The sequence below is a fragment of the Podarcis liolepis genome, assembly GCF_965112155.1.
Source record: "Podarcis liolepis genome assembly, chromosome: 3".
In the NCBI taxonomy this organism is placed as follows: Eukaryota; Metazoa; Chordata; class Lepidosauria; order Squamata; family Lacertidae; genus Podarcis; species Podarcis liolepis.
This window is the reverse complement of record NC_139557.1, coordinates 34,281,685-34,403,580: the sequence shown is the minus strand read 5'-3', so window position 1 is coordinate 34,403,580 and position 121,896 is coordinate 34,281,685. Positions and strand designations below refer to the sequence as shown.

The window sequence follows — 121,896 nt, the reverse complement described above, 5'->3', positions numbered from 1 at the left end:
AATTTAATGCAATTTAAAGAATTGACCCAAACACTGCAGAATCTAATCCCACAACAACCATGTTCGCAAGTTGCAAAACTATTTTCCTTTTACTGATAGGGATGGTTAATTGGCAGTTCAAAGATAAAGGGGTAAGCTTTGTTAATGAGTCTCCAGCTATCAAGCTTCCATAATAGGTCCACCACAATTGCTTGGATTATGAAGTGTGTTAACGAGGAAGTTCCTAGAAGGAAAGTTTACTATTCCTTCCTCCAGACCATCTGTGACCCCAGAAAAGCATTTCGGTAGGGTGGGTGGGTGGGTGTACCTTCCTGAGCAATGTGAGACAGGGTGCAGGGGCTGCTGCTGCGAGGTGGGGACAGAGTATTTTCCTTCCATGAACTTCCTTAAGCTAAATTATGTTAGGATCCAAGCCAAAACATTTCAGTGCAGTCAGCACAAACATTTCATAACCCAGTGATCTATATCTATATGGCACCAACGATGAATCAGGCCTTAACAGTTTTAACAGGCCAACTGAAAACTATATACCTGTTTACTGGGGAAGCCGATGAATTTTACCGTAAGAGTAATGAAAACAATGAAAGAATATCTGTCTCCCTTGAACCGAGTAGTTTCCTTTATTATTTTACTAGCAGTGAGGAAACAAGGATCTTTGTAGAAGGCTCTCCTCTTAGGGCTGCCCCAACGTTGTTCTTCTGCAGAACATGCAAACCTTTGTGCAGATGCTTCTGTAACAATATTCTGCCTACATATTCTTGAGAATGAACCCACAATGTTAGGCTTTTCCCCCACCCCTAAATTGCAACTGTTCTCCATCGCAGCACAGTGTCACTCGGCTTAAAACATCTACACATCTTTTCTAAACACATGTTTTCATGAAGGATTTACAGAAGATTTTTAGAAATACATTTTCCAGGAGGGCTCTCTTTTGCAAAACACAAGACCCCTGTTAGAAAACTCCTACTTCAAGTCATAAAAGTCATTTGGTTGGTGTTTTCCAGGTTTGCAGCACACTACACAGTATGTCTGAAGGCTTTCCATTTGCCTAGGATGGGAAATCTGTGACCCTCCAGATGTGGTTGGATTCCCATCAGCCTCAGGTGGTATGGTTAACTGCAAGGAATGTTGGGAGCTGTAGTTCACCAACACCTAAAGAGCTACAGGTTTCCCATCACTTGCATGTGTTCTGATCAATAGGGACAGTTCAGCAGGAATGTTTCACCACCAGGACCACAGAACTTGTGTGACTCAGATATAAGAATTTACATTCCTCTAGAAGCTGAAAACCTTTTATACATTCTTTGGCCAGGCTGTTGGAACTAACAAAGCCACCTTGTGAAGCAACATCTGTTATATTTATCTGCAGGTCTGAAAGAATCGGCATCCAACAAATCAAAAATTTGGTATCACCTTCAGACATTTGTTGTTTGCATTTCAAAGCAAATGTGAAGTAACATTTATGAGCAGTAATATTGGGGGCCAACACTGAGCAGTACTTAGCAAGAAATACAGTGCAAAGGAATTAAAGTTATACATCCATTTATAAAGTACTAGAATAAAAAGTTACCGAGGCACTAAGGTGTTTGGGTTTTTTAGTGTTTTATTAAGGTTTTATAGAGATATAAAACCTTCCAAGTACGTCTGAGAATATCATGCCTGTACAGTACATAACATTCGTTTTCACAACTTATGCTGCTGTTGTTGTGTATTTTGTTCCATTTCTAAAATATATGTTATTCTTACAAATGGCACATTTAAAAGTGGACACCTGAAATTCTAATGGCTGCAATGCTGCTTCAGCCCAGGTAATTTCTTCATGAACAAGTTTTAAAAGTGTGTGAGTGCATCATATTATAAGGCAGTGGCAATTCAGTGTCGTCACCATAGTAAAACACTTTGCAGAAAAACTTCAGCTTTTTCTTCTTCTTAAAACAAAGGGAGGAAGTTAAACATTAATTGTTTGCAAAGTCGCACATCTGAGGAGGCACCCTTCTTCAAACTAATCTCGCTGTCTCCTAGGCTTTTTTCTTCTTTAACTAATCTCATTAGGCTGCATTAAGGCACATGCAGATATGACAAGCATGAATGTGTCAATGGAATTCACCCTCTACAAATAGTAAAATGTACCGCTTAAAAATCCTTTTTTAAAAAATGAAATACATCCATTTTGTTGGTTTGTTATGAAACTCGACTCCTATACAAAAAATTATAAAATTTACACCATCTGAGCTGCCAGAGAGGTTTAAAATGTATCAATTCTGCAATAAAACTACTTTCCCCCACCACCACAGTCCAGAACAGGGCAGAATAAATACCCCATCACTTGAACTGGGGTTGGGGGGGAGGGCAGAGGAGAACAGCAGCAGACCAACACCCCTGGGTAAAAGAGATGCATGATTGTATAATAGCATATTCCCCTTGTTAAAAACAAAACAAAAACAAAACAGACCTCTTAATCCTTTTTTAAAACAACAACAACAACACTGGAATTGATGGGAACAATTTGCCGGCAAAGAAGCAGGAGTTGTCCAAGCAAAGAACCACAGTGGGGGAGCAGTTTTCAGTGCGCTGCGCCCCCTGTGCTCAGATGCCTGGACTGAAATAAGGCACTTTTCTTCCAGTGAGAAGCACCTTCCAAAGGAATGACACAAGGACAAGATGAGTCGGATTTCTGGTTAAAACACATGAGGGTTGATTGGATGGTATTCCCAGGATGCAACAGTAACGGTTCGACAGCAGGTGGGAAGACACAGGAGGCAAATATCTGGGAGGTGAGCCTCTACACAGAAGTGGTCACTCTGTCATTGGCATTATTGACCTCATTTTTGTTTGAATCCAGTCCTTTAGCAGCGTTCATATCATTCCGTAAATTTTCCACTTTCACTTTCATATTCTTTAACTCCCCAGGGTGTGGAGTGGCTCGCCTTAGAAGTGTCCTCTAAAAACAAACAGTGGAATAAATGATTTTTCTCCTTCTTGTGACCCCCCCCCTTTTAAGAAATTATTTATAATCTTTAAAATGGCTTTTCAGGCTTGGCAATCAAATACCAGTGATTGAGTACCAGGAAATGTGCTGTCAACTTTAAAATAGCTGCTTAAAAATAATAGCAATAATAATAAAAAATAAAATGTGGCAGAGGATAGACCTAATAGCTGAAGGTATGCTTGCCGTGATGCAGAGAGGCAACATGCAATGAGGGGACAACCCACTCAAAGTGCTTCCATCTTCCCAGGATTCAAATACAGTTGATTGGCCCTCATCCTGTCCACCACTACACTGATCCAGAGCTTCCACTGCCTCTCCTGATTTAGTTGTTATGGCAAAATAGGACTGCCTGTCATCAGCGGCCTGATTATACCTGGCTCCAAAACTCCTAATGGCCACTCCCAATGGCTTCATATCAATCTTAAAAACAGCACTGGGGACAGGATAGTACCCTGCAGAACCCCATAGCACAGGTGCCAGAGGACCACAAAGCACTTACCCAATGCTACTCTCCAAACATAGGCCTGAAAGTAAGAATGGAACCATTGTAATACAGTGCCCCTGATACCCATCCCACCGTGACTGGTCCCAGTGTTAGAAACTGAGATATGAAAGCTAGGACCTAAATGCCACCTTAAACCTAGGCTATGAGTGCAAGAACAGAATGTCTAGGCACGCTTTCTTATAACAAGAATATAAAGCTGAAAATGAATGAACTGCAGGTAAATATTATGTTCATTTTTCACATGGTCTAGTCCTTTGCCTGCCCACCCCCTAATATTCTTAAGAAGGTCTTTTTTTCCAGTCTTAAGAGAGTAGCTGGAAGTGGGGAGGCAGAAAAAGGTCCCCCTTTCCTTCCACTCTGCAGTTTTAGTCTGAAATTTTAGGCGCGGTGCTGCACCCAGAGCTGAGAAACTGATTGCACTAACAAAATTCCCTGTCGCAAAATGCGTCCAGAACAACTGGGAGTTTCAAAAACTGGTTGGGTCCAGGAAGTATCCAAAACTACTGAGAAATAGAGCAGAAGTAACAGAGCTGTATTCCCCGTCTCACAATGAAAGGCAACCAAAGTCAACTGGGTTCCAAAACCGAGTCTTACAGCAAATCTAGATAATGAGTCTCATCCAAGAATACCTGCAGTTACTCCACAATCACCCTTGCCAAGAAATGGGTGTTGGTGACTGGTCTACAGATATTACACTCCATTGGGTCCAGAGTCGGCTTTTTAATAAATGGACCCACCACTGTCTTTTAAAGGGACTCAGTCCACCACTGCAGTCCCATGCATTTAAAAGTAGTCATACTCTGTATCTATTTTACCTCTGTGAATTACATGCTATTACTTTTGGGACACTTCATGCTTTATGTGAAAAATACACCCACATTGTCAACACTAATGTTTGAAGAGGAGATGTTCATCAAAACACAGAGGATACATATTTCAATAAGCATCTGTTCTTCAAACTTGTGTACTGTGGGAAATGTGATCAACATACATTCACATGTGAGCAGCCATAGCTGGAAAAAGACAGCTGATAATTCTAGTTTACATATGCAGCTGTGAAATGCAATTCTGCTCAGAAAAGTGACTGTAGCACCTTCGTAAAAAGCATCCGCCACCATATGCATTCTGAGTCACGGCAGCTGCTGTTAGTTATGCAATGAATCTTTTTCCTGCTTTTAATTTTAGTTGATTCTGAAGAATAAAAATAAGTGAAAGTGAGGGGGGTGGCAGGCTGTGTGCACCTTCTATGCACCAAGAAAAATTAAATTATTGTCCCATGATGCAGAAGGTGTGTGCACGCACACACAAACCATGATATTAAATGAATCACAGCGATTTTAACTGCTTTATAGCAGCATTATTTTAATATGAACTGTGCAATTTCATCAGTTACGGAAAGTCAGAAGGACCGGGAGTCAATTTGTTGCCCCAATATATCACCAGTTATGAGGAGGACAGAAGGTGCCTTTTGCAGTTCAGTTAAGTATTAATTGCAAGGAAACACTTATGTTCTTACTCTCAAAAATGCTGTATTCACTATTCAAAGCAAGAACATTCCTTTAATGCATATTTTAGGTTTGTACTGTGGACAATTTCACACATGGCTTCTTTAAGTGTATACCTAAGGTATTTGTTTTTAAGTGTGAATGCAAACACGTGTCTCATACTGCTACACTCCTATATGAAGGTTGCCTACCTGCCATTTGACATCTTCTGTGAGTAAAAAGCAATCATTTAAGTGGACCTACTTCACGGGCATATTTGGAGGGAGAGGGGATGTGCTTTTCTGGAGGTCTCATAAGTACAGTGACAGGTGCTCCCACTCGGCCCTCCTTCATTTTGAGCAGAACACTGAACATTTCCTGCCAGTTCAGATGTCAATACAAATGATCATGTAATGAAGGCAGGGCGATGGAAGGGATTGTGGCGATGACAACAAACAGTATGGTAGGATAGGAGACAGTCCAATGGGGGAGGGATAACTCCAAGGGCTTTGCTGCCTACAGGATGTTGGTTCCATATCTTAGATCTTCCACAGAAGATGGATACTTCCATCCTGTTTTTGGAAAACTGAAGGGAACACCCCCCAAAAAAGACAATAAAGGTCAATTAAAGCTAGGATTAAAGTAGGATTAAGTAGCAATATTTTGCTACCCAGGAGTTTCTGCAAGAGTATCTGATTACAAGCATTTAACAAAATTGGCAATTTAGTAATGGTCTGCTGGTGCTGTGTAAATTAATGCCCAAATCATCAATAGTCCAACAAACCGTGCTTACGGCCCCACTTTTTCATTCGCTTTCCAAGAAAACATACCATTTCATTATCCTCTTCATCTTTTTCGTCTTCTAAAAAGCGGATTGCACTGACTCTATTTACTGCTCGTTCATTCCATGTCTCATCTGACATTTCATTTACCAAGCTCTCCAGTGCCCCACATCGGGGAAGGTTATCTGTTATGAGAGATAACAAACAGAGATAGAAGGTTGTTAGAGAAGTCAACAGAGAAGCCGATATATCCAACAGTTCAGATGTCAAGGTTTTTTTCCCCCCTGATAAAAACACATGTTTGACAATTCCATACTACATTCACTTGAGAGGTCAGCTGCAAAGATCTTGTGCTTATGTTTAGGAAAGACATTACATCGCATTTGCAATGATACAGTCTTATCAGGAAATTTGGTTCATGTCTCCATATATGAGCAGACAGAGGCTGAAACATCAACTTTCTGGAACTCTTTTCTTTAAGACTGTTTCCCTGAAATGTAAATTTCCCCTATGCCCAGGATTGTCATCAGTTCAAGTGCAAAGAAATCACTTCATGTACGTAACTCTTGTGCTTGCTTGAGCTAAGAGTTAAGAACATGCAACGTATTTAAACATCATCAAGACAAGCTGTTCCAAGATCAAGCTAATGATTTGCATTTATTCAATAAGTTAAAAGTAAAACTACAGGGAATGGGGAGCCAATAAGCCATTATTATCATCACCTGGCAGAAGATATGCAACACTTCATAACCTCAAAACTACAATTTCTTGAAAACCTCTTAAGAGGCATAGCACACTTACATGATACTATGCAGCCAAGGGAGTTTTGTTTGCTTTTCTCATTACCCTGAAGCCATCTTGCTTCATGTGAAATTGATCTGTAAAATGTATTTACCTTGGCAACCGGGCTCAGAAGGCATTTGAGGAAGTAAAACACATGTTAAAATCTTCTCCCCTACTTCAGGGTCTGTGTCTGTCTGGAACGTAAGTAAAGGCTGGGACTGGTTATCAGACAACCACAACGCCTTCAGCTTCAAGCTGGTGAGCGACATGGGAAGATGTAGCAACCTGGCGGAGAAAACAATCCTAATAGTTCTTAAACTGCTATGGAGAATAAAGCATTTCGGTGTTATGAAAAAGTCTTGTTTTTATGTCTGCAAAGAGGTGGAAGAAGGTGCCCCAAACAACTGTTTCCCCATGCAACATCATACAAATTTAATTTTTTACATGGTTGGTTTCTGTGCACTTAATGTAACTTACTGTTTTCCAACAAAAGATCAGCCTTACCACATTGGTTTTGTTATGTGCAGGCAAATATGCAAGAAGCATCTGATGTGATCAGGAAAGAGCTTGACATTTTCACAAGTATACATAGGTAGTGTCTGGTCTTGAAAATTGCACTATTCCACCCACCCAACTAACTCTTCATATTCCATGCATTTCTCTAAAAGTGTTGTGAGAAGGGTATAGGTATTGCTGTAAGTGAATGGAAAGGGGGGAAATTAAATTCTCTAAACTGGGGGGGGGGGAGGGGGGATTAATTGCTGTGAACTAAATTGCAGCCAGACAGCATAAAGACTCACATCCCATTACAGTAGCTGCTGGATCTTAACACAGCACAACAGTCTAAGGAAGGGAGATTTAACCTCTAGTACCTATTTTTTCTTCTGCATGGAAAAGATAATAAAATGATACTAAGATATCTGGTGTTTAAAAACAACATGCCCCAATCTCATTACAGATACAGCTGTACAGCTGTATCCCAGTGGAATAATAGCAAAAAAAATATTAAAATAAATCTAAATCCAACACATTTCTTCATTTGACTTAAATTGGGAACTAACCTAAACATTTAACTATTAATGTGATTTTTTTTAAACTGTCTTTATAACAGCTACCAAATTGCACATACCCCATTTGATGTAGCAAACACTATGCATCTTGAATACATTACAAAAATAATTTGGATCTGTTGTGCATACGAGTACTTGCCTATTTCCAGCTACATCTAGGACATGAAGTTCTGTGGCTTGTGATATCTCAGGAGGAATCCTAGATAACCGGTTGTCACGTACTGAAAAAACATTTAGACTGCAACACCCACCAATCTGTTTTATGAAAAGAAAAGAGAATGCATTATTGTTGCAGAGGCACAGTACGCATGTAAAACATGGGTTGTGAGTACTAATGTTACCAGCACACTAGAATACTCATGTTTGCCTTAGTAGTTGCTTTGTACTACAACAACAACAACAACAACTTGCTCCACTAAGGGGCAGTCTTGGGACACTCATTCAGATTCCTTCTCAGCTAACTCATTGGACGATGGATGCTTCAGAGACAGCATTTAAAGTTCTTCTGTTTAGCGACTAAAAGAGAGCAGCTGGGAACAAAGTTGATAAGCTTCAGCAAAACATCTGAATTCCTGGTCTGATGGTTCTGCCACTGCTTTTTAAAATTAGGCTTCCTGATCTCATTTCTTTTCCCTACATGCTACTCTGCATCAGGTGCTCAGGGATGTGCTTGTATATGTTGGCGCACCTGCAAAGCAACAACGGAATACACAGTCCTGCTTGCCCAAAGCAAGATTCATTGTCAAATGCACCGGCATCTTCAATTCACTGTATTTGCAGCTGAGGTGTTTTTAAAGCAGCAGTTGCTTATACTAAGTAAAACACCCACAAGGTTGCTCCATAGCAATTATTGAGACTGCGCTTATGCAAACTTGAAAACTCAGTACTTATGTAAGAGTGCACTGTAAGGCATCTTGCGCTCAAAAAAAAAAGGCATAATTTACACGAACCCCAATGATTAACTCAACAGCACAATGGAAAGCAATAGATTGAAGCAATAGATTCAAGTGAAAAGCACTTAAGGCATACTTTTTAAGTTACACAAAATCACAATCGCCATTTTTAAGTTAGCAATTCTAAGTAGGTTTTAAAATGTAATAAGATTGAGTAAGTTCCACTAAAATCAGCACGCCTTTATTCTAAATGAACATGGCTAGGATTTAAGAGTGGGTCTTTTCAATTTACTGTGTCAAGTATCCAATTTCCTCTGAAACTCTATATATGCTTCTGTTTACATTCACCTAAACTTCAGCGTAGCAAACACTATGCATCTTGAACTCAGGATATCATCTCACACCCAGGTTCTGTGAAGTTCAAAGCTTCATTTCCAGAGAATAAGCATTCTATTATAAAGAACTTCAACAGCACATGCATCTTTAAGATGGTCACTTTGCAACATGAATGGAGTTTCCATCATCACATTTCTCTTTTTAAAAGGATAAAAAGTTTTCTGCTGTCATTACCACTGATGCTAACCACCAACTTAAAGAGAGTCTGTACCATTTGAAGGAGACCACAATCTTTGTATCAACAAGCCACTTTAAAATCCCCTCTAAGCCTTGGTTATAAATCTAAAAATACTATTTCAAACAACTCATTAAATGCTAGCTAGCTATTGGAGTCAATTCAATTTTGGTTGAATTGAATGTTCACTCTCCCCCCCCCCCCATTACAACTGAAATCTTTTTTTTCCTCAGTAACCACCAAAAAAAGTATTCCTTTCATCACATTTTAATCTTTATGCAAAGTTTTTGCCAACATAAATATTTCCATCGTATTCCCTTCCATTAGAAACAGGCATACTTTCCTCCTATTTTCATGCAAGGAGTTCATAGTGGAAAAAAGCATGAGCAAGATGATTATATATTGTGTTTTTTTAAGTTGCAGAGCCTCCCCAGGAGTGAAAAACCATGCACTAAAATTTCTCTAAGTACTCTTGACAGGATATGAGGAACCGTAGCAAAAGTATCCATTGTCTGCCTAACTGGTGCATCTCTAAAATGAAAAAAACTGAGCACAATTATTCATTCTGGTTAGTGAATGCTAGATGAGCTGGCAAATGATGCCCTGTAGCACACAAGGAGTGTTTTCTTTGAATGATTCTGTGTCGAGAACAAGCAGAATGAGTTTTGGCCATGCAGCCTTCTAGAGAGGAACCCACCCCTTGAGCTGGAAAACCCCAGACTTTTGGGGGCAATGAAAGTGCAGCCAGTTGGAATCATCATGCATTGAAAGCAGTTTGGATGAAAGGAATCAGTGCAACCGTGGACAGAACAATACTTACAAGGTTACAAGAGTTTACCTGACTCAATTTTTCCAAGCAGCTAACAATTAAGAAAAACACAAGAGACAGTTGTTTGATATAAACACACACTATTATTTCAAAGGACAAGACAATACCAGTCTTGCACAAGCACACACACTCTATGATGAGACATTTTTTTTCTCTACCAGAGAACTCAACATTTCTGCCACTTCACTGAAACTGGCTTCCAGCTAGTTCTGCATTGAACAGCCTTGAGCAATTTGCCTGGTGAACTGACCACTGCATGGTAAACTGTAATAAATCTGTAAACTGACTAAATGAAACCATGTGAGAAGCTAGTTGTCCATAATGCTGAGCTTTGTGGACCTAATCCAAAACATGGTAAAGTATTTGCTTACCACAGGGTCAGATAATAATGACCAGTTCCCTATGTGTTTGTATACATCCTAGAGCGAGTTTTGCAAATGAATACTATGTGATAAGTGATTGCTTGCTATCTACACTTCATGCTCATATGGAGGATACAATCAGGAGATGCAAATAATGCCTTAAGGGTTCTCTTTTTTTAAAATAGGAAAGTTGACTATTCAGAGCACAAAAATGCTACACATTTAATGGCTGGCTACACACAGCACATTCTTAATATCTACCACATATAGTTACTTTAAAAATGCCATAGTTTGCAGCTGAGCAACATTGACAAGGTTGAACCATTTGTTACCATGCAGCTCTGTCAAAAATAATAGGTGAAGATGTAGCATCCAATCAAAACTGGTAAGATATCAACTGTGAACTAATAGCCCTTCTTGAAATAATCACCTCAGTCTTTTTTTGTGAAACTTACACCTCCACTTCAAAAATTACAGGGTTCCCTAGGCATGAATGAATCCCTAGGTGAAACAAAATTCTGATCTTGAAACTTTCCGGTGAAGTTCTCAGGTGTTGTGTGCACACTTAGGAATTTGAATGGAGACAAGGGCTTAGGGTTTCTTTGTATCCCATTCTGTAACATGGGGACACACTGGGTTCAAAAGGATGGCCGTTCAGTACCTTGAGGTTTACTGACCTTGCTGCCAAAATATTTCACACTTTGTAGAGGGGGAAAATATCTACAAATAGTGGTAAGGAGAGTTTGCAGAAACATTTACTTACATGCAACAATTAACAGAAACAATGATTACTAGGGAGAATCCATTCTACTTTTGCGGCAAGCCAAATAAACAGGGTTCAAAGAGCATAAGAATATAAGGGTCTGCTGGATTGAGTGCATCTAGTTCAACTTCCTGTTCCTACAGTGGCTAATCAGATGTCTATGGGACGTCCACAAGCAGTACTGGCATACAGGGGCATATTGCTTCCAACACTGGGGAGAGAACATAGCCACAATGGCTTGTGGCCTTGATAGCCTTCTCCTCCATGAATGTGCCTAATCTTCTGTTAAAGCCATGCCAACTTGGTGGCCATCACTGCATCTTGTAGAAGTGAGTTCCATAGCTGAACTAACATTATTTTCTAAATGGCATGCACGTTCCGAAGCATCCATGCCACAACACTAATCCAGAATATTCTCTCGCCATCTGACTAAGTCAAGTGATGAATAGCCAGTGACTCGCTTGATATTATATTTGCCAACAGTTTTATTAGTCCCAGCTGCCAATTTATATCTGTAGCCACCATTTCATTTTTATGTATTTATAGATACCTAATGTATATCTCAAAACATGGCTCAAGTGCAGGACAAAAAACACAAGACAAATGCAAAAAAAGTCAAAAATAGCAGACATTTGAATCTGGTTAGTTGAATTGCATATATGTTCCTCTGACCCCTTTTGGATAACCTGGTATGACTGAAGAGTATTGTATTCATTTGCGCATGTTACATTGCATACCAAGGATCTTCAGGGGCTCTGATTCTAGACTTCGTTAAAGATCCCCATTTGCAAAAAAGGGAACAAGAAAATAGGTGACAATACGACAGACAAAATTCGTATATATGTATATATATATTTATGATCTCAGAACTCCAAAACTTCAACATTAAGTGATGATTTGCAGGTGTAAAACAGCCACCACTAACAAGCACCAGAGTTTTTATATCAGTGCACATCATTTCAGACAATACCTTATCAAAGCAGGCTGCCCCACATCAAATGCCGAATAACAGAGCAATGAAATAAATCAGTGTATGAATCAGCTGTTAGTTCATATAATGATTTCAAACAGGTAGGAATAAAGGAACCTGACCGTCACTTCATCAAACCTACCTGCCTGCCAGAAGCTGCCTGCTGAAATCCACCCACTAATCTCCCCATGTCAAACCCCTTTGCTATTAAGGCAACGCAAGCCCACCTCCTTTGATCTCACCTGTCAGAATTTTGTCAAGGTTCCATCCCAACACTGCGCAGCAGAGGTTCTCATTATCACACTTGGCAGTTCACTTTGTCATATTTCTGTAGGTGGCACTGATGGCTATGATTAGCTGCGGAGCAGCCTGAATAGCTGGTTTATGTAACACCAGACACAGTTCACCACTGGCAATATGAGGTTTGAAGCTCTGAAACAGCTACTTATGACATCATGAAAAATACCAAAGCGGGTATAGGGAAATAAATTTGTGAATATTCAAGATCCAGAGAGTGAGCAAAACTAACTGGACTTTTGAACAGTTAATGGAAGCAAAAGGAGCGACCTACTAGCAGCAGAAGTGACACCGGAAGCTGGTGTTTGTGACATCCCTGGACAGGAGAAGAAGGGCTTATGGGTCTGGCTTATACCATTGCCTGCCTCTGTACTAAACCAAAAATAAATTGGCCACCAATTATTTAGTCTGTAGCCAAACACTTAATTGCATGGCACTACGGAGCAGAAAAATTACCCACGCTTTTTGCTATGCTTCTAAAAAACAAATAAAGCACATATTTAAGGTTATGTACAGAGTATGTTGATACATTTGAAGCTGAACTCCAGTATTTCCTTTCCTGCTCTCAACAAGACAACTATTTGACTCAGCATGCAGTTATCTCTGTACTATAACACAACAGTCAACCTCGTGTAGCAGCTCATTCTGTATAAATCTGAAGCTTTCACAGTAAAATGACAGGCTGGATCTACAGGCCCTCAGGCACAATTCAGGTCCCTCAGATATTTGTGACAAATTAAGTGGTACACAGAAAGAAGGCTAAACTCACCAGGCAAAAAACTGTTTCTTATCAGACCCTAGCGTACATGCGGTATTCAGTGAAAGACAAAATTCTATTTATAATTTAATTTTATCTCCAGTTTTAAATATCACTGACATCAGAAGAAAACAGTCAGCTTCCTGAACTCACATTTTCTAATCAATGAAGTATCATATAACCACCAAACTTCTTTACTATTGTATGAATAAAACTGTAGAATAAACTCTCAGGGTGGTATTCAATGCTAGTCCTATGCAGAGCAGACCCATTGAAATTAATGGAAATTACCAATTTAGGTTCGTTAATTACAATGGGTGTACTCTGAGTAGGACTTGGTCGAACACAATCTTCATTCTGCAGTTACATCCAATTAAGGATGCTGATTTGCTTTGCTTTCAATTAACTGTTCTCATACACTTAATTGTCAACATATTTGTTGGCTGAGAATCTAGAGAGTAACCACATTTGGTTACGTTCCCCAAGGAAGAAAATGAATGTACAGCCCTCAAGCTTTCAATGTAGGACAGGGGTGTGGAACTTGTGACCCACCAAATGTTGAAATCCAACCCCCATCACCCTTGATCATGCTGGCTAAGGCTGATGGGAACTGGAGTCCAACAACATCTGGAGGGCCACAGGTTCCCTACCCAAGTGTAGAAGCTCCCAGGTTCAGTCCCAACATCTGCAAGTAGGGCTGAGAAAGACTCATCTGAAACCCTGCAAAGCTAAATGGAGACCTGGTGTGATTTGGTATAATCCTATATAAAAGGGTATGAGTACACTTATCCAAGGGTATCTCTTTATACTGGGCCCCCTTCACATTTTCTAGCATGTAGAACTGCTCAGGATTGGTGATCCTCAGTGCTCATTGCCCCCATCCATCATGCCTGTTCACAGATACCAGATGTATCTGGAGAGGCCAGAAAAATCAGCACCCAAACTACAAAGAAAAGGAAGGTTCTGAAGACCTCTCTGACTTGGAAGCCTAAAAGTGCAGGAGCATGAGGCCAACTGAACCAACAAACCTATGTTGACCTTCAAGGGCTAATAAGACTGTTTTTGAAATGTTTACTGCCATGTAGCAGTAATCCCCATTGAGTGGCGAGGGCAGAGTTGAAGCCTTTGTGTTACTAGGACAAATCAAACCTACTTCCAGGGCCAAGGCTCCTGCCACCAGGCTGAAGTCTGCAGAATTTGTAAGGCTGTCAGCTGGCAGACACCTCACCACACTGCTCCATCCCTGCAGTCTTTCAGTCTCTGGATGTATTAAATTAAATTTCTTCTTGTCATTTTGACTTTCACACCATGTGTGGCTTTTCTTATTTATAGCACATGTTCATATTTCGCTGAAAGCAAATGTTATCAAACAGCTACACTGGCAACAACAAAAACACCACCAGAAGCCTGTCGGCTGTCATTCCAACCCCCTTCCCACCCTCCTTAAATACCAAAACCAGTTTCACTCAGCAACAAAGCAGAACTGAAAGCAAACCAAGCAGATTACATGTGCCCAGCACAGTTTTTGCATAAAATGAAGAACGGAAGACACATGTGTGTGAAAGTAATTGTGTCTGTAGGACGTTATGCCACAGTGGCATTTGTTAGCCTTAAAGGACACTGATTTAGACTTAAGATGGCAGAACTGAAGCCTACGTTTACTTCCAAAAGTTGCAATTCCGAAGGACTAAAGGGGACATTTGCAAGGTACACTATGCTTTGAAATCCAGAAATATTACATTGCAGGATTCAGTTACAAGGTACATGCTTGCTCAAACAGATCACGGGACTAGCTTCCTATGAGGAATCTAGGTCTCCTGAGGATTCTCAGCAGATTTGCGATAGGAAATCTATTAAATCTTTTTTTTTTCCTGCAATGCTTTTTGTTTTGCTGCAGTAGACTAAGCACATCTACCCCTCAGTAAATTATTCACACAGAAAGACACAAGCATTCTGCAGGTCAGAGCCTGCCACAGACAAAAGTCTGTGACAGTAAGACTGCCAGCAATGCAATCTCATCAGTGTGCTAAATACAAATGTTTTTAAAAAAACCAAAAAACAACAACCTGCAGATGTTTTATAGATATCCAAGAAGGCAGCGTTCTTCAGTTCATTTGTTACAAGCACCCAATGCCATTTCAAATCTTGTGACCTTGAGACGAACTTCTGCATAGTAATTTTTAACCATAAAAAGCTAAATGGCTAACCAGTAATACTCATAATTGCTTGGGACTTTCAAGGGTATTCTGATAGAGCACCACACACCACACATTCATCAGCAATTAGTGTTCCAAAACATTGCCCTGGGAAAGGAACTGGCCTTCTTTCCTCCTTTTTCTAACTTTGAAAATGCTTCATCTGCTGTGTTGAGTGGATTTTGATGGAAATTAAGAGCTCCTTTCAGATCTGGGATGTCCAAGACCATGAGAAGTGAAATCATTTGGGCTAAACCCAGTGGCATAGCGTGGGGTGTCAGCACCCGGGGCAAGGCAAGTAATTTGTGCCCCCTAACCCATGAGAGTGAGTGAGTGAGCCAGGTAGGGGCAGAGAGCTGCGAGTGTGAGCGCCCCCCCCCAGATGTTGTGCCCGGTACAGCTGGCCCCCCCTGCACCCCCCACGCTACGCCACTGGCTAAACCACTAGACACAAGCCACAGCATATTGGACAGTAAATTACCATTTCAGTTACAGACTGCTCTAACACACTTCCTTACTTCCTTATGTGCATTTATTTCCATCCACCTAGGTCCACTTATTTCAGGTTTTACTAGTCAGTGCAGTCCAAGCTCTCACCCTACTACATTTCATTCTAGTTGAGAAATGGGGAACCTATGGCTCTCCATTTGTTGTTAGGCTACAAGCCCCACCATCCCTGACCCAAGGCTGCTGGCTGAATGGAAATGACATACCTTTTTACATGCTGTCCAGTTTCCCCTGCAAAGACAAACAACAGGGATATTGCTTACCTCTTTGGGTAAAGACACTAGTTTGTTTCTGTCAGCGTTCAGTATATTCAACTTCTTTAGCCGTCCAATGCTCTTCGGCAAAGTCTGTTTCAGATCAAAGCAGAGCAATGTCAGTGATTACCAATACCACCAGCTTTTCAATATGTGTTTACCTTTCAGAGCAGTTTGGAAATTCCAGGTGATACAGGTTGTTGAGATTTAAAGACTTAAGATTCCAAGGTGTGTGAGCTCAATGAAGTTCTCGGGGTGAATGTGGTGGGGCAGATCAGAGCAAAGCAAGGTCATGTTTGCACTAACATGACCTTTGCCACCAATCCTCTGCTACAACCATGTGACTATGACCTCAATGCTGACTCAAACCTAACCCCATCCCAGCGAATGAGCAGTGATGACAGTGCCAAGAGAAATGCTCACCACCACATACGAATTTACATATGAATAACCTGAGGATGAAGCCGCATGTAACAGAGTTAAGTAACTATGGTGTGCACTCTGTTTTTATGTTTGCGTCTTGTCTAGTGAATCAAAATGCTGCTGTGTCATTCAGGACCCTCCTTGCTTCCTCACCTCTGCAGCCATTACTGCTTTTGCCTTCTCCTCCTCCCCTTGCTTGAAAACACAATGTCCCAAGATCCAACACCATCCTAACTTGGGGCACCCACCTGGAAGTGTCAGAAACAGCTGCAACATAAGCAGCCCTGTTTAGGGAAGCTTTTAATGTTTAACTGACCACTGTATTTTAATATTTTGTTGGAAGCCGCCCAGAGTGGCTGGGGAAACCCAGCCAGAAGGGCGGGGGATAAATAAATTGTTGTTGTTGTTTCCATTTTCTTTTTCTACACTGACTTTATTTCCAGCACCAGGGACCTGGAAATACCTTTTGTGCACTATGGATTTCTACCTCCTCGTTCCAATACCTTTAAAACATCTAGTTGATTTAAGAAACTTGCCAAATTATTAGGCGAGCTTTTGTGCCATAAGCAGGAGCAGTTCCCCTGATGCAGGGGTGGGTGGGTGGGTGGAGCTGCAGCAATAGCATTTGCACAACCCCAACCTCATCGCTCCCAGTAAGTAGTAGTGACTATGCTGCTGGGAGGCTATTGCTGCTGCTCTGCCACACTGGGCAAATGGAGAATGTTGGAGGTTTTAAATTAAAGCCTCTCTCCCTCTGAAGATATAACCATCAGCTTACTAAAGAGCATTTGCAATCAGATATTCATTTGGGGAGATATGTGGACCCAAACCCTTTTAATCAAGGCTTTTCATTATGAGGTGAATGCATGTTAGGAAAAACTGGGTAGGGAAGAAAGATGGAATGACACAGTAGTGAAGTCCTACCAGCCAATCTTGGCAAGTTTCTTAAATTTGGTACAGGTGTTCCTACCACTGGAGCAGTGTTTCCCAAACTTGGGCCTCTAGCTGTTTTTGGACTACAACTCCCATCATCCCTAGCTAGCAAGATCAGTGGCAGGAATGATGGGAATTGTATTCCAAAAACAGCTGGAGACCCGAGTTTGGGAAACACTGTGCTAGAATGTAATGATGGGACATTTCACCCAAGGAAGTAATAAGTAGCTTTTCCATCCCCGTGGTTTCTTAAATATGCAAGCAAAATAAACAAATATATAAATAAGCAGGGTAGGCAAAACATATTTATTAATCAAATGTGCTTTGGACCCTACTGGCCCTTCTTTGGGGAAATCAATATTCAGTTCCATTTTTCGTGGGGGGGGGGTTGCTCTCATTTCTGTTGCACTTTTCATACATGCCACAGATGGTTTCTGAATAATTTATTGTAACAAGCTAGATACAAGTAACAGCTGCTTAAAACTAAGTTTGTTCTCATTCTCTCTGTTAATCCCATATTTTTCCTAGACTACAGCCTCCATGGTATGCACAGTATGTGTTTAAGAAAGCACATTGAAGGGTACTAATTCGACTGTCTTATATTTTACTAGAGTAGTCATAAGTTGGAAAAACAAAGATGCTGCAGTGAAAATGAGTCAGGATATGGCAAAAGGCTTAATTACTGCCACCCATTTGAAGAGCTGCAGCCATACTTACCAGCAGCTGGTTTTCTGTGAGAACTAACTCAGTAAGGCTTTCACAGTCTCCTACTGCTTCTGTTAACTGAACAAGCCGGTTCTGGTCAACCTTCAAGATGGATAGGTTTTTTAATTTACCTACAAGCAGAAGAGAGAAGTTTATGCTAGTTACTTTAACTGCACCAGTAGCAAATATGTGGAATAAAACACTTGCCAGACATCATTAGCAGGTATTCTAAAATACTTGAGGTTTGCCAGCAAAATTTTGTGGTGATGTTGTTTCTAATAAGGTCTTTTCAAAGATAATTATTTCAGGTATGTTTATAATCTAGAAAATGAAAAAACCAAACTCCATGTGACTTTTATCTAAGTTTTTTTATCCAAGTTCTTTCATGATAGCTGTTGCAGAACAGGAAAGGAGAATATAATCAAGAACCATTGAGGTACACCTTCCATCAGATAAGCTGAGAATAAAAGTTATGAAGCAAAAATGTGCAAACAGCCTTCTAAGTGATTTATGTAAGATGATCAAGCCTGGCTACACCTGGCTTGCAATCTTTTTAGCCAATGAGTGAATTCAAAGCAGTGATGGGTGAGTGAGCTGTTTAGATACCAGGATATAGGAATCACTGGGGTTTAATGGGGCTTAGTCTTAGATTTCTTGTGAAAAAGCAACGGGACAGTTCAAGATGGGAGGAGGGTTGTCATTATCAATGCAGATATAGGTAGAACACTATGTTTAAACTAAGTTGATTAAAACTTCTTAAAAATCAAATAATTGTAACACAATTACCATTATTCAATGAAAACAAATTCCATTTTAAATTTATGCTAGTTATTTCAGTGGTTCTGCTGTGCAGCAAAACACCGAAAAGTAGGGAAAGGCTTTGTTTTTATTTTTAACTAAGCAATTAGGAAAAATGCTGACCGTATGCTTTTCCTTACTATTTCACCTGTAAAAGCAAAATAGTAAAAAGCTTTTTAAAATGAAGGAAGATTACTCTGTTGTCCACAGTCCCTTATTCATGTCCGTTGTAGATCACGGGACCCTCTCCCCACGCCCACCCCAAAAAGCTCAACAATTTATAGTGGGAGTAGATCTCAGTCTCTTGAAAGTTGGACATGCCTGCCTTATGGCACCACCTCTTTGGAATAAATCTTCTGTGCACACTTATCTGTGCGTAAGCTCAACTCAGAACAAGGGGGAGTTATGCATCTAACACAGTAATCAGGCCAAATTACGTTTGGTTAAAGCCACAGAGTTGTACCAATGCATATGTTGGGGGGGGGGAGTCGTTTATAGTACAAAGCTGCATCTCAGGTTAAAGGAAGCAACATTTGATGCATATTATACCAGCACTAAGTCTCTGTTTTTTGCCATTTTATGGTAAGTTAAGTGAGTTTAAAATGTGAAACTGCCCATTTTCAGAGTAATTTCTTTTCGTTTAGCAAGGCTAGCAAACTGTCTTTTGCTTGTGTTTAGCTGACTACTGTAAAATTGTAGTTGCTATTTTTTTGTAGTTTATGAAAGCTTATGCCATAATAAATTTGTTAGGTACTTTAAAATACTTCACAACTTGCTTTGTGCATTCGGTGCGGGGAGGGGAGACAACTACTTTGCAAACTGCGCCATGGCCCCCAATCACCTTATTCCAGCCTTGATTTCAATATACCCTCAACAACCCTGTAAAGTATGTTAAGCCAACAGAGGCAAGGCTACCCACCAAGCTTCATAATGCAGCAGGGATTTGAATTCTGGTCTAATTCCATATTTCCATCCACTGGATATAAGACACAGGTGTAGAAATTCATGCATTTTTAGGATAGTTGCTTTTGGGGAGGGCAGTTTCATTTTTAATGCCGTGGCCACAGTGAGAGAGTCTGATGAAAGGTAATTAATGGCCTCATTCATAAGCCTCCAGTTGCCCTCTCCGTAATAGGTAATTGGTTATGTACCAATAAAAAATTGGCAAGGCACAGCGAGTAAAAAAGAAACTGCTGACTGACTGCTGTGGGCTATATCACCAAGAGTTAGAGTACTAAGGGCAGCAGCCAGGATGTTTAGCAAGTGGGAGGAAGGCAAGGACAAAGAGGGAGAGGCCTGGGCAGCACCAGACAAGATAAGGCAATCAAAATAAAGCTTGCGAAAATAGAGATATTACAGTGGGAAGAATCTCATGTGAGATGTTTTCTTAAGAGTATTCCCTTACTGTACCTGAAAACCATTGTACTTGAGTTACTATTATTTTCATAGCAACATCAATATGTATAGTGCTTTAACTAAAGCAAAAAAAATAAAACTAGGTCCCTGCCCCAGGAAGCCTGCCAGCAATAGTGGGAAAGGAAGAAATGTCACAAAAGAAATGGATGCAACCAAATGAATTTGCAGCTATCATACTTCATTTAAAAATGACCACAGGACATAAATGGATTTGAGAGAGAGAACCATGTTGGTATTCCAGAACAAAGCTACAGGCTCAAGTGGGAGAAAGATTTAACAGCCTGTATCATGGAAGACGCAGGAGTCTTTTGAGCAGATGAGGTAGCAGAGCAGAGAGTGACTAACTACAGTTTACAAGTCCATCTGAGTCCAGACTAGCTAACATTAGTCTTAAGCACCAATTTACTAAAAGGGAAGCAAGCTGTGGTTTATTATACTAGTTTGTTTTTATCTCTCACTTTTCCTCCCAGGATCTCAGAGTGGCATATATGATTCTTTTTCCTCCCTTGCTTAATTTTCACTGTCACTGCAGGAAGTAGGTTTGACTGAGAAGAACCAAATGGCCTAAGGACAACCAATGAGCTTCATGACTAAGTAGGGATTTGAACCTTGATTTCTCCCAGATCCTGGGCCAGACATTCTCTAACCCAGGCTTCCTCGACCTCGGCCCTCTAGATGTTTTTGGCCTACAACTCCCATGATCCCTAGCTAGTAGGACCAGTGGCCAGGGATGGTGGGAAATGTAGTCTCAAAACATCTGGAGGGCTGGCTCTCTTCACAGCTTAAAGTTTGGATACAATACTAAATTGAGGATAGACAAAAGCAGAAGCTATTACTATTCTGCTTATGGCCCCGCCTGAGGAGGAAAGAGGCTGGAGAATACATGAGTCCAAGAGTCACACAAACTCAATCTTGCAACCCTAAACCAAGGGCTAGTGTTATGTGTAAATGCAGCCAATGTACTGTGCTGTCCTTTACCAGCATTAGTCCAAAGCAGAAATTTCTTTGAGAAAGAAATTGTTCCATTTGAAATGTTTGGACTTGATTAAATTCTTGTTGCTCTATTTTATTATTTTATTTTATTTTATTTTTTAAAAAACACTTTTCACTTACCTACGCCATCCGGTAGCACCTCAAGAAGGTTCTGAGAGATGAGTAGGTCAGTTAAAGACAGCAGACCGCTTATCTCTTCAGGCAGTTTTTCCAGTTTGTTTTCGGAGATATCCAGGCATAGCAGGTTTTTCAGGCTTCCTATTTCCTACAAGACAAACATCTAAGTCATGTCTCAACATGCAGCACCCAGAGATCTGACAACTGCCCCATAACAAGATGCTTAACAGCAAAAGGGCAATTCCTCTCTGCCAGACGACAACTCGTTCCTGATGATATCACAAGTGATTCACCAGTAAAATCTCTGTGTGCAATACCTAGCATGTGCTAACAGTCCAAGTTAATTTGCTGACTTATGAGTGCAGCCCAGTGCTGCCAGCCAGTCATTCATTCAACAGTAGCCAACACCCAATTCTGAATACTATTCAAGGTGAAAGGGCTAAACATGTAAAAGCTTAGGCACACAATTAGTCAAATCAGTCCTTGCTGACTAAAGCTTCAGTATCAGTATATGGGGGACCTGCCTCTGCATTCCTTATAAGAAGAAATATGTCTAACAGGGGGATATTTTAACTATTTAGTCTCACTGAATTGTATACCAAGTTTTGCCATTATACCATCAATGTTTGGATTACAGTTAGCCGAAGATATGGGTGCTTTATGTTGAATTCTGCTCACATGCCAGCGAACCCGCACTATAAAATCCACACCTACACACATTTTCTCATAGTTCATCTCCCAAGTTATCAAAACACTCGTGTTTCTGAATCGACACAGGTGGAAAGATAGCAGAAAGCAGACATTCCAAAACAGCAGCTCGCTCTTTCTATGTAGAGCATCTCTCACGTTCCTCATCTTCCAAACAGAAAACTGTGAAAAGCAGAGGTGGGCAACCTGGAGTTCAAGGGTCAAATGCAGCCCTCCAGGCCCCAAAGCATTCCCCAGGCCTTACCCCCTCTGCTTGGGCAACACCTCTCGTCATCTTTAAATACATTTGATAAGTCTACTGCTTCTTGGATAGAGGGGTGTGAGGAGCTACAGAAACATCTGGCATTTGAGTAGCTGAAATGTAGCCTATTCTACAAAGGTAAGTGCCCCATTCATTACTGTGCCCATTTTAGTCCCTGCCCTAATGTTTGCCTCTGGTCACACCCACTTTTACCTTTGGCCCCCTTCCCTGGCATGTGACCACACCCACCCACAAGAAAGGTCAACCATGAGGAAATGAATCCATCAGACTGAAAAGGGTTCACCAGTCTTTGGGGGGGCTTAATATCCTTGAGAGTCACCTACTTCCCCCTTGAGATTATCATGGCCCCTTCTACTTCCTTGCAGTTACATTACACCATAGCTGTCAGCTTTTCCCTTTTCTTGCGAGGAATCCTATTCGGAATAAGGGAATTTCCCTTCAAAAAGGGGAAACGTTGACAGCTATGCATGACACATAAGTGACCTCTCCATTGTGAAGCAGAGAGGGAAACCGATCCATGCCTAGCAGTGGGTTTCTGGAGGAGTCACTGACATCACATCCCTTCCCCTGTGCTTCTTCAGCTTCAAAACACACATACAAAGATGAAAAGACATTTACAGGCGGAAATCAAATATTACATAATCTTTAAATGGACACTTTGTCTTTTTTTAAATAACAGGATATGAAGGGCTTAGATTTCCCCTTCAGTCATCCAATAATAATAATAATGTCCGATGTAGTTCAGTGTAATTTAAAAAATTATGAGAATTGTCTCTTACCTGAGGTAATTCAGCCAGCTGGTTCCCATCTAGCCAGAGATCTTTAAGATTATAAAGTGCACCTATAGTTTCTGGCTGCAACACGTGAAAGAAAATGTATCATGAATACCATTGCAAAATACTTTTAAACACACAGGGGAATCCAAAATAACATCATTTCTTCAGCTAAGTATCCTTTATAGCCAAATCAAGAATGCAGAACTCCTGCAAGCATTACGCTTGTGTTTGCTATATCCAAAGTCCCATAGCAAAGAAATCTCACAACAAATAGGTGCAGCCATTGATAAGGAATAAGCACAAAACCTGTGTCTCCTCCTGGTTCTTGGCTGGCTCAAGCATGCCATTACTTAACACTGCTAGCAGTTCAGAACTTCAAGGAGGAGGAGAAATGGTATCTCAACATGTTGCAACAACTCCACTTCCAGGGTCAACTCCTGATAACCCTAACCACATCCCAAAACACTCCAGCCGACATTCCACAGCCCTTTCTTCAGTTCATGGAAGTGAAATCTTTTCCAGGCAACATTCGGAGATACAGAGTTTCTTGATTACAACCACAACCTACAATGTGCATGAAACATTGTAACGAGAAGCGCTTCATTTTCACCAACGACAGAAGGACCATCTCCCTATGTTCTAAAGTGCTGGGATCTAAGAGTTTCACATTATTCTGACGGGCCACTATTTTGAGAAGTTACGTTTTATTATTTCTTGCTAGAAAAACCTGGCAATTTTTTCTTTCTCTTTAAATGAAGTTATATGACCCGCTTGAAAGAGGAACATGCCAAGAAGAGCAAAATGCCAAGACACACAGTGCAACTAAAGCCCGTAAGCAAACTTACTACCAACTTGCAATGACTCTGTACTGCAATAGAGACACACACACACACACACCCCTCCCCCCTGCTTTTTAACAGTGAGCTTCCAAAACCACACTATAACATTAACTACCATTATTAAGAATTTAACCTCAGAATATTTTTAGTTGCTATAGTCTGTCTTCCATGCACATTCTCTGTGGTTATTAAATGAGAGCCTGCACTGTATCTAATTTTTTTTCATGCTCTGCTTTCAGTGCCACATCAGTGGATGGGGGAAAGGAACTAAAAAAGAGAAGCAGCTGGAATGTTAATCTTGCCTAGTTTGGGGAAGATATATATATTAAATTTGTGATTTCATACTGTACAGTTTGAGCTTATTTTAGTGTGTGTGTGTATCTGTATTTTTAAACATGAATTAAACATTAAAGCAGTTAAGGAGGGCATGTGGGGATTTTCTCTTGATGTGCTTGCCATTTCTGTCACTAGTGAGGACTGTTAAAAAGAAAAACACTACAAACTGAGTGGCATAAAAGCAAGTCTTAAAAAGAATTTGCAAATTTTCAAAAAGGGGGAAGGGAAATATCGTTTTGGAAAGCTGAGGCGAAGAAGAATTTAGAGGCGATGACTAGAAGGACAAGCCTACAAAAATAATCTATACAGGGAACACGATGGGCGAGTCTACATAAACAGTAATCTATACAAGGAAGCATCACCAAGTTGTGACAACCTTTCACTCTTCTACAGTGGCGTAGCGTGGGTTGTCAGCACCCGGGGCAAGGCAAGTAATTTGTGCCCCCTAACCCGTGGATTTGCGCCCCCTAACCCGTGGATTTGCGCCCCCTAACCCTAACCCCCAGATGTTGCGCCCGGTGCGGCCGGGCCCCCCCCTGCACCCCCCACGCTACGCCACTGCTCTTCTATGGCTGTATACATGTCATGTGTGCATTTATACATTACCTGCACGAAAAAGAAGTCAAACAGAAGAAAGGTAATGCTAATTTTAAGTGCTCTCCATTTCACCCAAGAAAAGCGTATGTATGAGAACATGTGGGCATATAGTAATTTCAGTGAGTTCGCATTTCATTAGTATTAATTTTTGTAAAAAGAAAAAGATGATCATCCTAGACTAGACAATGGTGTGAACAGCCCATGGAACTCAAAGTGGGAAAGCAGAGTAGTGGGTTTTTCAAGCTCTCTCCAAAGTACATCTTAAGACCAACTGTCCATGTTTTAACACTGTCCTATTTTGACAGACTATAAGAGATGTGGTGGCTTTCCTTCTTAGATGTTGAGAAGGTGCCAACTGGAGGGCAGTCGGTCTCAACAGCAGATTGCTGGTTATTCTGCTTCAGGAAGTGGAAGCAAACCACAGCCTTCCTCCAAGAGGCTGTTTTCACTCCATTTCGTTTGAATGGGATGGCTGCTTGGAAGCTCCATCTGCAAACCCTTGTTATTCCTAAAAGCTTCTCATCCATGGACCACATGATTAGATCCTCTTCTCTTGATAAAGCATGAGCAACAGGTGCTGCACTTGTGTACCCAAGATGGAGTTACATTCCCCAATAACCTTCTATAGTCTCCCTGCAAGAGGTTCCTTATTCACATCCACAGCTCATACGGCAGCCCTTCAAACACAGATGCTTTCGGGTCCCAATAAGCAAAGACAGTTCCAAATGCTACTGGAACGAACAGCGCTAATTGCAATCAGTACAAAATAACGCTCTGGAAGCCTTGCTCTTTTCAGATGTCACTGTTACCAGTTTGGGAATTTGCATACTAACACACCAACACTATAAACCAGAGGAAAGTGTGGGAAGCTTACCAAATTATAAAGTTCATTGTTCCCTAGGTCTAGCTCTTCTAGTCTCTGCAGCTGGGCAACTGACCTAGGAAAACAAGAATAGTGTATTTTGTACACATGGTTTTAAAAGCAGCCTATTAGCATTAGGGCTAGGGCATTCCCCTCTTAATTGTTGAATAACATTCACACAAATTAAATTAAAAGATGCTAATGAAAATGTTGCGTTCCAGCGCCATCTCTTTGTACCGAATGACTCATTTAAAGAATGGGGTTGGAGAAAGAAAGGGAGGCAGAAATGCTGCAATTCATGCTATGAATGCAAAACAAACTTAAAACGAACAACTTACTCAGGTAAATATGTCAGCAGATTCTCTCTTAATTCCAGTGATGCCAGGTTATAAAGGCTAAAAAAGATAAAACAAACCTCATTAATCCTTTGTCTTTGTTTAAAAAGAACATTAAAAATAATTTCCAAAGGGGTAGCGGTATTAGTCTCTTGCAGCAAAAATAAAGCGTCTTATGGCACATCTTAAAGATTATGGCATAATCTTTTTCATGGACTCATGCCCACTTCAAAAGCCATGAAGAGTAAATGGCAAATACAAGATCATTTACTTATATCGATGTGTAGGGAGAGCTTCCACATATCACAATAACAAGAAAAGGCACTGGTGGATACACATCACTCAAACTGTTGGGACGGAGATCAATAAAAAACATTAAGGAAAAACCTGGATTTTCACCTCCTTACAGTGCTATTACAAATTGCAAAAGACTGATCCATTTCATGTTTCACATTGCTTAGACACCAATAACTCAATACTAAAAGAAAACTAATGCTATTAGTGAATCTGTGTAGATTAATAAAATCTGGAACACATAGATAAGGACAAACTCTTGCAATGAGAATGTGTTAAGGCAAATGAGAACCTATTTTAAACAAAACTGGTGGTTTTAAAATGAGTACCCAGACAATGAATGAAAACACGCACACTTAAATTCAAAGTTGAAAATGTTTGTTTTTGAATGAGTGGTGGAGTAGAGACAAGAAGAAAATGATGAATTGCCTGGATGTGTCACGCAATGGTTAGGCATCAGTGTGTAAAGCTTCCCCCCTTTTTTTCAATTAAAGAAAACGTGCCTTTGGTATACGAACTGCATTTATTGGTTCAGCGCATCTCCAGCTATCCATAACTTCCCATTTATGGAGTGTTCATCATTGTAAGTGGCATTACACGACTAAGCTAAGCTTTCCACTCACTTCCCATCATAGTAAAAGCCTATCATCACCATAGTAACAAACAATTCCCCCACCCTGGCCAGGGTTTTATTTAGGACCAAATGGAACACAAGGTATCGGACATTATCCCAATGCTGTAATCTGCCTTAATCCTCCAACCTCCCTGAACAAAAACAAAAAACAGAAATGCATGCCCATATTTTCTGCATCATAGCTGCCTCTGCCTTAAATTCCAGAGGGGCAGCCATGCTAGTCATTTTTGCACAAAGACACAACAAAGGGCTCTGTGGCACTGTAAAGAACAACAATGTTATTGTAAGCGTAGGTTTTCATGGGCTACAGCCAAAGCTGGTCAGATGCATGAAATATTACTTCACTTAGCAGATAAATACATGGGTAAAAGTGGGGAGGGGAAGGGTCACCAACACTGCAGCCATAAGCCTGTGAGATGCAAAGTTAGAAGTTTGGTCTGCAACACTGTTATGCTAATAACACGTAAAGAGAATTAATTGCATAGTGTAGTGGGAAAGAGACCTCCCTGTCGCTACTGAATAAAGTCAAATTCACACATAAATTTTGGTTGCAATTTCACACTATACCCACCCTTTGAAATGTATTGTCACTGTACTCAAAAGTGACAGTGGTTAGGAATATGTCTAGGCCAGCCATGCCCTGTTACGTTCCTTGTAGACTGAATTCCACGGAAACCATTCGGACACACATAGGGTTACATTATCATAGCTGTCTCAGTGGTGGCCAAGGAAACCTCAGAATGGCATCTGAGACTTCTCTAGTCACATTCCAGCTCTGCCCTCCCTCTGGTCATTTTTGTGTCATGTGACAGCTGAGTAGACACTATCCTGACATCACCTCTGGTTTGTTTTTGTTTTTTTTTAATGAAATTTTATCGCATTTTTTCACTATACAATAAAAGACCAGCTAATCTACACAAAGAATAATAAAAGGAGAGAAGAGAAGAGGGGGGGGGAAATGGAAGAGATTGAAGAATACAAAATCCTCTCTCACAATGTACCTTAACTTTTGTCTCATACAGAAAAGATGTGTCTTCCCAGCTCCCACCTGGAAGCATCCCTCTCTTCTCCCAGTCTCTCACCCTGGGATATCTCCCCTCCCCTGTCTCTCTCACAGGGTCCTTCAAACTGTGCATTACCTCTGTTGAAAGCACAGTGGTGTTAATCTCGGGTTGCTATGCTGGCACAACTCCCTGGGCCCAGATTCCAGTTCAAGCCATGGGGTTGTGAACTTAGAACAGCGGGGTGTTCTGCAGTAACATATAGGTGTATCATTCACTATTGCCTCTTTTGGGGAAGGAAATGCAAAGTATACTGCCACAGTATGTACACATTTTGGGAGGAAAAACCCCAATGTTTTCCCATCCAACGTCCAGTGTTTCAGAGCTCTGTTCAAGTATAAATTCCATGCAAGAAATATTGCCAAGCCAACACAGGGAGTATGCAATTTCTGAAGTAATTACAATTGTTGTTTTTCTCCCTCGGCATTCCAGATGTCTTTTCTACTTTTGAGTATGGGATCAATTAGAAGCCTGTGGGGGCTACATTCCAAAACATGCCCTTTTCAGAAGAACCAAGTTGCTGGCACAGTTTCAAATCAGAGCAGCGCTTAAAATATGCTGGCTTCATTCAAATATTTCAAAAGTAATGTAGCTATCTATTAATGCAGCTAAACCATAACTAGAAGCTGAGGTCCACCTACCCTGGGTATGTATAGAAGTGCACAGACCTATCTATTTCCTACTAGACATCTATAATTCGTTTTTCCTATACCATTTTGGTAGGTGAGAATTCAGTTTGTCCGATACAAGAAACCGAAGAAGCAAGCAGTATCTTTAGTTACTGTGGCTCAGCAAAGCTGTCCTGTAGCTATGCATGAAACACATACTTATAAGTCAAGCAAAATGTACTGTGTGGTGTATGAAGCAAGTATATTATAATATACTATGCCTCTACAATTGTATGTTTTTCTATCCCCATATACTTGCTGCCTTTGCTATTTCTACTGCTGTCTTTATTTTCCCTATTTATGTATTGCAGCCCTGTAAATGACTGGTCTGAATGAATGACGACTCTCTTCCAGAATTACTACAGGGAAGAAAGCAGGGTGGGAACAGAGATGAACTGCTAATTATTATAATAAACAAATAGGACATTAAAACTCTTGCTTCTATAGCACTATCAAAAAAAGCTACCAGTGATAAGAACCATAGACCTCTAAAGTTCCAGGCTTCACAGGAACCCCAGAAGTGAAATTCCACGTGGCATTCCAGGGGATAGATAGTATGCAGCCTTCCCCAGGAAGAATCAACATCCTGAGAATTCCCAAATTCCTAGGAAATGCGATAACAATCAGCCTGCCATGCACCTGAGAAATTTGTGAAGTGGAAAATGAATAGAGGAAGAGCCTAAGAGAACAGATTCAATAGCTAGAAGTGAAAAAGGCAGAAGACTCCCAGAGACCTAGAGCTGTTTTGGAGCAAGATCTCTGCATCCCCCAAACAGTGGAAGCTTCCACCATGCCCAACTGCACCTGAAAACCTAGCTGTCAGAGCACTGATTCCTGATAAATACTTGCTGTGGGTCGCAGCAGATTTAAAAAGAATAATTTGTATCCTCAGTTGTACTGCTCTTCTGTAGTACAGGCAGATTTCCAGATATCTGGAACAAGCTGTCACACAACTTAACCAGTACTCTACTAATAATCTATCACGTATAATGCATTGAAACCTGATCATACAAGCAGTTCCAGCATACATAACAGAGGGAGGCCAAGGGTCCTACTCACTTAATTTTAAACCATATCCGGTTTCCTCTGCAAATAGACAGGGAACTGCAGCTAGAGCATGAGATGTAATAACTGAATATAATGTATGGAATATATTTTGCGTACATAACCCACAGAATTACTCTTTTTAATCACATTTCTTGCCATGTTTCCCCTTTTTCTGTATTCAATTCTGTATGCTTATTTGCAGGTGTCATTTGTATTTAACACACATTATACATAATTGCAGTTACAGATAGGTAGCCGTGTTGGTCTGCCATAGACAAAATAAAAAAAATTCCTTCCAGTAGCACCTTAAAGACCAACTAAGTTAGTTCTTGGTATGAGCTTTCGTGTGCATGCACACTTCTTCAGATACTAACTTAGTTGGTCTTGAAGGTGCTACTGGAAGGAATTTTTTTTATACATAATTGGTTCCTGTTTTTGAATGCCAGCCCATAAGCGTGTGTGCACGCACACACGCAGACAAGCGCACACAGAACAAACTACTGACTCATATTCATTGTACAACAAAAAGTGATACCAAAGTTACCAAGTAGATCTTAAGTACTTCCTGAAGGTCAGGGGACTGCGCTATTTTTACAGCGAGTTGAATCAGGCCCCCTCAGTTTGTATGTGGGCATAACTACATGCCCATTATGTAAAAGAAAACAATTATCAAAAGATGAAAGCAAAAAGAACAAAAGTTTTTTTTAAGCTTCATGTTCCCTCTGTTCTACCTATGGAGAACCTCTAATTTTATAGAAGTGAATTCTGTTTTTGGTTCAATAAGTACTAAAATCAACAATTGCAATGGGAAGTTAAAAAGTGCTTTGACTCCCTGAGTTCACAAAGGCAGTAATCTTTTTCTTGAAGGTGTTATTGATTTGAAATATTACCCAAGTGTATTTATAGATACTTTTTGTGCATATGTGTAGGTTAAGGGGGCTCTTTGCTCTGCTTTTATTATATAAACCCAGTGAAATAAAACTTCAGCAGCAGGCAACATCTAGCAATAAACAATAGAACTTTTATCGTAAATTATCATAAAATGGCTGGGAGCAGAAAGAGGCTTTTCACCAGGTAACCAAATGAATGTTAATGATGGTCCCAGGCAGATCTAACTGAGGAGGAACATTCAACAGGTGAGAAGCCACAACTGATAAGGTCCTCTCCCCTTGTCCCCACCCTCCAAACTTCCCTAAGAGGGGCAAGTGGAGGAGGATGTCAGGTGAAGATCAAAAGGCCCAGGAAATGGGATCCAAAAGATAGTGGAATCCTGAATTGTGCTAGATCAGGATTTCCCAAACTTGCATCTCCACCTGGTTTTGGACTACAACTCCCACCATCTCTAGCTAGTCAGGGATGATGGGAATTGTAGTCCAAAAACAGCTAGAGACCCAAGTTTGAGAAACCCTCTGCTAAATGCTTTTATTTTATGAAAGGTTTTTAATTGTCTTGTGGCATTTTATATGGTTGGCCACCCAGAAAAACAAGTTATTGGGCAGTTTTATATAAATCTAGGGGAATTTTTTTTAAAACATATGCTTCTTTTAAGATATGGAACTTCATATTTTTGAGACTGTTCAAAGGCTTTAGGATAATAGTGTCCACATAAAAGTGATCAACTAAGCATCGCTTAGTTATGAACTATTATATAGAGTTCTTATATATTTATTTACACCCTGTCTTTCTGCCTGATGGGACTCAAGTTGGCTTACAGATTTAAAAAAAGAAAGAAATATAGAAGAAACAAGCATCAAAAGACAATTAAAATTTGATAGGATAAAAACTATATACATACATAAAAGCTGTTTAAAACATAATTGCGATAAAAACAGCACAGCAGTTGCCCTTTCATTTAAAGCAGTCAGTTCCCAAAAGCCTATTGGAACTGTTGAATGGTTTCTTTAAATGTAAAGGTTCATCATTGTTCCACTCCATGTGTATGTCTTTAAGGGGCCGGAGCAAGGGCCAGAGCAAGATAATGAGACCCAGCTTTACAGCTGTGTAACATAGCAGGTGCTGCTGAGTTGTATTTGATTAAGGTGTGTCAGCATTTGGGTAGAGTATATAAGGAGCAGCATCTAGCTCTCCCATTACCCTGGGGGATGGGTTGGTGGTTGGGTCTGGTTTGTTGATGTATTTAGTGTTAATGGAGTTTTTGTTTTTCTTATTAAAACCTTCTTTAAGTTATTTTTGAGTCCTTTCTTTTTAATGCATGATCTCCCCAGCAAGCTCTCTGCAGTGTCACTATACTGCAAAAAGCCAACATCTTTGGTTATGGGCCCAGCTGCTGAGTGGATGACTGCATATTTTTGGACTCTGAGAAAGGTTTGAAAACTCCTTCTCCTGTTAGCGTAGTTTTTGTGGGACTGGAAGAGTTCCAGAATGGTTGACCGAGTTCCTGAAGCTGAGAAGGCTCTGGTCTTCCCACAGCTAACAGATGAGAACTATAGTTTATGGTCTTTTCGGGTGGAGGCACTTTTGACCTCTAGAGAAGTATGGACCTATGTAACTGATGACCCTCCTGACCCTGTAACTAATGCTTGGTCGAAAGGAGATGCAAAAGCCAGGGCGATAATTAATTTGGCAGTCAGCGACCAGCAAGTAGTCTATATAAGAAATAAGAAAACTGCCAAAGAAATGTGGGACAGTCTTGCAGCAGTGCATGTTAGAAAAGAGTCAGCGTCTGCATTGACGTTTTTCAAGCAGTTGTACCAGACGAAGTTGCAGCCTGGTGGTGATTTGGCAGCACACTTGAGACGTCTGGAGGCAATACGTGGCGAATTAATTCGAAGGGACATGGAGGTACCTGATATTCAGTATGTTTTTATCATCCTTTGTTCCCTTAATGAGGACTTTGATGGTATAGCTAGCCAGATATCTGCCGTTCCACCAGCACAATTATCTGTGGAAGGGGTAACGGCAAGATTAATGGGCGAGTTGGATAGAAGGGAGGCTTGTGCCATAAGCACTCCTGTTTCCAGAAAGAATGAGGAACGCCATATGCAAACCTGTGGTGATACAACTGCATTTAAAGCTGCAAAGCGTTGTTGGTTCTGCAATAAGCAAGGACATTTTGCAAGGGACTGCAGATCCAAAAGAAAGCAAAGTACTCCCAAGCCTGTTTCTGTTCGTCAATCACGGTCGTCAGCCCAGCAGCCGGCATCGTATAGTAGAGACAGAAACGAGCCGCGAGCTTTTCACGCTCGGACTACAGATCGTAAAAGAATTAAAGGTGCCAAGTGGAAGTCTTTTGTTGTCGACTCAGGTGCATCTCAGCACGTCTGCAATGATCGAAGCTTGTTTCTTTCTTTCGAAGAGGAAATTGGTAATGTACATTTAGCCAATTCACAAGTTTTGCAGTCGCTTGGCAGGGGTACCGTTAAACTTGACTCTTTAAACATTACAATAGCAAACTGCATTTACTGCCCGTCAGTGGACAATTTATTGTCAGTAAGGTGCTTTGCACGTCAAGGCATAACTGTGCGTTTCTTAAAGTCTATGTGTGAGTTTTTCGAGGGGAACAAACGTCTATTGTATGCCCGGGAATCTGATGGTTTATATAGACTGTATTTTCGCACCTACTCCCAATTGCCTATAAATTGCAGAGCAGCACAGTCAAGCCAGGGGTTGAGGAATGTAAGGCCACATTCTGGGTGTATCCACGTGGCGCACAGAATTCTGGGACACCTGAATTTTGCTGATGTAATTAAGACAAAGAATATTGTCAATGGCCTCAACTTAAAACCATGTAAATTCTTTATGCAGTGTCTATCCTGTTGCAAGAATAAGATTAAGGTTGCACGCAAGGGTAGGTGCTCAGATAGGAAAGTAACTGAGGCATTTGAGCGTGTACATTGTGATTTAGTTGGGCCACTCCCACCATCATTAGGAGGTTCAAAGTACTGGCTTACTCTGATAGACCAGTATAGTAGATATTGTTGGACTTATGCAATAGCTGAGAAGTCCCAAGCATTTGAGAAGTACAAGGTTTTTTGCAACTGGGTAAAAACGCACTTTAACAAACCTATTAAGAACCTGTTTTCTGACCGGGGCGGGGAATTTGTTTCTGAGGATTTTGAGAAATTCCTGGAAGCGCAGGGGACTACTCATGAGTTATCTTGCCCCCGAAGTCCCTGGCAAAATGGGCTTGTTGAGGTTGTGCAGCGTGACTTGCAGGCAGGGGTTAAAACTTATCTGCACGATGCTAATCTGCCCAAAGACTTTTGGGCTGAAGCACTCCATGCTTTTTGTTATGTTAGAAATCGCAGTTATCATTCTGGTTTAGATGTCACCCCCTATGAGAAGCTGTTTAAAAAACGCCCTAATCTGAAATACCTACGTATTTGGGGTTCAGATGTAATTATGCATTATCCCGCTAAGCAAAAATTGGGTGAGCGTAGTGTCCAGGGAAAATTAATGGGCTACCAGCAGGGGGCGTACAGAATTTACATACCAGCAACTGGCAAATTTCATATTACCAGAAGCATGATACAAACTGTAAATTGGAATGGGGTTGCTGTTTTCCAAGATACTGATGGTATAAATGATACTGAGGAAGAAGAGGAAGCAGCAGCAGCAGGAGGAAATGGTGATTCTGAATTAATAGAAAAAGACAAAAAGCCTGTTGAATCTGATAATTTGTTTGATGATTTAAAGTCACAGACATCTGAGGGGAGGTTAGATTCTCTTGAGTTTTCTGACCGTGAGCTTAGCCTACAGGCACCTCTTCAGTCTGACAATGATGATTTACAACCTGAAACTAGTAGTTCACTGAGTCCCATTAAGTCTGAGGAGTCTGACTCTCCTTCCGGACTGAGACGTTCAGATAGAAAGAGGCAGAAGCCACAACGTTTCGCAGATGAACACTTTAATACTGTGTATGCCAATAAGGTGGTTTTTGAGCCAAAAAGCTACAATGATGTTCAGAATTTACCTAAGCACCAAGCTGTAAATTGGTATAAAGCTATGAACTCTGAGATAGCTTCTTTAAAAGAGCATAACACTTGGTCTCTTGTACCACAAACCCCAGATATGAGACTTATTGATTCAAAATGGGTTTATAGAGTTAAAATGAATGACAAAAATGAAGTTGTAAGGTACAAGGCAAGACTAGTTGCTAGGGGCTTTCAACAAATTCGAGGTGAAGATTATGATTTGTGTTATTCACTAAGTGTAAAATATGAAACAGTTAAGCTTTTGTTAAAAGATGCATCATAATGTGGAAAAGCCCACTACACAATGTTTCTCTGCTCTTAAGAGAGTGGTAATGTACCTTAAACATACCAAACATTATAGGTTGCAGTTTACACCCAATATTGATAAAGGTTTTGAAATTTTCTGCGATGCATCTCATGCAGTGGAACAAAATAATTGCAGGGGTGTGTCTGGTATGGTGTTTTGTTATAACGGTTGTCCATTTGAATGGAAGTCCCAGACACAAACCATTATTTGTCTCTCCACAACTGAGAGTGAATTATGTGCATGCGTTCAGGCCACTCGTGATGTAGAATGGTATTTGCAAGTATTCGCAGACCTACAGATGCAAGTAACACTACCAGTAAAAGTTTACCTTGATTCCCAGAGTGGACTTGCTATCCTGTGTTCAGAGACCAATACGCAGCGCACTAGAGTCTTAAGATTACGTTTAGAATTTGTAAAGAAACTAATTGCTGATGAAATGGTTGTATTTAAATATGTTCCAGGTGACAATCAAATTGCGGACATTTTTACTAAAGCACTTCCAAAGGTTACGCATGAAAAACATGTACAAAGTATGCTTTATGTTTTTGTTCCACAATGATGAACCGCAGGGGAAATGTTGAATGGTTTCTTTAAATGTAAAGGTTCATCATTGTTCCACTCCATGTGTATGTCTTTAAGGGGCCGGAGCAAGGGCCAGAGCAAGATAATGAGACCCAGCTTTACAGCTGTGTAACATAGCAGGTGCTGCTGAGTTGTATTTGATTAAGGTGTGTCAGCATTTGGGTAGAGTATATAAGGAGCAGCATCTAGCTCTCCCATTACCCTGGGGGATGGGTTGGTGGTTGGGTCTGGTTTGTTGATGTATTTAGTGTTAATGGAGTTTTTGTTTTTCTTATTAAAACCTTCTTTAAGTTATTTTTGAGTCCTTTCTTTTTAATGCATGATCTCCCCAGCAAGCTCTCTGCAGTGTCACTATACTGCAAAAAGCCAACAGGAACAAGGTGGTCTTCAACTCTGCTCTCCCAGTGGGTTGTGTCGGTAAAGCTTCCGATAACAGATTTAGAAAGTTTTCCATTACATTCAATTATTGGAAACTGGTTTGTTCTAGGCAGTTAATCAACCAGAATCTGAAACCACAGTTTGATTAGCCTGAACCAAATGCAGTTATAACAGTTTCCCATGTTTGGATGTAACAGAAAACTATGGTTCATTAAAAATTGTGACAGGAAGCCTTAAAACTTGCTCCTCACACACATGCAGGAAGAAGAGGGGAAAGCTCATTATTCTAAATCATCATGAGCATTCAATTTGTCTGAACTGGGACACTATCTCCATGAGCTATTGAATGTTATGAATTTTAGGTGAGTTTTTATACAAGGCATTCTTCCAGCCTGAAGTGTTGTATCTGTACACATATGTTGAGAGAGAAAGAGAGAGAAAGAGAGAGAGGACTTACTTCATACAAGAGAAGGAGAATTCTGCATTAAAATAAGGGTTAAAAGTCATTAATGAATGGATAGTGGGATGCAAATTTGAACTGGAGACTTGCCAGCTTACCTGATAGCCATGCTACCTCAGCTCTAGATGACCTAAAAGATACTTGCAAAATATCCTGAGAAAAAAACAACCAGTTTTCTATACCATGTTCACAGGTATTTAGGCTTACGCATAAAATCCACCATTGACAAATTTCAGGCATCAAATTTTTATTTTATTTTAAAATGAACTTACTTTCCAATGTTATCAGGTAATGCTTGTAGAGAGATATCATTTACAGAAAGACATGTTAGATTCTGCAGCTCAGGAAAGCTTTCAGGCAACCTAGAAAAAAGGAAAGTACAGATCAGCCAAGGACAGCAGAAAAGGACATTTCCATCTCTCTCTCTCTCCTCAGCATCTTGCCATGGAGAAGCACTGCATGGTTTACATTGTAGCAGCTAGGAGTTGAACTTTGCTCTGCTATTCTTCCAGTGCAATCCTTAAAACCAAAATGCCAGTTTGTTCAAACACAAATGGAAAAAGTAAATCATCTAAATTGTGCTAAGTGGTTCAGTTTTGTTAATTGTGTATGATTGTGTGTGTGTGTGTGTGTGTGTGCTAACATATATTTTCTTTTCCAATGTGTTGTTGCTGGAAGGGCCTTTCTTCCCACCACCTCCTTTGGATTGATTTCATCATATGACTGTTTTCTCAAGGACAAAGAGGGGGGAAATAAAGCCTTCTCTCTCTTACAACCAGGCAGCTTGGCCTGCAACAAGGCACACTGCACATGCTGTTGTTGTTTTTTTAAAAAAAACAAATCAATAGTTCATTAAAGTGGAACAGAGCCACAACACTGAATCCAACTAGACTGACAAAAGGCAAACATCAATCAGCTGCTGTGTCTTCTTTTCTTAGCCCTGCATGAGAGGAAGATGGCTGTCATTCACAGGAGCTCATTTCAATACAAGAATCTGCAGCAGATTAGATATCATCTCTCATGATCCTCTAGTTCAGTCAAGGCTTAATTGCAGTGAAAGAAAGATTAACATCACTTTCTCCATGTAAATAATTAGCCCCTTAGGAGGCGATAAACAGCCTCTGTTCTTGTCTAAATGTATGTTGTGTGTTAAACAGGAAGCAGTTAGTTGTTGATGGGATCGATAAACAGAATAGGAAGTATTGCAGCTTAACTAAGGCTGCACTGCTTGCCTCAATTGTAATGTGCAAATGTTCAGGGGCTGAAAAAAGCAAGGAGGCAGCATGAGGGACCACCCAAGGCAGAATATGATCAGCTTGCCCCATTCTCACTTGAGATTTTGTATTCTGGAACAGGTAAGAAATATTAATCCCTTGCATCGTTGCATCGTTCTGAGCAGCACATGCTGCACATTTAAACTGCCATTTTTCCTTGGTAAAATGCACAAAGCAGACATCCCTCCCCCCAGACATATATAATTGCTTGCATTCTGCTGAGAAAAACAGAAGCCATTCATAATTGTCATGAGGTGCCCGTATTTTGCATCCTGTGATGAAGCACACAACGCCATGCAAAAAGTAGCACAGAGGTTCCTGAAGAAATCTGTCCACTTTCCTTCAGCATTTATGCATCACGCTCAGCCATTAATTTCCACCAGCTGCTGCAGTCTTAAAAAAATAATGGCCTGGTTTAGAGGTGGTGTGTGCCCACATGCCTGAGCAGTCTCACAAATCATTAATAGTTCTTGAGCGGCTTCTCACATTCCCTCCCCCCAATTCTTTTCTGTGTAAGCTCATCTGAATCAGTGTTCCCTATTATTCTGGGGGATGCAGGTCTTTGGCACAGACAAAAGAAACACAGTTGCCAATACACACACCAACAGTTCACTGCCACAAAAAGAGATTGCATTAAGCAGCACAGAAATGTCGAATTTTTCACTGGCTTTTGCCAGAAGGTTAATGGCCTTCCCACCATTCATCAATTCTGTTTTTAAAGTAACAGTCATTGGGTTTATGTGTTTCAAAAAGTAGTCCATCCACTTTTCATTTCATATTTTTCAATTACTTTTTTAACTACTGGGGATTCAACAAAGCAGTTTTGTATGCAGAATGAGATCCACTTGCACAATGGGAATTCAACCACCTTTACCCCTCTAATTTCAATCAGGAAGTTAATGGAACCCCACAACAGGTTGAGGAAGGTGTGAGAGGAAGAGAGGGGTGCAAGTCCCGTATTGCAAGTGAATCTTGTTCCCCACGTGAATGCTTCCATTTAGCAATGTGTTGGATTCTGCCCTCAAGTTTTATTATTGTATTTTGTAATCTTTTGATGCCACCATGGGCTCCTGCAGAGGAAGGGCACAACAGAAAACTGCCAAGTTCAAGCCAAATATAAGATTACCTTTACACACAACACTTCTAAGACCTGAACACTTTTTGCAATTTTACCATTCATTCCATTTTATGAAGATTACCTAGTGAGTGGGTTCCCACTGAAGTCTGCTACCTGTAATGATTTGCAGAAGGAAATGCTTTCAGGGATTTCAGGAATATCTGCAAGGGAGAAAACAAAGAGTAAGAAACAGCAACCAAGAATCTACCATACCATCTCTATTTCAAAATCAAAGAATGGTATTCAACTCAGCTTTACTTAGAGCAGACCCAGTGAAATGAATGAACATGACTAAATTAGGACCATTATTTTCAATGGGCCTGCTCTGAGTAATGAGCAAATACCACCTTCACTGCATTTTAGATCCTACAAAGCAATACAACTTTGTAAGATCCTGTCTGGTAAATAAAAGCAATGATAGGTCTATATATAAATGCAAACCAATATCTATCATTTAGGGATTTCAGTGGAATCCAAAATGAACCGCTATGGCTCCACTAGCATTGTGTTTTACATCACCCTTTTCTCTCCCCTCATGTTAACACACCCTTGGCAGTGTTAAACACAGCTAAAGTTGCATGCAATTCCTGTTCTTTTTAAAACACACACACATACTGTAGGTGAAAAGGAAAACAAGCCTCTGACTGTTTTAGTAGCTTGGAAAGAGGAATGCAGTATAATCACAGCCATGAAGAACCAAGTCAGTTTCTGACACAGACCTCAAAAGAAAAGTCAATATGCACTCAGGGACACCACAGAAGATTCCTTGGAGGTGGAATGGGAGGCAAAGGGCAAGGAGATTCTCAACAAGGTTTAAAAAGGTGGAGCTGTATATATTCTAGATTGCCATTATAATTTAATTGCAAAATAAAATACACTGGACAATAAAAGCAGGGCAGGATAATATCAATCTACACACGCGCACACGCTCCCCCAACCAACCAGAAGTAGCAGATGATAAGAACATAATGAAATATTGCTGAAGCAGAAAAAAAGCATAGAATTACAGAGCTGGAATGGACCCCCAGGGTCATCAAGTCCAACCCCCTACAATGCAGGAATCCCAGCTAAAGCATCCATGACAGATGGCCATCCAACCTCTGCTAAAAAACTTCCAAGAAAGGAGAGTCCATCACTTCTTGTGGGAGTCTGTTCCACTGCCAAACAGCTCTTATGGTCAGATAGGTTTCCCCCCCTGAATGTTTAGTCTGACTTATATTAAGTTTTGCGCTTGCATGATAGCTAAATATGAAGATTACGGTAATTTATAACACTCATTGTTAACCAGTTCAAATCCCCTGGAATATCCAGCCCTGAACACCAATGAATGCTGCTCTATAAACATGTGACATACAGATGCTCTGGCTAACAGTCAGTACACAGACACTGCTGAACAAGAAGGCTATATAAACTGTGTGACACAGGACAGCGCAAACAGGCACATTGTCAGTGAATGTTAGGCCAGCTGAAGCGAGAAAACCAAGCAAGCAGCCTTCTGCATATAAAGTCACATGCACACCATATGTTCGAAGCGCTCTTGTACTGTTTTAATAGTCACGGTTTCCCCTTAAAGAATCCCGACAACTGTAGCTTGTTAAGGGGTGTTAAGAGACACCTCAAAGAGTTACAGTTTCCATCGCCCTTGAACAACAGTTGCTAAGAGTCAATGTGCCATTTTAACCATCACTGTTAAAATGGTACAGTGGTACCTCGGGTTACATACGCTTCTGGTTACAGACTCCGCTAACCCAGAAATAGTGCTTCAGGTTAAGAACTTTGCTTCAGGATGAGAATAGAAATTGTGCTCTGGCAGCGCCGCAGCAGCAGGAGGCCCCATTAGCTAAAGTGGTGCTTCAGGTTAAGAACAGTTTCAGGTTAAGAACGGACCTCCAGAACGAATTAAGTACGTAACCAGAGATACCACTGTATATGGGTGGATGTACAGCAGGCAAGGCCTAAGATTATGCCTTTTTCCATTTTCTAGGCACAGTTGTCTTCTCATTATTTGCTGCCACAGCTTCAAATATGAATTGCACCCACCCATAGCTGATCTTAAAGTCTAATCTTAAAGAAGTGTACAAGTTTAATTAGGAACATAATGTAATGCTAGTTATTTACACTACTTCACTAAAATGCTACCGAGTTCGATATAACTTTGCATTAATCACTGCAAGTGAAATGCTAGACATTATGAGTTGAGGCACTGAGGCAAGGAAGGAGGCACGGGGGGGGGGTGTAAATATGGCTGTGTGCACAGAGATGCATTGTGCTTCATATTCTTCACCCCCCTCCCTCCCTCCCTCCCTCCCATGAGGTTCCTGTAAGCAGAGGCTGAAGTTTTCTTTTCTCTGCACAGCCACTCTGCTCCGGCAGAAGTTTGTAACTGCGCTTAAAATGTTGGCTTATTGGTACAGCGAAATTACATAATGATGGATCATGAAGACTTACCGCGTTTACATTAAGGACAAATGAGAGCAATTTAAAACAAACAAACAAAAAAATACAAAAAGCCTGCAGACTCTGTCAAGCTATCATTATTAGGCTATGTATTTCAGAGGAGAAAGGTGTACGGGCTTTATGGGCTTAGGAAAAAACTAACCCAGCATAGGTACCCTGTACCTCCCCAAATGCCCTTCCTAAGCTGCATTGCACCACTTCCATACAATTTCCAAGTTCCACAATTTTAGATGGATGAATCAGCAAAAGCCACAAGTCTGTGGACTCCAAGTTGCCCCACTCATTGTCTCCTTCTCATACGATTTCATACACACACCACATTCATCTACTGTACTCATTTCCCCAATCTCTCTCTCTCTCTCTCTCTCTCTCTCTCTCTCTCACACACACACACACACACACACACACACACACACACGTTGCTACATTCACACATACCACTCATCCACTGCCAAGTCATGTCTCTCTCTCTCTTTTTCTTTTCCCCCTGCCCGCACCATCCCTCCTCCTCTCACCCACACTTTCCCCCTGAGCCTACTTGGTTGGGAAAGGGGATTCAGCATGAAAACTTCCATTGGCAAAAATGCAACCTTTTCCTCCATATCTAACAGGGGAAAATGTTCAGAGGGGACCACAGTGTGCAGGGAGGCTTAACCCTCCTCTCTCCCCAGTGGCTGCCACCCTGAAAATCATCACTGCCATCCTAGGGCAATTAGGTTTAGATAAAATAGTCCCTGTTTGCATAAATGGGTTCCTTTTTTCTAAGCTTAATTGGTGTGTGGGAGTTGGGCTGAGGAAGGAAAAGTGTAGCTGAATCCAAGGCAGAGATGGCCACGTCTGGCTCACTGGTCAGAAATTCTCCAACCCTGTTCTTCAGGATATATAGATGTTGTAGCAGTCCCAATAAATTTATTTTAAGCAACAAATTTATAGGCCACTTCATGGGGGGGGCATCAAAAGCAGTGTGCATAATAAAAACAGAAAACACAAGCTCTTAGAACAATGAAAGCAAGTCAACAAACTCTAAATCAATAAAGCTAGATGGAAAAGATAATGTTAGCCATTCTACCAGGTGTTGAACTTAGAACTTGAACATTTCAGTTACTCCTCTAGTTGTTTGCAAATGTGTGTAAATATTTGCATATTTTTAAAGTGGTTCAGTATTAACAAATATAGCTAACTTTCATACCACACCCTTGCATGCAATATGTCATAATGCTACCTGAGAAACCTGTAAAGGAAGTTTTTTTTTCAGGGTTTTTTAAAAAGTGGGAGGTGCAGGAAATAATTAATCCACATTACCTACTTCTTCATCCTTTATATTTACATTGAACAGTAAACCTATAAATCAACATTTACTCCATCACACTTTAGCTGTGGAGTTGACCTGTTAAGAAACATACTACTACAACTCTTAAACACACAACAGCAGTCCCACTTAATTAGGAGGGGAAAGTGACTGAGTTTGTGATGGCTCTTTGAAGGTCACTTCTAGACAGTTGTTATTTTGCAGTAGGAGTCAACTACATACCAGCAAATCCACAATACACAACAAAGCCACTTCCAAAAATAAAAATTGGAAAGTCCCGGGGGAAAACACTAGAAATCATAGGATAACAAGTGTTTCATGTGACTTTGTATAACCTCCCCACAAACAAATCAGAATGAATGCTCAACAAACTGTGGATATTGCATAACCACCCCAGAAACTTTGTGTCAACCAGGATGAATGCTTTAAAAAGACAGGTAATTTAGAAACAGCCAATAATTCCAGTATGACAGTGAGTCACTTAGCAATGGGAAAGTCTTACAGTGAGTGTGTGGAATATAGCAAATGCTCAACAAAAAGTAGTCTATCTTAGCTGCTCACTCAGCTTTTCTTGAACTCACTCCTTATCACTCTGCAGCAAAACACCAAGAATACTGAAAGACAAATAGTGCTTGGGAAAGCAATAGGTTCAACTTTTTAGGAGATACGTATCATTCTGTTCACAATGGACAGGACACTCATTTTCAGGCCTTTAAAGCCCCAACATAGTGTTTGTGACTGGGTTCCCACCTTGATGTAAACACTTTGGAAGAGAAGGGGCAATGAAAGTAGACATTTGGATGATCAAACGGGCAACCCAACATCTATGGAGTGCGAAGGACATATTCTAGTGTTGTTTTCATGAGATGGAAGTCTGTTTGGGTGAGCTGTGCTCAAAAGGGTGGCCTTTAAATAATTCTATAAATTTAAAAAAAAAACCTAAAACTGCTGCAATATGGGCTCTGGGAGAGATAGGCTAGACAAACACTTTAAAACTCCAAGCATAAAGGAGAACGCTGAAAAAGAATAACACACATCCTTAAACCTTACAGACACTTAATAGTAAGGAGGAAGTTGTTTTGGAGATACTGAGGCACAGCCAAGAATCGAAAGAGCAGCTTCTGTTTCCCCATAATTAGGGTTTTCCAAGGTCTGAGGCCTTGCTGCTCTTGCATGTACAACCCCTGCTTTTGCCACTGCTTCCCTAAGCAGCAGCAGTAAGCTGCCAAGAACAAGAAAGAAACCAGACCTATTTTGTTTTGCCAGGAGGGGTGTGGCAGCTGTCTCCACAGCTAGCTTGACTTAGCTCAAGACTGAAGTTTGGAGAGACCCTTACAGCATGGTCCTCTGAACATGCAGCCTTAGAATCTTTTGACTTATTCTGCCAGACTCAAGGAAGGGACCCCTGCAATGTGATAGCCTAATGCCTATGTGGAACTAACAAAAGAATAGTAGCAATTGCAATGTTATCATTTGACTTGAGCTTTTTTAAACACCCAAAGTGCTTCGCTACCATTATCTTGCTGTAAATCTTACAATAACTCAATAGGGGTACAATAACCCAATAGGCCCAGTGAGACACACACACATGACCTCCCTACTTGGCTCGCAAGTCCATTTCAAGTCAAGCCATGGCTATCCACCACTATCTGCTGGGCAGGTAAAACCATGGCTAAGCTGAAATGCTTTTTCCTAATTGTCAGGTCTTTAGAAGCCCCTTACAAAGCTCCATCTTGTGGAATGCTCTGCAAGTCCTATACTGGCAAATGATCACCCAGCAGCTCACCTGTCTAACTTGGCCCAAGAAGGACAGGGAAAATAATGATCTAGTTCCCCACCCTAAGCCAGTACTATTATCCTCCATATTGCCTAAAGTCATTTAGCAAGTTAATAATAGATTCAGATTTTAGAACAGGGACTTCCTGATCCACAGCTATGTTCCTTAGCAGTGTTTATACAAGTTACAGAGAATACTATTACCATGCCTCTTTCCTTTCTCTCATGGCAGCCTCTCTTCAATCATTCTGCTAATTTCAATCATTCTGTCTATCCATACCCTTTGAGCATGTGAGTGATGCCTCTCCATACAATTTATTTATTTATTTTTTATAAAACAGACCTCTGCAAATGTCAAACCTCTCTTGACAAAGTCTTTACAAATACAGATACTGGAAACATGTTATGTAGTTTCAACACCAGATTTTTTTATTTTTTTTTAAGGTACGGTGCTCTGCTGGAGTATCTCAATGAACGTAATCTTCGCCACTGTCAGATACTTGGCACCTTCAACCCAATAATGTTCCACCCAAGTTATTTTTCCAGCTAGAGCACTATTCCCCAGTGCCAAAATGTTGATACTATAGGATTGTCTGCACTATATGCTTCATGAAGACAGCTTAAAACTACCATTCCCATAATGGTTTGTCTTTTTCTTATCTACCATAGCACACAGAACAATCAAGGCATTGTATTTGGGCATCACATGAACGTTCCCCATTCTTCTGGCACTTCAACCTCCTAGCAGCTGGTCTCCCACAGGAAATGGCAAAACCTCTACATGCCACAGTGACAAGTGAGGCAGCTCAAAGAGGCAGTTTCAAGGGGCCTCAGTGCAATCAATAGAATGTCTTGACAAGGAGCGGGCAACCTTTCTGGCCCAGAGGCATGTGGGGGGGATTTCAGCAATCCCATCACGCACCTCTCTCTCCCTGCCTAGCTTCTCAGACTGGGAAGCAGAGATGTGTGAAATGGGCAGAGAGATGGGGAGCAAGGTGAAAAGGGGGAGTTATCCCATGTACCAGTAACAACAACAACACCCGCCCATCTGGCTGGGTTTCCCCAGACACTCTGGGCGGCTTCCAGCAAAATATTAAAATACAATAATTCATCAAATATTAAAAAGCTTCACGGTCATTGGACTAAGGGGACTAGAGTAGTGCCCTAAATGTTCCCCTGGTGCCTCCTTCCTAAAGCCTGGGAAGCTTCTGCCTAGCTAACGGAGGGAGGTGTGAGGCTCTGATGGGTCCAAGATCCGTCCTGCCATCTTCCCAAAGCCCATCCAACTTTTAGAAGGAAGCAGGAGGGCTCCAGCATCCTTCCAGAGCCCTGTAGGCGCAATGCTCATGTGCGTGACGCCACATCATATGCATGACATTGACACATGAACCCCCAACGGCCCTTGCAAGCTAGTGCCTCTGGCCCTAACTGTTTCCCTATGAAAAATTTCACTGCACTCCACTGCCATGCACCTTCCTGCACATGCAAATTGAGCTCCCAGCAGTCTGAAAACTTGGGCAGGCTGAAGGAAGCACAGCGCATTCAGGAGTGGCAGTGGGGATGGGTATTCCATGGTGGGCTACAGAAAAGGCCTGTGTGGACCACAGATGGCCCACCTGTAGCCTAGCCTATTTCATCACCCAGGAAGGAAACCGTATTACACGATATTGGAAATGTGAAGATGCATATAAGCCAACATGTTAGGAAGGAAACAAGACTAATGCTTAGAGCCTATGTGCTGGTTTAGCCTTTCACCTGCGTGGGTTTGAATTGGGGTGGGCATGCAAACATGCAACCCGTGACTTTTCCAAGTAGGGAGAGAGTAAATGCAGTTCAATTTGGCTAAACAGTTCTGCATGGAGGTACTTAAACTTGACTCGCCATGAACAATCCTTAAAACAATTCCATATAGAAGATGTATGTATTCATATAGTCAGGCTTACCATTTCGAGACAGATCAAGTTCTACCAGCTGCATAAAGTTTGCTATCTCTGGAGGAAGCCGCTGAATTTCATTGTCACTAAGCCCAAGTTTTCGTAACTTTACAAGCTGAAAGAAAGGCTGAAAGAGAAAACAATTATCCATTATTAAGTACATATACAAAAACTGCAGGTAGTCATGTTAGTAGTCCATTAAAAAATAAACCCAGGTGGTATAGCAAAGACCATTTAATGTTCCCTAGTTTGTGACACTTTAAGTCTCACTCTTTGACAGAGACTGCCCAGTGTGGAATATCCCCTGTGAGTATGCACGCATGGGGTCAAGTCTGAATGACAGCATTAACATGTGAGCCAATTTGGCCAAAGCTAACATTGATGGTGATTCTTTGCTGCTAAAATTCCCCTTGCCTGAAATAGTGTTAAATATTTAACTGGGATCACAGAGAATTCATCTGAAGCATCTTTTCAATTACTCACAATGAAGATTTCATTACTTCATTCACCAGACTTAAGGAAGTCAGCCCTGAGTGCTCACTGGAAGGACAGATCCTGAAGCTGAGGCTCCAATACTTTGGCCACCTCATGAGAAGAGAAGACTCCCTGGAAAAGACCCTGATGTTGGGCAGGATGGAGGGCACAAGGAGAAGGGGACGACAGAGGACGAGATGGTTGGACAGTGTTCTCGAAGCTACCAACATGAGGGAGGCAGTGGAAGACAGGGATACCTGGCGTGCTCTTGTCCATGGGGTCATGAAGAGTCGGACACGACTGAACGGCTAAACAACAACAACAAAGACTTTGTCTCGTCGCCCAAAGACTATTGTCACCTTCTAAATCACATCAATTGAATGAATGGAGGAGAGAGCAAAATTGTTTGCATCAGCCCTTCCTCCCAACACGTTTCATGATTACCACTGCACAACCAATGACAAGGCTCTCACTCTCCTGATCCCCATGCATTGAAAAGACAATAGAGTTTCATCGTCGCACTCCCTTGGTCAGGTTGCCTATTTCTGCAAGCTAAGTTGCTTATATCACTATATAACAGTGCTCTGTCCTCATAACCAGTATATCAGAACAAATGCACTGCTTTTTTATTCCAACTGGGTATTACAAACTGTGCAGTGGTAGCATACAATTGTCACGTAAAGGGTGTGCTGCCTTGTTTTATTCAAATGGGGTCAGAAATTCATGACTATATCGTCCTTTTTTCGGCACAGCTTGCTGAAACAGTAAGGCACACAGGACGGCTTCCCAGCATTCCACATAGCTGAACATTCATCTAATTAATTAATATTAGCTGATTAATATTCTGCAGCCTTTTTTTAATGTGTCGGGGGGGTATTGTTTTGCTGTTTCGTTTTACTTATTTACTTGTTTTATTCTGTGGACTGCCCTGAGAGCTTATGATGGATGGTACATAAATCTAATAAATAAAAAATAAAAAATTGGTTCTGGAGCGGTGTAAGTGCACACATCTCTCTTTAGCTGGAGAGAGATGGCTCCGCATACATTTCCCTTTACAGTGGTACCTCAAGTTAAGAATTTAATTCGTTCTGGAGGTCCATTCTTAACCTGAAACTGTTCTTAACCTGAGGTACCACTTTGGCTGATGGGGCTTCCCACTGCCACTGCGCCGCCGAACAATTTCTGTTCTCATCCTGAAGCAAAGTTCTTAACCCGAGGTACTATTTCTGGGTTAGCGGAGTCTGTAACCTGAAGCGTCTGTAACCTGAGGTACCACTGTACAAGCACGAAACCATTCCATTCATCCCATTGGATGGGAATTCCATTGTAAATGCATAGGAACTCATCACAATTCTCCAGAGGAATTCTGGCACCAGGCAGGAAAAGAAAGCATTTTTTTTAAACAAGGTGGTGGAAGAAAAAGGTACAAGCATATTTCATTCCTGTCATGTAAATCTAGAGCACATCTGCACAGTTTGTGACACACCAGAGTAGATCACAAGCTGTGGGGTGGCTTAATAAATCTTTTCTTTGTTGCAAAAACAGCTGTGCTGGCAGGCAAGAGGCAAGGTAATGTGCTGCGTTCAGCTTGATGGGCCCACAGGCTGGACAGATCTGCTCTAGAGGAAAGAAAATTGTTTAAACACATATATTATGTTAATTTTTAAAGTAGAGTCGACAACACTGTGTTGCAAATCAGAAGTGTGCATTTTGGGGATTCCTGGAGATAAGGATCAAAAGATTCTGTATCCCTTAGGGGCAAACTTACAACTTGATGTGTTTGCTGTTCCCGAAGAGATAAGAAAACACTCTTCCTTGCCTTACCTTACCTGCTTTAACCCGTGTGTGTTTTGATATTATTAAAAGTAGCAGAATAGAAAGTGTGCTTCCCACCACCACCCAAAAATATGCAAATATTGTGGACAGCTTTTAATTAAGCTGAATGGAGCATTCAGGTTTTGAATTAAGTGATACAAATTCTAAATATTTAGAAGGATACTGTAAATCAGGGGAACTTTCATCCAAACTGATGTTTTGAAAATGAAGCAAGTAAGATGTACTACTTCTGCATCATTTGTTTTGTTCTATGATTGAACAGTGAATATATGTAGTGATTCTGACACCCACATACAATAGAAGTATTAGAAATTTGCTGGTACCATACACTGCCCATTTTAAGGTTTCTATGTGGCATGCAATGAAATGTTTTGCTTATAATCCTCCTGTGATTAGTACTTTGTGCTGACCCCAAGCTGTCTGCAGCAGCTTAGCAAAAAAAGGTCAACATTTGTAAAGTCAAAGCTAGTTTGGAAGCAGCCTGACCAAAAGAGACAAGGGGGATGAGCAACTTAGGAGCAACTTAGGACGGTCCAGGAAATATGTTCTGTGCACAAGAACGGCAACCAATTTGCATAATTTTTTAAAAGCACAACTTAAAAATCCATAATGTGAAATGGCACGTTGACATCAGACATTTATTTTGCTCACCTTCCCTCTTCCTACCACTACCACCTTGCAGAAATGATATCAAGAGCTCTCAAGTTGTCAGATGAGATGAACAGGCAAAGCCATAAACCACACCTCCAGTAAATGGAAGCTACCACCATCTGACTTTGTCTTTCCTCCCAGCATGCTGCTTACAGAAGCCACAAGCCATATACAGTAACTTCAATATGGTGTGCATGCATAAAAATCTGGCATGTATAGGTTTAGATCACACTGTTGACACCTGAATTTTACCTGGGATACCAATTGTGCTAGTCAAACCTGCAATCTGTACACAACAACCTATTCAAATATTGCATCCCACACATGTTACATGAGGAAGTCTTACATGAACAAACTTCCGAGAAGTCTCCCTCACGCTAGCAGTCCTCCTCAGCTTGTGGACAGGATAGGTATGCAATATCTTACTCATTGGGTGTAAACAGCTTTTAATCAAGAAGACTGTTTTTATAGAGATTCATGTGGTGATTCAAATCAAAACCCTGAACAAAAAAAGGAAGGGAACCTCACTGCACTTTCTTCCTCCTTTTTCCTTCTCCCACTCCACCCTGAATATGATCCCAAAGGACTCCCAGAGACAGGACCCACTTTTTCAGAACACTTGGCATGGCATTCTCATAGCATCCTCTGCCATTTCACTGAACCTCTGGCCTGCTCCAACCTAGAATATAATTCAGCTTCAAAACTTTGTACCACTACCCATTATTGAAATGAGTGCTCACCTGTACGTAGGTGATTTGTGGTTTTAGCCCTTTTTTTGTAATTATTGCTTAGGACTTTTAAAAATGTACTTACACCCATGTGCCTGTGGGCAATGGATGCATCTTATAAAATGTTACAGCAATGATTGTAAGCTTCCCTTATTCAGTCTAAAGATGTAGTGGTTACACTACACGCAAGTATAGTGTTAGTAATTTGTGACTGTTTTCCTCCATTTACTAAGGCCCAGTAGGTAGATCAGGGCAGAGGTTTCCTAACACATGCACACACCCCTTTTCGAGCCAAGGGAAACATTTGGAAGTTTTAAAAACTGTTGTGGGCACCACAAAATACCCATTTCACAGAAGAAAAACTGGCAGTGCTCAGAACCAACCCCACAAACAGGCAAAACACCCACCTCCAACCAAAAAGACAGACAAAAGCAGGTGACACAGATCCCTTGCAAGCCAAAAAGCAATGATTTTAAGAAACTGGGACAGAAGATCTTTGCAGGTGCCAAGGGAGGTTTTGAGTGTGATGATGGGGATTCCAGGGTTATTGGATATGGTGCATATGGTGCAGCTATGTGATATAGCTAAGAATATATTCCGTCACACCTCTGTGATTAATGCAGCAGTTTTATTGAAGAAGGAGAACCAGATCTGTCATCCGCTTTCAAGTCACCTCAGTTTTAATGAGTGGATGAGATTTTAACCAATAGCTGAGAACTGAAAAAGATGAGCATTTGCCCCTCCATCCCACAATTTGTATTGGACATCCATCCATTTAAAAGATGTAGTCACAGAAACAGGAACAGCCCTTTGTTTTTGTTGCTTAACATAAATGGGACCAAACCCCGCACAAAACATCCAAACACCAACCTGGTGGGGAGTGGAGTTGCTGTTTTAGGAGACAGCCCAGCACAGAATTAAGGGGAAATATTTCAAATTCCTCAAGCACCAGGAGCAATTTTCAAAGTGCCTAGGATTTTTCCAGCCACACAACACAAATCTGCTGCTGTGGTGCATTAAGAAGGGATGCACAGGGTCACCCTGCAAGGATCACTTACTCACCCTCTGCACACACACTCTAACAAAATCACTGAGATTATCTGCCGGTGCATCATTGGTCATTAGCCAAGTAGGTGAGGCTCATTTGACAACAACAAGCAACCTAGCCTTTAGTTTCATAAACACAGTCCTGCAGAACACTCTGCCGATAGGGAGGCAACAGGCTCCTTCTGTTCCAACTTTGAAATGCCTGCTGAAAGCTTTTCTATTTCATCAGGCTTTTTTAGGCACTTAAGAATACAACTTTTGAATGGTTTGATGTTAAATTTGATGTTGATTTGTTTAAAAGTTTGTAAAATTCAATAAAAATTAATTGGCAACAAAACAAAACAAAAACAACTTTCCATAATAGTTCTCTGATTTCAAAAACATTACATGGAATTTATTGTATTGGTTTTATGTAAAGTTGCTGGGAACTGTTTTGATATTTTCTTTAAGATTTAGCAGTATATAAATATTTTTATAGCAACATTGATGTTCTTAACATTTTTCGGTCATTCCCAATCATGTAAAATTGAACTAAAGCATACTAATCAAGGGCTACCCACTAGCTAGTCTAAACATTACTGATACCAAATAGAGATCACTTTCAAATCACCCTCACTGCAGCTGTTATTTCATGGTAGACAGATAGTGTACAGCAGCTACCTCATGCAGCCTGGTGATTTTCTCTATACCAGTGGAAGCATCTGAAAATGCTATGTGCCAGTGTGTTGGAAGGGGAAAATCACACCAGCTTTACCATGACCTTTTATCGTTCAGTAGCTTATCACTGCCGGTAATAGATGCCACATGGAGCAATTAACAGTAGTCCTTTCTTACTTATTTGTACACATGTAGTCAGTTTTGCCAACAAACAAGGGTGTAAACACCATCTCACAGAAATTGGAGATTTAACACCTTAGCTGTTTTTTGTTTTTTTAACACATGGCAAGTGTTATAAGCATGGTTCTCACTGTGTGTTTCCCCCCCTTAAATTTCTGTCTCATCCTTTCGCCAAAAGAAGTGCAGAGTGGCAAACAACCAAGCCATATAATACAAAAAAGCTGGCCGCCTTATCTTTTAATGCCTCTAAGTCTTTAATAGATGCCTAGTTCAATTTGTACTCTTTCACAGAATGGTATTTCATAATTAGTAACACAGGTTAGACAACAGAGGTAGGGGAGGCATTAAAGAGTGCAAACCTTTGCAGGATCATGCTGAAACCAAAACATCCACAAAATCTGGGCGTGGCTCACCCACTTGAGATCTGGCAGGTGATCTCAAGTCTAACAGGGTTAGCAAAATAAGAAATTTGAAAAGGTAGACAGGAGGTAGAGCGAGCAGAATGCCTGAACCCTCAGCAAATGCTGGCACTTCCCTCTGACATCGCCAGTCTAGTTGTGGCTGCTGTGCTCAGAAAAGCTTCTCATCTGTGTGACCTACACTCCTACAAAGAGGCCAATTTTGAGCCCGTCTACATTACTGCAGACCCACTCAGGGGTGAGGAGGGAATGGGGAAGCAACTCAACAGAAGCGAGGGCCTTCTGTCACAGATAATTCAGAGTTCCTGCAAAACCTAACTTCTACATGCTCACTTCAGTAATGCACTGAAATCATTGCTTTGCTTTGTTTTCTTGTGGGCACAGATTTACTCCCACACACGCACACAACATGTAGAATGAGCAGCAAAAGCAGTGAAGATTAAAGAGCATCTGCTGCGAGACTCATCAGATCACAGCAGAGGGAGAGAGCTTTCACCTCCAGCTGCTGCAGAGGAAACCTATAATCATACTTTGTTACTGGATGCTACCGAATCTGTGGCCAGTTTAACTGGAAACAGAGAAACAAGGACTGGGGCATACAGTAACAAGCCGGATAGTCGTGCTCAGCAGCGGGAAAGGGGAAGAGAGAATGTAGACAGATTACTTCCATTACCAGCAGTGCCATGGAGAATAAGTAAACAACCCAGCCTGCCACTTTGTATAAGTAATTCTTGCACAACCAACCACAAAACTGAACAACATAACAATGTAGCACAAAAGAAAGAAAACATTAAATACCTTGACTTTGCCTTATAGTCCCCTGAAAGTGAATTGAATGGTACAAACTTTCCATTAAGAAACAATATTTTTTGGAGTTTTACAGGTATGTGCCGTTGCTGTTGTTTTTTAAAAAGCCTTCAGAAGTTATCAGTGAGGGAACTACCTAGTTTGAGACTGATGGAACCTGATGTGTTCCCGAATGCTCAGGGAGATTTTGCAGTGGTGGAAGCTGGCCATATGCAAAGATGAAATGGGCAGCCGACACAATTGCCAACTCCTTGGCATTCTGGGGAACTTCAGACTAAGGAAGAATGCTGGATGAAGACAAGCGCACAAATCTCGCTCCAAAGCCAACTAAACACTGGCTAGTACAGGTACGCAGCCCAACCCTGTGGTGCTTCTGGGCCCAGCTCTGTCAGTGGAGGCCCCGGTAGCCTAGTGGCTAGAAGCGCCTTTTACCAGCTGCACCAGCTATGACCACCCTGGAGAGTTTGGCCACAGAAGTTCAGGCAGTGGTGGCTTTGAACTAGATTACTACAATGCACTTTATGAGGAGCTTCCCAAGACCCCATCAGCATATAGAACCTGATTTGTTACTGGGCCACATTCTAGGCATCACTATCTGTATTTAAAACCCTTGTGACCAGTTCACTTGCAGGATTGCCCTAACCTATGCATGCCCCCTTGAGCAATTCAATCTACAGCATTGTTACTGTTCCAGGTGCCACGTAATACTCATTCTAAGCTTGCAAGAAATTGGGCTTTTAGGGTGTTGCATCAACACTTAGGAACTACCTTCCTATTGACTGTACACTGTATTCTTTTTGGTGCCTGCTTAAAACATTTTTGATTAGGGCAAGCCTATCCAGACATGTAGAAGCAGTATTAGAAACTTAAATATATAATCTAATTGCCAAATGGCACCTTAGACCTAGGTTATGATCGCCACAATGGAATGTCTAGGTGGTGTTTGGGGTTTTTTTGCAATGGGATTTGTTGTTGTTTTCATTTCTACACTGCTTTATATTTTAAAGAAAATACATCAAAGTGGTTTGCAACACATTAAAACTTCAAATAAAACAATCCAGAATAAAACAAATTCAAAGGCAACTATTTCAGGTCCTTCTCTAAGTGACATTTTGCTTTCTCCAGTCATCAGCCTGGCATCCAGAGATCTCCATGTGGTTGCAATTGGACCCACACCAGTCACAAAATCCACCTGGTGCCTGGCTAATTTCTAACATTGCAAAGAAGTTACATGTGTCTACTCTAATCTACTTAGAAGTTTTATTAAAATAAAGCAATATATGAATTTTGTTAAATATATTTTCCCCCCTTAATTGCAAAGCTTTCATGAAGATGGGCAATTACTGAGTTAGTGCTCTGCATCAAGTAATTACAGCAGTTGTTGAAATCTGAAGTACGCCACACTCATTGCAGCTACTTTTAAAGCACTTGGGATTAATGAGAGAGAGAGAGATACTAATGATGTGCAGAATGAAATCTCAAGTCGCATCCCAAGAAGGAAAGGTCCGCACTCCCTTCCTACCACTAATCTACACATTGTTGTCCACTCAAATCTGGAGGCAGCAAACATGTGAAGAGAAGAAGTGTGTATGTGGACTATGTGGGGAAGGGGATAGTTCAGTGGTAAAGCATCCGAAAGCTCCTAGGTTTAATCCCTGGCATTTCCAGGTATGGTTGGGAGAGACTCCCTAGCTGAAACCCTGGAGAGCATCTTCCAGTCTGTATCAACAATACAAAGTAAGATCAACCAACAGTATAAGGGAGCTGCCTATGGTTCCTAAGAGATTACCTGAGATAATGGCAGAGGATACATTTCATTTTTTGTAAGAATGCAAATACATGATGCTAAGCGGTTCTGTGTAAACATGCAAACCTATTTGGGAGAGGGAAGAATTCAACACAGGGGTCACACAGGAAAAATGCAATGAACCTCCCACTAATTCTCACATAAGCTTGTCCTACTGGGCTATGGACATTTCTAGTTGTGTCCCTTATATGCCCTCCCATCCTCGCAACCCATCCTTTCCCTCATTAAATCCACCATTTAAGCCCACATTTTCCAGCTGGGTCTTGTACCGTACACATTGGTTTCACTACAAGGACAGATGAAAATCCCTATTGTACTGTTGAGAATAAGGGTTTTGCCAAAGTATGTCTACACATTGCAAGAAAACAAGTGTTACTGGAAGCACTTGGGTGTAACTGAGTGCAGGCCTGCACCCTGTTGATTTAAGGCATTTTCAAACCAGGTTTTCCACTCCAAATTTATAGAGGAAAGGCTGTCATAAAACATTGTGACAGAGAAGAAAGACATGACGTGACAGCTAAATCCAGAGTTTCGTCAGGTTTTTGAAGACCTGCACTTCTGTCTATCTGGCTTAGCATCAGAGGTGTGCCTCAAGTGTCTTCAAATTGCTTTGGAGGATCCTAGGATGGAGTTTACTTACCTAACTTAGAGGCCACCCGATACCATATGTCACATACAAAAAGAAAGAAAACAGTGAACACTATAAAATGTTCACAATAAAAGAAACAGAAATGTCAGCAAGATATAAAAAACCTAAACTACTATAAATGAAGAAGGGGAGAACCACCTTGAGACAAAGGTGGGTTGTAAATGCTAAAAACAAAAGCAGGAGAAATCTCTGAGTAGTTCCCAACATCAAGCCTTCCCAAAGGCTGGGATAAAAGTTCCTTGATGAAGACTGCCGGGTCATTGGCCAGCCTGCAGTCTAAACTGTAAGCACTTACACTCCTTTTGACAATGCGTCCAAAATTTAAGAAGGCTGCAGAAAAGTATAAAATTAAAGAAGTTGTTAGACCCATTTAGCCACTACAGAGCAATTTATTATTATTATTTTTTAAATGCATGTTACTAATCCAAGTGCTCTTTCACTTAAGCAGTCTGAAGAGCCTCAAGGAACAATGAAAATACTCTGATCATATTAACTTACAATAAGAGGAACAAAAAGTAACATGCAAACAGGGGCAGGTGGGTGCTTGAGGCAGGCCTTTGAATTCAGTCAGAAGGCTATGCAGAGCAAGTAAACAGGCAAGCATCTTTATATCTCTGTGCTTCTTCCTCCATGCTGCTCTTCCAGCCCCTCCATCCCATTTTTTCCTCCCACCCAGTTTTCAGGGTGTTTTCCCTCAGTCAGCATTCTACAGGCACTGGGCTTGCTCAGTACCCATGAGGATGTTTGGAGGGAATATCCTCCCTGCTGCTGCAGCCATCCATGCCTTTGTAGGGTTTGTATCTCTGAATATATCATATATACCTGCTCCTACCTCCCATTTGTGCAAGTGTGCTGCAATTCAGGCTACCTAAGCAATGGCATTCAGGTAACTGAATCAGAATTAGTGTATCATATTTGTTTTAGAACATTGCAAGTATTAAAAAACAACAACCCCAAGTTTAGCTTGAAATATAAAAAAACTCGTCACAAGTATTAAAAATGAGAAATTTAAGGAGGTGATGTACCAATTCATATTTTAAACTGAAAATTCAAATACCCACATATATATGTTGCTGCTATCATAAGAACACAAAAAGAGTTGACTGGATCAGACCACCTAATCCAGCATTTTGTTTTCTCACAGAAGCCAACCAAGATGCCTATTGTCAAAAACATCCTAACTGCTCGCAATGGCGTGCGAAACCTTGAAGCAACTTGCGCTATCTTTTGTCCTCACTTCATTGCAACCCCAACTAGAAAACTTGCTTTCAAATCGACACTATCACATGGCTGAATCAGGACCAATTGTAAATCGCCTCACATTTAGTGTGGGAACAGGACACAGTAACATCCTGTAAGAACAGAAGCCAAAAGGTGACTAATCACCTGTGAAAACAACGTTAGGGACTGTTAAGGCATCAACAAGGCATGAGACACGAGATATTCTCTTGTGGGTCCTGGTATAGTTGAGAAACTACGCAAGCAGTATTGTCAGAAACATTTACATCCCAAAAAGCGCTGCCGTTCACAGTCCACACAGCTATGGCCCAGAGAGCAGTCTGAAGGCATATAACACAGTTCCACTACTTACTACTGGAACTAAGCCGGAACAATGTTGCTTTGTTTTTTGTCCCACACAGTTACTTGTTTAAGTATGAATTGAATTAGTGGGGAGAATGCCTTGCCCACCACAGGTGTCCCCTTTCGAAAGCCTGACTTCATGACAGTGGAGAGGTGGGCAGTGACAACCCACACAGGATCCCCTTCCTCCACCACAGGAGAATTACTAGAATAATAGTGTTCCAAGCTCCTTGGAGGAAGAGCAATATATACGGAAGCATTGCAGGAACCTCAATTATCCAGTTTCACATATGTCTGGCCTTGCTCATGGTACAGTATCACCTGCATACCTTAGCTGACTTGAAGCCATGCCATGCCTTAAAACCTGCTCTTCCAGAGAATCTAGATATTTCAAAAGAGAATGTTCAGGCAACAAACCATCCACTTCAGTGATAAAACTTGCTGGGTGGAAAGAAATATTATTATTGTTGTTGTTGTTGTTATTATTATTATTATTATTATTATTATTATTAGCATAAGGAAATGTCAGTTCCATTATGTATTCGCCATCCTCCAAATGCCATTTAGTTTCTTTCTGTCTCTCTCTCTCTCACACACATCCTATATTGTCATCTCTCAGGGAAAGGCATGAATTGCTTTAAAGTCTCAAGGCTCGCAAACGAAAACACATTGTTTCTTGCCTAACTGTGATTAGCCTTCCCCTTTATACTAAACTGCTAAGGCAGCCTTCTAGAACCTTCTGTTTTGGATTCCAGTTTCCATCAGCCCCCAGCCAGCATCGTCAATGGTCAGGACTGGGGGGGGGGGCGGTTGTAGACCAGAACATCCAAAGGACAGCAGGTTGAAAAAGACTGCTTCTGTTATATATTTCCTGAAACGAAATAGCTATAAAAACATGCGCACTGCATTGACCCCACACGTTGCTTGATCTGTTCTTCCTACACATAATCAGGGTGGCAAAGAGATTTCCATTATGCTTTGGAAGTTTTCCCCTATCGGGACAGGTGTGTGGGGTTATTGTTTTCTGTCTCTACTATACATTGAATTCCCCCCCCCCTTATTTGCACAAGTTATCAAATGTTCAGAGAGCTAATTTAGGCAGCCTTTCAATGTTTTCACACCTTGGGCAATTTCTTTATTTATTAAGACCATATCTATACTATGGAATTGCCAAGTTCTGGACATTGGATCTGAGAGCCAAACTACACCTGATGTTGATAAATCTGTTAGCTATGAATCCACGATTGTAAGCCATCCTGCTAGCAATGACAACAACTGAGAAAGGCAAAGATGTGTTCCTGGTAGTCACTTGCTAGACTGTGTAGCCCATGCATTTAAGAAGGCATAAAATATAGTGAAGGAAGTACCTTCCCAGATATCAACCATGTCAGATAACCCTATGATCAGCAGCAGATGCCTTGGTGCTGCTGTCAGCAATGGATGCTCAGTTGGTGCTCACTCATTGCAGGGCCTTTTCAGTGGTGGCCCCATGTTTGTGGAATGCTCTCCTTAGGGAGATGCACCCATCTTTATCATCAGCAACTTTCAGGAGAAACTTGAAAACATTCCTCTTTACTCAGGCATTTGATAGCTAAAGAATACTGTTCCTGGCAACACTGAGACCACTGAGTGGAATCATATTTTTAACTCTATGCTTTTAGAATGTTTCAGATTTACTGGTTTTAGAGTATTTTTAATTGTAGTGGGGGGTTTAAATATCTTCGTTTTTAAATTGTGGGTCTGCTTGTAACCCTGGGTTCCTTCGGGAGGAAGGGCAGGATATAAAATTCAATAAATAATAATAAATACTGGAAGGTGCAAAACAAAGACCATTGTTAAAAATGAAAATATGTACACTCAGATGTTTGGTAAACTGCACAAAATGTTATTTAGACCAGAGAGAGGTATTGGCAGAGGTGATTATATATATATATATATTTCATCACATTGCCAGTAAATAAAAGGTTTTGGTAAAGCTTTATTTTAATGGAACCACATTTCTTTTGTTTACGTAGAAATTTCTATCCTGCCCTTCTTAATAGCTATGGACTACTCAAAGCAGCTCAAAACAGGGGCCAGCAAAAGGCAGATTGGGATCTATTGACAGATCTCTAGGAGACTGGCAAAAGTTTCTGACTTCCAATTGTTTAACAACGAAGCTCTCCCAACCCCCATGCCCAACTAGGTTTATGAAAATGAAAGTTCAGGGGTCGGGAGGAGAATCAAGAGTAGGACCTTCATGTGAAAAATGTTGTGAGCTCATTTCTGGTACTGATCATAAATTTATGGGCTGGGCATGTGCTCAGAGGGAGCTTGGTTCTAATTCTTTGAATCAGGTCCACCCAGTCGAGCCTCTATTTTGCAGCTGCCACTGACTGAGCTACAGTAAAACGAAACAAAATAGAACCCTCAAGTGTTAAAGCCTGCCAGTTCCTGCCTTACAACCCTTGGAAATCACAATATTCCCTAAAACAATTTCAACGGAAGCAAGGGCCGCAGATAAAATGCAACCTTTATTTACCAGCTGGTGGTTATTTTTCTTTGGCTGTGGGGAGAAGCAAGTGGAATGCTGGAATGTGACCTGGGTTCAAGCCCTAGAAACACTTCCTGGATCTGACATGTTACTAACCATACATCGCTGGGCACTGCTCTTGCAAGGGCAGATGAAAATGAATGAATGAATGAATGAATGAATGAATGAATGAATGAAACACTTTTGTTGAATTCAGAAAACACACCAAGCCATACTTTGTGGTAACTATAGACTAGAAACACAAACATACAACAAGTTCACTCCCCTGACCAGGATGCAGCATCTCTGCAAAAAGAGTGATTACTAACTCCTTTGCTCACACCAAAGTCCCTTCATGTCTTACTCATCTGAAGTGGGCTCCTCACATAAAAGCAGCCTCAGGGTGTGGGTGTTGATGTCTGAGTAGGGGGAGTCAGTGTCCACGCACAAAGGCTTGCACACATTCAGAAACCCTATGGGCCACACACAACTAAGTCCTACTCAGAGTAGACCCACTGAAAGCAACAAACCTAAGTTAGTCATGCCCACCAAGAGAAGAAGAGTTTCGGATTTGATATCCCGCTTTATCACTGCCTGAAGGAGTCTCAAAGCAGCTAACATTCTCCTTTCCCTTCCTCCCCCACAACAAACACTCTGTGAGGTGAGTGAGGCTGAGAGACTTCAAAGAGGTGTGACTAGCCCAAGGTCACCCAGCAGCTGCATGTGGAGGAGCTTCAATGTCTACTGTGAGCAGGACTAGACCCTGCATGATCAGGATGCCAGAATGAGTGAGTGCCTGTGTGTGTAGACAGGCTTCCCCCATGAAGACATCCACACAATGCATGGATAGAGGGGTGTGTGGGCAGATAGCAATGTGACTTGGGGCGCGGTAGTCCTGCCTTGCTGTGCCTACTACTCATACAGCCCCTTTCACCCAAGTAACTTCTGAAGAGGGCTTGAATCAGAGTTGGCAAAAACCATGGTTTGAAAACAACTTCAAACCATAGCTTCTTATTCTGGTTTGGTGGTCAGTCATAAGCCTTCCCCCCACCCTAGTTCAGACATCCACTGCAAACCAGTTATACTTTCTTAACCATGTTTTGCTCTGAGAAGAGTCACTGTAAACTGAGAGTACAATAGAAATAAGGTTAGTTCTTTAGAAGACCAAATATAGGAGCTGAAGGTATTGTATTTCTTAAAGGAAAAATTCAAGAATGGAAAGACAAACATGTTTATCACTTTTAAGAAGCATGTTGTCAGGTTCAATGACTTTACCCAGACAAACAAACTGACAGACCACAGCATGATATTTGAGCATGAAGCAGCTACAAACACACACACAGTATGGCTCAGTGATTTGGCATATGACTCGCACAAAGGTCTGCACCCATGAAGCTGTGCCTTTGAATCCTGGAAGAAGGCAATCTAAGAAGAATGAGTTTTTCTAATGAAGTTCCCTTTCCAGAGGGGAAGCACAAACTATATAGGGCAGAGGCATAGCTCAGTGAAAGAGCAATGTGATCTCCAGTAAAATAATATCAGAGAGCAGGACTAGGAAATACCTATTTTTCTAGAAAAATAGGTGGCGGTACGCACCATGAAGTTGTTACAGTAAGTGCCACATTTTTAAACAACCAAAAAAGAGGTCTGGTACTGTGTACCCTTAAGTACCCCCTGGGGGGAAGCACTGAGAATACCATTTTCTAAGATTTTGAAAAGCCAGTACTAAAGAGAGTTGATTGGTCTTTTTATTACAGAATGTTTGATTCCAAATCAATGCACAGGCAGTGAAGCAGTATACTGTATCTATCATTCCCAAGGAATTCAGCTAACCTGATTTAATTCAAGATAGTTCCTTATATCCTAGATGGAATGAATCATCACACAGAATGCTTCAGGTCCTCTGACAATTTATAGGTGCTAAAGTCCTTTGCCCCTAGGGTACGGGTTCTAAGAGTGAAAATAGCAAAAGGAAACAAACAACACTCATCCTATAAATTGAGAACTGATAATTCTCAGTCTTTCTACTTCAAAAATGGCCTACCTACCAAAAGTGATGATTCTGCTTCATTCTAGTAGCTACTTGAACCAAAGCGTGCACTCCAGGCTTGCACTCCTAAGCAGCTAAGAAGCGCAATATGGGAAAGTACAGACTTCCACATCTCTTACAGCAGGGATGTTGGAATTACCTAGATATTGCTGGACTCCAACTTGCAGCAGCAGCCTGTGCAGCCAACAGTCAGGGATAATGGGACCTGAGAGCCCAGCTGTATCCCATCCCTGTCTTATAGAATCAGGAACCATTGCTATAAACCAAATGTGGCTCAGAATACACACCTGTCTTCATCATATTGTTTCCAGTGGGTTGCAGATTCATAGGCACATCGAAATGCTCATTAGTATTTTGACACGACTAGCCACGCATAAATGGTGGGGAGGGTTTTTAAGCATGACCAGAGCTAGATAAGGGTGATGTTTTCTCCAAGTGTCATGCATGCTGATTCAGCAGACATGCTTGTACATCACATCACGTGGAAACTTTTACCAAAATCCGGTAGCTAAAACAGCAAGCAGCAGCTTTCCTCAAGCTGAATTCTCCACCTATGCTTCTTTCAGGTTACTCTCTCAGGTCCTGGCCTGTTCTGTCCTTCTGTTTCGGCCTCTGTCCTCTGTGCAGCTTGTCACTTAGCTTCCCTGTATCCCAGTTCTCAGACATACCCTGTGTTTCCACTTTAATCTAGGCATACCAAAAACCTTCTCTTCCCTGACAGAAACTGGACTGCAAAAGGCTGAGTTCCCCAAGAAACCACAGCAACTCAGCCAGTTGGTACCACAGGCTGTTCACCACCACAAATGTAGATGAGGTGGTACTTGATTCATAAACTTGTACAGTGAAAGGGGAAGTATCTACATTAAGGGGGGGGGGACAGTGGCAGAAGGAGACTTACTTGAGGCCATAAAAATGCTTTCTGCCCATATCTTAAATCCATCTAAAGACCCTTTTCAGAACCACTGGTAAAAGCAGCAAATATCAATACCATTGCTGCATCTATGGATTATATCACTCACTTATAATGAGGCCTCACTACAGACTTACCCCAAGTATTTCAGAAGAGATGCAAGGTAATTCGAGCTGACGTGGTTAAGTTTTAGTCACAACCCTCCTCCAAAAAACAAACAAACAAACAAAAAACCATAGCAGGAGACTAGGAATTTATAAAACAATGTTTGCAATAGTTCCTGTGTAAAGGGGATAGTTTACATGGTCTTCTCCATCTCAATGTAAATCCAAATGTTCTATTTTCCATGGTGAACCTGTGCATGGGCCAGTTCAACAACTATAAGCGGCCACCCTCATGACCACATTAATTGAACACAATACCACAATTCCCATCTCCACAGTAATACCTGCAAATGGAAGGTTAGTTCCAGCACTACTTTAGTGGGAATTCACCTTTAAGTATTAACCCAGGGGGGGAAATCCAGAAGTTAATTTACATCAGGAAGATAGAGGCTACCCAACAAGAGCCCAGTACCACTTTCACACTTCTCCTATATCTTGGGTCCCAAGTTTGTTCGCTCATTTATTCTTTCCTGACAAGATGGTATTCTAAAATCTCATTCGTATCTGGCTTGTGAAGCACGACAGTTTTTTGTTTTTTTTTTAAACAAGGCAAACAGGCCATCACACAAATGGAAAAGCAGGTCTTGCAAGACTTGAGACTTAGGGCTGTGTTGGCAAGGAAGGCTGGCGCCCAGGCAGAGACAGCTGTTTTTCAGGTCCCTTTCCCTACCTAGCCAGCTCCTTGCCCCACACTTTCTCCTCTCGTCCAACGTAGTTCCATCCCAAACTAGCGAGCGGTGGGGGGCGGGGGCTTTGGCTAGCGCGCTCTGACAGAAGCCCATGCGCCAGAGAGACCACCGTCGGAATGTATTGATGCCGTCGTGAGAACGGGGGTCGCGACACACTCCTTCCGAGTAAACCAGTCACCCGCGCTGGTAGGTGGCTCGAGAAGAGCACTGAGAGCGGACCCCCCCGCCGCGAAGTTCAGAAGTTTGAGAAACGGCCCTGATTTCAATGGGCCACCTCCCCCCCCCCCCACGCTTCGCTGCTAATGGTTGCTCCCAGTCCCAGCCGAGGTGAAGGAACCTCTCGCGGACTCTTTCACCTTTAGGGTCGGGAGGGGGGGGAGAGGCGAGAGCGGCGCTCCATTCCTGACCCACCTGCGAAAATGAATCTCTCCCTTCACACACACACACACCCCAACGGCGGCCCCGCCGTCTCCTCGCCCCCCTATCTCGCTCACCTTCGGCAGCTCTCGGAGCTGGTTGGCGTCGAGCAGGAGCTCTTCGAGGCTGCGGCTGTAGCGGTAGATTTCCTCGGGCACGGCGGCCAGCGAGCAGTGGCGCTTGTCGATAATCTCCACATGACGGTTGCACCGCCACAGCGGGATGCAATGAAACATAGCAGCAAAGGCGGCGGCAACCCTCTGCCTGCCTCCCGCAGCCCAACCCTCGGCAAGCTGCGCGAGGCTCGCGCGGCCACTCGGGGCAGCGCCTCAGCCTCCCCGCGGCCCCCTGCCCGGCTCGCCTTCCAGTTCCAGCGCCAGGCGCGCGCGCGAGAGGCTTCTTTCGCCCTCAGCCAGCGAGCGCGCAGGGAGAGGAGCGCGGAGGGGGGCGGCTCCAAACCCGGCCCTTAGCAACCCTCGCCGCCGACGCCGGCTCCCCAGGCACGTCGCCTTCGCTGGTCTGCCAGCAGCCGCCTTCGAGGCCGCCCTCGCCTTCTCCTCTCCTCAGCAAGTCCCGGAGGAGGAGGAGGAGGAGGCGGCAGCAGCAGCTCCTGCAAACATTCGCCTGGGACAGGAGAAAACTCTTTCCTGCCGCTCCAGACTACTACGCGCAGAAAAGAAAAGAAACAGAAAACCTTCCTGCTGCTTTTGTCTCTTATTGGGCCTCCGCTGTCCAATCAGTGTCCCCCAGTTCTCCCACGGAGCCCGGCTCGCTCGTCGCTCAGGCTGCAGCAGCAGCAGCACCTTTCTTCATTCCTGCGCCTGACCCGGAACACTCGCTGGCTCTGCGCTCTGGCTCCCTCCCTCCCTCCTTCCCTTCCTCCGTCGCGCTCTCCCTCCCCTCCCTCCCTCGTTCTTCCCAAGCTGACATCACCAGCCGCTGGTCCCTCCCCTTCTCCCTCGCTGGGACTCTGGGATCTGACCCCGAGGTGGTGCGTGCGACACCCAAGCAAGGGAGAAGGGAGAAAGAACAAGCCCCTCGCCTCCGTCTGCTGCGGGGAGAAAATCCAGGGGACGGGGAGGAAGTGTGGCAAAAAGAAGAGGGAATGATTCCCACCCCTAGCTTCTCCCAAAGTTTCCTGGCCAGGGGTAGCTCAGTCGATAGAGGATGAGACTCTTAATGTCAGGGTCGTGGGTTTTGAGCTCCATGTTGAGCAGAAGATTCCTGCATTGCAGGAGGTTGGACTAGATGACCCTCGTGGTCCCTTGAACCCAGTGCCGGGTTTACCTATAAGCTAAACAAGCTATAGCTTAGGGCCCCACTCTCTTGGGGGGGGCAAATAATTTAAAGGGGGGGACTTGATGTGCATTTCCAAAATATAAGTTAAAAAACAAATAAAAACCTACATACAGGAACAGTGCTTTGTGTTGTGTAGGCTCCTACAGTGGTACCTCAGGTTACATACGCTTCAGGTTACAGACTCCGCTAACCCAGAAATAGTGCTTCAGGTTAAGAACTTTGCTTCAGGATGAGAACAGAAATCGTGCTCTGGAGCGGCAGCAGCGGAAGGCCCCATTAGCTAAAGTGGTGCTTCAGGTTAAGAACAGTTTCAAGTTAAGAACGGACCTCTGGAACGAATTAAGTACTTAACCCAAGGTACCACTGTATTTGTTATGTGCAAATGGCTTTAGATACCTACAGTATTAGGTCCGTAAATTACCATATAGCATATATTTGACACAAAAAACAGCAACAATTTGTTGTTGACAAAGGACAGTTGGACATATAGCTTAGGGCCTCGTCAAACCTAAATCCGGCCCTGCTTCCACTTCTGTGATTCCTCTTTTGTGGAGAAAGATTCCACATGTGGACTAAGAGGACTAGACTAGTTCCCTAAATATTCCCAGTACATTAGAGTGTTAAAGTCTGGCACTTCCTTCCCCAAGTCTAGGATGCTTCTGCCTGGCTTAGGGAGGGAGGTATGATGCTGACACCTGCAATGTCACATGCTAACAACATTGCCTGCCCCCCCCATTGCCCTTGCAGGTTGACGCCTCTGGCCCTAACTGTTCCCCTACAAAATAAAAATTTCGCCACTGGATTCCACTCACATGGCATCCCAGCCAGCCCCCTCCACACTCCTTCTGCAAATCAAAGTCAGGGAATCAAAGGTATTCTGCAAGGCACAGCACCCTTCTCTGCCCACCGTACTTGGAATTAAGTTGCACAAAGGAGAGCAGCCCTGATCTACTATGAGACTTGTGTTTTCCTTTCTCATAGATGAGGAGCCTAAGGTGCTCCAGTTGTCAGCAGCAGCCAGCACGGCCACATCTGGAGTGCCACTTCATCGGGGTGGGTTAGGCTGAGACCAAAGGGGCCACCAGTTATGTCCAGGCTTGGTAGTAAAAAATAAAACCCACTAGCCAGAAGAAACATAGTAAAAGTACCTCTGTGCTCACACAGAATTAAAGAGACAGGTTTCTAGGAAAGATGGTGTTGCTCCTACACAAGTCTGAGTCCCTACATGTATCTAGAAATGCAACACGATCCCCACCTCCCTAGCAAATATGCAAATTATTAAAGAACACAAGCTGTCTTGCCCCAAACTCCCGACTCCATCCCCCAACTTTCCATGACCAGACCAACATCACCAAATAAGCTTTGCAACTGAACAGGGATTTGAACTCGAGTTTCTCCAGTCCAATGGGATGCGGGTGGCGCTGTGGTCTAAACTACAGAGCCTAGGGCTTGCCGATCAGAAGGTCGTGGTTTGAATCCCCGCGCCAGGATGAGCTCTCGTTGTTCGGTCCCAGCTCCTGCCCACCTAGCAGTTTGAAAGCACGCCAAAAGTGCAAGTAGTTAAATAGGTACCACTCTGGCAGGAAGGTAAACAGCGTTTCCGTGTGTTGCTCTGGTTTTGCCAGAAGTGGCTTAATCACGCTGGCCACACGAGCCGGGAAAACTGCCTGCCTCGGCCAATAAAACAAGATGAGCGCCGCAACGCCAGAGTCGTCCGCGACTGGACCTAATGGTCAGGGGTACCTTTACCTTTTACCTTCTCTAGTCCAAGTCCAAGGCATAAGCAGCTACAGTACACACCCTCTTTGAAGGAATTTAAGCAGTATCACTGTGTGTTACGTGCTTGTACCATACATATCTAAAGAACACATACCGTCCCTCTCAAAATCTGATTTGTTGCATATCTAATTCGCATGCACCTCTTTTTCAAGGTATTTCTTAGTCAGCATCCTGTGTTGGTGATATGATAGCCAGAGCTTCCCATATCTGGAAGTACTCACAGACCTGTCTTAATGAGGTCCTTCAAAGGAAAGTAATTGCATTGGCAGAAGCTCATCAACACCTCATAGTCTGTTTGAGCTACAGACCTTGAAACTCAGGTCTGTTGTCAAAGTGTTGCACAGGGGGCTTCTAGGTCCTAATAATGTGGCTGGGATTAGGATTAGTGCCGGCATGCCTTCATCCTCCACTATCACATTGCCATATGACTCATGCAAGGCCTTGTGCAGTGCGATTGCACCAGGTTAGCTGCAACGCACTGACTCATTGCAGAAGTGTCTATGTCTATATCGTATTGCATGTAACGAGTCTCTGCCAACGAACAGCTAAAACGACATGATGGCATAGAACATTCCACTGCTAAGGAAAGTAAACAGCTTTGCCGTCTAGCAAATATGAGGGAAATGAACACTGTCAGTTCATCTGGGGGATGGCTGAGGACTGCATATGGAAGTTAAGGGAGAAGTTGCACAAAAGGAATAAGGAAGAGGACCCTGAAGGATAAGTAGATAGAGAATGAGGCTCCTTGCATTCTGCTCCACCATTCCCAGAGGGGACAAGACACCACTGCTTGGGCGCATCTCCTCTGTAAATTAAGCTGCATCCTAATTGCTTCTGGGTGGCAGGAGGCATGAGTGAAGCAGACAGCGTTAACCTTCGCTTTTGGTGCTTATATTGACTCCTGTTAGGTGAATTTAATTACCGTATGTCCACATTTTAGGTAGTTTAGGTCAGCCCACATTCTCAGAAGGAAGGACATACTGCAGCTTTGTTTATTCCTCCCTTTGCCCTTGATGCACCCATTTCCTACTCTTGACATGTCCCTAGAGTTATTTATCCAAAAGTAAGGCTGAAATCCTATACACAATTTTCTGGGGGTAAGTTATGATGAATTCAGTGGAGCTTACTTCTGAGTGTACATGTACAGGATTGCACTATAAATCTCCCTGAGTTCCATGGGGTGTGCTTTGAATTGCAGGACCAGTAAGATTTTTATTAGTTTCAATTAACCAGGATAAAGTTCTGTATCTTCTTTATATTTCTAACAATGCATGCATTGAAAAATGTAAAGAATAATAAAAGGAAAGAAGCGAAAAAGTTTCCCAGTAGGGTATGTATACACTTTTTGTTTTTGTATTCCTCCAAGTACTGAAAAACAAAAACAAACACACACAAAAATCAGTCACAAATCCTGAGAGACTGAACTGATCTCCTTATAGATAGGCAGCCCAATTCTCAGCTTGCTATCTGAAAGCTGTGGGAGAGGAATGGGCATAATCTAAGTCATCACCTGCCCTTTGTGGAAAATTGTTAGAAGAACTCCTTTCTTCTCTCCTGAAAGGCATGCGAGGAATGCTGAGCTTGTTTGTTATATAAAGCCAGTGACATAATATAGAGAGGGAGCTTTAAAATTTGACCACTCAACAAGAAGCAATAAATTAATAAAACTCATAGTTATTTGTCAAAAGTGGGGATGGGGCCTCTGCCTCAAAACTTTCTGGAATGCAACTGAATGCAGCCCATGAAACACACGCAGATGTTGCTCAAGACATCAGCTGTTGATTTGAGGCTGAGTCCACACATGGTGGCATTTCAAAGAGTTGCACTCAGAGTATAGACCTTTTATTGCCTGCAGTGTTGCAATGAATATTCCAAAAATTAGTAAATATTCATATTCTGCATGTTTTGGCTGACAATCCTAAATGAATTTTGCAATGTCTTTGGAGATAAACACCAGTTAATTCTAACAATCATCTTGACATTACAATCCTAATTGTCATGTCTTCTCAGAAGCAATTACTATCAGGTTTAGTCTCAGGTAAGAAGCTATAGGAATGGAGCCGAAGATGAGAGTCAACATTAATTGCTCTCTTCTCTCTCTCTCTTTTTCTCTCTTTCTCTCTACCTTTTGGACCATCACAAAATTTGACTAGTCTGTGAGGGGCAGAACTAAAGGTCATCACATTTCAGACATTCATTAAAAATATTCATGCCCCACCCAAGCCCTGATGTGGTCACTGGCCAAACTGATTTTGTACCTGCAGTGCTCTTAAAAACAAACAAACCCCTGTACAGTATTTAAAAGACCCAAACAGCACAATCAGGATTTCTACAGCAGACACATGCATATTTTAATATAATAGTCATGGGTACCTTTAACTCAGCCTATTAATTACTCAAATTAATTGCAAATTATAAAAATCAGTAATACAAATATCTGCTCTGCAGTCAACATTTGCAAAATAGATTCAGACTTAGATTTTTTTACCAGTCTCCATGGCATAGTCATGCTCTGATTTTTATTATTATTTGCAGCAGCAGCAGCAGCAGCAAGAGCAAAGGCTTCCTAACCCACATGTACGTAGCAGTTTTGCAACTATCCTAGAGCACCTGTTTTGCATGCAGAAAGACCTGTGTTCAATTTCCAGAGAAACCACTGTCAGAAAACTGGGACAGCTGTTGTCAGTCAGTGTGGAAAAGGCTGAACTGGGTAGACCAATGGTTTTTCCCCAGCATAAGAGAACTTCCTATGTTCTAACTAAAGGAAGGGTGTCCATGTATCTGCCTAAAGCACTCTCTTCTCCCTTTCAGCAATGCCTTGCCATTCAAGAACATTTTCCTCTCAATCCTTGGGAGCACAGGACTGACAAGACCAAAAGTTCCTTGCAATTCACGTTTAGTCAATATTCCTACTGTACTTTTTGTGTGGGACCTGTGAGACTCCAAGTGGCTACAGTTCCTGCCAGAACCCTTCTCACCTTCCCTACTGTATCTGAACAGTTCTCAGACTTCCAGTATGAGAGCTAGCTTGCATCGAATGTAACTTTTTCAAGAGGCGAGTTATCTCCCGCTACTCCTTTGTGCGAAGCCTGACAGTTGCAAAGCAGGAGAGAGGACATTTTGTATCTATTGCTTCCTGCGACACCAGCTAGTAACAACTGTATATCAAATGTAGCATTCTGCGTCCTCCATCAGGATGCTTACTCAGAAGCGAGTCCCACTGTGTTCAGCAGGGCTTCTTCCCAAGATTAGCTGTACAATCCTGGAGCTGCTGTCCTAGACATCATTTCTCGGGATGCAGTCCCCAGTGGCCTCAAGGAGATCTGCTTCTGAATAAATTTGCTTAAGGTTAGGCTGCTATTTTGTTACATTCGGCCATCACTGCGGAGAGAAAATGAGTATAAAATAGGCAAACCGAACCAAATGCAGCTATTCTAGTATGTGATTTTAGGATAGTGGAACCAGTGGCCTCAATTTATATCAATAAAAAGGAATGCAACCCCACCCCACCCCCCAGTTTCATACATCCCTTTGGATGAAAAAGACATCTTTAGTTAGATCAGTGTTTCCCAAACTTGGGTCTCCAGCTGTTTTTTGGACTACAGTTCCCATCATCCTGGTCCTCCTAGCTAGGGATGATGGAAGTTGTAGTCCAAAAACCCCCAGCTGCAGACCAACATTTGGGAAACCCTGAGTTAGATGTACAGAGAAGTCAGTGCACTGTTTATAGACTAGCTATCCTGGTGCGGTATAATAGCCTTCTTTGCACGGATGAGGGTAAGTTCACTTTTATTCCAAGTGAAGTGCGCTTTCATGCACCAGCCAAAGTTAGCCCCACAATATTTCACCATGTACCTCGTTTAAATTTTGAATGAGCAAGTGTTAATTTTGGTACCACCGCAGCAAAGACTTGAATGTGCCCGAGTTGGTACAACATGTATGTGACTATTTATAGCCCATTGTTCTCAGAGTGTTCCAGTATTATGGGAATGTAACCCTGCACTTAAATCTGCCGTGCTGTTTTCTGCTTATCAGCGTTTGCCCATTATGTTGTTACAAGGTAAGTTGCCAGGGGTAGTGGGAGTCTGCAGTATTGTTTTCCTTTGCTAATAGCATGTTAAGAGAGCATTATGCGGATCAGAACAGTAGCTATGCACTCTTTTTAAGATGCATCAGTTGAAACAGGGATGGCCACTTTAGTTGGCTCAAACCTTTAAGTTATAAGACACCCAAGGATATTATTCTGGGTTTATCACGCAGGACATAAACCCAGAGTGATAACATGGGAGCAGCAAACACTGGTATCATCAAACACTACTGAACTACTTGGAAGAATACTTTAGTTTACAGTGCAATCCTATGCACATATACTAATGAATTCATATGAATTTATTTCTCCATAAGTGCATATAGGCTTGCAGCATTGCAGTGCAATTCTAATCTTGTCTATTCAGTGAGAAGTAAGCTGCACTAAGTTTAATGGGACTTACTACCCAGTAGGTGGGACTAGGATGGCAGCAAAGTTAAAAAATATATAATCTTTAACAGTCCTTTAGACACACTTACAATTTTGTAATATTTCTTTTGACACATGTTAAAACATTTTAAATATTTTAACCATGCTGTGAAATATAAGTTAAAACATGTGAGCCAATTTTTAAGCACTTTCAAGTCAAATTCATTTCAAAGCCAGTCACTTGGATCATGCCCTCAAACAGTCCCACAGAAATAAATGAGGCTTGAAAGTGCTCAAAAATACCTGGGACGTCCACAGGTTGTCACTGAAAGCTCTGGACTGATAGCAGGTTCCTTTGGTCCCATGTGAAAAGAAATGACACCATTTACTATTGTTATTTAATTTGTGACTTGCTTCCCATGAAAACCCTCAAAGCAATTTCACAAGGCAATAAAAGCACACCTAAAACAATTGCATATTTCACAAAACAGATAAAACCATTTCATATGTGCAGACATGCCCAGGGATTTCTCTTGTATGGCCGGGAGTGGGGAGAGAGCTCAAAAAAGAGGATAAGAAAGCCACAAGGGCAGGGCACAATTCTGCAATCGTTTGTGCCATGCAAACATAGACTTGGGGACACGGGTGGAGCTGTGGGTTAAACCACAGAGCCTAGGACTTGCCGATCAGAAAGTTGGCGGTTCGAATCCCCGCAATGGGGTGAGCTCCCGTTGCTTGGTCCCTGCTCCTGCCACCTAGCCGTTCAAAAGCACATCAAAGTGCAAGTAGATAAATAGGTACCGCTCTGGCGGGAAGTTAAATGGCATTTCCATGCACTGCTCTGGTTCACCAGAAGCAGTTTAGTCATGCTGACCACATGACCCGGAAGCTGTACACTGGCTCCCTCAGCCAATAAAGCGAGATGAGCGCCGCAACCCCAGAGTCAGCCACGACTGGACCTAATGGTCAGGGGTCCCTTTACCTTTAATTATCCAGCAATTCTGACTGGTGCTGATGGGAGTTTGAGTTCAACTACATCTTGAGGACCCCAGGTTTCTTATCCCTGACCTAGGAAAGTCTCACAAACCAGAGAGTAACTGACTTGGGTTTCCTCTGCCCAAGCAGGGAAAGGTTCAGTGCCATCCCCAGCTCTTTGCCTCTCGTAGGCTTGAATCAATTTATACAAAAGCAAATGATTATATGAAAATCAATGGGATTTTGTTTATTTCATTGCAGGCTCCCGTCCCTGATGGATGCAGAATTTGCCATAAGCACCATCTGTCAGTGGCGTAGCGTGGGTTGTCAGCACCCGGGGCAAGGCAAGTAATTTGCGCCCCCTAACCCGTGGATTTGCGCCCCCTAACCCTAACCCCCAGATGTTGCGCCCGGTGCGGCCGGCCCCCCCTGCACCCCCCACGCTACGCCACTGCCATCTGTAATAATGCTGCCACTTCTCACTGATCATTTAACCATTCTTAGCAGATAGGGGAGTAAATCTGTTGTTATTTATTCATTAAACATTCATTCCCCATCTTGCAATTCAGTGAGTCTGCAAGGCAGCTGACAATATTGTTAAAAACCCACAGCATTGTGATTATTTTTGACTAAAGTAATAACATGAAGAGCATAAGCACGGTGAGGAAGACTTAGACAGGTCAACCTACATAAGGAAAGCAAAAAGCAAAGCAAAGAGAACTCTGAATGGGAACTAGCAGAGGAAGAGGCACACTAATCAATTAACTAGTGATCTGGCGAGTGGGAAACAAATGTGGATAAAAAGAATCCTAGTGTGGAGATGCCAAATCCTTCCAAACAGATTGAGCCAAACTATTTACCAAACAAACTTCATGATAAGAAACTTGGAAGTAGCTGGAGGCCCAGCTTGGCAGCCTTCCAGAGTTAATTAGCACGCACAATAATCTTCTTTCTCTACTTTTCCACCCGGCCCCTGAAAAGTAGTTCGCTCGAAAACCACTTTGACCATTTCTGCCCCGCTTGTTGTGCAATATGTTGCTCTGAAAGCAGCACAAGCAGTTTTAATGCACACCCACCCACTACTTGGCTGGCAGAGTGCTGGATAGATCACTCTGTGGCATCAAGACCTTAATACACATCATTTGTTCATGTCCAGCCAGGAGCTGTTTTAGGATTGTAGCAGGTTGACCAGATGCAAAACAAGAGGGCAGGGCCTCTGCAGGGTGGGGTGGCAGGAAAAATGGAAAATATCATTTCAGTAGCTGCGTCTCTTCTCTGCCCTGCCACAACCTGGTGGCATGAGAAGCAGTGCCAGATTTATGTATAGGCTAAGTAGGCTGAAGCCTAGGGCCTCTAAATCTAGGGGGCCTGGCCAGCCCACCCGCTCCCCAGCAGGAAGTTTCCCCTCTCCCAAAATTGCAAACCCAAGACTTCATGTGAGGGCAGGGCAACTCAGGCCTCTAAATCTAGGGGGCCTTACCAGCCTGCCCGCTCCCCAGTGCCGCCGTCTTCCCTCTCCCAAAATTGTAAACTCAAGACTTCATGCAAGGGCAGGGCAACTCAGGCCCAGCAACTATGAGACTCAGGGTTAGCCAGTAGGGCCCAATTTGAAGCAGTGGGGTGCAACTTGATTTATTTATTTTTGTAGGGCCCCAGTTCACAGTCAAAGTCTGCAAAATCTTTTAGATATAAATAAAATCCATCTAGATTGCCCTGGTGTGGGGGCCACCTTAGGAGCGGCACACAGGGCCCAATTTGGCCAAATTGCTCCAATCGCCTTAAGGTCAGCCCTGATGAGACTGTCAGGAGCTTGTCCCACACTCAAGTAGGACCCTGGCAGAGACACATGCCCGACTGGCATGTTCCCTCCCTCCTGGTTGATCGTTTGGGAGCTTCAAAAGCTTTCTTCAGCCTGAAGATCACAGCAACCGATGCCAACAGACATCGGCACACTTAGGGATCCGCAGAGTCTTCGCAGCTTGTGTAACAGACCTCAGCAACACAGCTAATCTACTTTATTTACATATAAACACACACGGAGCACTGCAACATGGCTCCCTCTCTCTCTAGCATCAAACAGCAAAGAGAAAAAGGACAGTAGTCCCACCTCATGGAACACAGTAACACAAACATCCTGTCTCCGTCACTTCCCACTTTGTGGAGTCAAAACATACACCGTCATGTGATAGACAAAAATCCAATGACTGCAATCATGGAGCAGGAATTCTAACAGAGACTGTGCAGGGGTTGGATTGACAAGCCCTGCACCTTCTAGGTCCCTGGTGTCACTATTCAGAGTACAGACTCAAGGACTTGTTATGGAAATAAAAGGGGAGCACTTATTGGAAATCAGTTTTGTCACCTCTCCGCTCCCCCATACCCCGAGACAATGAGCCCAGTCACTTTTATTCACAGTTGCATAAGCACTACACTACAGCATGGCCATAAACCTGTACATTCAACTGCTGAAATATACACCCAATATATAGCAATGAAGAAATCTTGTTACTGCTTTATGAATGAACATTGTGTTTTATGAATGGACTCTGTATTTCATGAATTAGCTAAAAACCACCAATAGGGAGCTCTAGAATCTGACAGCTAACCAGTTGGGTACTACCAAACAGCGACCCCTATTGCTGAAAGCAGGTAACCAGCAGGGAATGCTCCAGCTCAGCCTTTGCACTGTTGACTGAACATCCCCAGCTGTGCAGATAATGGAGAAAGCTCATAAATTGTATCCCTTCTGGCATCCTGGCCAACTCTATTATGCTGGTGTAAGCCCTGGTGCACCAGAAGCACAGAATAGCAGCAAATAAAATCCACTCATATGTCAGCAACTGAGAAGACTTGTCAACCAGTTCTTCCAAAGTCTTCCTAAATTATAAAGCTCCAAAATACAGGCCAAAAGAGAGCATGTCTGGGAAGAGCGAGGCATACAATGGACACCACCAGTGAAAAGGCCCTGCTCTGTGTAACTCCTGCCCTGTCATTTGATAGAGTGCCCACTTGCCCTCTTTCTTGACATGGAATGCTCTCTATTGGAGTCTCCAGGTCCAGTACAAAGAGCATAAGAAGGAAGAGCAGGGAGCACAGAGCAGGGACCTTAAGTTCCCAACAGCTATTAATCAAGCAAGCAAGCACACAGGTCACCTTGGTCACAGTCAGGACGCCTATGGCCTGGCCAGGCCTGCACCCACTCTTGTTTTTGTACAATCTTGTTTGTCCTCAGTAACCAAAATTATATTATCAACATAGACAAGCAGAAAAGTTGTTTTCCTTCATTTGCAAGGAATTGTACAAAACAAAGTGGCACTAATAAAGAAAAGTTCCAGGGTGACAACAGAAAGCAAACTAAAATGCTTTTGCAGTTCATCAAAACTATCCAGCAATATCAAGTTATAGGAAAACTGGTGCTATTAACAGCAATCCTTCTAGTTGGTTAATTGGTTTGGCAACTTACATGTGATGCTAATTATTTTCCCCAAGGAGTTAATGATAACTAATCAGAGGCAGCTACAGCAGAGCTATGAGATTCAGGAGAGGGTCAAGATGCCTTGTCAATCCCAGCAGGTATATAAGAGGACGACCTGGCCTGCCCACCATTGCGTTGTTGTTTTTTTGTTATATAAAAAAAAAGTTTGCAGAGTTCCCTGAGGAATGAAATACATCTCCTTTGGAGTGTGGTGGGGGTGTACTTGCTCTGTACGAATTGCAGCACAAAGCTAGCCTTGACTCTTTTTCTCTTTTCTTTTCTTTTCTTTTCTTTTTTTTTTTTGAGCTAAAGACAACTGAAGGCAGCCCTCTTTAGGGAAGTTTTTAATGTCTGCTGCTGTACTGTTTTTAATATTCAGCTGGAAGCCGCTGGGAAACCCAGCCAGATGGGTGGGGTATAAATAATAAATTATTATTATTATTATATATTATATTATCTCCTGCTAATGTCAACAGATAGTGCTGCTGTCAAAGGCACAGGAAATAAAGGCAGCAAAAACACAGGCAGCCTGAATGCAGTGATTTGTAGGAATACAGGAAGCTGCTGTGTACCGAGTCAGAACACTGGTCCCATTTAGTTCAATGTTGTTTACACTGACTGGCAGTGTCTGGGATTTGCAACAGCCCTAACTGGGGATGGCAGAGATTGAATCAGGGACCTTCTGCACTCTTCCCTGTGCTTCACCCTGCAAAAGAAGAAGAAGCATAAATTGATATATTAAACGAGGAGGTGTGAATAGCTACCCTGGGCTATCCTACCCCTGCCAATAAATATTCATTCTGAAATGATCTCTGGTATTTCAACTGTGTGCGAGTTCAATCAACAGCCCTCCACAAGCCTCTCTCAAAAGGTCACGTACACACACAAGCCAGGCAGCACTTAATTGAACAGGTTGTGTGCGAAATGTAACAATTGTGTACACTGCGTTTAAAGAAATCCATGCAGGGATCCTGGTGACATAATAGGCCCCATAGCAAAACTGGTGTGACCAGTGCTGTTAACCGTTGCATTTAAGGCTATAAATAGGAAGGGGGTATTGAACTGCTGCAAGGCATCTCTTTCCTTGCCCTTGCCATAGAGGGAACGATTGTTCATGCACAGCCCTGGTCTTTGTGTTGGGGAGGGGGGAGATTTTCGAATCACATCAGGTGGCCAGCTTTCTATTTCTTTTGATCTAAATTTGATTCCGGGAGAAAGGCAAGAAGCATGCCTCTAGCACACCCCTTCCATGCTTCGTTAAATTGCATGGATTATTTTTTTTAAAAGGGTCATTTTTTTCAGCTGAATGGCTGTGAAAGCAAAGCAGGAATGCTCATGATTTTAACACACAAGAAGGGTGGCGAATTCTCTCCAGGGAGCCTGAGGTACCACCTCCACAACTCCTGCCTTGAGTCTAATGAGGAGGGAAGCAAATAAATGACTTGAAGACACTCTAAGCAGGTCTTTTTCCCCCCAGCCAGAACTCACCAGAACTCAGTTCCAGCACCTCTCAGGTGGGCGACATTGTCATTCTAAGAAAACAAGGGAGGCATTCGTGATGAGTTCCAGCACCTTTTCCCCACCCCAAGAAAAACAGCACTGACTCTAAGGGTGTGCAACCTTATACACACTTACCTGGGAGGAAGCGACATTTGGATAACCATCTCTCACTATAATAAGCTGAGATATGGATAAGCCTTCTGTCCTCACACGGCCCTTTGTGCAGGTGAGGGAACAAACCAGGAAGTATTCCATTAAGTCTAGCTTCCCGTCACATACAAACCAGGAAACTGTGGTTAGCTGTGTCTGAATTAGCCAAGATTCTAAACCCTCTATAAACTGGGGCTTAATATCCTGGCTGTTTCTGAAGCCATTAGCTACAGTTTCCTGGTTTGGCTGAAGCAATGAAGACTTCATTGATTGTTCGCTGGCTCCTGCAAACGGAGAAGTGAAGAGGCCATCTGCCTGGGCAAAAAGGTTGTTCATTTCTCTGCTTAATATGCTGAGATATGACCATTCACCCCATTTCCGTGCAAGTATAAGCCTTGATCCTTTTGCGAAGGGTCAGTGTAACACCACTAAAGCTTTTTTCCTGTCCTGGTTTTCCTTCAAGCCTCTCAATTCTTGGGGCGGGGGGCGGGTGGGAATCCCACAACCTTATGAAAACTATGGCTGCTTTGTTGCCTTACAGAAACTATGATCAGCAGTGTTCAAATTAGTCATGAATATGTTCTATGTGGAACAAAGAAGCAACCTACGTAGGATTATTACCTGTCAGTTAAATAATATTGGAGTCCATATTTAGCCATGATATGAACAGTTGTCAAAGGGCGTGGGAACTGAGAGGGTGGGGGGCAAGGCTCAGTTTTCCTTGACTAGTGTTTGCGATCAATTGGGGTTTCAACCAGAAATAGCAGTTTGTAGCCCCTAATCAGGGCCACTTCTGATGCTTTTCATTTGAGATGGCAATGCTACACCCACTTACCTCACAGGAAGCCCCATAGAACACAACAGGACTTAGTTTTGAATAACGATGTATACAACAGTGGTGCAAAATGCTTGTTGAGGGAAGGTCCTTTAGCAATTAGGACCAGTTTTCTGTTAGGCAGCTAACAGAAATCATAAAAGAGCTATGATATCATGAAAAGGGGAAGCGGATGGGAAACAGGCAAAAAATAGCAGAGCCCCCTCCCCATCCTAAAAACAATTAAAAACAGCAGGAATAAAAATGTAGATTACTGGCAAAGCTGGGCAATAAGGTCCAGATTCTAATACTCAGATTTTATCTACCTGAATCTTATGGTCTGTCTTAAGGTGTATGTGAATGCCATTTGAGAATGGGTGGAATTTATTTTCCAGATGAAGTTATGACATTCATTCCTGAAGTTGAAGAGATGAGCATGTGCTCTCTTAAATGGAAGGGGGAAGAGGCAGGGCACCACCACCAGATCTCGAACCTGAAAGAACCTGAAAGTGATAGTGCTTCCTCCATCCCTACTGTATCAGAAGCCCAACCAGCACTATCAACACTAGCATTAATAGCCCAGCTTTTAAACACGGGGAATCCCTGAGCGATGCTCACAAGCATCTAGATAGCTCAAGGCAAAGTTTTGGGGGGTGGAGGGGTGGACAAAGGAGGCTCATGCTCCTCACCTTTTGTTATAGCAGGTTATATTTTGGGACCCCTTCATGGATCACTGCCTTGCCGTGGCAAAGCGGCTTGAATAACTCAGAGAAGCTATGAGCTATGCCGTGCAGGACCACCCAAGATGGACAAGTCATAGTGGAGAGTTTGACCAAATGTGATCCACCTGCTTCTTGGGAGAAAAGCAATGGCAAACCTAGATAGCATCTTAAAAAGCAGAGACATCACCTTGCCAACAAAGGTCCGTATAGTTAAAGCCATGGTTTTCCCAGTAGTGATGTATGGAAGTGAGAGCTGGACCATAAAGAAGGCTGATCGCCAAAGAATTGATGCTTTTGAATTATGGTGCTGGAGGAGACTCTTGAGAGTCCCGTGGACTGCAAGAAGATCAAACCTCTCTGTTCTTAAGGAAATCAGCCCTGAGTGCTCTCTGGACGGACAGATCGTGAAGCTGAGGCTCCAATACTTTGGCCACCTCATGAGAAGAGAAGACTCCCTGGAAAAGACCCTGATGTTGGGAAAGATGGCGGGCACAAGGAGAAGGGGACGACAGAGGACGAGATGGTTGGACAGTGTTCTTGAAGCTACCAACATGAGTTTGACCAAACTGCAGGAGGCAGTGGAAGACAGGACTGCCTGGCGTGCTCTGGTCCATAGGGTCACGAAGAGTCATAGAATCATAGAATTGGAATAGACCACAAGGGCCATCGAGTCGAACCCCCTGCCAAGCAGGAAATGGACGTAACTAAACAACAACAACATATTTTGGGAAGTTGTAGGTTGGGTGTGATATGACTAAAGTTGGGGAGAAATCAGAAGATAGGAGCAAGTAGATTTCATTGTGCTCCCCACAACATTTACCTCCATCATTTCAGCCCCAGAATAAGGCATGGAAGCCAATTGCTCCCAAACCTTCATTTCACCTATAGTGATCAGTTACCTGATAATGTGTCGCGTGGGAACTTTAGCATTCAGGGGTTTCTTCCTCCAATTAGCACATCCTTCAGCAACACATAACACAGGGCTACAGTAGGGCTGCCATATGTCCAGGTTTTCCCAGACATTACCAGGACAAGTCAAAAAGCTTGACAACTTTCCTGATTCTTTACTTTTTGAAATATGGCAACCCTAGGCTACACGGCATTCCTGCTTATGAATACTGCCTCCTTCCTCCTCCCTGCCCGGCTCAGCTATATGGCTGCAGTATTAAAAGGAATTCTACACATGCTTTTGTTGACCAGTCACTTTGCTGACTTGGCAGAACCTTCTTTTGACCTGGGACACAATCAGTGCTTAAGCATAATCCCTGCACTGAATACATTCAAAGGGCCTCAGAATGGAGGGCACATTCATTCACAGTGGAACTGCTGCTAACACAAAAGGGGAATGCCCAATAAGAAGAAAAAGTCTGCCTAACCAACGCAGGGCCTTGTAACCAGGCAGAGCAGATGTCTGGCATGTACCAGACCCCAGGATGGATTCCTGGCATCTCTGAAGATGACTGAGAAGAGGGATGGACTTTCACATTTCAGCATCACCCTGTACAAGGCCAAAATTTGATGCCCCCCTCACCTTCCATTCTGCTCACCATAGTTGTGACACCCTGCTTGGACCCAGTACGGTGGAACTGGTCGTGCTGCCCTAAATCTACCTCTGCTACAAGATTCACCTGAAACTCGAAAGAGTCGCAGACAGTTAGCAAGATGGAGCTGGTTGAAGTGGTTGGATATGAAGCAGCTCCCCAAATTTCCGTGCATGAGAAGGTGCTAAATTCACAAAGTAATTCAAGAATGTGGATCCTATACAGCAGGGGTAGCTAACCCAGGTCAGGCCCCCACAAGAAAATGTTTCTGTTCCTCCCTCCAAAAAAATCCCTACTGATTTTGGCAGCGGCAGCAATAATAATAATTAAGAAATAAAGGAGTAGACAGTTCTGAGGTAGGCAGAGCCTAGTGTTCAGATGCAATTTCAGCTGCAATTTCCCCTTGTCCTAAGTGACGGTCATCAGACAGAACATTTGGTGGATGCAGAAGGGGAGATAACATCTGAAGGCAGCCCTGTTTAGGCAAGTTTTAATGTCTGATATTTTAAATATTTTGTTGGAAGCTGCCCAGAGTGGCTGGGAATAAATAATTTTCATTTCATTTCATTTATTAATTATTACCCCTTCCTTAATAGACCTGCATGGATCAGCTAAGGAGAAAGGCTGTAGGTGTGGATGTCCCAAAAGTTTTGGAGGCACAAGCCAAATTGGCAGTGAGATCAGGTATAACAGCCCCAATACCATCATGAGCAGAAACCATCCTGGATAGAAAATTAAAAACATGTCTGCAGGGGTCCTGCTGTTAATGGTCCACAGTTTGATGTGGCCTCCCCTCACAGATCTGGTTGACGTGGTCCTCAGTGGGTGCTAGGCATCTTTTGCAGACATTTTTATTTGCCCAGGCATGTCATTGTATTTTTTAATGATGTGCTTTTCAGATTCACTGAACTGTTTCGTGACTTTATTTACGGTTCTTACTTGTTTTAAAACGAGTTTCTTATGGTAACGTGCTTCGATATTGTTTCCTGCTCAGATATTTCATTTAAAAGTGGCCAAAAAAATAAATAAATGAAACCAGGCTTTGCTCAATTTTTGCTATTATATTTAGCTACGAATCTTTCCAAATTAATTGTCATTGCGGGGAACGGTATAAACATTGTTAGTTAACAATAAAGCAAAGTTGGTGAGCCTTGGAAACGGCGACATCTTGTGGCAATGTGAGGCACGTGTTGGAGCAGATCCAGCAGTAGTCATGCTGAGGGATGGATCAGCACACCAGCTATAAAACCCAAGTTCCCTACAGCACAAAAGCTTGACCCCCAACTTCTCGCTGTGGATTTTAAGGGCAAACCAAGGAGTGCCCTTCTCTGCTCCATAGGAATGGCAATTTACGATCTGCTTAGGTGGAAATAAGATGTCTTGACATGAGAGTTGATTTGCACTTCTACTTTTTGAGGTTGCTGTGTACACTTAAAGTGCATGACTGCCCACAAATAATCCTGTAGTTTGTTAAGGGTGCTGGGAACTGTAGCTCTGTGAAGCAAAAACTACAGTTTCTTTGGAAGAAGCCATGGGCTTTAAATGTATGGTGTGTTTGCAGCCAAATATATGGAAGTGAGAGCTGGACCATAAAGAAGGCTGATCGCCGAAGAATTGATGCTTTTGAATTATGGTGCTGGAGGAGACTCTTGAGAGTCCCATGGACTGCAAGAACATCAAACCTATCCATTCTGAAGGAAATCAGCCCTGAGTGCTCACTGGAAGGACAGATCCTGAAGCTGAGGCTCCAATACTTTGGCCACTTCATGAGAAGAGAAGACTCCCTGGAAAAGACCCTGATGTTGGGAAAGATGGAGGGCACAAGGAGAAGGGGACAACAGAGGACGAGATGGTTGGACAGTGTTCTTGAAGTTACCAACATGAGTTTGACCAAACTGCGGGAGGCAGTGGAAGACAGGAGTGCCTGGCGTGCTCTGGTCCATGGGGGCACGAAGAGTCGGACACGACTAAACGACTAAACAACAACATTTAGGAAGCAAAGAAGTCCTTGTAGCTAGAAATCACTAGGGTCAAAGTTTAGGCCATTCCATATATTCAAGCCACTGGGGAAAAAAATCTATCACCCTACTCTGAAGCCCAACTATAATTTTCTTTAAAGCAGAACAGCACAAACATTCCAGAAATAGAGAGTGAGTTCAAAGCATGGGGTGTAATTACTGAGAAGGTTCTAATCTCATTCATAAAAAGAAGCTGCTTCTGGATGAGGACAATGGTCCATTTTGTCCAACATCCTGTTATCACAGTGACCAACCTGATGCCTGTGGGGAAAAATTGGCATTTTTGAGCTGTGGCTCAATAGGAAACCTCATCCCGACCTTCCCAATGAAGGCCCCACAGCGCAAGAGGAGATGTTTAGGGAAAGTCTGGCAAAAATTAGTTATTTCCCACAGAGGGCAGCAGTGGCCAAGTAGTGGCCAAGTAATATCCATTGTTCGTTATAGCTGCAGCTTTACAGGTTTAGTAGCCAAATTCCTCCTGTTCTTTGACTCATGCGGAGTGTGCAATATGCACTGATAAACAGATCAATGTTTATGGCATCTACAGAGCTTTAGAGTATATAGTTCTGACATGCCCCGACCAGGCAGCCCCGACAACTTTGTCTTTTGACAAAACAGCATGGAAGAAAACCATCCTTTATATGTGAAAGTCAAAAGTTACAAGGTCATTCTCATGGTTGATCTAGACCTCTCCTCATAGATTATCCCTTAAAGATTTAGCAGAGGAGACACCAGATGGAGTTGTTCTGAGCAAGGATATTTTTGCAAATGTGATTGACACAAATTATTGCTGTCATCTCTTATTTTGCTCAAAATAAGCTTCTCGCAAAAAACACCATCCTATTCCATGAATTTAACAATAAGAGAGAGAAAATAAATCAAGCGAATAATACAAAATTATCAAGAATCAATAGAGCTCCCAGTTAAATTATATCCTTACCTGATCTCTGCAAACCTCAGTGCGGTCTTTACAGTGACCAAGTAACAGCACAAGTCTAACCATATCTACTCAGAAATAAATACCATTGAATTAAATGGGAATTATCCCCAGGCAGATGGGGTTCAGATTACAGCCTAAGGGTGCTTCCAGATGGTTGTTTATTAAGGGATGGTGCTACTTGTGCATGCAAGTTTTTCACAAGTATCCACACTATCAAATGCCAGCCCCTCACCCTTACCCCACCCTCATTGAATCAGGCATTTCCCTTTCCAGGAAAAATCCAATAAAGTTTTGAAAAGCTGTTGCCAGTGGCCCATCAGAACAACCTGTTGGCAATATTAAACCCCATTTGAAAGCAGCCTTTGAGAAGGAGCAAGAGCTTGGAACTTTAGGGCTTCATAGTAACAAATATGTGCTTACCCCTTCATAGGCCTAGCCAGGATTTTTGTTGGGGTGGGGCAGGCTGTTTGTCAGAGGCGGCAGGACTTGGGGGGGGGGCAGAACCAATGTGATTGGTCAGTTAGTTAAGTATTTCTTTTGTTTTACTTAATGGGGGGCAGCTACCCCCTGCCCCTCTGGCTATGCCCATGTACCCATTGCTCATTCCCATAGGAGCGAAAAAGGACAAACCTCCATTGTTTTAATCCGGTTTATTGCACTGTGTGCTTATTCACTTGCTAGATAATAATATAATCATGCAATGCAAAGCCACCAATAACTTAAAGCCTTATCATACTGTGATCTCCTCAACATTAGTCTGATAATATCCTTTCATTTTCTTCTCTTGCTATGTCTTGGGAACAGTTCCATTCTTTTTTATACAGCACCTAAGGTTTGGCGTTTTATAAATTATATGCATATATTCTCTGAAGGGTGGGGAACATCAGAAAATGACACTGCGGCCACCACCAGCACCGTGGTCTTCTTTGTGATTCCTTTGTTGAGGTTTTTTAATGGACTATATAAGTTCTACAGAGGTTGTCCTTTGTCCCTCTCCTGCGATGGAATACTCACCAAGCTTGTACCCCAAAATAAGGCTGCACCAAGAAGACACTTTTTAATATTAATATTTTTACTGAAATAATTTCAATTATATAAAAAAGTGATACAAAGGAAAAAGAGAGGGAAGTGAGGAGGGGAAAAAGAGCAAAGATGTGTATAAGAAAGGGGGGAATATACAAAAATGCAATGTAATATATGTCATACATACTTATATAAATTGATATCGTGTTATTATCCTAATACATATATTGATGTTAATACCTTACTACATTCTGTATAAACTCTGTCTAAATGTTGTCATATTTATCCGAATGAAGTCTACATCTATAAACAGTCTGTTCATAAGTTGGAAGTGTTGTCATGTTGCCAGTCCATCGATTAAAGGGAGAGACTTTAGGATTTATTCCAAAGCAAGAGGGCATAATGTTACTTCCCAGTCTGTGAGAGTATTGAATAATTTTATTTGACATTTTTACTGTTTTATCATTTGCGTGCTTCCCCCCTGGGCTCGTTTGGCAGGAAGGACTGGGCAAAAATGCAACAGATGAATAAAGAATGATGTTACATCTATGGATGCCTAATTTTGGAGTGAAGAAGGTACCATGACACTTCCTGTTTTACTAATAGGTAAAAGAAAACGGACCCCTGACCATTAGGTCCAGTCATGGCCGACTCTGGGGTTGCGGCACTCATCTCGCTTTATTGGCCAATGGAGCCGGTGTACAGCTTCCGGGTCATGTGGCCAGCATGACTAAGCCACTTCTGGCGAACCAGAGCAGCGCACGGAAAGGCCGTTTACCTTCTCGCCGGAACGGTACCTATATACTTGCACTTTGACGTGCTTTTGAACTGCTAGGTTGGCAGGAGCAGGGACTGATCACCAGGAGCTCACCCCGTCGCAGGGATTCGAACCGCCGACCTTCTGATTGGCAAGTCCTAGGCTCTGTGGTTTAACCCACAGCACCACCCACGTCCCTTACTAATAGGTAGGCAATGCTTACTCTTCTGTTTACTCCCAGTAAGCTTGGGAAGGCACAGGTTGCAAGTATTTGTTTGATTAAAAATGGCTAACCTGTGAGGTTGCTGCTTTCTTAAAAGAAAGAAAAAAAGGTTATGACTAATTTAACGCAATGCCTGGCTTCTGAAGCCACTGTGGGATAAATTGCAAGCTGCTGCAGCATAATCTGCCAGCAGAGGAGAGGCACTGCAACTTTGCAAGGACGGGACAGGTGGCTCAAGCAATGATCTTTGCTGTGAGGACAGAGATACCGTGAGCAGATGTGTCCCTATTTTCAACTCTGAAACGTCGGAGAATATGGTCAGGGCCAGTATCCGCACCTGGCATCTTTTGACAGCTGCCAAGGCCCCAAATACTGTTGATCTCAGCCTGGGCCTCCTTTAGAAAAGAAAAAAAAAAACCTCACACCCTCTGGCCCAGCACCCAGATGAAGCTACAGAGGAGAGCTAAAACCACCATTTACATTTCCCCCAATGCTCCCAATGGCCCCAGCCAGAAGACAGCCAGTTTGGGGAAAGTTTCCCTAGAATGAAACCAGATTGGGGCCCTGAAATATACTCGGAGTCGAGTGTGTATTTCATGCTCTTTATTCATCTCATAGTAGTGAGGAGGAATGGAAGTTCCCCCGAAATGTCTGCTTTAAATACATTATTTATACACTGGGCCCCATGTGATTGGCTAATTCCGGGATTCTCCTGTACGCCAATCAGGTTGCGGATTCACTTCCACCTGGAGTTGGATTGGGTGTCTCCTGCGGACCAATCAGACTGCTGCATTCTGGATCCTATTGTTCTAGGACCAATCAGACTGCTGCAGTTTTGATCCTATTCAACTCAGTACATAACAGACACTGTGAAATTCAAAGGGTGGCTGGAGACAGCCACTCTGAACTGCTTGGGGCACTGCCTGCCATAGCTAGGTATAAGTCCACCAGATGTCAGGGACTGGCTGGATGAGAAGTGGTGGAGGGTGCCTGACCAAGAGCCCCCCAGGGAAAGCACAGAGTGAGAGGATTTGGATCTGGGCTCTTGGTGGTGGGAAATCAGCTACATCCTAGTGGAGGTGCTGGAGGCTGGGAGTTTGGAGGAGGACGAAGAGGAGGAGACAGGCAGGTGCCCCAGTACAGGGCAGTGGCAGGAATCAGACTTAGCAGCTGCACCACAGAGTCACCTTGACAGCTTCTCTGCTGACAGGCAGCAAGATGCTACTCCCAGAACGAGGCATCTATTGCATGTCACAGAGCAGAGAGCCAGGCAGAAACAGAGGGGGTGGTTTGGGTCTCACCGTAGACAGAGGGAGGGGCCTGACACAGAGGGATAGGAAGTGAAGCCAGTCTGGGCAACTGCTCCATCTAGACAGGAGCAACCCTCAGAGGTCTATGTGTGTACTTTGTTCTGCTTCCTTAATAAAGAAGCTAACTATAAGTTAACTAGCGTGTTATTGTCTTTCTCTGTTCTGTGAACGACCCGTTCTCCCTGTTGGCTCCTTGACACCAGGACCCACGGGACACACCAAGAGTGGAGGAGGCCTGCGAGAGGACAATTTGCCCTGAAGCCAGTCTTGGGTTTGGTTTAGCAGATGGGTTTGAGCAGGGCTATTGTCACCATCATTCAGGTGGGTTACATGGAATGATGTCCCCAACACATTCAGATTTTAAAGTTGTCTTTTCTACCTATCTCATACAGTCGTACCTTGGATCTTAAACACCTTGGCTCCCGAACAAATCAGCTCCCGAATGATCGAAACCCGGAAGTGAAAGATTCAGTTTTTGAATGGTTTTCGGAAGCCCGACATCCGGTGTGGGTTTTGTGGCTTCCGATTGGCTGCAGGACACTCCTACAGCCAATCAGAAGCCACGCCTTGGTTTTTTCATGGTTCTGGGAGTTGAACAGACTCCTGGAATGGATTCTGTTCAAGAATCAAGGTACGACTGTATTTTGAACCCAAGAGAATGCCAGTTTGCAGGCTCTAGATGGCAGAAACCTGGTGTCTATCAAAAACAAAGCCCCTAAACCTGCCCCTAAACAAAGCCCCTAAACATGCTAAAATGAAGTTTCTTTATTAGTTGCTGAAATTCAGGAGCAGAGATCCACAAAGCCCCATATTTTTATTTGGAATACCAGTTTCCATGTACAGTATTACGAAACATTTGCAGCTTGCTCAGTATTTGAGCCTGATCATATTTTTGCATAGCTATTTTTAAATGGGTTAGTGATACACAAGAAGAATATTTTCTGCATAGATCCCCCCTCCTAAACTCCCTAACACACAATAAATAAAGAATGAAAATAAAGGCAGGCAGAAAACAACAACCCCAGAAAAACAACTTGTATAAAATGTCAGAAGCAAGCAGCAGCCTGGAGGAGGTGAGACCTGCATTTATTTCAAGGCCTGCTGAGTCAAGGCTCATAAAAAGAACCAGCATTTCCTGGATGCAATTGCTTTTGCAGCGGCTGCAGAAACAAAGCCGAAATTCTAATTAGTTCCAGTATATAAATACAATTTTCCCAGAGCTAGCAGAAGTGCCAGGTATAGATGGCATTTTAATTTTAGAGCAGGAAGGTATGCAACTTGCATTCTAAAAAGTAATAGCAGGCAATGTGTGCTGCTGCTAGTTTCTGAGTAGAGCGAAAGAGCACCATTGGTAAGATGAGTTGGAAAATCAGCACACTCTTTCTAAACATGCTTGAGGTCAGAAGATATGAGGGAATTGGCAACTGGGAGCCCATGAGCTTCATCTGGTCTCCCAAAACTACCAAACCCAGAGATAAAAATTGCAGAAGGTCTATTTGGATCATTTCGTTCATTGTATTCACTCTGTGGCCGTGTGAATAATGGTTGGTTATCTTTTTGTATATTTAAATATAAGAAGAGGAGGATTATTAATAATATTATTGGCAACAGTCTGTTGAGGTGGGAAAGAAAGGCTTTGACACCTGCTGCTTTCTCCTTTCTCAAAGCAACCCTCAAGCAAAATGAAGGGAGGGGGGGTAGAGCATGAACAAAGCTATTTAGAATATAAACATTCCCCCCTGCCCTGTTAAATTGCAGGGGGTTAGACTGGATGACCCTTAGGGTCCCTACAAACTCTACAATTCTATGATTCTATGACTCTCCTGAAATCAGAGCTTCCTGGGCACATCTACTTAAACCCCCTGATAATCAGTTCCTACCAGTTAGGTTTGCGGTGGACCAGAAAAGTCTTTCCCCACTAGTGAGGGGAATATGAACCCAGTGGGCTCCTTAATCGCACTGATTTGCTAGTTGAATCAGTAAGCCCCACACAGAATAAAGCAAGATTCCCTAGCCATCCTTTTATGGAAAGTGCCTCCTGTGCGCAGTCTCTCTCTCTCTCTCCCTCTCTCTAGAAAGCATGGAATAGCTGAGTTGGCAATGAGATCAGATGCTATGTATGGGAATACCATAGGACAGACAGCTCCATTTACATTGTACTATAAATGGGCAGTGTAAATGCCAGTAGCTAGACTGGGCGAAAAAAAGGCTGACCTCACTCTCCCAACACACAGGAGAGGCCAAAGCCTGAACACAATCAACAGCAATTCACACGCATTCCCCACACAGAAACCCACTTCCCTGTAGGGAACTGCATGCAGCCTTTCCGTGGATCTTCATCCCTGATAAGGCATTTGGCTGCCTATACAGTTGTTGGAGAACTAGGAGCACTTCAGCACTGTGAATAATGGTGGTGCTGGTGGGGGGTCCTCTGAAAGAGCTCTCAATCACGACATCATGACTTCCCCCATGGCAATAACAAGTCCCTCTTACAAGAAATCTCTGCCCATGTGCAAGCCTGGATAGCTCAGTTGGTTAGAGTGCGGTGCTGATAACGCCTAGGTTGCAGGTTCGACCCCCGTCAGGGACAGCTGCAAATTCCTGCTTTGCAGAAGATTGATGATCCTCATGGTCCCTTCTGACTCTACAATGATATATATAAATGTGGGAGGTGATGATGATGATGATGGTGATGATAATGATAATAATAATAATAATAATAATAATAATAATAATAATAATATATTTATAACCCGCCCATTCAGCAGGGTTTCCCCAGCCACTCTGGGTGGCTCCCCACAGAATATTTAAAACACAATATTTAACTTCCCCTAAAGAGGGCTGCCTTCAGATGTCTTCTAAAAGTCAGATAACTGTTTATTTCCTTGACATCTGATGGGAGGGCGTTCCACAGGGCAGGCACCACCACCGAGAAGGCCCTCTGCCTGGTTCCCTGTAACCTTACTTCTTGCGGTGAGGGAAGCACCAGAAGGCCCTTGGCACTGGACCTCAGTGTCCGGGCTGGATGATGGGGGTGGAGATGTTCCTTCAGATATACTGGGCTTTAAAGGTCAGCACCAACACTTTGAGGTGAGGGGGATCATGCACACCAGCTACACAGCAACATCTCTGTAATATGTCAGGCTTGCCTTCTCTGTATCTGGCCCTCTTGTGTTGCTTGGATATGAGAAGAACCGAGTGCATGACCAGGAACCCTGATCGAGCAGGATCTCCAATCAAACAATGACTTATATTCATATTCATGCAAATGCAGGAAGACGCTCCCTCTAGACCTTCCCTGATCAACCTGGATAGGCCAGGGACCCAGTGGATGGGCATATTAGGCTACCGTGTCTCCTGCATGTGCTAATATATCATTTTGGGGCACAACTCCCTAACAAGGTTATAGTGAATTTTCTCTGATGTATTATGCCAACATTCAGCATCAACTTCATATTCTTTTCAGGTTTCCCCCTGCCTTATGAGCTGTATGACGGCCAGACATTTGACAGGCGAAGCCTTCTTATATTTCTTTGCTATGAAGAGCATTTGTGCACCAGGAATGTTTGATAAGAACATAAGAAAAAGCTCACCGGACCAGCCGATTGACTCAAGCACCTTGTCTCCTACTGTAGACAATACAGTGGAGTGGTACCTCTGGATACAGACAGGATCCATTCCGGAGCCCTGTTCGCATCCTGAAGCGAACACAACCCACGTCTGCGTGTGCGCGGGTCATGATTCGCCACTTCTGCACATGCGCATGATGTCATTTTGACCATCTGCGCATGTGCGAGCGACGAAGCCCGGAAGTAACACGTTCCGTTACTTCCGGGTTGCCGTGGAGTGCAACCAGAAAACACTCAACCTGAAGCAACTTCAACCTGAGGTATGACTGTATGATGCCTCAGGGTAAGCCCACAAACTGGGCATGAGGACCTTGGAACTCGCTGCCTTTGAACTTGGAGGCCACATTGACTAGTGGCAGGGCCGGCCCAAGACATTTTGGCACCTGAGGCGAACCACCAAATGGCATCCCCCCTCTCTGCCAGAGAACAGGGGGTGATCAACTCAGTAATCCACTGCTTATATTTCAAATCCTGCCCACAACTTCATGTATGGGTGATACTTTGATAGATAATCCATCAGTGGTCTCTGTTCCTCCTTAAACACTTTGTCATTATGTCCTCTTAGTTCAGCAGTGAATTTCACCATTTCAGCATAGTCCATCAGTTTCAAAAGCCATTCCTCCTTCGTTGGTAATCCTTCTCTCTCCCCCCACTCATATCCTTATGACTGCTGTACAATATGCCCCCCCCCCGGGCTTCAAATTATCCTTTTTGAACTATGTTTATTCTGTTAGGGATGCAGCTCTAAAATGCGCAAGAGACCACTAGGAAAAATTAGGCATAGTAAACCTAGTTATAAGATCAAGCCTATCAATTCTTCAGGAAATCAGCCCTGAGTGCTCACTGGAAGGACAAATCCTGAAGCTGAGGCTCCAATACTTTGGCCACCTCATGAGAAGAGAAGACTCCCTGGAAAAGACCCTGATGTTAGGAAAGATTGAGGGCACAAGGAGAAGGGGACAACAGAGGACGAGATGGTTGGACAGTATTCTTGAAGCTACCAGCATGAGTTTGACCAAACTGCGGGAGGCAGTGGAAGACAGGAGTGCCTGGTGTGCTCTGGTCCATGGGGTCACAAAGAGTTGGACACGACTAAATGACTAAACAACAACAACAACAACAAACCTAGTTATAAGAAGGAAAGGAAGTTTATTTTCTCATCGAGGAGACATGGCGGGCCAACCAGCATTTCTCTGCCAAGCAAGATCATTCTTACTCTAAGGACTGATGTTGTAGGTGAAGAGATTTTCTGTCCGTTCAGTTTACAAAACTGCTGCCTGATGTCAACTCTAAGTGTGCTTTATTTGTTTATGTTTCAGACGCATGTCCACGCGGGAAATCAAATTCAGTTTACAGCAGTTGCTGAGAAAATAAACAGTCCTCAGTAGCTCACAAAGAAACGGTTGTGGACTGAGAAAAAGTGCAGTTGACCTATATTGACCTATGAAACACAAGGCATTGCCAGGACCTACTTAAGGGCTGGCTCACACCCTTGGCCAATGAGAGACCTCGTGATTATATCTTAATGGCTTCTGTTAGCTGCTTAGGCCTTGGCATCATGCGCCAATGATTTCCAGCACCACCAACAGTTGTCAATAAATAAACCTCCCTTTGGCTTAACGTTTTCAGAATCAGAACTAAAGTGGTTCAAGGCTGAATTCTTCTACACTAGCTGGGAACACAAACAAATGGAGGGCTACATACCCCTCAACTGCTCTGGTTAAATTGTTTCCTGCTTGGCAGGGGGTTGGACTCGATGGCCCTTGTGGTCTCTTCCAACTCTATGATTCTATGATTCTATGGGACATCCTTTTTTTCTTTTCTTCTTTTTTTTGCTCCGGGCTCACGTGCAAGTCACGTGACACCCCTGAGAACATGGCCCGGAAGACACACAGCCTGGGTTGGGGGCTGGACATGTTAGAGGGTATGGGGCTAAATGCTGCAGAAGGGGAACAGTTTCCAAAATGTTCAGGGCAAATGGTCTGCAATGGTAAGGCTGCCCAGATTATTTCTTGGCCTTGCTAATGTGGTCCAAAGGAAAGCAGAGCAATACATTTGACACTAGATTGACTGCAGGAGTTGCTGGAAGGGGATGTCATTCATCCATCTTAGACAGGGGTCAGCAAACTTTTTCAGCAGGGGGCTGGTCCACCATCCCTCAGACCTTGTGGGGGGGGCAGACTATTTTTTTTGGGGGGGGAGAACGAAGTCCTATGCCCCACAACTAACCCAGAGATGCATTTTAAATAAAAGGACACATTCTACTCAAGTAAAAACATGCTGATTCCCAGACCGTCCACGGGCTGGATTTAGAAGGCAATTGGGCTGGATCCAGCCCCTGGGCCTTAATTTGCCTACCCATGATCTTAGGGATTCCACTCTAACTTTGTGTAGGGTTTTCTCCATAGCCTCTTCTTCTCCAAAATATATCCCACAAGCCAGCAGAGGTTTATGATCAGAGCTTTCCTTCTCCTAGATGGGCTACCTTCCCAGGTTGACAGGTTCCATCTCCCCCTCACTTTCTCCTCCAGCATGTGCATAAACCACCTTCTTGACCATTGGACCCACTTCTGGTCTCGTATGCTCAATCTGTCGGAGCTTGTCTTCACATGCAGAGGAAGTCCTGGGCTAGTCTACACTGGTCAGTGAAAATGTTAAAAATGTGTTATAAAAGTGTGGCACCAGAGGGCACTGTAAAGCAGTGATCGGTCGCCAATGTAAAATTGCATTGAGAGTTATATTACATGTGTGGGGTTTTTAAAGTGTTTTTACAAATCACTGTAGATCCAGCCCCTAACTCACCAAGGGTTTGAGACCCATCAGCTGACCTCACCTTGTTTAGCCGGCCTGCTGAAGCCATTCCCAGGGGGTGGCCACTGTCACGCACTGACAGCTTCTAGTAGCCACAGGTGAGAGCTGAGTGCAGGGTGGGGACCAAAAGGGGACAAAGTTCTTGAGAAGAAGCACGATGTGTCCCTCACCAGAGATACTCCCCATCCCCTAATACCCTATACACCCCAATTTACAACGAAATCCATAAAAAGTTTTACAGCCTTTCAGTCTACAGTGGTACCTTGGTTTATGAACTTAATCCATTCCGGAAGTCCTTTCTTAAACCAAAGCGTTCTTAAACCAAGGTGTGCTTTCCCATAGCAGAGGAGGACTCAATTTACTTTAAAAAAAAAAAATTATTAACCGACCAATCAAATCACATCACATCACATCACATAAATTCCGAATTACAAAGCCGAATTTTAAATTTTTGTTGAGGGGACCCATATTTCAAGTTCCGAAGGGGGATTCCGATCATATTCTTGCTACTGCGTTAATATCCAAATCAGTCCAAATAAAGTTCATAATTCTATCCAGTCTTATCTTGCTGTTTCCACATCTCATCCTGTTCATATATTTTTTTATTTTTTTCTTTATGATCTCTTCTGATAATCTCCTTAAGCCGATAAACACCAATTATAATCCTGTGTGAATTTTCTGTTCGTCCAATCCTCATATCGAGATGGTTTCCATATATCATCGCTTTCATAAATAACATCGCTCTTTCCATCATTTATCTCGCAATCTGTCGTTCTTAAGTCCCTCTGAGGAGTCTCACACACAATATAAAAGCAGTTCTATTCCTCCTCCCAGACTCAAGTCCTCCGACAGAGCTTGCCAACATGGCAACGGTATTTTTAACTGCGTCATTCCAAAGCTCTTATATTTTCCACGATCTTCTGAAAACATGCTTTGGTTAGAAAATTTATCTCCACACAGTCATAAATCCACAGCTTAAGTCATTAAAACGACATTTCTGACTTGTGAGGGGGGGGGGGGGATTCTTGTTTAATCACATAGAGGAAAGAAAGGAAAGTTTTTTCCCCCTCCCCCATCCAGTCCCTTTGCCATACCGAGTCTTGGCGTATCTTCTCATGATTTATTCTTGTTCCTCCGACTTATCTTATTTATCAGAGATCTCTTCATTTAGCAGTCTTTACTCCCCCTCCTTCCTTGAAATATGTGCATTCACTTCCTAGGAGGACTCAATTTACAAATGGAACACACTCAACAGGAAGCAAAACATATTCTGCTTCCAAGGCAAAGTTCACAAACCAAAACACCTATTTCCGGGTTTGCAGCGTTCTTAATCCAAGTTGTTCATAAACTAAGCTGTTCTTAAACCAAGGTACCACTGTACTGTGGTACCTCGGGTTACAGACGCTTCAGGTTACAGACGCTTCAGGTTACAGACTCCACTAACCCAGAAATAGTACCTCGAGTTAAGAACTTTGCTTCAGGATGAGAACAGAAATCGTGCTCCAGCGGCACAGCAGCAGCAAAAGGCCCCATTAGTTAAAGTGGTGCTTCAGGTTAAGAACAGTTTCAGGTTAAGAACGGACCTCCAGAACGAATTAAGTTCTTAACCCGAGGTACCACTGTATATGAAAACCTGCTGGAAGGGAGGAGCAGGGGAAACTTTCAGTAGGAGTTAACCAAAGTTCAGAGGGGCGAAGGTTTTTTAAAAATGTAGTTATTCTAAGGACAATGTTTTTAGTCATTTACGGTGGAACGGTAACCCTGCCGTAGTACAGCAGTGATGGAAGGAATGTAATTTCTAGGAGCTTAAGCCTCATTTTATTATCCTGTAGACATCCAGTTAAGTTGACTTCAGAGTCAAAGCCAAGCAAGCAGAGGAAACATAAACCCTTCTGGGTGACAGGAAAGGATGGGAGGGAGGGGTCATTTTTTAAGTGCCCCAGAGCGCAGGCTCCAGACTCTCTCATCCACAGTGGCAGCAGGGTCACACTAGAAACTTCTGTGGCTAGCTAGGACTTCTCAGGTGAAATCCATTTCCCCTTCCCCTTGCCTTTTCTCATTCTTTTCAAGAAATATTCTCGTAGACATTGTGCTGGTCAGTCCTGGGAAGGCTCTGTTGCTGAGAAGGGTAAGGCTGCTCTCTAATCCTGTTCTTATTGAGCTGATTAGCTTTCTGGGTTTCTGAGCGTTCCTAGGCGGTGGGGTGGTGGTGTTCCTTCTATTTAAGAGCTGAAAATGCCCTGGGATGAATTCCCTCCAGGCTACAAACTTAATGTGGCCAGCTATGGCTATGGGGAGGGGGGGAGGCCCTGAGGAAAATGAAATTGGCAAAGGCTTTCCTTTAACTACATGTTTTCCTGTACAGTTTTTGACAAGTAACTTGGTGAAAGTTTGCTCCAAGAAAAAGCCGCAAGGACTTTTGCTGCTAAAATTTCACAGGGCTGGCGGCAGTTCCCTGTTGTAGAAAAACAACGGTTTTAAATATTGATAAAATCTGTTTTTTAATTTTCTTTTTAAAAAAACTTGAGCTACAAATCCTTACATAGATCTCATATTAAGCTTTAAATATGTAAAGGATACTTGGCTGCCTTTAAATGTTCATTGCACTTGCCAAAGGAATATTGGCATAGCCAGCTAAGAGAGAATTGATACATATCCAAAGCATGCTGGCTATTTTCAACCTGTGCAGATGAAATAAACAGAAATTTTTTTTTTAGTAATGGAGAACAGAAAGGGCTGCAAATGTATACCTGGCAATATTTCTTTTTTTCTCCCTTAAAAAGAATTAAAACCCCAAGCATGAAATGCGCTTTAAACTGGACCTGCCTTAAAATGGCAAGTGGCTTTGAGAGACCCCAGAGAGCGATGCTATTCTTGGAAACGTCCCTGATAGCTTTCAACAGATGCAGCTTGAGGAATGCAGCTTGGGGGGGGGAGCAGCTGACCCGCCACTTTGGCAAAGTGACATTCTGGGACCTCTGCTCATTCTGGTACGCAGGCGATGGCTGATGCTTCTAGCACACACACAATCATCTTGCTCGCTTGCACATAGCTGCCACCTAGCAGGAAGGACTGGGTGACGGGTGGACGCCATACCCCCTGAAAGAGGAACTAACCATTCCTTTCTATACTTAAAATGCTGAATGGTTCATGCTTTTAAAAAACTCTGTGCAAGAAAGAGCTAATGCAGATGGTACTCCACTATACAGCATTCCTTAACCCTTGCCTGTTTTAACATTTGGCAGCGCTCTTTGAAGGGAACTTGCAGGGGCTTGTTTCAGGCTGCCGATGCAGTCGCTTGATCTAAGATGTTCATTACATCTTGATTTTCCTCTTCCTCCAAGCAGATCAAATGTGATATATGTCCTCTCCCTTCACTAGTCTATCCTCAGGACTGACTCTTGGAGTTTGGTTATGCTGAGATAGAGTGACTGGTCCAAAGTTATGCTCTATGGCTTAGAGAGGATTTGAACTCAGGTCCTAGTCTACCTTATCAAATCCATGTAGGTCAATGCTTCACTTTGTCACATACCCTCCAACACTTCTCCATAGCTGTCAACATTTCCCTTTTTTAAGGGAAATTCCCTTATTCCGCATAGGATTCCTCGCAAGAAAAGGGGAAAGTTGACAGCTCTCCATTTCTCCAATGAAAATAGGGACGTCCCATTCCATAATGATAATTTTTACTATTTATACCCCACACATCTTTCTGAGTTTCCCCAGCCACTCTGGGCAGCGTCCAACATATATAAAAACAAAATAAAACATTAATATTTTTTTAAAAAAACTTCCCTATACAGGATTCCCTTCAGACGGCTTGGGCGTCAGATAACTCCATACCATCCAAAATTTCTCCAGTGAAAATAGGGACATCCCAAGGGAAAGTGGGACATTCCGGGATCAAATCAGAAACTGGGATGACTTCTCTAAATCAGGGACGTCCCTGGAAAATAGGGAGACTTGGAGGGTTGTTCTCTCATTGGCCCTCTACCAACCCTACAGGCCTGAGTTGTAGATGGGTTGCTGGCTTTCTGCTTTTGGCATTACAACAGTTTCACCCAGCCTGGTGCCCTTCAATGCTGTTTGAGGTTAGCATAGCACTTGTCTTATGAGGAGGAAGAAGCAACTGAATTATTCAGGAAAGTTTCCCATGTCATGTGACAGAGCACTCAGCTGGAAGTCTGGATCAATTCATGGTGAGAGTTTTGACCAGAAAGCTGGTTTGGTGAAAACCAGAATGTGCAAATCTGCAAGTGCTTTGTGGGGACAAAGTGTAAATTAGGCTTGTCTGCAATTGCTCAAAAGATAAATCCTATTGATTTCAGTGGGGGAGGTGTAAATAAATATGGAGGTCATCCATAACCATTCTCCTGCCATTACAAGTAGGATTTTGTTTTGCTTCCCTGTACTCCTGGTCCTTTGCTGGAGCTCTATATAATTTAAAACCATTTCAGATCCCTAACTACTACATGGTCTGAAAAAAAGGGAGGTTGTCGAATTCAGCTGAATGCAAAATAAACATGTGCTGTACTCAGTGTTGTATGGCGTTTGCCACATGGGCAAGGAGTGAAGAAACATTACTTGTCATGAGGAAAACTGTCATGTGAACCCATCTTAAAAATTCATCTATGCTGTTTTTGTATTATTATTGGATTTTTTACAGTGCATTTATTGTATTACTATCTTTCTGCACCTTATTTTAATGTATACCATTTACTATAATTTGGTTTCATAATATCTGTAAATTGCTTAAGGATTTTGACAAAAGATGTTAAGCTGTATATAAAATGTCCTGAAAATAATTAAAACAGGTTATTATTATTATTATTATTATTATTATTATTATTATTATGAAGTAAGTAAGTAAATTTGGATTCTGTCCTATACAATATAAAACACAAAATACATAATAAAAACAAATCAACCCAATGATCTCCCCTCTCCCCAGGTAATTTTTTAAAAATACAATAAACTCTTTTTTATGTACATCAAAACAGATTGAAAGACTACAGTGGGCCTGTTCTACCCAATTCAGTAGTAGTTAGGTGTAAAAGAGCCACAACTTTAAACTTGATTTATTATTTCAAAATTGTATGTTTCTTTTTCACTGTTATCTCTTAGTCTAGTCATGCTGTTTTGGAGGAAAATAATTCCCTCAGGCTTTAGCAGGCCGCTGAGTCTATCTACAAAAGAGAAGAGCAGTCTGTTCTTACATATGAAGGACAGTGGCAGTCTCCAGTTTAAGTGAATAAATATGCACACTCCCAATCCCGAAACATACTGATTCAGAACTTCAGCCAGTGGGACTTGCTTCGTACTAAATGTGCTTTAGGATTGGGCTGCGAATCCTATCTATTGGTCAGCTTGCCCACACTACAAAAAAAGAAAAAAGAAAAAATGGGGCTCAAGGACAATGCACAATTTTCTCCTGTTATGGGCCCAGCAACCCTGTGAAGCAGATTGGTCTGAGAGATTTATTTATTTATTTTAAAATTTTATATACCCCCATTTCTTTACGTAGGTCCCAAAGCAGCTTACAATCATGATATACGATATACATAACTTAAAACAGAAATTGAACCTAATTTTGAAACCGCCTATATAAAATAATGCTGCAAAACATCTTGGAAGCATTCAGGGTGCAAAAGCCTCCAAAAATAAAAACTGATTTAACCAGGCATCTGAGGCTCTGTAGGGATAGTGTCCGCGTATAACTTCTTGTGGCAGGGAGTTCCGCCGAGTTGGACCCACAGCTCTAAAAGCTCAACTCATTGACATGAGTCAGATTCTGGCCCACAGCAAACCACTAATAGGGCTCCCTGCCATGATCTCAGTGTCCAACTTGGGGTGTGTCAGCCTTTCAGTAAGTATCATAACTTATTGAACTCCCTTCAAGTTGAGGTCAGACAAGCCCACTCCATACTGAACTTCTGAATATATTTTTATTATTTCAGCAGACATTTAAATTGATGTTTGTAATTTCAGCTGGTTTTTCTTTTTGGTATTATATTTTTACAAACCACTTGGGGAGTTCGAGTTTGACACTTGACACTGAGTAGATACAAACCACCATTTACCAAGCAACATTTATTCACCTTGCATGAGGTTACAGATGTGTGTGATTGCAGAGTTTTCCGTAATCTCCTGCTGGTCCACTTTTCTTATTTTTCTGTTTCTGTTTGCCGCCTGCAAAGGATGCTTTGCAGTCGTTTTCAGTGAGATGCTGAAAACCAATGCACTGAAATACGGGTCTAAAAGTTGTCCTTTTCTCCTTCTCCTTCTCCTTCTCCTTCTTCTAGCTAGCTCCTGGCTGTGATATTATATTGCAGTCATGGCGCCCAAGAAGAAGAACGTCAAAAAGAGCAAGGTGGATATCAATGAGCTGACCATCATCGTGGAAGATGGTCCTCTCAGCAAGCTGAACGGCTTGAATGGCCTTTTGGAAGGGGGGAATGGCTTCAGCTGTGTCTCAACTGAGGTTTCCGATGCTCTCTACAGTCCCAACCTTTTGGAAGGGCTGTGCAGGATGAGGCTGGAGAACTTTCTCTGTGATTTAGTCATCGGTACCAAAACAAAGTCTTTTGATGTCCACAAGGTGGTGATGGCTTCCTGCAGTGACTACTTCCACAACATCTTGAAGAAAGATCCATCAACTCAGAGAGTGGACCTCAACGATATATCACCCCTGGGCCTAGCTACTGTCATTGCATATGCCTACACAGGAAAGCTCACTCTCTCGCTGTATACTATAGGTAGCATCATCTCCACAGCCATCTACCTTCAGATTCATACCCTTGTGAAGATGTGCAGTGATTTTTTGATGCAAGAAATCAATGTGGAGAATTGCATGTATGTTGCCAACATCGCAGAGACATATGGACTCAAAACCACAAAGGAAGCAGCTCAGAAATTCATCAGAGACAACTTCATTGAGTTTTCCGAATCAGATCAGTTCTTAAAGCTCACTTTTGACCGGATCAATGAACTTCTTGCAGACGATGACTTGCAGTTGCCTTCTGAACTCGTTGCATTCCAAATTGCAACGAGATGGCTGGAATTTGACCAAAAAAGAGCAAAATATGCTGCGGATCTGTTGAGCAACATTCGCTTTGGTACCATCTCTGCCCAAGACCTGGTGAATTATGTTCAGACTGTACCAAGAATGATGCAAGATGCAGATTGCCATAGACTTCTAGTAGATGCCATGAATTACCATTTGCTTCCCTACCACCAGAATACATTGCAGTCTAGGAGAACAAGGATTCGTGGAGGATTACGGGTCCTGGTTACGGTTGGGGGACGCCCAGCTCTAACAGAGAAATCCCTTAGCAGAGACATTTTATACAGAGACCCTGACAACGGATGGAAGAGGCTTACTGAGATGCCTGCTAAAAGCTTCAACCAGTGCGTCACCGTGATGGATGGATTCCTCTACGTGGCAGGTGGAGAAGACCAGAATGATGCCAGGAATCAGGCTAAGCATGCGGTCAGCAATTTCTGCAGGTAACTGGTTATTTATAGAGGTAGTATGTTCAGCACATAACAGCTCCGGAGAGGGAGGGAGAGGGAAATGCAGATGCATAAACAGCAACGGAAGAACAATCTTGATTGAGGTTGTTGTATTTAGCATAGGTGCCTGTGATTGACAAATGTCATCCAAGCCGTGACGAAAGGGAATACAGTGGTACCTTGGTTCATGAACTTACTCCATTCCAGAAGTCTGTTCTTAAACCAAAGCATTCTTAAATCAAGGCATGCTTTCCCATAGCAGTGGGGGACTCAATTTACAAATGGAACACACTCAACAAGAAGTAAAACATGTTCTAATTCCAAGGCAAAGTTCACAATCCAAAACACCTACTTGTAGGTTTGCAGTGTTCTTAATCCAAGTTGTTCACCACTGTACCTGCAGAGGTCAATTATTATTTTTGGAAGGAAAAAACAGCCAGAAAAAATTGCCTTTGTGACAAAGTTAGATTAACAGCGTCCCTATTTATATGTTTACAACAGGGATGTTGCAAAGAGGAAAAAGCATGTACAAGCATGCTAGCTCCACTCCCTGTTTCCACTGACATTTGTATGTTCAAGGGTGACTGTCTCCTGCAGGAAAGCCTCCTGCAGCCGTGGAAGACAATGGGGACACTGCAAGCAGGCTCATGCACGCTCCCCATTCGTTGTGTGTTTTAAGTCCCCTTATGAACGCCTGAATAATTCAAATGTCTCAGATGATATGCATGTTGGATAAGACTCAAATGCGTCTCCACCCGAGAGCTGTTGCTGCTTCACAGTTGGCATATTAATTTGAAATAGGATTAGACAGGCACATTTTCCTTTTCTTTGTCATAGTAATATATTTACTGGCCTATATGCCAGCACATGAGACTCTTAATCTCAGGGTGATGGGTTTGAGCCCCACATTGGGCAAAAGATTGCATTGCCCCTTGGGGTCCCTTCCAACTCTACAATTCTATGATTCTAAATGGTGTAAGGTATCAAGTGCATTTGCTTTATTACCCTACAACTGGAGTGTGGAACGGGGCTGCAGATGTTTATCCCATTAGTCCAAGCAAGACAGGGGTGCTGGGAGTTGTGGTTCAGCAACCTCTGGAGGGACAAAGGTACCCCTCACCTGGCCTACAACATGGATAAGGACCCATTATCTTCTTTATCTCTTTGGGTTATATTGCCAATATTAAAGTTGTCAGTGGGCCATGCTCAAGAGAATAAACACACACTATCTTTTATGCACAGAAAACCACAAACACACTTGGAGCCAGTATCCGATGATAACAGAGGTGTGGGGTTAATGCATCTGGGCTTCTCAAATGTGAGGGGTGGTGATCGTGTGATGGCATCACTGATTTCCCACCTTTTCCTACAACATGCGCTGCATCAACACTAAGCTAGGAACTGTACAGGATGTAGAAGTGGCTATGTTTCCCAGACAGTTTTGTGGTTTATATATCATGCTTCTGTAAATGATGGTCATATGAATGAATGAATTTTATTATTACGGTCACAGACCAGTTGTGAGTCACTTACAATATCAGGCAAATCATAAAACACAACAGGGATACATTGAATTGCAATTGGGTATAACAGAGACAATTCAGCTATAGCGGCAGAAGTGTGTGTGTGTGTGTGTGTGTGTGTGTGTATTGATCGCTAAAATATAAGCTAAAATTGTCGTTTAAAACCTTAAGCATTTTGGTAGTACAGCTTGTTCCCTAAGTTTTATGCTGCCATCTGCCTTATTGCAGGGCAGATTCGAGGGTAAACCATACGTGGAACGAGTCTGCCCCTGCTTGATGGAGGTAGAAACTGTCTCTCATGTCTTGTTACGCTGCCGTTTCTACGGGGATATATGCTCAGTATTTATTACTCCTGTTATACAAAAATCTCCAAATGGGTCCGAACTTCAATGTCTAAAACTCCATGATGGTCATATGGTGTACGGTGGAAAGATTTGCACTGGGAGCCTCTTGTGACCATGTGACCATGCAGCCAGAACTGGGTCAGAATGGCCACTTACCATCTTGCCACTGATCGGCGGTTGCAGCCTGGCGTGGCATCTCCTCTCTCCACTGGATGAGTAGGTTTAGATTGTTTCCCTGTCTGCTCCTGGGCCGCAGAAGCTCACAGGTTCCCGCCTAACCCGTCCTTCAAATGAGCCAATCCGTGGCGGCCCTGGGGAGGGGCATGGCCATCTACTTAGCCTGGCCAACCACTCCGCACAGCATCCAATCGGCTGGGATGCAACCATGTTAATCTTAACATGAAAACCATCCAGTGCTGGAGATCCAGGTTTGGGGAAAACGTTTGGGCAAGGTGTTCTCAGTAAGCTTCAGTGGACCCATGCCCACATCCCTGTCTCGATGCTTCCTTCTCCCTTTGGTTTTAATCATCATCACCTCCCACAGAAAGAAGGCAGCACAAAGAGCCCTTGCTCCCTCTGCTCACTTTGCCAATGCGGCTTCTTCTTGCTCCTCCCTGCTCACTTGCTTGGCAATGGCAGGTAAATAGGCAGAAGCAGCAAAGAGGAGGTTTCAGGAGTTGACTGTGATCCCCCTGCTGGCAGGTGCCCGCCTTAGCAGGTGCCCAACAATGCTGATCCCTGACAGCAGCCCATAAACTCTCTTTCTCTCTTTTTTAATGTGAACATAAACCTTTCCCATCCTCCAGGTTGGTCATTCAGATGCAAGGGAGGTATTCTTAACACTGCCTGAAATGGCTTAGGAGATCAAGGAGTTGTATTCAATGAAGTTTTACTCAGAGTAGACACACCAGAATTAATCATCATGACTAAGTTAGGCCCATTAATTTCAGTGGGTCTACTCTGAACTGAACTTCATTGACTATCACCAATGGGAAGGCCAGAAGCACTAAGAAAGGTGAGTTGAATAAATGAATACATGACCAATTTTAATTCAAACATGATAAAACGTGATGGACATGGGTAGGGGAAAAAGCACACAGACTTTTTATCCTGCCTTACTCTAAGGAACTCAGGGTGGTGCACATGATTTCTCTCCCCCTTGCTCAATACTCCTGTGAGGTAGATTTGGCTGTTGGCAGGGGCGAAACTAGACTTTATTCCACCCGGGTCAAAGACTCCCCCATGCGCACTTGCACACACACACAAACAGGGTGGGAGCCTCAATGGTGCCCCTTTGGAGGCTTCACCCAGGGCAAAAACCCAGCTAGCCCCTTCATAGCTATGGCTCTGGCCGCTGGTGGCACTGCTGCCCCAGGTCTCATGCTGTTTATTATAAATTCCCCATTCTTCCTCCCAGAAGCTCAGAGTTGACTTATGCTTGGCTCCCAGGCAGAATTGCATTGAGTGTCTTGAACGCACATCATGTACCTACAGTGGTACCTCAGGTTAAGTACTTAATTCGTTCTGGAGGTCTGTTCTTAACCTGAAACTGTTCTTAACCTGAAGCACCACTTTAGCTAATGGGGCCTCCCGCTGCTGCCGCACCACCGGAGCACGATTTCTGTTCTCATCCTGAAGCAAAGTTCTTAACCCGAGGTACTATTTCTGGATTAGCGGAGTCTGTAACCTGAAACGTATGTAACCTGAAGCATATGTAACCCGAGGTACCACTGTATTTTGCTGAGTATTTGTGCATAGCATAAGGAATGAGAAAATAACTCCCTTCGCAGTTTTCCCCAACACTTGTATATGTAGCAAAAGAGGCAATGTGTATGATCCCTTAAATTGGGGCAGCGGCTGTAGCTCAGGGGTACAGCACATGCTTTTAAGATGCCCTGGCATCTCCACGTCAAAGAACTGCAGATTGGCTGAGGAGACAAAACTGGGCTAGATGGGCAAACAGTCTGGCCTATAAGGCAGCTTCCTCACTGTGAATCTGAGAATGCTCATGAGGCAATCCTTCCACACTGTCGTGAACGTTCCTTCATTTCTTCCATGTATCTATAGGGATGTTAGAGGAAATGGCTTAGTGAGTTCCGTGTATGGATGCCAGTCTTATATGAGGATCACCCACAGGAGAGCAAGGTGCCCCTATGTCTAGATTCTCATGGATTGTGGGTTGTGGCAAAGATGGATGGTTTCACCATGGTTTTTACCATGCTTGTACCATTAAATGTGACAGGCATTCCTACTCTCGGATACTATTTGATATGTGTTTCTTTCAAAAATATCCACCCAACACATTTAAAACAGAGACACATTTCTAGCAGCCATGCAGAGAGCCTTTACATTTCCATAGGTTCAAGTCAGATGTGATGCTCCATTGGGGGGGGGGGTTTGGCCAATTATTTTTATTGATATTCCATGATTTTTAACAAATCCTCATCAAATTAATACAAATTCAATATAAATCTAAACACTTACTTTCCTCTCACCCCAGATATCCCCTCTATTTCCCTCCTTCCTTTGGTGCTCCCAATAAAATAACTTTTCCAACTCTCATTTCAAAATACATTCATCGCTTCTTCCCACACATCAACTGTTCAATTACCAGTTTCTGCTATGGCTTTTATATATTCTTATAGCCTGTCCTCAAAACAATCGAGTAGAGTAAATCCTCTTCTATCTCTCTAGAAGAGTCGTTCATCAATTTTCAAACATTTCCTTCTGATACCTCTTGAGTAACACTTTGCCTGAGAAAAACAGATCTTGCTTTCCCCCAGACAACATGCATGCATTCCTCCTTAACGTGGCCTTGGACATTGTTGTCTGACATCTGGCTCCAGTAATCAACCATTCAGCCTCACTGGTGTGGTGTGCAGAGGGTGAAAATGAAACCCCTAGAATTTTTTGGTATAAATATATAATATACATCCCTCCCACAACGCTGCCAATCTCCCAGCGTCACCCACCCTTCACATTTTGCCAAATTTAATCCTCAGTTTTACATACAACCAGCTCATTAATAAATAAGCACAATCCATATCTCCTCTTTTCTGTCTGAAAGTCTCAGAAGCCGTCAAGATGGTATACACTGTGGTCCATCCTGTCCCTTTCACTGTTCTTATTTCCAACTTCAGGCTTCAAGGGCTGATATGGATTTTGCTGAGTTTACACATTGCTAGCAGTCTACTATGTCTTTGGGAGTGGGGAGCAGACAAGTGAGGCAGGATTTTCTATGGGACTGCCCCAAGTGGTTTGCAGCTTTTATTACCCCTGGAAGAATAGTGCCCATTGGCATCAATGGGCATTAATGGGAATATCCAGGGCACTTCAACCACTGGTTTGGGAAGTACATTATGCTGCATTTTTTTTTCTTCTTCTAACATTTCACCTTCCTTATTCCTTATTCACCTAACCTTATTCCAAACTCTATTCAGGAACAGCCCTACCACTGGCTAGTTCCTTAATTTAAGATGAAGCAAGCCTTTAAAATAGAACTGGACTTTGGGAGCAATCCTAACCCAAGGTCTACTGGGATAACCAGAGTTTGGAATACAGTAGGTGTATCTGTAGCTGTAGCTAAGTCCTGGCTCAGCCCTGCTCAGTCAAGCACGTCCCCCAAAAGTAAAGGCATCCCTGACCATTAGGTCCAGTCGTGGCCGACTCTAGGGTTGCAGCACTCATCTCACTTTATTGGCCGTGGAAGCCAGCGTACAGCTTCCGGGTCATGTGGCCAGCATGACTAAGCTGCTCCTGGTGAACCAGAGCAGCGCACGGAAACGCCGTTTACCTTCCCGCCGGAGCGGTACCTATTTATCTACTTGCACTTTGACGTGCTTTCAAACTGCTAGGTTGGCAGGAGCAGGGACCGAGCAACGGGAGTTCACCCCGTCGCAGGGATTTGAACCACCGACCTTCTGATTGGCAAGTTCTAGGCTCTGTGATTTAACCCACAGCGCCACCCGCGTCCCTCAATGTTAGCTCTCATTAAAAGGCTTTAAAAGGTATCTATCCATATTTATTTATCTTTCCTTCATCTAGTCCATCTTGCAAAGTCCATCTACACGGCTTAACATAAGAGCTTGTAGTAGAGCAGAACTGACAAGGAAGAGTCTACTTGATGTTGGTTTTGCTAATGAACAATCCCTGTGGTGCTATTTTGAATAGTATTTAATCCTTTGCTCACATGCCATTTCCAGCACTGTAAGTCACACACTTCCAGCTGTTATTAGCTCTGCTGGGGTGGGGCAGTGGCACATGAATAGCAACAGTACTGGAGAAATGGGGTTGTTTAGCAGGCCATCTGTGCTTCAAATTTCTCCTCAGCCATTAGTTCAACAGGTACCTTGAAGCAAGGTGATCTCTCTGTCATGGCCATTATTCATTTCGGACTGAGTTTATGCCATCCACTCACTTGTTATGGTTAGACGAGCCTCTCTGTCTCAGCCTCTTTCTGAAATATGGGGACAATAATATTGGCATAACTTACAGGGTTGTTGAAAGGACTAGTGAAGTGCTTTGAGCACTAATCTTAAGTATTATCATATACTGAGGGGAAGATAATGGAAATCAAATTGCTCTTCCTTTCTATCAGTCCCAAAGCCATGCTTAGGCTTGATAATTTTGAAATTAAATTATTTACTTCTGGTCATAAAATTATCATTCAATAGGCACTAAAAATGAAGCATTAAAAGAATGCTCCATATTTTTATTTTTATTTTGTAAATCCGGTATAGAACCTATAATTATAAATATTAACTCTGTGTTGAATTGTGGCTACAGGATATAAATAATGTATTTCGTAACTTGAACCAGCAAAAGTATTTATATGCTTTAGAGTACTTTATAGGCTTATATATCCAGAGTATTTTTGGGTGGGATTCAGTCACATACTGGCAAATGCACATTAAGCAAGTAAAGTTCATTTGGCATATTTGAACTGCTGCTTCTCCCCAGAAACAGACTTTTTGTGATTATAAAAAGTGATGGGAAAAGGCCCTAGAAACATGGGATAGCAACTGCTTGATGCAACCCTGTATAACCTCCCCACATGCAGCTTAGAATGAACACTCAATAAATAGCTGACATGGTCTAACCTCTTGATCAACTTTGTATAAACAAATCTGGCAAATGCTTGGCAAACAGGTTGTCTGGAAACAGCCACTATGTCCAAATTATAGCAGATCACAAACTTTTTTTCTTTTTGTAGCTGAAAGCAGAATCAGAAGAGAGAGGAATACAGAGATTGAGGAACCTTATTTTATTTTATATTATTGCAGAGTTGTAGGCCCTTGCAAGACAACTAAACAACAAGGCTGATATTATTTTCTTTTGAGTTAATACTTTCTTTCCTGCTTCTTAGAATTAGCAACATATAGCAACGCAACAAATATTCCGTTCTCACAGGGCAAATTCTAAGGATGTAGCCATATTAATCTGTTGCCAAGAAAACAGCAAACAGTCTTGTGGCCCCTTTAATAACAAACAGGTTCATTGTAGCATAAGTTTTTGTAGATTGCAAATGTTACAAATCAGACTGGCTAGCAGCAACTATATTGCAATTGGAAGATTCTGTTACCCAAATTCTAAACATTTGGGCTAATATATTTTCTGAACAGATAGGTAGCCGTGTTGGTCTGCCATAGTCAAAATAAAAAATTCCTTCCAGTAGCACCTTAAAGACCAACTAAGTTAGTTGTTGGTATGAGCTTTCGTGTGCATGCACACTTCTTCAGATCTGAAGAAGTGGTATCTGAAGAAGTGTGCATGCACACGAAAGCTCATACCAACAACTAACTTAGTTGGTCTTTAAGGTGCTACTGGAAGGAATTTTTTATATTTTCTGAAGTTACTATAAAGCCAGGATTTTAATCCTACCATTTCCTCACTGTTATCTGAAGTATTATGAGTAGTGCTATTGGACATTTTAGGAAAGGGATGAAGGTACTGTAAATATGACTTGAGAAGCCAGACGTGTTTACAGTGGCCACAAGAATGCCAGGACCGAAATTCTGATCCCAGAAAGTCAATAGAAAATACTCCCTCATTTCTTGTGTGATCCAACCAGACAGCCTCTTTCTCTTGCCCCTCCTCCCAAATTTACAGTAAATTATAAACCACCTTAGGTGCCTTGGCAGAAATTCAGCATATAAAGTAAATGAATAAATACATACATTTTACATAGTTACATACAAATAACAGATGGGCTCATTTCACAGAGAATATAATAAAATGTAATGAAACTAGAATATGTTACTCCACAACGTGCCATTTCTGGCCATTTCCAATGTTAGATTTTGAGTCATGTACTTTTAACAACGTTAACAAATAGTAAGAACATTCTCCAAGGGAGAAGTTTTCTTTCTCCATCTCTCTTTTTGTATGTGTATATGCATGTTTTGTCTTAGCATTCATGTACGATAGTCACTGGGTATTTCAAACATTTCTGGTAAATAACTAGGAACAAATGAAATCAGTTGACTAAGAGCAGTGAGATTATATTAAATGCCCATTCAGTTTGGTTTTATTAGTGAGCTAGCAGTTTGATTTTCCACATGTCAGAATCAAAAGAATAGATGCAATATGCATACTAAACTCAAGCTTTTTCCAGTACTCACACACAACAAATTACTGGGTGGTACCCAACATTAGTTATACTCAGAGGAAGCCCAATTATTTTAATATACAGTGGTGCCTCAGGTTAAGTACTTAATTCATTCCGGAGGTCTGTTCTTAACCTGAAACTGTTCTTAACCTGAAGCACCACTTTAGCTAATGGGGCCTCCTGCTGCCGCCGCGCCACCAGAGCCCAATTTCTGTTCTTATCCTGAAGCAAAGTTCTTAACCTGAAGCACTATTTCTGGGTTAGCGGCGTCTGTAACCTGAAGCGTATGTAACCTGAAGCATATGTAACCTGAGGTACCACTGTATCTACTCTGAGTATGACTTAATTATGTATCACTCACTGGAACATAATGGGGGGGAAATATGTAATGAAGTACATAATAAATAATATGAAATGTGCATATTATTAAACCTAGTTTTATTACAGAGCTGTTACCAGGCGAGATTCAAACATCTTGCTGAACCCAGCCTGCTGCTAGTACAACAATAATTTAACACGATCGATGTCAAATGGTTTCATTCATTGCCTCCCCATTTTGTTCGTTGATTAAACTATGGACCTGTTGAGCAAGCAGCTCAGCCAATATTGCAATTCTTATGCTTTCCTTGGGATCATTCTTTCAGTGCCATTGTTTTTCCATTGTTTTTACATGTCTCCATGCCTGAAACCAAGGTAATGCTATCTAGCTGAGATATGAGTCATCTTTCATGAGGTACAAGTGGTTATGAACTAGACCCCCCAATGTAGAAAGTTCTGTTTCCCCAAAGATAAATGGCCACCAAGTTAGACAGCTTTCAAATGCGGTTAGATAAATTCGTGGAGGACAAGGTTATCAATGGCTGCAAGTCCCAATGGCTATATACACACCATATTGAAGATCAGAGGCAGTATGCGTTTGAATACAAGTTGCTGAGCATCAACAGCTGGAGACGGCTATTGCCTTCATGCCTAGCATTGGGTTTACTGCTGTGGGAAACAGGAAGTTGGAGTAGATAGGCTTTTTGTCTGATCCAGAAGGGCTTTTCTTATGAAGATGCATGTATGAGCATGAATAGGACCACAGTACAGTGGTACCTCGGGTTAAGAACTTAATTCGTTTTGGAGGTCCGTTCTTAACCTGAAACTGTTCTTAACCTGAGGTACCACTTTAGCTAATGGGGCCTCCTGCACCGCCACCACTCGATTTCTGTTCTCATCCTGAAGCAAAGTTCTTAACCAGAGGTACTATTTCTGGCTTAGCCGAGTCTATAGCTTTGAAGCGTCTGTAACCTGAAGCGTCTGTAACCCGAGGTACCACTGTACCAGGGAAGGAAGATTTTATCTTCTCCCACATGCCACTGTCTGGATGTAATTACCGCTCACTCATCAAAGCAGTGGGCCGGGTTTGTGACCCTGTGTAAGCTTCCCATGCCAGGGTGATACCCCCGTTAGTTGCTGGCTGTTGCTCCGCCCCTTCCCCGGCTACCTAACCAGGTGCCGACTGGGGGTGCAGAGCAAAGACGAGGTAGTGCAGGGCTCCAGTCGACCATCTCTCCTGCCTGAAACTTCTATTTGCTCCATAGCAGAAAATATCCAGCTGCCATATCATACCTCCAAAGTTCCCCAGGAATAAAACAGGACATCACGTTTTTCCACACAAGATTGCAGCAGCCATTTTGGGTGCTGCACTCTCATGCCATGTTGTCCCTCCAAAAAAGCACTTTTGGGGGGCTGTGACCTCCCATGGTGTCCAAAAACATGTGGTTTTTTGGGGTGCCCTGTGAGACCTTACTCTGGAAAAAAGTGAATTTTCATGTTGAGAGCACAGTGTACGTCACATGACTCACTCAGGAGCACATTTCGGAAGATACTCGTTTTTGTTTGGGCTCTGGAAAAGTTGGACGGTATGTCATATAAGCAATGAGCAGTTTTGGAGAGGGGGTGATTTCAACTAGGAAAACAGTACAGTGGTACCTCGGGTTAAGAACTTAATTCGTTCTGGAGGTCCATTCTTAACCTGAAACTGTTCTTAACCTGAGGTACCACTTTAGCTAATGGGGCCTTCCGCTGCTGCTGCGCTGCCACCACATGATTTCTGTTCTCATCCTGAAGCAAAGTTCTTAACCCGAGGTACTATTTCTGGGTTAGCGGAGTCTGTAACCTGAAGTGTCTGTAAGCCAAGGTACCACTGTACAGGAGATAAGAGAGCAATACAGCCTTTTTGGCCCACACCATGGCTCCGACCTTCAAAGCCCTAAATGGCCTCAGCCCAGTATATCTGAAGGAGCATCTCCACCACCATTGTTCAGCCCAGACTCTGAGACCGAGCACTGAGGGCCTTCTGGAGGTTCCCTCGCTACAAGAAGTGAGGTTATAGGGAACCAGGCAGAGGGCCTTCTCAGTAGTGGTGTCAGCCCTGTGAAACGCCCTCCCATCAGATGTCAAGGAAATAAACAACTATCTGACTTTTAGAAGACATCTGAAGGCAGCCCTGTTTAGGGAAGTTTTTAATGTCTGATGTTTTATCGTGCTTTTAATATTCTGTTGGGAGCTGCCCAGAGTGGCTGGGGGAACCCAGCCAGATAGGAGGGGTATAAATAATCAATTATTATTATTTAATTATTATTATGATTCACTTTGGGCTGATCGCTGCTTTTAGCTTTGGGAAAAGCTAAGATCCGATGGTGGGCTTGTATCTAGTTTAGCCCTTAATAATGGCAATGTTTGGGAGTCTTCATTTCTGAGAAAAGTAGCAAACAAGAGAGTGGCAGCTACAGCAAATGCAAATGTTGTGACTTAGAGCTGTAGATGAAGTTCGTATCTGGATCGCACCAGTAATCCTTTCCCCCTCCCTATTTCTTTCAGGTACGACCCTCGTTTCAACACATGGATTCACCTGGCCAACATGAATCAAAAGCGCACCCATTTCAGCCTGAACGTGTTCAACGGTCTCCTCTTCGCAGTGGGCGGCCGCAACTCGGAAGGGTGTCTCTCTTCTGTCGAATGTTATGTCCCGGCAATTAATCAATGGCAAATGAAGGCCCCTCTGGAGGTGGCTAGGTGCTGCCATGCTAGCGCGGTCATAGATGGTAGGATCCTGGTCACCGGAGGCTACATCAATAACGCTTATTCCCGCTCGGTTTGCATGTATGACCCGGCTAGCGACAGCTGGCAAGACAAGCCCAGCCTGAGTACCCCGAGAGGGTGGCACTGCGCCACTTCCCTTGGGGAAAAGGTCTATGTCATGGGAGGGTCCCAACTGGGAGGCCGAGGGGAAAGGGTAGACGTGCTTCCTGTGGAGTGTTACAGTTCTTACCCCGGCCAGTGGAATTACGCCGCTCCTCTCCCAACTGGTGTGAGCACCGCCGGCGCTTCCATCCTCAATGGGAAAATTTACTTGGTGGGAGGCTGGAACGAAATAGAAAAGAAATACAAGAAGTGCATTCAGTGCTACAACCCTGGTCTTAATGAATGGACCGAGGAGGATGAGTTGCCGGAGGCCACTGTCGGAGTGTCATGCTGTACCATTGCCATGCCCAATACCAAAACCCGGGAATCCAGGGCTAGCTCAGTATCTTCCGTGCCAGTCAGTATTTAAGTATTTTAAAACGTAGCTTTAGAAAGACTAGGTTAAACCCTTTTTTACGTGCCTATAGGAAGGGGTGGGGGCGGGGTGGGGGAGGCGACCTTTGCTTGCCAGTGAATTTCGGTTCTGCAAAACCAGCCCATTTTCATGTCATTGGAAATGCATGGTATGACCTGAGAAATTTAAAAAATGTAAGGCATTTACCACATCAGGACAAAGCCACAGGCCTCTGACTTTAAACATTAAAAGCACCTTGCTTCTTTCGAGAGCTGTTTCCCAGGTTGCACAGCTTATTTCGATAAAGTTCTCAAGAGTTGGAGCTTCGGCCTAAAAGAGGATAGGCAAAGACATCCAACATATATTTGAAAATATAGTACTCACCTGCTATGTAAAACTAACATACCGTTATCCCAGGACTATTCTCTTCTTTAATCAATTTGTATCCCACTTAATATTTTAAAGTCTCTTTGGGTTGCAATGCATAGGGCTATGTCAAACATCTCAGAGTCCCCAAAATGTTACCTGCATATGCATTAGATTTCCTTCCTTCAATAATTTCCATGCAGGGGTGAGACAGCAGACCTACAGAAGTTCAACTCTGGCATTTCTAGACTTTGGCCAGCTTTCTCCAGTTTAATAACATCATTTTCACTTAAAAGTTCTGTTCTAGGTTAATTAACATAGATCAGGCACGTCCAACTTCCAAGAGACTGTGATCTACTCCCACTATAAATAAACTGGCAGTGATATACTCATTGGATTGACCAGAGTTGTTGAGCTATTTTGGGGGGAGGAAATAGGCTTAAGCTCATGCGCCTTTATGCTCAAATTTGGGCCACTTTTGGAAGAACTTCCCCGGTTGACATTGAGGCAGGAGGAGCATAGGTGGCGCCCCCGGGGCTGTACCACAAAGAGTTTGCCAGCACAGGCCACCAGGCTGGGCTGCAGATCTGGTGGACTGAGAAACTGGATCTTCCTTAACACCAAGTTAAGGAAGGCCGCTCCATCGGATGAAGAGTAGGTAGGAGCTGCTATTAAAAAACAGCCTTTTCACTGTGAAGGAATGTAATAATACAACACACACACCCCTTACTGAGTTAATGGCAAAGCCCCCATTGATCTTGACAGCTCCTGATTGTATTCCAAGAACTCAATGCTCTGCCTGTGTATTCAGAAGTAAGCTCCATTGAGCTTAATGGAGCTTACTTCTGTAGCAGTGAGCAGAGGATTGCAGCTTGAATTGAAATTCATCTCGGTCATACCATTCAGCTATTTTTTAAAATCTAAAAACTGGGGGGGGGGGGATTACAGCATTTTTGTAAACACTACTGCATTAGATCTATAACAACAACAAAAAAGGTTTGTACATTACTTTTAAAAAAAACAAAAACTAACCACGTGGTATTCTAAAATATAAGCTTAATGGCTCATAGTAATAGGTAAGCTGAAATTGGAAAAAAAACACTTTGGTCCAATAAGGTAGTTTTAAGTAGTATTGTTTAGGGTAGAATGACAAGGGAAACTTTGGGAATCCAACACCTTATTGTTAATTTAATAAAGCATTACCACTTGAATTGCTTATATTATGTAGTATGGAAGAAGAATAGCCAGCTTTAACTAGATGAGTCTGAAAAGCGTCCCCTCCCCCCACTGTTTATATACTTGAATGGCCCTATCCGTGTTGCTGAGTCATATTTCAAATCAATAATGTAAAAAATAGAAATAATCTGTCTCTTCACAATCTGCAAGAAAAAAATGACCCAAATTGTTTTGGGTTTTTTGTTTATTTATTTGTGTGTGTGTGTGTGTGTGTGTGTGTGAGAGAGAGAGAGAGAGAGAGAGAGAGAGAGAGAGAGAGAGAGAGGGAAGTAGAATAAATCAGGAGTGGCTCTATGGGCAGACCGTCCCCAAGCTAAGTATCATGGCAGGGGGGCTGGGACCGTAGGCTCTGATAGGTTTAAAATCAAGAGCTACTAGGAACCAGGAACCAGGCAGAGGGCCTTCTCGCTAGTGGCACCCGCCCTGTGGAATGCGCTCCCACCAGATGTCAAAGAGAAGAACAACTACCAGACTTTTAGACGACATCTAAAGGCAGCCCTGTTTAGGGAAGCTTTTAATGTTTAACAGACCACTGTATTTTAATAATTTGTTGGAAGCCGCCCAGTGTGGCTGGGGAAACCCAGTCAGATGGGCGGGGTATAAATAAATTGTTATTATTATTATTATTATTATTATTATTATTATTATTATTATTAGTCAGGCTGCCATCCCATGCCTGGTGGGCCTTCTGGTGCCTGCTGGGATTCTTGCAACATTCTGGACTAGAACCTTTGTTTGATCCATCAAGGCATTTCTTACACAAAAGTCACGCACAGCAGTGGCTGACATCACTTCCCAGTGCCCCTTTTTCAGTACACGGATGAGTGATGGGCAGCTGCCAGGGGTGCCAACCTGAATAAAATATGGGGGGGCAGGTAAGCCCCACCCTGCATAATTGGTCACATGACGTGACGCATGCACACTATTTGAATGGCAATGCCCATCAACTTGCGGGGAGCGCAGGACCCTCGAATGTTTTACGGAGTGGGAGGCAAAGCCCTCTCTGCCCCTAGGAGTTGGTTCCTATGGCAGCTGCCATTGTAGTTTTCCCACAATGCCTTGCAGCAACACTACATAACTAGGGGCAATTGTGGGCAATTGTGGCGTCCAGCCCTGGCAAGAATGCAGACTAAGGGTCACTTCTACAATCCAGTTGTTCCTTCAGTGTTACTAGGTCTTTCTGAATATACACACTTGCTTGGTGTGAGTGACAGATCAAAGGGATTCTACACCCCCTCACCTCCCCCCAAAGTAGGCCATTCAGGTCAGCCTGCCTATGATCTAAATGGGATGTATAGGTATAAGGCCTAAGCACACCATTTCCCATGCCCTCCCTCGTTCGGAGGGGTAAAGATTGCATGTTATTAAACATGAGCGTATGTTTGTCTCCCTCGGATGTGACATTGAATGCAAGCTGATGAAGGAAAAGAGTGTGCATAGGCCCTCTGTGTACATGAAGAATGCATTGAGATAAAGTGAAGGTTAAGGAAGCTGGATTTTGTGTTTAGGTCTTGAGTTTGGTGACGCATGTTGTCATTTTTATTTTTTGTCACTGTCAATTTTGCAGTCCAGTTCCTGACCCTATAAAAGATGCTGTTTTCGCCGGGCTCTTTTGTTTCCAGATAGCAGTTTCATTAATATAAAGGATGGTAGTTGCCTGCAGAGGTCATGTTGTTGGATGAAAAATTAGGAGATGGGAAATATTGAACAGAAGGCAGTCTGTCAGGTAGGAAGAAAGTTTTATTTTCCAAGTTTTCGCATAATTGGCCAAGGCCTCCATTTGCACAAAGTGGAGCCCTTAAGAAGGACTTTTCATCCCGTTTGAAGTTTAGTAGGGTTGTGGCTTTCTCTGAGGCAGGCTATGCAGTTATGAAGCATGGGAGGGAATTCAATCAGAGATGCATCTGCTCAACTTTGACTCTGAAATGATGAGATTCAAAACAGGCAAAAGAAAGTACTTCTTCATACAGCAAATAGTTAAAATATTAAACATTTAAAATATGGAATTTGCAACCACAATACAGAGTTACTGAGCTACTGACTCAGATGGGGATTAGACTTCAGTGGGAGATACACATTAAATTCAAAATATGTACAATCTGTGTACCAGTGTACAGAATAGTGGTGCTGTACCAATAAACAAGTGTACACCTTTTTTTTTTTTTTGCACAAAACAATTTGTATAGGCATAATGGAGATGGCTTGTACCTGTGTTCAAAGTAACAGATGAAAAAGTCTAGCATCGTGGATGACCCATCTATCAATAGCTATTAGCCGTTATTGCTGGCTATATGAAACTTCCATGTTTAGAGACAATATGCCACAGAATGCCATTTGCTGAGGAACAACAGCAGTGGGTGACTGCAGGCATCTGGTTGGCCACTGTGGAAAACAGGATACTGGCTTAGATGGACTACTGGTCTAACGTCACAAGTTTTTTCTTAGGATCTTAGCCTACGTCTCATCATAACAAGTGGCCCTTTAAAACTCCAAGCCACCTAAAGTGTCATAATGTAAGATTTTGGAAAACAATGAATGGGAGACCACATGGAAATACAGTGGTACCTCTGGTTAAGTACTTAATTCGTTCTGGAGGTCCGTTCTTAACCTGAAACTGTTCTTAACCTGAAGCATCACTTTAGCTAACGGGGCCTCCTGCTGCCGCCGAGCCACCAGAACCCGATTTATGTTCTTATCCTGAAGCAAAGTTCTTAACCTGAAGCACTATTTCTGGGTTAGCAGAGTGTGTAACCTGAAGCGTATGTAACCCGAGGTACCACTGTAGAACCAATGTGACAGGTTCATGGCTCCAGGAGTCTTGTATTAATGGCTACTACAGGTGTGGTGGCATCTTTTGCTGATTCTGCAGTTAGGACTCACCCTCGCTTCCTCTTGTCCTGATGCTGTCCTCCAGGGAAAATCATTCTTTATAGCTTAATTGGCGCAAATGACAAATCGGCTTTTTTCTCCAGATCATATGTGCCAGCTCCTAATGGTCGAGGCACTTTTGTCCACCCCACCCACATGCTTTTGTTTTGAGGGAGCTGGACCCCCTCAAAGTTCAGATGCAGTTTGGCACCACACCTTGGCTCCTTGCAACGTCAGGAAGTCAAGCAACTTCCTGCGCATGATGTCGCAATCAGATTGGGGAGATGGGGTCTCTGCTCCAGATTGACATTTGCTCCCATTTAGCACTAAAGAGAGGGACGCATGTGGCGCTGTGGGATAAACCACAGAGCCTAGGACTTGCTGATCAGAAGGTTGGCAGTTCGAATCCCTGCAACGGGGTGAGCTCCCGTTGCTCAGTCCCTGCTCCTGCCCACCTAACAGTTCGAAAGCACGTCAGAGTGCAAGTAGATAAATAGGTACTGCTCTGGCGGAAAGGTAGACGTTGTTTCCGTGCACTGCTCTGGTTCGCCAGAAGCAGCTTAGTCATGCTGGCCACATGACCGGAAGCTGTATGCCGGCTCCCTTGGCCAATAAAGCGAGATGAGCTCCGCAATCCCAGAGTCAGCTACGACTGGACCTAATGGTCAGGGGTCCCTTTACCTTTACCTAGCACTAAAGAGTGGGTTTTCCCTGGCAAAGGAGTCGGTCAAGGGGGAAAACCGCTCCAACCTATGCCTAGAAATGGTCAAGAGGAAAACTGCTTGGGCCTGTGCTTTCTAGACAACAGACAAGCAGAAGTGTTGATGGGCCTTTGGTCCCATCAGTTTCAACAGGGATACAAATGGTGTAAAATTTCTCATGTCGGGGCAGCCTTTGCCTTCCATTTGTTTTGGACTAAAACTCTCATCTGCTCAAGCCAGCATGGCCATGATCATGTTCCTTACTGTGCTGGCTGGGACTCATGGGCATGGTAGTCCAAAACACCCCTGGAGCTAATAATTTCAAAATGAGCAGTCTTCAGTCAGTGCAACTCCAGAGTCATGTGACTGGAGTTAATAATAGGTAAAGGTAAAGGGACCCCTGACCATTGGGTCCAGTCGTGACCAACTCTGGGGTTGTGGCGCTCATCTCGCTTTATTGGCTGAGGGAGCCGACGTACAGCTTCCGGGTCATGTGGCCAGCATGACTAAACCACTTCTGGCGAACCAGAGCAGCGCATGGAAACGCCATTTACCTTCCCGCCAGAGTGGTACCTATTTATCTACTTGCACTTTGACGTGCTTTTGAGCTGCTAGGTTGGCAGGAGCAGGGACTGAGCAACGGGAGCTCACCCCGTCGTGGGGATTCGAACCACTGACCTTCTGATTGGCAAGTCCTAGGCTCTGTGGTTTAACCCACAGCGCCACCCATGTCCCAGCGAAGTTAATAATACTTTTCTCAATTAAACTGAGATTGTAGCAAAAGAAATGTAAAAAAGGAAAAATAATTGTGTGTTACTGTTTACTAAAGGTTATTACCTCCTATGCAAGCCCTGTTTCTGTGTCATTAACAGAAACCTGACATACTCTTCCTGGCATAGAAATAAGTGGCATGGAGATAATTAGTCGCTTCAGCTGCTAATTTCTGTGCGTGTGGCAGCAGTTAGAATCCAATATGTACCCGGAGGGCCACATTTCCCCTGTTCTAGAGCTTGAAGCACAGTAGCTGCAGCAGTAAAAGGAGGTTGTTGGTAAACCTTGCCACAGAGACTAAGCCTGCAATGCAATGACAGGATTGGAGCATGGTATTAAAGCCTGAGGATAGGAAGGTGTCATTCACAATAAGACAGTGGGATGCTGTTTGCACTATTATCTCTGGAAAAACATAAGCGAGTCTAAGGGTAAATGAATGTTGGACAAAATACCTGGATCCACATTGTACCGTGAGAGACAAAGAGAGAGAGGTTGCTGTCATTGAAAATCTAAAGTTATACTAATAAACTGATTGATGGTTCAACTGATTTATGATTTATTAGATTGTAAGGAATAAAATGATGGTAGCTTTCATATTCTCACTAACGAATATGAATGGGGGAAACATGTTGTCTGGTATACATCTGCTCGTCTCCTCTTTCTTCTCTGCTTCACTTAAGATATAGATCTAAGTTAACGGAGATTAATGACACTGAGCAGTTTCCAATATTGTGATGTCCACAGACGTGCTTTAAAAACGGGGATGAGAAACCTGACACTCCAGGTTTTTGTTGGACTTGCAACACCCCTGACCACTGTCCATGCTGGTTGGACCTGATGGGAGTCTAACAACTTTTTGGAGGGGCTCAGGTTTCCTTGTTTTCAAAAGACGAAGTTATAAAATGAAAACACTTTCAGGCTAGACTGTGGTAGGTACAAGGGAACACATACCTTTCTTAGTGGAAGATGCACAAATGTAGTTTGAGAACTTTATTACTTAAAAATTTGATGCACTATGGTGGAACAGTAAATGTGTTACTAGCACAGCAAACACCGGACTGAGCTAGACTGGTAAAGGAAAAGTGATTTATATGCGCCATATGTGCGATATAACAATGTGCCACCAGATGGCGAAGTGGAGTCCCATTTTTCACTACTTGTTTTCCCTGTTTAAATTTACGTGTTTAACTGAAACGCTTCTTTGATGTGTCTAGATCCAGCCACTCTATTTACTCATAAAACCTTCAAGGCAATTGTGAAGTCTGTTGAAATGAAACCCATCTCCACTGAAGTAATATAAGTACTCTGACCATAAAATATTCTTTGTATTATTCCCCTCGGTGATTTTTTCCCTCCATTATATAGTACTTGGAATATTTATTTCACACCCTGTGTACTTTATGGAAAGCTGTGTTGACTGTCAATTAAGTTCTTAATTTTCTGATTCCTTGCATGAAAGTACGGTTCATCATTTCTGCTGTTTCAAGGCTTTGGGATACAGACTAGGGCTGATGGGAGATGAAGCTGCAGAACATCTGTAGGGTAACACTCTGGTTAACTCTGACATAGGTCATGTCTGCACTATGGACAATTGAAGATCCAGCCCTACCTACATATGCTGGGAACTGAACCTGTAGTCTTCTGCAGGTAAAGCAGATTCTCTACCAGTTATATCATATTTGTATCCCACCATTACTCTGAGGAGCTCAGATTATTGATGGTCCTCTCTCCAACCCCCAATTTTATTTCACAATAACCCTGTGAGGCAGGTTAGGGAGCAATAGACCCTGTACTGCATTGTAAAATATGTATTCGGCTTAAAATTGCCCTGTTAACATAAAATGCGCACATTTTCTTCTTTTAAAACGCATCAATGAGCCACGTGATTATACAATCCTCAGGCGATGTTTTCATATTAACTTTTTTGTACGTTCTTTGTGCTTCTGTGCTAATTCTCTTTCGAAGAAGAAGGGTAAACAAAGAAGATGAGACTGTGCTACAACTCTGCAAAGGAGTAAAATGATGCCAACACATTGGAAAACCATCAAGAAATGCTGTTATAATTAAAACTGGAAGTATATATTGTATTTTTTTAAAAAAAAAAAAAACACAGTATACATTATGTGCAGTTGAAAGATACAGTATCAGCCAAGGGCTGAAATTGTAAGAGAGAAAAATGTCGTCCAAATTCACACAATTCTGGCTGAAATAAGATTCACACAACCAGGCTTTTCCTTCCGTGAGAAGCCTAATAGGGTTCCAAGTCTAAATATTTTGCCAGGAAGTAAATCCCATTGAAATCAGACCAGTGGATATACTTATGATGAGTAAAGTGATTTGCTAATAAATGTGGTAGCAACTCAGGTGAATTATCATGTTTGCCTGAGCTATCTGACCTGCTGAGCTGAACACAGCTCACCAGGAGCTTGCTAAACTGCTGGGTTTTGCTGCTTGCCTAGGTGGGGAACAAGGGGATGTGATATAAACTGCATGTGTGAAATTAATCTGCAGTTTTGTTATGTAAATAACAGGGGGGGTGATTCTTGAGCCACCTGCAGGTTGTGGGTGGGGAGTTCTTCTCCTCTCTCTGCCAGTGCTGACAAAAAAATGCCTCTCCAAAGCTGCTATTTTCATTTCAATGGAAGCCTCCATTGCACCAATGGGAGTTTCCCTTAAAATGCAAATAGCAGCTTTGGAGAGGTGATTTTTGTCGTTACTGCTAAAATAGGAGAGTGAGCAATCAAGAATATGCAGGCCACCTTACATCTTGGACCGTGTTTGGAATGGTAGGGTACCATAAGCCTGCAATGTTAAGAGCAAGCTGTATAATTTTAATGAATCTTAACACTGTCAGTCTAAACCACTTTTTAAAGCCTGCGGTGGTGGTGGTGGGGCAACATTACAACTGATGGAATAAAGGAACTGGAGGACATGAAGACACACTCTTGAATTTCACACCAAGAATACAACACTTTCTTCTTGAACTTAAAGCCAATTGTGTATAGGACAAAAGCAGTAAATTCTCTCTTAGAGCTTGAAATGCAG

General features: G+C 42.7%; 2 protein-coding genes across 5 annotated transcripts; one reads left to right on the top strand and one right to left on the bottom strand.

Annotated features, from left to right (window-relative positions):
• Positions 1-589: 589 nt before the first annotated feature.
• LRRC1 (leucine rich repeat containing 1) lies at positions 590-64,162 on the bottom strand. Of its 2 annotated transcripts, none has more exons than XR_014524278.1 (14): positions 63,999-64,162; positions 46,353-46,470; positions 38,950-39,028; positions 36,749-36,838; positions 26,115-26,171; positions 25,789-25,852; positions 23,146-23,220; positions 21,400-21,544; positions 18,085-18,203; positions 16,021-16,104; positions 7,753-7,868; positions 6,656-6,828; positions 3,419-5,945; positions 590-3,362 (listed from the first exon to the last, which is right to left on the bottom strand). XR_014524278.1 is itself a non-coding variant. In XM_083495996.1 (14 exons), the coding sequence occupies exons 1-14, from the start codon at positions 64,155-64,157 to the stop codon at positions 2,783-2,785; spliced, it is 1,575 nt and encodes a 524-aa protein (XP_083352122.1). In that variant the 5' UTR covers positions 64,158-64,162; the 3' UTR covers positions 590-2,782. The 2 variants fall into 2 exon arrangements, 1 of the variants encoding a protein (XP_083352122.1); XM_083495996.1 differs by having other exon boundaries at positions 590-2,941; positions 5,809-5,945.
• Positions 64,163-95,277: 31,115 nt separating this feature from the next.
• On the top strand, positions 95,278-114,767 carry KLHL31 (kelch like family member 31). Of its 3 annotated transcripts, none has more exons than XM_083495607.1 (4): positions 95,290-95,471; positions 97,396-97,539; positions 99,643-100,846; positions 112,192-114,767. In XM_083495607.1, the coding sequence occupies exons 3-4, from the start codon at positions 99,675-99,677 to the stop codon at positions 112,922-112,924; spliced, it is 1,905 nt and encodes a 634-aa protein (XP_083351733.1). In that variant the 5' UTR covers positions 95,290-95,471; positions 97,396-97,539; positions 99,643-99,674; the 3' UTR covers positions 112,925-114,767. The 3 variants fall into 3 exon arrangements, with proteins under 3 accessions (XP_083351734.1, XP_083351733.1, XP_083351735.1); XM_083495609.1 differs by having other exon boundaries at positions 95,299-95,366; positions 97,144-97,539; XM_083495608.1 differs by lacking the exon at positions 97,396-97,539 and having other exon boundaries at positions 95,278-95,366.
• Positions 114,768-121,896: the final 7,129 nt, after the last annotated feature.

Bases quoted from the DNA above. Each gene is read 5' to 3' on its own strand.
- KLHL31 (XM_083495608.1), top strand. From the start codon at position 99,675: ATGGCGCCCAAGAAGAAGAACGTCAAAAAGAGCAAGGTGGATATCAAT. The intron at 100,847-112,191 runs GTAACTGGTTAT...TATTTCTTTCAG, and splicing joins GCGGTCAGCAATTTCTGCAG to GTACGACCCTCGTTTCAACA.
- LRRC1 (XM_083495996.1), bottom strand. From the start codon at position 64,157: ATGTTTCATTGCATCCCGCTGTGGCGGTGCAACCGTCATGTGGAGATT. The intron at 26,172-36,748 runs GTAAGTTCATTT...TATCTTTTTTAG, and splicing joins TTACCTGATAACATTGGAAA to CCTTTATAACCTGGCATCAC. The intron at 16,105-18,084 runs GTAAGTATGGCT...GATCTGAAACAG, and splicing joins TCACAGAAAACCAGCTGCTG to ACTTTGCCGAAGAGCATTGG.